Below are 132,969 nucleotides of genomic sequence, written 5' to 3'. Positions count from 1 at the left end.
AGGTTATTTTAACGAAAGATAATCTTGCGAAGAGAAATTGGGAAGAGAGTTTAAAATGTTGTTTCTGCAACTCTGACGAGAGTATTTAACATCTTTTTATTTCCTGTCCTTTTGCTCGTATTGTCTGGCGCATTATTTATATTACTTTTAATATTCCTCCACCGACATCGATTACTAATAATTTTGGGAATTGGCTTAACGGGGTTGAGAAAAAGATTAAAGCTCATATTCAGATGGGAGTTTCGGCTTTCTGTTGGGCTATTTGGAACTGCAGAAACGATGTAATTTTTAATCGATCTAGAGTTCCTTATTTTTTGCAGGTCATCTTCAAAGCCACTCATTGGATTCGACTCTGGTCCTTCCTACTTCCTGCACATCGGCGGAAACCTTTGGCTATTGGATGCAATCGTCTAGAGATGGTATCTCGGAATATCTTCAGCCGGGTTGGTTGGCGGTGTACTAGTCGTCTTTTAGATGCATAGACTCGCTATGTTGAACTTGTTCCGCTGGCTCATTTTTGTTTCCACGATATCTAATTAGTGATTTGTAAGACTCTTATAACTTCGTAATAAAATATGACTGTGTACATCGCCGGAGACTCTGCCCCTTTTCGAAAAAAAAAAACTAGAGCAGAGAACTAGATATGCTGCTTTTCACAATGTAAGGTGCAAACTGATGTTCTCCTTGCATTATAGTATTGGAATGCACGTGCACTTCAGACCACTTTAAAGTGTAATGATGTTTCTAGTGAATGCATGGATATGGTTGCTGCATCTGTTTAGCTCTAGCCAGGATAAACAGGTGACAAGTTGAGTTTGGTTTTGTCGCCAAAAAAGAAAACAAAATTTGGTTTCCAAACACTTGGTGGTTGATCAGATTATGTGCTGGTAGATAATTAGTCAGGTGAATATGTTCCGCACGACGGTAGTTTCATCTTCCACGCGAAACCTCTCGAGTTGTGTAATGATCAAAAACATGAGCCAGACCTGTTGATTCCATTTTGCAATCAACAGCCAGAGTTCTTCACGCTAGACTTTAAGGCCGACTCTCATTTTCTTTATGTTACTTGTTTTGATAGAAACAGATAACTGGTGCTCACTTGTCTGAGATATAATAATCTTTTTTCTGCTTTGCTTATTCTGATAATGTATACCTTGTTTTATTGAAGTCGGATCCTCTTTTAGCTTTACGTACCTAATCAATTATAAGTAGCTTTCTGCTATATGAACTCGAAACTAAGCTACAATGCAGCAAACCGATTGATATGGCAACCTCTAAGGATTAAAATAACTTCACACAAATCTTCCTATATATTTTGCTTTTTATGGGCATTATCATCAAACTAGCATATATCCTGTATCTTGACAGGTGGACATATCACACATACTCCTCCTTTTGGTTTCTAGACTAGATCTGTCTAATTCAAATCTTAATTATATGCTCCCCCCACTTACAGAAAAACTAGTTGTGCATACATGACCCGTATGTTTCATAGCATACAAATATCATACTCCTTCCGATCCAAAATAAATGTCTCAGACGTGGTATAATTTTGTGCTAACTTTGCATACTAAATTTGAGAGACTTATTATGAATTGGAGGGAGTACTAAACATTATACATCAAGATGCTATAAAAGAGCTGACACGTCAGGTTAATTAGGCAGTATATGTTCATGTTATTGGTCTCTTACTGGTCCTTTTTGTAATGAACTTACAACTATGAGGAGACTGAGGCATGGTTATGCTCACATGAGGCTGAAGTTTCTAGATCGTCATCTCCGTCTCTGTGAAAATGGTGGCCTGATATTGTAAACAGATTTATCTATGATGATCCATTCTCCAAACAAGCCTTACTCTCGGTCGTTGCATCGACTATAAGGTCATCCATGATGGTCTGAATTCCGCATTCACTTGGAGGTGTCGTTTAGGACTTTTATGGAGCTGGAAAAGAGAGAGAACATAAAAGGAAGGCGTGAAGGGGTGAAACCCTCGACTCTTGAGGCCTAATAAGAGCTGGCTATTTTCTCCGTTGTATTGTAAGAGAAGTGAAGCGTTTCATCAACGGAACCGTGGGGGTTGTAATTTATAAGGGCAACAGGTCTTTGCCCCATAGTTTTACAGCTCGGTTGTATCATAGTGAGTTTCTTGCTGGTGACCTGATCCGGTTTTACCATTCTCTTCTGATTTTTCTTGGTGTAAGAGACATTTGTTGTTTTCGTTTCTATGAAATGGAAAAGGGGTCGCCGTACTCTAATAAAAAAGTTAAAATTAAAAATTGGGGTCGCCTCATTCGAAAAAAATGTTAAGTGTTTCATGTTAATTCTATTCACTGTATTAACGATGAATTGTAATTGTTCAGACAAGAGATCAAAATATAATCTCTGGTGCAAGTAATTAAGGATTTTTTTTCGGTTGCCTCATGGGTTGGCGCCATTCAGTTTTTATTTTTTGGATCGTCAGCCTAATGGATCGATTTTTATCTTAAACATGTGAAGTCCCGCTCACCCAAATTACCACACGGCTTTCCGATCACCAACCAAACACATCCAAAGTATATATGAGAAAAAGGAGAAGATTTTCTACGTTCAAAATGCGTAGGAAATTCAAACACTAATGCACATCTGAAAATCCGCTCTGTTCTATACGCTGAATTTTTCCAATTGGCAACAGATTCAATTAACATGCGCAAGAGTTACAACATCTTCTTCTTCTTCTTGGGCAACGGAAATTAGGAGTTTTAATTACACGGAAAGCACCTACTTAGCACCTTATACAAGCAATCACGAGCCCTGGGCGCGCGAGACCATGCTGCCGGAGCCGGGCGCGACGGCGGCGGCGGCGGCGCGGTCGGCGGAGCGCGTGGTGACGCAGCGGTAGAGGCCCGTGGCGATCCAGAAGGCCCAGGGCAGCGCGACGAGCGCCAGCCCGGCCGCGGCGATCCAGCCGGGCGCCTCGCCGGGGGGCAGCACGACGTAGGCCACGAGGCACGCGCCGCCGCCCAGCACGGACGCCAGCAGCAGCGCCGTCACCAGCCACACGCAGAAGCTGCTCGCCGGCCGCCCGCGCTGCTCCTCCTGCTGCCCCTGCGGCGGCGCCATTAATTCGGTCGGTCGTCGCCGGTGGGGACCGGGCCGCCGGAGCTTGAGAAGAAAACGCGGAAACGCGGCGGAGGACGATCGGTTGATGATGGAGCGACGCGCGCGTGGGCGATCAATGGCGCCGGTCGATTGATGGGCAGCAATTTGGTTCCTCGGATAGCTTGCGTTGCATTTTCTTGCGGACGGATGGAGAGACGATTAACGAGAAAATGTGGCGAAAAAGCTCTGATCTTGGTCGAATGGGGGAATGCTCAAACTAGGGTGGACAAACGGAAGAAGGGGCCAGGAGAAAATTGTGGAGAGTTAACTGTGCACAATCTAAAATAAGCTCCCTTTTTTCTCATTAAAAAAAGCTATTTAAGTACCTTTTTTCTTCTCTGTTTTTTTATGCAGTAGTTTTGATTATTTCTCCTCGATAAATCAGACATAGCTAACACTAAAAACTGCTTCTTTCTATTCAGATGAAAAAGTTGATGATTGCAATATTTGGCTGGTCAAAAATTTGGCCAATGTTTTGGTTGCTTTTAGTTGGCTAAAATTGGGAAGAAAAATAAACTGAAAGTGGTGGTGTGAGTTATGACAGGGGCTTGCCAAAAGAATTTTGGTAGGACAGGCTTTGGTTACAATCCAAATATACCCTAAGACTAGAAAGTAACCGAGTCATAGTTGAATCTCCAACAAACTACCAAAAAAGAGAAGTAATACAAAGAATATTTGCTTTGCATGACTGAATCTCAACGGACAGGAACTTTTGCCGTTCTCAGGAGAAAAAATGATATGATGACAATTCTACTGTAATCACACATTTTGTCCATTCATGATCTGAAGATAGATGCAAGCACTCATCCGTATGTTACATTTACAGCTCACACAAACAAGAGCAGAAGCAAGAAAAAGAATCTACCCATGGAGAAAAGGAAGAACAGAGGAAAGCACAGGTGCTCCATCCAAATCACACACAAGCAGCCACAACCTGAGCACACAGCAGTCAATCACCACCCCTAACACACACTGTAAAGATCGCCACTGTCCTTGCTGCTCTTCCTCTTGGAGAAACTCTTGGAGAAGAGGATGTCGCCGATGAGGGGCACGATGGGCTTCACCTTCTGCGGCGCCTTCCTCCTCCTGCCGCCGCCGAGCAGATCGTCATCATCATCAATCTCGCCGAGGCTCAGCGCGTGGCTGAACGACGGCAGGTACTCGCTGCTGTATCCGCCAGACTTCTCGGCCCACCGCTCGATGGCTGCCCTCTTCATGTCGGTGTCACCGCCGATGCTGCTGCGCCGCGCTGCCGCCGCAGCCGCCTTGTCGGCCTCCATCTCGGCCAGCCTCGAGAGGCCCCGGTGGAGCTGCGCGTTGAGGCTGGCCACGGCCATCTCCATCTCCGTGCTCCTCTTCCTCAGCCGCACCACTTCCCTCCTCGTCTCTGCCACCTCTTCCTCAAGCTTCTTAACGGAGCTCATGACGATGAGCCCACCGGCATCCTCGTCTCGGTCATCATGCTCGTCGCCGCCGTCATCCCCGTTCGCCGATCGCGATGATGTGAAAGACGGTGGTGAGGACGGAGCAGAGTACATAGGCACGATGGCTGTAGTTGCCTCTGCCTCTGCATCAGCCATGGCATTTGGAGAAAGGGTGATGGTGCTGCTACTGCCGCTCTCCGCCAGCTTGGCATTAAGGGCAGCAGCGGCGACAGCATTGGCGTGGAGCCTGGAGCGGTTTCCGCCGACTAGGATGCGATCCCCGAACACGGCGACGGCCTCCTTCACGGACCGGAAAGGGCGGGCAGTGTCGACCTCGACACGGTCGGAGGCCATGGAAATGGTTCCTCAAGAATTTGGACCTGCAAGGACATCCACAAGATTGAGGAGGTTTTATATGAAGGTGATAGGCTGGTTTCTTTGCTTCCACTACAATAGCATGCTGGCCACCACCAGCAGCTAGTCCCAAGCAACCAGTTTCCCAGTAGCAACAAGCAAGAGCCATGACTTGCCACCTAAAAGAAGTTACAGAAAACTCCTAAGACAAGTGTAGATAAATCTGCAGGAGTGGAGCTGAAGCAGGGATGCTTTCTGGGCACTCTTGGCTGGCTGGCTGGCTACCTCCAAGGAGAAATATCATCATGGTAACAACTGTTGTTAGAGCAACGTGCAACAGAGTAAAACAGAACAGAACAGAAATTCTGGTGTCATGAGAGTAGTTGGGAGAAATCATGGTTTTTTCAGTTGGTGCATGCAGTTCTGAAAGTAGATAGGGGCCTTGTAACAAACTGACATGTTTTGGAAACCAGAAACATGATCCTGACTGAGATGGCAAATGTTACACGTCAGCAACAAAGGTACAGCAAAATATCAAATTAGATAAGGAAGCACCTATGACTTATACTGTCTTTGTCAATGTCATAACCAACAAGAGTAATACAGGAATGGATTATCCCCAATACATATGCAGTGCAAATAAGCTAAAAGGATTGCTTGTAGACTTAAGTAGCCTTTTCAAATAGATGTATGAAGGTTAAAATGCTAAGTGGTTATTTATTAAAAAATGCTAAGTGGATATAAAAATGATCAACTGGAGATGAGAATAACTTTTATTTTTATGAGTTCCTCTAGGAAAAATTAATGGCCAAACCAAGCTGTAACATTCAAAGACAGTTCAGAAATTAATATTCTTGAAATTAGTTGTTTATGTACACAATCGATATTGCAAAATTTTAGAAATTTGTCTATCTGATTAGTATAGCTAGCAAAACAATATGGGGAAGTTATAATGGTAACAAGACAACTGCTATTAGGGCAACATGCGACAGAGCAGAAACAGAACAGAAATTCAGGTGTCATGAGACTGGTTGGGAAAAAAACATACAGTATTTTTTTCAGTTGGGGCATGCAATTCCCAAAGTAGATAGCAGCCTTGTAACAAACTGACATGTTATGGAAACAAGAAACATGATACTGACTGAGACGGCAGAACAATAGCAGCAAAAATAAGGTGAGCTGCTGCCAAACATTTGAGAGAAAAAAATGGCACTTGATGTGCATATAATTTTTATATTAGCCATTTATCCTTTTCCTTTTACCATGGCCAGTTGGTCATTGACTTCTGGTCTGCTCAGAACTAGTCTACACTTTAACACTAAATGATAGTCATATTCCACAACCAACCACCTTTACATTGCAACGTCACAGGCCCACTAAGTGATACTAACACGAACATGGTTCCAGCTTGCAAACTTAGGAAAAAGAGCTAATTTTTTTTTAAATAATACGAATTTTTTAATCATTTTCGAAAATAATACGCGTTTTTCAAAATTTACAAAAATAATGCGGCCTCGGTCTGGGCAAGGTCGAATGGGCCCAAGCCGATTAGGCCCAGTCGGCCTGGTCCAGGCCGACTCCAGGCCGGCTTTCGACCGCGCGGGCCCTCACCAGCTAGCCAGCCTGGCCCAGGCCGACTGAAGCCCAGTCGGCTTCGCCCAGGCCGACTGGCCAGTCGGTTTCGCCGTGGCCGACAGCGGGCTGGTGGGCCGGGGAATTTTTTCCTTTTTCTTTTTCCCTTTCATTCCCATCTCCCCTGCGCTCGCGCGAGCCCAGCCACGCCCACTGCTTCTGCTTCTTCCTCCTCTGCTCGTTTCTTCTCTTCTTTTCTTGTTCTTCATTTCCTCCTCAAATGCCCCCATTTTCTAACCCAAATCAGTGCATTTTGATCCCATTTAATCCACAAAATCACATCCCCTATCTAGTTGGCACCCAAAGACACCTCGATCTACTGTTTTCATTGGCCATGTGGAGCTAATTTTGTGGTGCACAGTTGGAGCAATGTTGGTGGTTTGGAGGAGTTTGGAGGCGGTGGTGCTCATCCAGTGACCGTGAGGCTGCTCGAGGTTGGGTTCACACGCTTCAAGGGTAAATCCTAATCTCTGACGTATTTATCCTATAATGTATATGTTTATGAGGATACATGTGTACCGCTTCAATGTATATGTTTTGATTGGAGCAATGGTGGTGATGCCATAAGTATGTTTTAGCGTTTGATAGTGCTCATTATTTTGGTTAACGGTTAATGTCGTACTGTTTAGTATTTTACGCGTATTAATATTTTTAATAAGCCGTACTGGTTAGTATTTGACGCGTATTAATATTTTTAATACGCCGTACTGGTTAGTATTTGACGCGTCATAATATTTTTAATATGCCGTACTGGTTAGTATTTGACGCGTATTAATATTTTTAATATGCCGTACTGCTCAGTATTTGACGCGTATTAATATTTTTAATATGCCGTACTGCTTAGTATTTGATGTGTCATAATATTTTTAATATGCAGTACTGGTTAGTATTTGACGCGTATTAATATTTTTAATATGCCGTACTGCTCAGTATTTGACGCGTCATAATATTTTTAATATGCCGTACTGCTCAGTATTTGACGCGTATTAATATTTTTAATATGGCGTACTGCTCAGTATTTGATGCGTATTAATATTTTTAATATGCCGTACTGCTCAGTATTTGACGCGTCATAATATTTTTAATATGCCGTACTGCTTAGTATTTGACGCGTATTAATATTTTTAATATGCCGTACTGCTCAGTATTTGATGCGTCATATATTTTTAATATGCCGTACTGCTCAGTATTTGCCGCGTATTAATATTTTTAATATGCCGTACTGCTCATTATTTGACGCGTATTAATATTTTTTATATGCCGTACTGCTTAGTATTTGACGCGTCTAAACATTTTTTTTAGGCATCAGAGATGTCCGGTGTAGTGAAGTTTGTTTTTTAGTACGGTTTCGGTACTGTCTTAACAACCGAGCATGGAGCTGATCTGAGTCAGTTTAAGTATGTGGAGTTGGATCTAACGGCCCCTCAAACATGGACGTTTAGTCAGCCGTAGGAATGGTTGGTAGGATGTTTAGCGGTCAATCCTGAAACATACACCGTCCGTGTGCAAGCATTGTTGACCAAGTCAAGTTCAAATATTTTCTGGGTTTTGAGGCCGATAGACTGGACATCAAAGTGGGTGCGCTGGTTAGAAAGTTGTGAGAAAAGGGAAACTACACCTGTCGCCTTAATCCAGGTTGTCGCTCATGAGACCAATCTAGCTGAAGGCGAGGGTGAATCAAGTTATGACTTGTCCAATGCAAACTCTGTGTCGAATGCTGGAGGTGGTGGTTATGAATTAGGCCAGAGCTCCGGGGCAGTAGGAGAGGATGAGTACACTGGCGAGGCAGATGCGGACAAAGAAGATGGTCACTTGCAGAAAGAGATGGAGGATGAAGATACAGATGGTCGTAGTTCTTATGACGATGAGTCTCATGAGTCGGACGAAAAGGAGGTGCTGATTTCTGCATCATGGAATCAGCACTTCTCTTCAGCTATGACCGTGAACGATGGGCATGACTCTGCATGGCAATATCATCAGAACAACATTGCGAAGGGTGCCAGATTTCCTGACAAGAAACATCTGCAGGATGCCATAGTTGCTTGGGCAATGTCCACGCAAAGGGTTTTCAAAACAACAGTCTCTTCACAAAAATATCTGACAATGGAGTGCGAACAAATAGATTGTCCCGGGAGGGTGCATGGCTATGTTCCTAAGTATGACACAGATTGGGTTGTGAGTGACTTGGTGTTGCACACATGTGTCATTTCCAGTATCCCTCAAGACCATCGTAACCTCTCGTCGACGCTTCTTGCTCAGTTGCCTTACACGGAGATAGTGGAGAGCAAAGCAATGGAAGTGAAGGCCATCATGCATAAGTTCAGGGTAAGGTTTAAGTACAACATTTCGTATGGCAAGGCTTGGAGGGCTAAGCAGAGGGCTCTTGAGAAAAGATTTGGTTCGTTTTTCGACTCGTATGACTCTGTTGTCCGCCTCCACCATACACTGCAAGCCCGTAATCCAGGCACCTATGTCGACATCCAACACTTCGTGCACCTAGAGTATCCAACTGTGAGGGTGCTGCAACGACTGTTCTTCACTTTTGGTGTATGCGTCCAAGCTTTCCATCATTGTCGACCGGTGTTATGCGTAGATGCCACTTTTCTCACTGGCAAATACAGGGGGCAGATCTTGACCGCCATTGGTCAAGACGGCAACAATCAAATCGTTCCGCTCGCATTTGCTTTCGTGGAGAGTGAGAACACTGAAAGTTGGTTATGGTTTTTTAGGCAGCTCAAGAGAGCAATTGTGCATGATAAGCCAAATGTGTGCATCCTTCATGACAGACATGTAGGCATACTCAGTGTGATAAGGACACTGACAAACCCTGGGCCTGATGAACAGACTCCATGGCAGGACATGCAGAGTCGTTGGTGCATGCGGCATTTGGGGGCCAACTTCTTCTCGCAGTTTAGGAACAAGTCACTTATGAATCTATTCAAGAAACTCTGCAAACAGAACCAACAATGGAAGTACACTAGGATATGTGGTTATCTTGATGAGTTCACAAAGAAACATGTTAGGGAGAGGACAGCGGCACGAAACGCGACGGTAGCAGCACATGTAGTAGTAGTGGCTGCATAGACAGCAGTTGGAACAGGACCATCTGAGAAAGAACCTGCTGGGCTTTGTGACTTGCCAGGGTTTGACCCACCCGGCACTAGGAGAAGGGTTGGGAGGCAGATTAAAAACTTCCAGCAGTGGATAGAGCACGAGCCTCTGGAGCGGTGGTCTTTGCTGCACGACACACATGGCGCTAGGTACGGCGTCATGACTACTAACCTGGCAGAGACATACAACTTTGTCCTGAGGGGAAATAGGGCTTTACCACTTACAGCCATCATCGAGGGTATTTTCCATGGCACGGTGAAGTATTTCAGAGAAAGACACCAGAGAGCTGAAATGCATATCATGAACATCCCAAATACACTGTACTGTGAAAAGATTATGAAGTACATGGATGAGAAGATGGAAAAAGCTAGGTCGCATACTGTCGTCGCCATCGGTAATCAAGAACACAGGTTTGAGGTGTGATTGCCAACTGACAAGTTCGGCGTTGGAAATGAATTGAGGACACAGGAGGTGAAGATTGGAAATGAAGCGTGGCCAACGTGTGAGTGCACCTGCAACAAACCAAAGTTGCTTCACCTTCCTTGCTCACATGTACTTGCTGCTTGCGGGCAGCTAGGGATGGACGCAATCTCATTTGTGTCTCCCTATTACCTGAAAGAGTCCGTGCTTAGCACATGGACGGGTGAGATGCTAGGGTTTCATGCAATGGGCAATTTCAACAAGGTAACCCCTGGTGAAAGGCGGTACATCCCTGACCCCGGGCTACTGCGGATAGGCACAGGCAGACGCCCGTCTAGGCGCATCCGAAATGATATGGATGAATCTGAAGCCGGAGGACCGTCACGACAATGTTTTCTATGCAACCATTTTGGCCACAGGGACACTTATTGTCCAACTTTCGGTACTGGTGGAGCTACTGCTCGTGGAAGAGGCAGACGTGGACGACGAGGGAGAGGAAGAAACTAGGCTTATCATGCATATGTGAAACTATGTGTTAATTTGTACCCTATGTTTTAATTTGTACAATATGTGGAATTATGTGTTAATTTGTACTCCGTGAAACTATGTGTTAATTTGTACTCTATGTGGAACTAAGTTTTATTTTGTACTCTGTGAAACTAAGTGTTAATTTGTGCCCTATGTTTTAATTTGTACTCTTGTGGAACTGTGTGTTAACTTTTACGCTTTGTTCAACTATGTTTTAATATGTACTCTCGGTTTAACTATACTTAACTTTAATTTGTATGTCTAACTATGTTTATAAATGTTGCAGGCACAAAATGGAGAGAGTACCATTGCTATCTCCAGAGATTGAGAGTAAGCATCGGGCTGCTCGATTGGTGGCGCATCTTGAGAGTGTCGAGCCCCTTGTCACGCGCACTCCTAAGGAAAATTGGATGATACACCCTGGATTCAGCGGTATTTATTCAATCATCCCTTGCATGTCCATTTTATTTATTCACCCCTTGCATGTACATTTCATTCAATAATCCCTTGCATTTACATTTTATTTATTCATCCCTTGCATGTCCACTTTATTTATGCAGTTTGAAGTGGGCTGGCCTTTTACCTTTCGCACGACTTGTTGAGGCAACTCGTGCAGAAATGGTAGAGGGCGAGCGACGAGGCTTCAACTCTACACGGGTACAAATTGACCACTCGCTGCTGAGCTGCTTAGTGGACAGATGGAGGCCCGAGACACACACGTTTCACTTTCGCTGGGGAGAGATGGCTCCTACTTTCCAGGATGTGTCGATGCTGCTGGGACTACCATTGGTGGGTGATCCCATAGGACCGTTGCAGGCACCAGCTGATTGGCAGGAGGGTATGGCACTACGCTTTCAAGGTATGTGTTAATTCATGCCCTGTGTTTTAATTTGTTTGTACTCTATGTGGAACTATGTGTTAATTTGTGCCCTACGTTTTCAAGGTATTCTTGCCGGAGCTGTGCCACTCACCTCGGAGGCTCACGGACCTAAGCTAGATTGGTTGCTCAATTACCAGGTTAGATCGATGTGTTTTAAGTTAATATATCTAACTCATATACTTGCATGAGTTTACTAACACTTGGGTTTTGTTGCATGCAGATTCAGAAGTTTGGGTATCCAGAGACCCAAATGACGAGCCTCAGATCACTCGGAGCCTTGAGGCATATATAATGTGGCTTCTCGGGAAGGTGATGTTCACCGAGAACCACGTCACCACCATTAGCGCACGCTACATCCCTATTGCAGTGGAGATCGCGAATGCAACTTGTGGTGACGACATCACACAGAGGAGTTGGGGTTCGGCCGTCTTAGCGGCTATGTACCGAGGTATGTGCAACGCTTGCCAGCTTGCGTCGCCCAAGTCAGCCCTGCTTGGATGTCCTTTATTGTTGCAGCTCTGGTCGTGGGAGAGGTTTTCTATCGGCCGACCAGACGTTACGGGTGATCACCCTAACCCTGAGCCGGAGTTGTTTGACTTAGAACACATCGACCTGCCTACTTTCGCGGCCTGTCTACTTCAGGCTCTAGACAGCACGCGGTAAGTATCTTCTCTTAACATAATGCATGTGTTTGTTACATACTTTGCCGTATATATGTAATACTCTTTGTGCCAATTGCAGGCTCAGTTGACACAGGATTTACAGGCTGAGTTCGCTACGTATGGACGTTCGCTTTCGACCGGTCCACTTCTACTACCATGGGAGCCGCACCAGTCCTGGCTTAAACGAATGGAGGAGAAGCTACGCTCTGTTTACGCGGCTATCACGTGCACCCACACTTCCGACGTCGTTCACCACCAGGCGTCCGTATGGCCCCCTCGTCACTCCACGCACCAGCAGCGGCCACGTCAGCAGGAAGCACCGCACCCCCGACACCACCCGCGTCCACGTCTACCAGAGCAGTCGACGCCCAGGCGACCTCCTCCTGAGCAGGCCGGAGGTTCGTCGTGGCACCAGCCGCAGTCTTCTTTCGACTATTGGCACCAGCAGCAGCCCTCTTTTGAGGCTGGAGGTTCGGCGTGGCACCAGCAACAGCCCTCTTTTGAGGCTGGAGGTTCGTCGTGACAGCACCAGCAGAGTCCCAGGATGAACTTTGAGTTTCGTCCACAGACCCAGCCACAGGGTATGTATATTTCTATCTATTGTGTTCGTTACCATGACTGCTACGCAATTGTAATGCTAAGTACTTTCACACATGTAGGAGCCTACGGGCATCAATCATCGTTGTCCGAACCCTCGTGGGGTAGTGAGCAGGATCACGCTCAAGGAGAGGACTATTCTGTCCAACACAGCTGGATGTTCCGTACTCCGCCACCAGACCCCACACAAGAGGATACACAGTATCGTGAGGATGGGTCCGTGATTCCTCAGTGCAACGTAGTGCCACCTCATAGGTACGGCTGGACCACGCCACAGGCACCCCCGGAACGCCGTCACAAACGTCGTGCCTGATATTTGGATGTAGGTCCTATGTATGAGACATATTTCTACCTATGTATGAGAGAGACATGTTACTAATTTTCGCATTCTTATTCAAGTTACATTTGCATATAAATAACGGCAGGACTTAAATACATATGCAATAGAAAGACTGAAATTAAAACCGACAACTTAAAATAAACGAGAAACGGTGGCGGTAAAAGGAAGCGGGAAAAGGAGTCGGTAAACGGTGGCGCAAAAACGAGGCAGGAAACGATGGCGGGAAAAGGAGGCGGGAAACGGTGACGTGAAAAGGAGGCGGGAAAACCAGGCGGGAAAAAGAGGAGGGAAACGGTGGCGAGAGAATGAGTTTAAGAGCCTATAAATACCTCATCTTCGGTAGTCATCCAAACATCCTTCCCACTACTGTTTTCTAATATTTCAGTGTCCCCAAATGAGTTTGCCTTGCTCGGACCAGGGCGAGAGGCCGAGGAGGATGAAAGATGCGATGTTGCCTCGGGGTATGGAACATCTCAGGTGTTGGTGCGGCAATATATGCAAGATGAAGGAGGTGACAGATTTTTTAGATAAGCTGGGCATTAGGTTTTTCATGTGCACGAACTATGAGTATGAACTACCTGTCACAGTTTCGCCGTACGACAAGCCTCCGGTAAGCGCATTTAGGTGTTCTAAAACATGTTTTTTGTGTCATATCAGATTTGTAACAGTAGGCTTTTTTGTAGTCTCCTCCGCCCCTATGCATGTGGTATCGTTGGATTGACACAGAGATGTCGGATTGGGTGGTGGAAGAGATCAAAACAAGGTCTCAAAATGCATGGCAGCGTTTCCACGCGGAGGAGTGTTTGGAAAAAACTGCAGCCCAGGAGAAAGAGGAGCAAGAGAGAGAGATGAAAGAGCATCGGGAGGAACAACGTCGTTGGATTGACGAAGAACTAAGGAAAAACAGGGAGAAAGCGCTTGAGATGCAAGAGGAGTAACGAAGGCGCAAGGATGCTCGTGAGGCAGAAAGGGAGAGGCAAAGAGAAAGGGCCGCTGTGGCAAAGGCTGCAGAAGAACGTGGCGATACGAGCGAAAATGGCCTAAGTGGATTCAGTAGTGCTTGTGTTTTTATGTATTTGCTATCTTTAATTATGTCCAATTGCGGTATTACCAATGTATGTTAATTTACTCATGGCTTGGTTCCGTAACCAGCACATTATCGATGTATGTTAATTTATCCAAATATCAAGTCTTTCAGTTCAAACAAACCACAAAGAATTGACACAGAAATTGTCCAGCAATTTCTTGATATATGTTACTCTTTATCCAAGTTGTCAAGTCTTTAAGTTCAAAAAACCGCAAGAATTCGAGACAAAAATGGGCCTTGGCCGTATATGCGTTGATCATGCAACGAACTAGCGGCGAAGACTAATTACTTCCAATCGGATTCGGCATGTTACTTTTATCCACGTTGTCGTGTATTTTACTTCAAAAGACCGGAAGGATCCGAAGAAAAATATGGAATTACTTCGAATCGGGCCAGAAAAAAATGAATTGAATCCAGTCGGCCTGGCCCAAACCAATTGGGCCAGTCGGCCTGGGCGAAGCCAGCTGGGTTTCAGTCGGCCTGGGCCAGGCCGACTGGCGCGTGGGGGCCCCACGGGCTAGACAGGCGGCCTGCAGTCGGCCTTGCCAAGGCCGACTGGGTCTAATCGGCTTGGGCCAGGCCGACTGGGCCCAATCGGCCTCGCCCAGGCCGAGGCCGTATTATTTAAAAAAAAAATAAAAAACGCGTATTATTTTTGAAAATGATTAAAAAAATCGTATTATTTAAAAAAATTAGCTACATAACACATATATGTACAGATAGGACGGCATACGCGGTACGCCCTCGATCCCGATCCGAAATTCACCCGCTCCCTTGCCGCCGCCGTCACACGCCGCCGGGCAAAGCTTGTGCGGCGGCGGGGCCTTGTACCTTCGGGTTCACGCGGGCGGCTGCGGCGGAGCCTACAACGTGACGCGGGATCGTGGCAAAGGCTGTGGCGGCGCAGGCTGCATGCTCCTGCGGCAGCCATGCCCTGGTGGCTGGGGGCGACCTTAGCCCTGGTGGCAGCGCGGGCCAGGCCCTCCGGTGGCGGCAGGCCGCGGGTAGGGGTCGAGAGGAGCGACTTTGTTCGGCGCGGCGGCTTCCTTGGCAGGCTGCAGAGCTTTGAGACGTCTTGCACATCTTGGGCTCCGTGCTCCACGGGAGGCAACAGGTGGTCGGGGTGGCGGTCGTCTGGATCTAGGACCTCGTGCCCTAATCCAGCGGTCGGCGGCGGCGCAAATTTTTTGGCTGAAGGTGTCGTCGCTACGACTCTCCCTCCTTTTGCCCAGAGATTCCGAGGGAAACCCTAGATCTGGGTCTTCCGGGTCAGACGATGTGACATTTTGGTGTCGTTTTTCCTCTCGGGAGCATCGTTGTGGAACATGTGCTAGCTCATGAGGTGTGGTTCTGCTCGTCGTTGACGGTTCGACATCTTGAATTGCTTTCAGTTCCTTACCTGATGATGTGTTTGTGGAAAAGGGTGGCAGCTAATTCTGCAGCGTGAGCAGATGGCAAACGCTGAGGATTGTTTGACTGGTTGTGCTTCGTGCAGCATCCCGATTTCGATGTTGGCGGTGGTATACGGTCAGGGCATACGGCCTTGAGAATGGCCACGGCCTTCGTCAGGATTGTAGGCATAGATTGGTGTTTTGGGGTTTGGATCGATGTAATCACTTTGTCGGACTTGTCTTTTAATAAATTAATAAAATATCGTTGTGTGCATCATTTTGATGCAAAGGCCGGAGGTTTCACCTCCTTTTCGAAAAAAATATGCGTACAGATGAAGTTTGCCACTAGATGAAGCATTATGTCCATACTATTTGACAGCTAAAAACGTAAGGAATAGTTTCTCAAACCCGCCTCCTGTGCCGAACCCCGCCGCCAGCCGCCTTTTCCTATGACCCTGCCGTCACTCTCATCCTTCCATCATCGGGATGTATCACGAGTGGCCAGGTCGGACCCACCTGTCATATGTCACGTGGCCTACCTAATTCGTCGCCACGTCAGCTTCTGACGCAACCCGTTAAGGGTTAACTTAGCCCCCATACGCCCCTCCCCCAAAATCCTGACTGGACACAATCTACGTGGCATATAGCAGGTGGGTCTATACCTAGGCAAACCCCGGGCCGGGCCGGGTCCGGGGCAGGCTTTATAAAAGCCCAAGCCTGGCCTGGCCCGGCCCGGCCCGAAACCCCGAAAATAGGCCATTTAAGCATTAAAATAATTATTTTTGGAATAAATAAATGATTTTTTATACCTATTTTTCCTAAAAAAATGCTCGTTTTCAGTCATTTCATGCTTTTTTTTGGGCTTTTGGGCCGGGCTCGGGCCTCACTTTTCAGTTCCTAGCCCGTCCCGGGACGTCGGGCTTCGGGCCGGGCCCGGCCACCCATGCCCAGGTATAGGTGGGTCTAGCCCGTGAAAAATACCATCAAACGTTTTAATCCCCAATTCGGCTTTTATGACAAAACTGTCTGTATAGTGAAATCCTAGCCGAAAGAAGCGTGGTTTTCTGAAATTTACTCTTCGAATAATAAAGTGAATAAAACAGAACAGAAATAGAACACTAAAAATTCCAACCGATGATACTGCAGACTGGAGACATATGGGAGAGAGACATTATATACTGACCTAGATGCCTGTATCACGCTAATGGCTGTGAGGTACCAAAAATCCTTCTTCCCAGCGACGAGACGAAGCCACCCAGGAGGGCCACCGTCGACCATGTAAGCGCCAGGTAGCCTATGCCCGTTACGGCCATCAATAGGTACGCCTGCACGAGCACAAATCGATGGACCGACTCCTCTTCCGGCCGTAGCTCCTCCACCTGATTCCACGGGCTGTTTTACCGTCTCCGAGCATCTACGACGTGGCTGCCCATCCTCACACGACAGACAGCTTTGTAAGGGATTTAGCTACTTAACCTAGCTAGCTCGACCTCAAGGCGCAGTGCTGCTTAGAATGAAAGTAAAATGCTATGCTATGATAATATACGAGGGTGGTATTATTATAATGTGATATTATTAAATTACATTATGATTTTTCTTAGTGTATGACAAAACAAGTAATTCAATGAATCGTCCTGTGTGGGCGGCTTTGAGTTTTCGGATGTCATGCCGTTAGATCCATTTTTATGGGCCTGCTGAGTCGTCTCTCTGTGTGATTCGGAAGCGTCCATGGTCGTCTTCCCGTGCGATTCGGGGAGCGCCTGCGTCACAATGTGGAATGTCACCCGGGTTAATCAGAGACTGGACTAGTTTCCTGTTTAGTAGCTTCCAGTACAACCACATGGTATTATGGGCTCTGCCAGGATGGATGTAAGAAATATGAACCTGGATTCGAGGTGACATTGGTATGTAGCAGTGTAGATTGGACGCGTCCCTCGGGTGGTTTGGGGAAATATGTTCTGAAAATTCCTGTAATCGATGCCGTTGCTACTCCACCTGGAGGACAGTAAGGGATTAACACATCGATTTTTTGTGGGTAAAGTGTACCACCTCTCGAGAGTGTCAAACTAAGTAATTAGCCCTGTCCCCGGTTACGGACAATTATGAGCAACTGGATATTGGAGCTGTAAGGAAGGTCTCACTCATTCCAATTTCCTAATAAAATGAATGGTTTGAACAGGGTAGGAGCATTGATGTTTCTACTCAATGTGCCTAGGTTAATAGGAGCATGGGTGTTTCTACCCCGTGACCAATAGAATTCAAAACTATTTGTTTAAAAATGATAGGATTGAACAATGATGCTTCTATGCAAACAGCCAAACTCCACATAGCCAAATTATGCATATACTTGGTAAGTCCTTTATAACTCTGGTGAGCTTGCCAATACATTCAAATGTATTGACCGCGTAGTGGCTGCAATTAACAATCCAGGTGGATCCGATGATGAGTGAGGTTCGTCGTTTTGTCATGGGTCATGTGCTTACATTCCAACATGCTCTCACCGTGGAATAGTTGAGGCCCTTTTGTTATACCCTTTTCCGCTGCAGTTTTGAAACATTGTTTTATGATGAGGGAACAGGATTTGTTTTATGCTGGCCCAAGAGGTCATGCGAGGTTGCAAGTACTATTTAAATTCTGGATGATGCGATGTAATAAAGTACTTTTGACCTTTGTTTCTGTATACTTCATCATGAAACTGTGTGTGGTAGTGAGTCGATCCAGGGACTAGCACAGTAAGCACAGAGATCGAACCCTTTGTAAGGGGGAGGATCGCTTCAGATGGTATCAAAGTAATGTGTTGCCTGTAGGAATGTGACCCTAGTTTGGATTAGGATAAGTTAGACCAAAGACCAGACCTTAGGATTATTTCTTACCCATATCTGATCTATATATATATATATATACATTTTACTCCTTATCCCTATTCATCTGAATCTTTGCATTTATATCTTACATAAGCATGACATGTTTATTGTTTTATTCCACATATACACCGAATACTATGTTTATTACCATATATGCATGTTTATTATATTATACCACAGATGCATATTTGATTTTTTACACCATACACCACTATAATCATGTTGCCATGTTGTTCATATGTTAGTATGCATCCAATTTTCTATTTACATTTCCACCTTTGATATTAATGTTTATCACTTGATTCCCACTCTACCACTTTTATTTTATTTTTACTTACATTCGACCATTTGATCATGTCACTGATACTCCCTTATCTCCTTCGTTATTTTCCTATAGATGGGAAGCCCAACACCGTTCGGTAACGTACCGTCGTTCACCCGCATCTACTGCCCCTCCACGGACGACGACCAGTTGTTCAGTGCCCCTTTGGCGGCACTGTGTGCTTTCCTCGACCTGCCACCATCCAGGTTCAGAGGCCGAGTCGAGACCGCCGCACCCGAGGGATGGCAGCCACGACGGGAGATCGAGGCAAAGATCCGCGGGCGTGAGATTGCGCCAGCTACGCCGGATATCACCTTCATCAGCCGCTACCCTACTTTCGAGCAGGGCCTTCAGTTCGCCATGCAGTGCGCTTTCGCACAAGTGTGCCGGAACTATCGGCACGAGTTCCCCGAGGACTCCCCCTTCCTCCTCTTTGGAAGGCGGAACCATGCATGCTCGGCAGTGGTTACTACCAACGACGAGGATGCAACCCCAGTGACGACCCACTTCGAGAACATGGAGATAAACACCGTGGACTTCGAGTCTTACCTCAAGCACGAGATGACCAGGGCCGACCTAGCCGAGGAGCAGGTTGGTAATTTGATGCGAGAGAAGACCCAGTGGCTGGAGGACAAGGCCGTGTTGGAGAACACTGTCCTCAACATGGGAGACGCCATCGAGCAGCTGCAGTATGAGAGGGACCAGGCTCGCTACTACTGCGAGCAGTTCCAGGCGTTCATCGCAGCCGCACCAGCTGCAGCACCGGCGCCTGTCCAGTTCCCACCTCCACCACAGGATTAGGAGATGGAGCCTCAGGAGGAGGAGCCGACTGAGGAGGAGGAGCCCCAGGAGGTCCACGAGATGGACACCCCTGCCACCAACACCCGCTCCAAGAGGAAAGCGCACGGGACCGCACCGACAGCCACACTCCCCTATTTTTGTTGATGCCTGCCAGACTTTTTCTTTTCTTCTCGTTATCAGTATTGCGAGTTAGACTTTGACCATACAATCTATGTGTATGGCAATGTAGGTCGATTGTTTTTTTTCCTCGTACTTTTTTTCCTTATGGGTAATGTCCCATCATGAACAAGTGTGTTTTGCTATGATTTTCAAAACCCTTTATGGTTGATTGAGTGTATGATTGAGATATGCTTGAGTTATATCTTGTTTGGGGGTTTAGTTATCCTTAGCTCTATTCTATCTGTTTCCTCATCTATGCCACCCTAAACAGATGCCTCCGAGACGCCAGAACCCCGCCAACAACGCTGAGGCTAACAATGCCGAAGCTGACGGAAACGCTGCCACCATGCAGCAGTTATTGGCCGTCCAGACCCAATTCTTCCAGATGATCACCCAGCAGTTGGCCAACAACAACAACAACAACCAGTAGCACCACCCACCTCAAGTGGATATGCTGACCAGATTTCTGCGATTGCGCCCGCCTACCTTTTCTAGCTCCACCGAGCCCATTATGGCTGACGATTGGCTTCGTTCAGTCAACAAGAATTTGGTCACCATCAACTGCACTGAGGAAGAGAAAGTGCGGTTTGCAGCTCATTTGCTAGAAGGACCCGCAACATCTTGGTGGGAGAACTTTCAGATCACCACCCCCATCGAGGATGTCACCTGGGACATGTTCCAGGAAGCCTTCCGCACCGCCCACATCTCTGCGGGAGTGCTCAGCCTGAAGAAGAAAGAATTCCACAGACTGCGACAGGGAAGCCGCTCTGTATCGGAGTATATAGAAGTATTCAACCAGCTGTCCCGCTACGCGCCGGACGACGTGAACACCGATGCCAAGCGCAGAGAGAAGTTCTTGGATGGTTTGAACGACGAGCTGTCGGTTCAACTTGTTGTTGCTTACACCCCCACTTACCAGTCCTTGATTGACAAGGCCATCATTTTGGAAAGTAAGCTCACTCAGATGGAGAGCCGCAAGAAGAGACTTCACTAAGGTAGCTCTCACACTGGCCCGCACCAGAAGCAGCGCACCTCCTATGATGGAAGTGGCAGTTCCTCCTTGAGCAGGAACGGGAACCAGAACAGCCACCGCAGTGGAGGTAATGGTCACCACCACCGCCAAGGAAGCCAAGGACACCACCACCAGGGTGGCAATGTGAACCGGCACCATCAGCAGCACCAGCAGCAGCATCAGTTTGCTCGCCCAAGGCCCATCAATGGCAATGGAAATGGCAGGAATAACGGCAATGGTCAGAATCACAATGCCAACAAGGACATGAGCAAGGTAGAGTGCTACAAGTGTCACAAGATGGGACACTATGCCAACAACTGCCCGGAGAACCAGGATGGCACTGGGAACAAGCCCAACCCATTCCAGAAGGGCCACGTGAATCACGTGGACGTGGAAGAGATCACCGAGGAACCAAGTATCATACTCGGCACCTTCCACATTAATGCCTTTGAAGTACTAGTTCTATTCGACATTGGTGCATCACATTCATTCATTTCAAGAGTATTGGTAGAAAGAGGAAAATTAGGCTTTGAGACCATGGGTAGACCTATGAAAGTAAACTCACCGGGTGGAACAATACTAGCAACCCGACACTGCCACAAATTACCCCTAAGTATTAGGAGACACGATTTTCCCTCTGATCTCATAGTTATAGATTCCCGAGGACTGGACCTAATCCTGGGAATGGACTGGCTAACACGGTATGAAGGATTAGTAGACTGTGCCCAGAGGACTGTCACACTCACTACCCCAGACAAGAGACGCATCCGGTACAAGTCAACCCACGAGTTTAAGAAACCCAAGGTTAATGCTCTTAAGGGGGTTAGCATGGACGAAGTACCAATAGTGAAGAAATACCCAGACGTATTTCCAGAGGAATTATCAGGCATGCCACCGGACCGTGATGTGGAGTTTCTTATTGAGTTAATGCCAGGAAGTGGACCCATAGCCAAGAGACCATATAAGATGGCTGTGGACGAGTTGAAAGAATTAAAGAAGCAGCTAGCTGAATAGTTAGCGAAAGGGTTCATCCGCCCCAGTTCATCACCATGGGGAGCACCTGTCCTGTTTGTGGAAAAGAAGGACAAGAGCCAACGGATGTGCATTGACTATCGTTTACTAAATGAGGTGACGATAAAGAATAAGTACCCCTTGCCCATAATCAATGATCTATTCGATCAACTGAAGGGAGCCTGTGTGTTCTCAAAGATCGATCTGCGATCAGGATACTTTCAACTAAAAATCCGAGAGTTGGACATTCCCAAAACAGTTTTCACCACTAGGTATGAACTGTATGAGTACACCGTGATGCCTTTTGGTTTGACCAATGCACCTGCATACTTTATGAACATGATGAACAAGGTGTTCATGGAATTCTTGGACAAGTTTGTCGTAGTATTCATTGATGACATATTGATCTATTCCAAAAGCAAGGAAGAGCATGAGTAGCATCTGCGCATGATTTTGGAGAAGTTGAGAGCGCACCAGCCGTACGCCAAATTCAGCAAGTGTGAATTTTGGTTATCAGAAGTCAGCTTTCTTGGACACATAGTGTCAGGAGCCGGAGTAGCTGTTGACCCAGCTAAGGTTGCAGCAGTTACAAAATGGGAGGCACCGAAGAACGTCGGAGAAGTCCGCAGTTTCCTTGGACTTGCTGGTTACTACCGGAGGTTCATTGAGAATTTCTCTAAAATAGCGAAACCCATGACTGAGCTCTTGAAGAAGGAAAAGAAGTTTGCCTAGAACGAGTTATGTGAAGAGAGCTTCCAGGAATTGAAGAAAAGACTAGTGTCTGCACCCATCCTTGTTTTGCCTGACCTGTAAGAGGATTTTCAAGTATACTGTGACGCCTCATGTCAAAAATTGGGAGGAGTCTTAATGCAGAATGGAAGAGTTGTAGCGTACGCTTCGCGGCAGCTGAAGAGCCACGAAGGCAATTACCCCACTAATGATCTGGAATTAGCATCAGTAGTGCACGCCTTGAAGACTTGGAGACACTATCTGATGGGTAAACACTGTGAACTGTTTACGGATCACAAGAGTCTGAAGTACATTTTCACCCAAAAGGAGCTGAATTTGAGGCAGAGAAGATGGTTAGAGTTGATAAAAGATTATAACCTAAATTTACAATATCATCCAGGCAAGGCTAATGTAGTAGCCGATGCATTGAGCCGCAAGGGCTATATAAATGGACTAATAGCTGGAGAATTACCACCAGAGTTGTGCGAACAGTTCAAAGACCTCAGACTGGAAATAGTACCTGAAGGTTACTTAGCCGCTTTGGAAGTGCAACGCACACTGCTAGATAAGATTAGTGAAGCACAAAAGGATGATTCGGAAATTAAGAAAATAAAAGAAAATATGATTATTGGAAAGGCCAAAGATTTTCGAGAAGACGACCAGGGAACTAGATGGTTCGGAAAACGCATTTGCGTACCGCAGGATTCAGAATTCAGAAAGTTGATTCTGCAAGAAGCCCACGACTCTCCGTACTCAATCCACCCTGGAAACACAAAGATGTACATGGACCTCAAGGAAACATTTTGGTGGTCCGGATTGAAGCGTGACATCGCTGAGTTCATTGCCTTGTGCGATGTGTGCAGCAGGGTTAAGGCAGAACACCAGAAGCCAGCAGGATTGCTAAGACCGCTGCCTATACCGGATTGGAAATGGGATAAAGTTGGCATGGATTTTATCACCGGTTTACCAAGGACCAGATCAGGATATGATTCCATTTGGGTAGTGGTTGACCGTCTGACCAAGGTTGCCCACTTCATACCGGTAAAGACCACCTACACCAGCGCACAGTTAGCGAAACGCTACATTTCCAGAATAGTGTGTTTGCATGGAGTACCCAAGGAAATAGTTTCAGACAGAGGTACCCAATTTACCTCAAGATTTTGGGGACAACTACATGAATCTCTAGGAACGAGACTAGAGTTCAGCACAGCTTTTCATCCGCAGATGGATGGATACATTGAAAGAGTTAATCAGATCCTTGAAGATATGTTGAGAGCCTGCGCTCTAGATTATGGATCCAGTTGGGATGACAATCTGCCGTATGCAGAGTTTTCATACAACAACAACTTCCAAGCCAGCGTAGGAATGTCACCGTTTGAAGCTTTGTATGGAAGGAAGTGCAGAACACCATTGTTATGGGATGGTGTAGGAGACCGTAGCCTATTCGGCCCCGACTTGATAAAGGATGCCGAAGAAAAGGTTAGACTCATCTGAGACCGGCTGAAAGTAGCTCAGTCAAGGCAGAAGAGCTATGCAGACTCCAAACGTAGGGAGGTTACCTACGAGACTAAACATAGAGCATATCTCAAAGTTTCACCGATACGCGGGGTAAAGAGATTTGGGATAAAAGGAAAGTTAACACCCCGTTTCATTGGACCTTTCAAGATCTTGTCGCGACAAGGAGAGGTAGCCTACAAGTTGGATTTACTGGAAGCACTATCCAATGTCCACAATGTCTTCCATGTATCTAACCTGAAGAAGTGTCACCCCGAGATGGCTGACACACCACTAAGGGATACAATACCCCTTGAGGAAGTGCCATTGCAGAGTGACCTCACCTATGAGGAGAAACCGATCAGGATCTTGGATACAGCTGAGAGACAAACCCGATCCAAGACCATCAAGTTTTGCAAAGTTCAATGGGACCATGACACTGAAGAAGAAGCCACTTGGGAGCGCGAAGATGATCTTCGAGAAGACCACCCACACCTCTTTGCTAGCCACACGGAATCTCGAGGACGAGATTCATCTTAAGGGGGTTAGGTCTGTAACATCCCAAAATTACAAACTTTTACATATGCATTGCACCCATGAGCATCATGCCACAATTGCATATTTGAATTCAAATTTGAATCTCAAAAGGCTTTAAAAGACTTTGTTTCATTTTGAACCCTAGGGTTTACACCCATTTGAGCCTTGGATTTTCAAACCAATAGGTTTTATGTATAAAAGGGGTTTAATGCATATATAAGCTATCCCATAATGTTTGGATAATTATTTGGAGTTGAAAAAGTATTTTATTTAAATAACTATATAGCCCTAAAGGCATTTATAGGGCAAATGTATTTTTATATATTTTATTTTGAGGGGAAATCACTCCCAAAAGTTGTATCATGGTAGAATATGATTTTGCAAATTTTCTGGAATTTATTTGGACCAATTTGGAGTTCAAAATCAAAAGATATCAAGGAATTGAGAAAAACAGAAAAAGAAAGCTAAAAGAAAAAAAAGGGAGAAACGGACCGGCCCGGCCACTTTGGGCTGAACCGGCCCATTCCTCACGCACGCGCGCGCAGCCCAGCCCAGCAGCGGCCCACGCCGTGCCCGCACCCGCTGACAGGTGGGGCCCACCTGTCAGGGGCTTCTTCGTCGTTTGGAAGGCGCCCGCGACACGTGCCGCCTTCCTTCTTCGCCGCCGCACGCCGTCACCGCCGCAATCTCCTCGCCCGCCCTTCCTTTTGCAGCCCCGAGCGCGTCCTTTTAAACCCCGCGACCCCATCTCTTCTTCCCCCTTGCTTCCCCAGTCAATCGCGCGACCACGCCGCTGCCATTTTTCGTCGAAGCTTCGCCGGAGTCCGCCGCCGTCTCGAGCTCGTCACCTGCAACCTAAAGGTCGAGAGCCACCCCCGCCTACCATATCTCCTCCCTCTCGCTCTCGCACATCTCCTGACGCGCGCCGCCTTCTTTTTTGTGCCCTGCAGCGCCCCCCCCCGCCACCGCTCGAAGCCTCGCCCGAGCCCGTGCCGCGCCGCCGCGCTCGCCTTCGTCCTTGGCGCTGACCCCGACGCGCCCGAGCCCCCCCGCCGCCGCCGCCACCAGTGCCTCCACCCCGACGAGACGCGCACGCCCGTGACCTCCCCGTCACGCCAGCCTCGCCGGAACCGCCCGCCGCCGCGCCCCGCGTCGCCGGAATCCTTGCCGGAAACCAAACCCGCCGCCGGTAAGCCTCGAGCGCCCACGTCCGTCCGATCTAGATCGATGACTAGGATTAGATCACTTATAAAACGAACCGGTATGCACTATGGAGCGTCCGATCTTTATAAGTTAGATCTAACGGCTCGATTTTAATTATAAACCCGAACCGGTACCGTCCAATTAGAAAGCGCCACGTGTCCCCGATTAAATTGAAAAATTAATTCCCCGGTTTAATTAAATGGCACTTTTGCAGAAAAGCCCCTGTAACTTCAAATGATCATATCTTTTAATCTGTTTGGCCAAATTTAATGATCCACACCTTTTTGGAATCCTTAGAAAATGTAGAATCTTTTGGCACTGTCTATTTTCAAATTTGAATATTTGAATCACATTCAAATTACAGATTAGGGTTTTATACCATTTAAATCATAACTTTTTATTTAGGAGTCCTTTTTGAATGAAACCGGTGCCCAAAATTTTGTTTTAATGTGCTCTATCCAATGGGGCAGAGAAATAATTTTTTTGAATTAAATTGTTTTGCAGATGCAAATAAAATCTTATTTTAGGATTTAAACCCTAACTTCTGCTTTTGTTTAAAAACCCTATTACTTTTGTCTTAATTATCCTTGCTTTGGACCAGTAGATCACCCAAATAAAACAAACCCACTCATGTCACGTGTTTTGCATTGCATCATGGCATACATGTTCTTTTGTTTGTGTGGTGTGTTTATGTGTGTGCCTGTTTGCTTGATTTTATAGTTTTCTCAGAGAGCGAACTGTGTGATTGTGAAGAGTGCTTGAATACCAACTACTATCAAGGCAAGTTCACTTTGACCATCATCCCATTGTTAGGATTATTATTGTATCTATGCTAGCTATGATCTCTCCTAGTAGTATAAGATACCCCTGTCATCCCCTTACCACCAATTGCCATCGTACTAGTAAAATGCTATGCTATGATAATATACGAAGGTGGTATTATTACAATGTGATACTATTGAATTACATTATGATTTTTCCTAGTGTATGGAAAAACAAGTAATTCAATGAATCGTCCTGGGTGGGCGGCTTTGAGTTTTCGGATGTCGTGACGTTAGGTCCATTTCTATGGGGCCCACTAAGTCGTCTCTCCGTGTGATTCGGGAGCGTCCATGGTCGTCTCCCCGTGCGATTCGGGGAGCGCCTGCGTCACAATGTGGAATGCCACCCGGGTTAACCAGAGACTGGACTAGTTTCCTGTTTAGTAGCTTCCAGTACAACCACATGGTATTATGGGCTCTGCCAGGATGGATGTAAGAAATATGAACCTGGATTTGAGGTGACATCGGTATGTAGCAATGTAGGTTGGAACGCGTCCCTCAGGTGGTTTGGGGGAATATGTTCTGAAAATTCCGGTAATCGATTTCTTGTGGGTAAAGTGTACCACCTCTCGAGAGTGTCAAACTAAGTAATTAGCCGTGTCCCTGGTTACGGACAATTATGAGCAACTGGATATTGGAGCTGTAAGGAAGGTCTCACTCATTCCAATTTCCTAATAAAATGAATGGTTTGAACAGGGTAGGAGCATTGATGTTTCTACTCAATGTGCCTAGGTTAATAGGAGCATGGGTGTTTCTACCCCGTGACTAATAGAATTCAAAACTATTTGTTTAAAAATGATAGGATTGAACAATGATGCTTCTATGCAAACAGCCAAACTCCACATAGCCAAATTATGCATATACTTGGTAGGTCCTTTATAAGTCTAGCGAGCTTGCCAATACATTCAAATGTATTGACCGTGTAGTGGCTGCAATTAACAATCTAGGTGGATCCGATGATAAGTGAGGTTCGTCGTTTTGTCATGGGTCATGTGCTTACATTCCAACATGCTCTCACCGTGGAGTAGTTGAGGCTCTTTTGTTATACCCTTTTTCGCTGCAGTTTCGAAACATTGTTTTATGATGGGAAACAGTATTTGTTTTATGCTGGCCCAAGAGGTCATGCGAGGTTGTAAGTACTATTTAAATTCTGGATGATGCGATGTAATAAAGTACTTTTGACCTTTGTTTCTGTATACTTCATCATGAAACTGTGTGTGCACAATAAGCACAGAGATTGAACCCTTTGTAAGGGGGAGGATCGCTTCAGAAATTTCATTTTTGGATACATGATCTCTGAGGAAATGATGACGAATGTCAATATGTTTGGTACGGGAGTGTTGGACTGGATTATTGGCTATCTTTATGGCGCTCTCGTTATCACACAGAAGAGGAACGGCATCAACGGTGATAGCAAAATCCTTCAGGGTTTGCCTCATCCACAAAAGTTGGGCACAACAACTACCCGCTGAGATGTATTCAGCTTCAGCAGTGGAAAGAGCGACTGAATTTTGCTTCTTTGAAGACCAGCTCACTAAAGATCTTCCTAGGAATTGGCAAGTGCCGGAAGTGAATTTTCTATCAACCTTGCAGCCGGCATAGTCTAAGTCTGAGTAACCAACCAAATCAAAGGTGGCACCCTTGGGATACCAAAGCCCGAAGCATGGGGTATGAATCAAATATCTTAGGATTCGCTTCACTGCCACTAAGTGACATTCCATGGGAGCAGCCTGAAACCTTGCACACATGCACACACTCAACATGATGTCTTGCCTAGATGCACAAAGGTAAAGCAATGATCCTATCATGGAACAGTATACCTTTTGATCCACGGGTTTACCATTGATACTGAGGTCGAGGTGGCCGTTGGTGGGCATTGGAGTTGTAATATCTTCTGAATTTTCCATCCCAAATTTCTTCAACATGTTTCTTGTGTACTTCATCTGGGAGATGAAGATTCCATTCTTCAGTTGACGAATTTGAAGACCGAGGAAAAACTTCAGCTCTCCCATCATGGACATTTCGAACTTCTCAGTCATCATTTTGCCAAATTCTTCGCTGAAGCATGGTTAGTGAAACCAAACACAATATCGTCCACATATATTTGACATACAAACAAGTCATCACCCATTTTCTTTGTGAAAAGTGTTGGATCAATTTTACCAATTTTGAAACCCTTCTTGACTAGAAACTTTCTGAGGCAGTCATACCATGCTCTAGGCGCTTGCTTCAAGCCGTAGAGTGCCTTATCAAGTTTATAGACATGATTCGGATGACTGGGATCTTCAAAACCAGGTGGTTGTTCAACATAGACAACTTCTTCAATTTCACCATTTAAGAATGCACTTTTAACATCCATTTGAAATAAGGTGATATCATGATGATTAGCATATGCAAGAAGAATGCGAATAGCTTCAAGTCGTGCAATAGGAGCATAAGTTTCACCGAAATCCAAACCTTCGACTTGGGTGAAGCCTTGAGCAAGGAGACGAGCTTTCTTTCTCACAACAGTGCCGTCTTCATCTTGCTTGTTCCTGAAGACCCATTTTGTACCGATGACATTTTGCTTTGGCCTTTCAACAAGGGTCCAGACTTGATTTCGTTCGAAGTTGTTCAATTCTTCATGCATAGCCATGATCCAATCTGGATCCGCGAGAGCTTCGTCCACTGTCTTCGGCTCTACTGAAGACACAAAATAAAAGTGCTCACAGAAATTTGGCATACGTGAACGAGTTTGAGTACCTCTTCTTATGTCTCCAAGAATGAGATCGACAGGATGATCCTTTTGAATTCTCTTATTTATCTTCGGATGATGCATAGGTTGTGCTGCTGAAGTAGTAGGTTGAGCTTCATTTGAAGCTTGAGTTGTAGCTTCAGGTGCTTCAGCTTCAGGAGCAGAGCTTCCGGCATTGCCATTTTCTTCAGTTGGTGAAGCATTTTCTTCATTTGCAGATGTGCTTTGCTTCACCTCCATGGGACGAATGTCACCAATGGTCATCTTTTGAATATTTCCTGAAATTTCTTCAATATCTACAGAAATTGGCAATTGCTCTTCTTGGGAGCCGTTAGCTTCATCGAACTGCACATCCTTAGCAATCTTAACAACCTTTGTGGTGTTGTTGAAGACTCGATAAGCATGCGCATTCGAGGGATAACCCAAGAAGAAACCTTCATCACATTTAGGATTAAACTTAGCTCGTTTGTGCTTCTTGTTGAGGATGTAGCATTTGCTTTCGAAGACCCTGAAGTATGAAACATCAGATTTGCGATTGGAGATGAGCTCGTATGGAGTTTTCTTCAGGAGTCGATGAAGATAGAGACGGTTTGAAGCATGGCATGCGGTGTTGATAGCTTCAGCCTAGAAGCGGTCGGGAGTCTTGTACTCGTTGAGCATGGTCCGAGCCATCTCGATCAACGTTCGGTTCTTTCTTTCAACAACCCCATTTTGCTGAAAAGCATGGGGAGCTGAGAACTCATGCTTCACGCCGAACTCATCGAGGAATTCTTCCATGTTCAGATTCTTGAACTCTGTTCCGTTGTCACTCCTCACGCTCTTGATGGTTACTTCAAATTGATTCTGGGCTCTTCGTGCAAACTTCTTGAAGATCTCAACTACTGTGCTCTTATCATCCAAAAAGAACACCCAAGTGAAGCGTGAATAATCATCAACAATCACAAATCCATATGAATTACCTCCTATACTCATGTATGTGGTAGGACCAAAAAGATCCATGTGAAGCAGCTCGAGAGGCCTTGAAGTAGACATGATGTTCTTCGCAGGATGAGGCACTCCGATTTGCTTCCCAGCTAGACATGCACTGCATAGATGATTCTTCTCGAAAGAGACATTCTTCAGACCTCGGATGTGATCGCCTTTGACGAGTTTGTCAAGATTCTTCATGCCCACTTGACCGAGTCTTCTATGCCAGAGCCACCCTAGTGAAGATTTTGCAACTAGACACGTAAGGGGTGAGTATGAGGAGTCTTCAAAATTTACAAGATAGAGATTACCCTTTCTTCGTCCTCTGAAGACAAAGGAATTATCCTTTTCTGAAGTAACATACACATATGGTCTTGTGAAGCAAACGATTAGTCCATGATCACATAGTTGAGCGACAGATAGAAAATTATATACAAGTGATTCAACAAGAAGTACTTCATTGATAGACAAGTCATTTTCCTTAGAAATAGCAACTTTGCCGAGACCAATTACCTTTCCCTTACCATTGTCACCAAAAGTGATATTCTCATGATATTGAGGACCAAGTTCTAATGAGCTAAACATTTTCTTCTCACCGGTCATGTGATTCGTACATCCGGAGTCCATGACCCACTCTCTTCCTCCGGATGCATATGCCTACGAAGAAAGTTAGGCTCGTTTAGGCACCCATGTCTTCTTGGTTTCCTGCACGTTAGTAGAACTTGAAGAACACAAGACATCACGGAAAAATGCAATGACAGATTTTGGCACCCAAATTTGAGGTTTTGCATGTTTTCCACGCATTATGGTTCCAGTGAAATTAGCTCTCACTTTATTATCCTTACCCATCTTCAGAATGTAAGATTCATTAACATGGAATATCGGATAAGCACGCGAAGTATTGGGACGCTTTGAAGCATCCTTGCGGGGATTCAGATTTCCCACAAATGGAGGAACCTTAGTATACTTCCCTCTTCCCTGGGCAAATTTTGTAGGGGGATATTGCTCAGGGAGCCAAGCATCACCGTTGACATTGTACTTCCTCTCAAAACCAATACCATCCTTGCATCGGCGAGGAATTTGAAGACCAAGAATCTGGTTTAAGGTTTCAGTCCCTTGGTGACACTTGAGAATACCAGCCTCAATTTGCTTCTTCAACTTAACATTTTCTTCAGCCAGTGAGAGATCACTAGGTGAAGGGTTAGTGACAGCAGTGCAAGATTCACCAATAGTAGTAAAGCTAGAAGTAATATCAGGTGAATCAATTGAAGCAGGGAAATCAGTTTGAGTCACAACATGTGAAGTAGTGATTTGAGGAATGATGTTCAATGAAGAATTGCATTTAGAACATACTTCAGAGGAATCACCGTGTTGAGGTAAGTTGACTAGCTTAGCATTGAGATCAAGATTCTCATATTTGAGGTCCTCATGAGAATTCTTCAGATTATGATGCTCGAGTTTGATCGAAACATAGTTAAGACTAATCTCATCATGAGTTTTCTTCAGATCCTTATGAGCCTCTTTCATGGCCCAAAACTTAGACTTGAGTCTTTTGAGTTCATTAGCTATGTTAGTGTTCTTCTTGGTCTCAGTGATAAGCAGGTCTTCTTGCTTCTCAACGATGAACTGAAGTCTTTCATATGTCATGGGTTCAGATTCTTCATTATCAGTGTCATCATTATCACTAGAATTTACTTCTTCACTTGGAGATGATACCTTAGAGGATTTTTCCATGAAGCATGATGGTGTGTCGCGGTCGTCTCCGGAGGCATCTTCAGATGATGAATCTACAGGGTCAAAGATTGAGGTCTTCTCCTTGGCAGATGCAATAGTATGGCCAATCCGGCGACACCGTCTTCAGACTCGGAATCAGAAGATTCTTCAGATGATTCAGAATCGGAATTCCATTCACCAACATGTGCTCTAGAGTAGTACTTGCCCTTCTTCTTCTTAGATGAATCCTTATGCCATTCCTTCTTCTTGTGACGATCATTGCTCTTCTTGTGGAAATTCTTCTTGAATCCCTTCTTCTCCTTTTCTTCATCAGCCTTCTCAGGACATTCAGCAATGAAGTGCCCTTTCTTGCCACAGTTGAAGCAAGCTCTCTTGGACATTTCAAACTTCTTCCAATGTGAAGATTTTCTGAACTTGGAGGAGCTGGATTCGTCTTCATACTTCAGTTTGTTCCCAACATTTTATTATTGAATCTCTTCACAAATAGAGCAAGTTCATCACTGGAGTTGGATTCTTCATCAGACGAAGATGAGTTCTTCAGATTCTTCACTTGAGCTGGCAATCTTCTTAGATGATTTCTTGGCCTTGAGTGCAATGTTCTTCTTTGAACTGGATCCAGCACCATGGATCATCCTCTTTTCTTCCTGATCAAGCTCATAGGACACAATTCTTCCAAGCACCCAGGTAGGAGTCAACTCTTTGAAGTCTGGCCGATGCTTGACCAATTCACAGATAGTGGTGTATTCCATGGGAAGTGCTCGAAGAAACCTTCTTTTTTTGCATCAAGTTGGTGATATTGTGTTCATCAAGAGTATTCAGCTCGTTCACAATGGTGCTCATGCGATCATACAGTGAAGAAACAGTCTCATTTGGCTCAAGCATAAGTCTGTCAAACTGACTTATGAGGCGAGTAACTCTAGAATCTTTGACAGTGGTTGTCCCTTCATGGACTTCAGCGAGAAGATCCCAAATCTTTTTTGCATCGGTAAGATTGCTAATCTTGTTGAACTCAGCATCACTGACCGTGGAGAAGATGATATCACAGGCTTTGGCGTTCGCTTGATACTTCTTCAGAGAGAGAGTATCATATCCAGAGATAGGACCCTGAGGAATAACAAAACCGTTTGTGACTGCTTCCCATGCACAAGGGTCAGTAGATATGATGTGAGTCTTAATTCTATTCTTCCAAAAAGCATAATTGGTACTGCTAAGAACAGGTAGCTTCCCTTCCTTAGACATACTTCTTCCTCAGGTGGTTAAACCAAAACAAGGAAGCCTTGCTCTGATACCAAGTGAAAGATCGAGTATGTCTTCAAGAGGGGGGGTGAATTGAAGATAATCAAATTTTACTTCAAATTAAAATAGATTCTTCAAACATGATGAAACAAGTGAAGACATAAAGCAATTCTGAGTCTTAGTAGAGTTACAGTAGCAGAATAAAGGGAAGAAAAATAGTAACTGAAGACAGTTCAGAACAGTTCAAACTGAAGCAAACAGTTAATGAAGACTGAAGATAAATAGGTGAGGAAAGGTATCACCCGGACATAGAGACACGATGATTTGTTTCCCGAAGTTCAGATTGTTGGCACAATCCTACGTCTCTGTTGAGGGGGTTGAATCACACAAGATTCGCGGACACACAAGTCCACCCAATTCTCCTGAGTTAAGACCAAAGTCTCGCCCAGTTACTCGTGATAGAACTTTCTTCGCAGAGGCGATCTTCAGGCCTTCACAGACCGTTTGAGGCAAATCACACTTTGATTGCTCTTCAACGACGCCTAGACATCTAGGTGCTGCCAAACACCAAGAGTAACAAGTTCTTCAACGTTTGGCTAGAAGGGAGAAATCATTTTCTCCAGCTCAGCTTAGCTCTAAGATTTTTCTTCACAAAATCGTTATCGATATCTCCACCGAATGGTAGAGGGGGTCGGCCGCTTATATAGCCGGGCCAGAAAAACTAGCCGTTATCGACAGTTGGACCCCACTAAAGAATTGAGACACCACCGGTCTCGAGACACCTACGGTCTTTGTCTTCCACCGAAGACATTTTTCTTCAAGTGCCAACGGTCATCATAACAAATAGTTTGACTGGTCAGACCAAAAAGCAAACACCACATTTTTCAAACATTTTTGAATTCAAACTCCTTTTGAAAACAAAGCAAGTCTTCAGTCTGAAGAAGCTGATCCAAGAACATTCGAGCTTGTCTTCACACATGAAGACAGCGAATCTCGAAGCATCGTAGACTCAACTTTCTTCAGAACGAAGACACACCATTTTTATCCTAAGTTGAGCATGAGGAAAATGAATTCTTCACAACCAGCTTACCGCTTGGAACCCCTTTTAATAGTACGGCTTGTCCTATACTCAAAGTGAAGACAATTTTTCACAGAAATTCTAGGAAACATCCTTAGCCTACCCATAAGCCTTGATGCTTCAAACCTTCTTTCTATCTTCAATTTTGAGGGATTACCAACGCCAGTTGGAACTCTTCATCCATGGGACTAAGCATCTGAAACACTTAATTTGCACATTAGTCGCTTAACCAATTTGTCATGAATCATCAAAACCCATACGGGGGCACATGATTCGCTTTCATAAACTCTCTCAAAATTGTTCATTAAGCTAAGTAAAACTACAACGGATCATTAAATTCTCTATCATATTCCAAAATAAAAGATAGTAAGCACTGAAGGACCAATGATTGATATCAAACAATTACAATACGAAGTAGTTCTCTCTAGGGATGATGTCTCTAGTTATACAAGTTTGAAATTAGCACATTAAGTCACAGAGTGTGTAGTCTTCATGTGAAGGGGTACTACTCCCACCCATGCATGTCGTTACGCTGATGACCTGAAATCCAAATAAAACCAACAAGGGAAAAGAAAGAGCAAGGGTGAGTAAAATACTCAGCAAAGTACAATATAGAGCCGAAAATGAGAACATACGCATTCTAAAAGCGCAATGCAAATAAGGCCATCAAATCTTTTTAAAAACTTTGTACTTTTGAAGCATTCCGGAATATAAACCGTTAACTTTCTCACCGTCCGCACCGGAATAGTTAAACACGTGAATTACTCACCAACCTAGCAAAAGCTCACCTGAATAGTTACACGGTAACTTACCTCACCGACCGCACCGAAATAGTTACCTGTAACTTACTCACCGCCCTGGCTTAAAACAAAACTTTCCCATAGCACAACACCAAAGGAATCAAATAGAAACTCGAATAACCAAACAACGATGGCAAACAATATCACAAGGGTTTGTCATGCACTTGCCTCAATTCCTGTTAACGATCCACCAAATAGCCTTCGTCCTAGAACATGAAAAACCTGTATGAAGGCCTCTTTAGAACTAGCCCTTTGATAACCAAGAGGTAAATATAACTGACATGGCACTCGAACAAAACCAGACTAGTAACTTTCTCTTAAATTTAGCCTCTGAAACCTTTTCTGTACAGTTTTGGTTCTTGACTAAGTAATGCTAGAGTCCACCAAACCAAAAGAACAAGCACACTATGATGACCGGCAGGAACGTAACTACAACTTTCAGGTTATGACATTAGTTCAGGTATGACACTATTTTGTCTAAAAGGAACGTTGACAATAACCTGTGTGGACAAGAAAAACTATCAAGCAATACCACTGTTTTGCCAATAACTTCAACATAGATTATCGGAATTGAGAAAGCAATATATCGATGGAAAGCTACCGAAGACATCTACGACTTTTCTTTAAGTAGCATCTCCAAATTCTCAGCTGTTTAAAGCCAGTTTAGAATCTAAGTGGTTGCTGCCTCTGAGTTCTACCGATTGAAGCAACCAAACATGACACAGTAGCCCACACACATACAAAATTTATTCGATGGTTTCATTTGTACAGAGAGCTAACTAGTAGCTTAGATTAAATAGCCACACACAAAAATAGCCACTGAATTGATAAGTGGGGACAAAACTAGAAGATCAAAACCTCTAATTACAACAGTAGTAGGCTCCAGTTCTAAACATGTTTCTCTTCTTCGATTGCAAGTAATACTAAATTGTTGATTGCAAGTAGTACTAAATTACTAGTCACACCAGCAAGGACAGCGTTGAGCACAAACAATAGAACTAAAAGCCGGCAGAAAAACAACTTAATCCATCTCCAATCAAATCCCTAGAACAAAAGGCTTCGGTCCAGATCAATCTCATACCCGAACTCATACCTGACAACAAGGATTGCAAGGGGATGGATCAGGATGGCGAGCGGATGTTCAGGGTGGCCTTCGGCAGCCATCGGGTTGACCAGATCATGGCCGAGAAGCAGAACAGCGGTGCAGGCAGCAGGCAGTTGACGGCAGCAGGCAGTTAACGGCAGCAGCTAGAGGAACCTTAGGCGGCGGTGGCTGGCAGTTGGGGAATAAACATGGGATTTACGTGTGGGCTTCCGGTTGCAAGGCAAGGCCCAAGGGGATTTATCAGCTGCCCTTATCCAAATCAGAAACAGAAAACAAACAACGATGCATTTTATTTTATTTATTTTTTTAATCCGAAATTATTTAAAGGCTGCGAATAAAAAGCTGCTCCAAATTATGGGTTGGGACTCCAAATTTAACAAACCTATACTCGTTTTCGATCGACTCGATGAGACGAAACGAATCCAACCATGGTCTCCGATCTTCGATACGACTTATGGTCCAAAACGTCGAATTTTAGTTTATTCCTCTGGTTCATCCAGTAATTAACTTTTAGAAAATTTCGGTGTGTTACACCAGACTTCTCCTTCGGCGCTGTCCCGTGCTCCGTCTTCCCATTAAACATTTTCTTATCATCCCTCCAAGGTTCTTTAGCATCCAATCATTTTCGGTAGCCCATGTAAACAATTTTGGATGAAGCAGGCAACTTCTTTGATGTCGTATTTTCCCCGCACTTTGTACAGACCTTGTAGCCATGTGTCACCTGGCATGAAGTATTTCTATTCGCGGGGTAGTCATGCACGCAGGTCAGAAGCGCTGCTCTCATCGTGAAGTACTCCCTCCTGTTTGCGTCCCAAACCACTCTGCCAGGGCTCCAAAGCTGCTTCAGCTCATCCTTCACTAGCTACAGATACACATTTAGGTCAATTTCCGGCTGCTTTGGACCCTGTATGAGCATGCACAGGTGGATGTACGTTCTCTGCATGATTAACCATGGAGGAAGGTTGTAGACAAACAAGATCACTAGCCATGTGCTGTGCTTGTTGTTCATGTTTTCGAAAGGATTTATCCCCTCAGTGCTGAGACCGAGCCTCAGGTTTCTGGGCTCCTCGCCGAAATCTGGAAATGCCGTGTCGAAGTTCCTCCATTGAGTCCCATCGGCAGGGTGTCTTAAGACATCAAATTCCTCCACACGATAGTGCCCGTCAGGATGGACGACATACCTCGCGTCCTTAATGTTCTGCATCCAACACTCAAATCGGTCACCTGCCGAAAGATACCAGACAGTCTTTGCCGGCCTACCCTCCATCACTTTTTCCCGATCGTCTTCGCCAGCTCTGGCGTTCTTCTTCTTATATCTCGATGCACCGCATATGTGGCAACTCTCATGGTTCTCGTAATCTCCAATGTATACCATGCAGTCGTTTGGACATGAATGATGTTTCACGCAATCTAATCCAAACGGGCATGTAATCTTATTCGCCTCGTATGTGCTCTTGGGCAACTTGTTTGGCTGTGGAAAAACCGAAGCAAGGTAACTCAACAAGTCCGTGAAGCCCTTGTCTGACCAGCATGATGCTGCCTTCAGCCTCAGAAGTTCGAGCGTTACTTCGAGCACGTTGTTTTCTTCGCCAGCTCCATCATACAAGGGTGTGTTTGCGTCCTCCAACAATTTTTTGAACTTCGCACACTCCGCCTCATCGTCAGGGTCCTCCAGCTGGTCCCGTAGGTACTGGTCATCTAGCATTTCGGCAATCCTGCCACGTGGATCTCCTTCACCTTCCACGTTAGCCTCCTCATCGACCATTATTTCTTCCTCGGAATCATTCGCCAGATCATACTACAGGCCATGATCATCTTCGCTGTCGCTACCGACATCAACCGCATCCTCCCCGTGACAAGTCCAACGTGCATAACCTTCCACAAAACCCGATGCCAGCACGTGCATCTGAACATCTTCAGGCCTCATCATGGATGTGTTTCCACATTTGCGACATGGACAACACATCATCACAAGACCTTTTCTTTTCATATCACATTTGGCGACTTCAAAAAAGACCATCCATTCGGTTATCCAATGAGCATTGATTCTTTCCGTGACGTACATCCAAGACAGTCCTTCGATCTACAACACAATACACAAGAAAAACACAAAGCAAAATAGTTAGCCTAATAATTAACAAGGGGATTAAGGGGTTAATTAACTAAAAATTTGAAATTTGAATCTAGCTAGGGATTTTGAAATTGGGGACATTCGTAGAGCAATTGGAGGCCGAAGAGAAAGATCAGGAGGGAAAGAGAGCTCGCAAGGGAGAGGGAAGCTCGGAGCGACGAGAGGAGGGCGCAATTTGGCCAGCGGCCGGAGCTCAAAAAATGGAGCTTCATCGGCATTGGCGGACGGATTTAGCTAGCTAGAGGCCGGAGAGAGAGATCAGGGTGGGGAAACAGAAGAGAGGGAGGAGAGAGCTCACGAGCCAGGAATTGATGGAGGGCGGCGGCCGGCGGCCGAGCTAGCCAAAAAATGGCCACCGTCGGCCTGGGGGAGCTCGAGATGCTAGATTGAAGAGAAGAGAAGAGATGGGGCCGGGGGAGAGACGAAGTAGAGGAGAGGACCTGCTGCAGGGCGCCGCCGCCATGGATTTTGGCCAGGGCTTCACCGCCACTGGAGGAGAAAGTGGCCGCAGCTGGTCAGCGAAGACGCACAGCGTGACCAGCTGCGGCTCTGTTCGATCTATTTAAGTCGCGACAACATGAGTGTTGATCAGCCGGATATCTCTAACGGTCGCTCGCGGGTGACCGAGAGTGATGCGCGAAACATCAGTGGCAGGCGCGTCCGGGCAACCGTTAGAGATCTGTGCACGCATATCAGTGGCGGGCGCGTCCGGGCGACCGTTAGTGATGTACAACTAATCACTAACGGTCGACCAGAGAGCGACCGTCACTGATGACTCTCGTGGGGAATGATGGTACATCAGTGGCGGTCGGCGAGCGCGACCGTCACTAATGTTTGGCTGGCCGGGGATGGGCAGACCCCCATCTGTTCTTCAGTGATGGTCGGGACGGTGACCGACAGTGATGATGTTCATCACTAACGGTCGCGCCGGACCCGTTACTGATAGGCCGTGAGATATAACCGTATTGTAGTAGTGTATTTGGTTTAAAACCTAAAGTTCAGCTATGGGAAATAACAAGATCGTAATAAACATGTCATTTTTCAAATGTTATCATATGATATTATTATTCCACTTTGTTAAGCAAGAAAAAATAAGACTTCAGCAAAAAGAATCACATTTTTCTAATTTTTTATGAATTAGTTATGATTTTTTCAATCTTCATATGTCTCGAGGGATCATCAGTGGCGGGCCTAGATTTAAAGCCCACCACTGATGTGTGTTTTGTGAATTTTGTTATTTTTCACATCGAACCATGAGTGACGGGCCCCTCGTGCCCGTGACTGATGAGTGGTCATCAGTGACGGGCCCCGCGTGCCCGTTAGCGATGAGGCGTCATCAGTGACAGGCGTACTACACCCGTCACTGATAAGGGGTCATCAATGACGGGCGAACAGGCGACTGACGGCCGTGGTATGCCCGTTACTGATGAGGGTCATCAGTGACGGGCGTGGTATGCCCGTGACTGATTATGGTCATCAATGACAGGCGTGAAAGGAGATGATGACTCGTCACATATGCACTGTTTTGTAGTAGTGTCGGTGGCGATGGAGACGGAGTTAAGAGTCGGTGGCGATGGAGACGGAGTATAAGAATCGTGGTGAAGGAGAGGCAGTGATGGAGGAGTCGGAGGCGATGGGCACGAGCTCGGTGGTGGATAAAAGTTAAGTGCATGTGGTGCGTCAAGGACGTTGACGGTCCCTCTCGAACATGTCGCTGCGTCATTGCCGCATCCTTCCATGCACATGGCGTTGTCGCGGGTTCGGATCGGTAGCATTGACGGACGTAGCCTGCTCTTCATCATTTCGTCTGGATACCCAGCGCAGATGATGGTACCAACCTCAGAGAAGCAGAGAATTATGTAGAAGTGACTCTTCCTTTTTCAATTTAAGAAGCCCTAACTTTGTTCGAAGTCAAACTCTTTTAAAGTTTTACCAAGCATATGGAAAAATTAACAACTTTTAGAATATGAAATAATTATATTATGAAAATATATCACGATGGATTTAATAAATGTAATTTAGAGTCGTAATAAGTGCTCGTAGATTTTTCTATAAATCTGATCAAATTTTAAGAAGTCGGACTTGTGAGTTACGAGAAAGTTAAGATTTCTTGCATCCCCGGAAGTAGGAAAAATATTACTACGCAGTCCCTTTTAAAATTCCAAGTTTAAATTCGAACTTCACTAGAGTTGAGTCTTGGGGGCCACGTGTTCTGCTGACCCAGTCCAGGTCTTCTTCTGTTCTTGATGCGTACTCGGTAGATGCGGACGCCGGGGACCCTAGGTGGCCGTAGGAGCCGGCAGCGGCGGAACTCCCCTTTACCGATCTGGGGGCACGTGTACACCAAATCCATCCGCCTCGCGCCCTCCTCCTCCTCCTCCTCCTGACTCAAGCCCCCAACTCGGCATGATCTCCGCCGGTACCCGTATTGCCGCCGCCGCCGCCGGCCGCCGGAGATGCCGCGCCGTCGCTGCACTCTCTGAGAAGAGATCAGTGAGTCCCCTTCTCCAATATCGTTATTTCTCTTGTGGTAATGCCTTGTTATCAGTCTTTTCGGTTAATTTGGGTGCATTTCCTTGAGAAATAAATCAGTCGTTACTATCATTGACGGTGTTACAGACCGACCCAAGCCAGTGAAACCATTATTGAGCATACGGAGTTCTTATCTCTATCCATCATTGTTGCAGCCACACACGGTACTCCCTCTGTCCAACAATAAGGGACATATTAGGGTTCGGTTGACCAAACCTTTGATCACGAATTACTTCATGAATACGTGACTAATGTGATCAAAATCATAACCATAAGCAAAGATCCTTGAGTAGGAATATAATGGATATGAAACTATGTCATATAACTAAATATTAATAGAGTAATTTGTGGTCAAAGCGTTGGTTAAAGAAAAGCTAATACGCCCCTTATTGTTGGACGGAGGTAGTACAATGTAGTACTGTACTTGTTACTAAAGTGGGTACAACATTTTAGACACAAGGCTTGACAGCCCTAATTTATCGAAAGCAAACACCAATGGGTACAGTTTGAACAACATTAATGAACAACACACAGTTCATAATAAAATCTTGAAATATAAGACGCCAAGGGGCATGCCTCCAAGAACTGGAAGCACACTTATTTTCTCTCGAGAAAAAGGACATCATATCTTAGGAACCATGGCTGTGTTCAAATGATTTGATGGCTTTCTTGAGGTCGTTCTCAAGATCGAAGAGGAGAGGCCTGACTGAATTTTTCATTCCGTAATCAGTCCCAGCGAAGAGCATGCCGCTCTCAAGGTTAGACATGAGCTCTGAAGCCGTAGACAGTGACTTCACTAATTCCGTATACTGGGTCAGCATAGTGTACTGGCTGCCTGGTATCATTAATAACGCAATCTGACCACAAAGCTTGACGATTCTCAATCTCAGACAGCTAGTAGTGATCCGAAGGTTGTCTTGTACTATAGTGTTGAGCGCTGCCACAAGTTCTCCATCTCCTAGGGAAATTTCTGGAGCCACTTCTGGAGTGATCAGTTTGTTACGTATCACCAAAGTAAGGGATAACAATGCCTCTTGCCATTCCACCAAAACCATTTGCTCCTCATTTGCTTGGTCGGATGACTTGATTTGGTCTTTTTGTTTTGGAAGTTGCTTTTCTTCATCGTCTCCTGCTGCAGATTCTCTCTGGGACACTTCCGTTCGCTTTTCTCTCTTACAGAACAGTACTTTGTGGATCAGGACACGTAATAAACTCAGTGCATCTTCCTTTTGTTGAGATGTTTCTGTTGGGGCCTCTCTTTTATAGGTCAGTACTTCTGCGTGGACCTGCAACAATAATTTCACTTAGTAAAGTTCAAATAACTGACACATGGATATGGATGTTTGTGTACACTCACCGTTGGAAGCAACGAGTCCTTCACAAGTTTCTTGTCCAATGTAGTACACAAATTCTCCAATATCTCCGCTGCTATTGTCTTGTATTTGATATTGTTGTTGGTCTTCAATATTCCACTGAGATGAGCAACAATATTTTGTTCTTTCCCCATTATAAACACACAGGTAGTTTGTGTCTTGGATAGTAAGGCCAGTGTTTTCCCTGCTGTAACTTTAAGCTTGACATATTTGGTGTCGGCTTTTTCTTTCTCTTCATCAACAGCAAGGAAGATCTCCATCTGCGTGTGAATGAGGCTGTCTTTTGTTTCCCTGCTGAGCTTGGTTGGTGAATCTGAAGCCAGTTCTGTCAGGATCTCTATGGCATGCATCAGCAGTTCTTTGTTAATTTTCCCACGCTGATCAAGAATTCCCTTCAAGTTGACCTCTGCTTGGTTGCTAGAACATATTTCATGACGCAACCTTGTGCCGGTCCTCCCAGGAGCATGAATGAGCCTGTGCACAACTTTGAATGATCCATTTACTACATCAGCCCACGCACGTATGTTGATATCTTGGATTAGTGTACGGGAGTACAGAGGCGCCATTATCTTGGGGAGGAGACCGTTGGTGCTGCTGCATATGTCCCTGCAGTTGTATTGGTCGGATGCGAGCCTCTCAAGAATCGTCAAGCCTTCCAGAATCAGCCTATTCAAGTCATCACCTTTTGTCAGTTCCCTGTCCACTTCCTTGTGCTGCACATCTTCTTGTTTTTTGGCCCTTTCTTCATTGCGTTGCTCCTCCTCCTCATCTTCTTGTTTTTTGGCCCTTTCTTTATTGCGTTGCCTTTTCTCATCTTGTTTTTTGGCCCTTTCTTTATTGCGTTGCTTCTTCTCATCTTGTTTTTTGGCCCTTTCTTCATTGCGTTGCTCCTCCTCCTTAGCAAGGTAAACTAACTCTTCTGTTTTGTTGTTAAAAACAGGCGGTTTCTCTCCTTTAAGAAGCATATGCCGGAGGGCCTCCTCCAAGTCAATGCCAACAGACAGAGACCTGAGGCAGCACTCCAACTTAGGCTGCTTGGAGCCCTTCTCTGACTTACTTTGAGGGGAGTGATCATGTGGGACTTGTTGCATCTTACTTTGATGCTGCCTTTGTTTGTTGCTCCAATATGGCAGTGCGGTGGTATCAAGCAGAGAGGATATGCACCGTACTGACCCAGGAAACTGGGTTAGATGGATGTCACTGGCAAGATACGCGATGATCCTGGCAGCCAGCTCCCTGATCTCCGTGTCGCTGCTTCTCCACCCCAAGGTATCGATCAGCTTCTGAATCTTTGGTCTAGAGGGCAGGAGCAGTGACTTTACATCAGCCTCCAGCTTAATGAAGGTGTCAATCAGCCTTGCACCTGAGAGATAGTCTTTCTGCAACCCAGAGTCCAGCAAATCAACAGCATAGTTGATTAAATTGACACCATCTATGGATGCAGGGTCACGCCAGCATTTCAATCGGGTGTCGAAGAGGTACTCTACGAGCGATGTGATTCCCCACTCTTTCGGCAAGTTCCATTCTTTACGGAGCGAAACCACAATCCATACCGCTGCGTGATCAATCAACCACCACGAGAAGAAGAGCACGCCTTGGCAAATAACCAAAGTGTAAAATATGTCCAGTGCTGGCACCAGGTTCCTTTTGCTATCATCTATCAGGGTGTCTCCATAGTCGCGTTGCCCTATGCGCCATGCTGAGAGCATGATGCAGGCAACAGGCCCAAAAATGTAAATGGCAGTTGCAATTAGGACCATGAGCAGTGCTGGCAAGGATAGTGCTTGGAGAATGAGATGGGCAACTTGTATGGGCCCCATCAGGATACGATTGAATATGGAATCGCCATTTAAATTTTGCATCAGTCTTTTAGGATTTGCAAATATTTTGTCCATAAGCTTGTTTGTTAGGTCCAACACAACTGGGAACAGGTTGTCCCCTGAGTCGTTGAAGATCCTGGTGTGCAATAGGAAAGGCATAGTCAGTGTCCTATTCACTCATGCCTAATTAATGAGAGTACAAACTGAGTAAATTTCACGAGGAATACATATGTAGACACACTTTCACATCTAGCAGCTATTTATCAGTTTAGTTGATCCAAACTATGTCCACTGTTTTATGTGATGTTGCCGTCAGCACGATTTGTCAGAGTTCATTGCTTGCACAAGAGCATCTCTAACCGATCCCGTAAAAGGGAGATCCGCAAAATGGTTATGCGGATTACCAAAATACGAAAGTTCTGTACTGTAAATTTGAAAATAATAACATACTCACTCTGTCCACAAATAAGTGTACATGTGGGTTTAAAATTTGTCCACAAAAGAGTGTACGTCTCTCTTTTCAAAGCACTTTACACTAAGAAAAATAGCTTCTTATTACACGGAAATTAAATCAATAACATTTTTCATGCACTTAGCTCATTGGAGGTGAGATAATTAAACAGGAGAGAGATGGTGGTTGATACATTCCCAATGCATTTTCTAAGTCATTTGCTAATTTTTTTGAAATTCCTGCACGTACACTTATTTGCGGACGGAGTGAGTACATCATTTCACGTGTTGAATCGCATATACCAAAACAACACATCAACACATGAATTTTTGATAACAAGAGTAGCTTAAACTTGCGATTATTAATTAAAAGAGTTCATACATTCTAAACCGAAATTTAGTTAAAAGCTACTCCTTCCGTTCCTAAATTCTTGTTGAATGTATTTATTTTAAAAAAACATCTAAATACATGTAATATTTCGACAAAAATTTAAGATCGGAGGTAGTAACATAAGTCCGCGGCCATGCCGGCGTCGCGGCCTCGCCGTCGGAGTCAGAAAGGACGACCAGCTCCTGCCTCCTGCTGGTCCCTCTCCATTGCCCACTCGGCGTCGTGCTTGCACCGCTCTAGCGCGACATTGAATCCAGAACGTAGGGCCGTAGGGGTAGTTCGAAGGCCAGAGGCGATGAAACAAGAAGTAACCAGCCACCGATGGACAGTGCCGGCCAATGACACCGGACATCACGAAAGCTGCCACCGTCGAAACCACAAGACTCCAAGAGAGTGCCGCCTCATCATATCGGATTTCCTGGGAGTGAGGGACGCTGCACTAACGGGCGTGAGGCCAGGACACCGGCGCCCCACAAAAGCAAGCGGGCAGGGCTGACACCAGGGAGGGCGGAGGCAGAGACAGACATTCTCCAGGAGAGTCGGATATAGTGGGGAGGCCGGAAAAGAAGCGTCCGAAGAACGTACGAGAGGGATTCTGGGTTGCCCGCAGTATCGCGCAAGATAGTCGAAGCCAAATAACACTAGCGGCGACATTCATTGGGACAGAGAGCCGCTACGTGGTCCATGACAAAGCAGTTGAATCCCTTGCCCACCAGACTTTTTTTAGATCATCCCTTTAGGCTAGAACTGTTAGAATTAATCTTGAGTTTGGGTTCTACTAGGATTAGGTGAGTTTGAGAGTGCTAGTCCAAGTAGGATTAAGAGTCATGGCCGTGTGTGAGTTAGGAGTAAAGTTAGTTTCAAGTACGAGTTGGAGCTGGAGTCCGAATAGTACTAGGTGTGTCCTGGCCGTGCGTGTATAAATACACGCGTAGTCAGCGTAGCTTGTAATCAGGTCGTGGATTTGTGAGAAAAAAATAAAGAGAAAAATAGAGGGCACGATACGCGCCCTTGGCCAAATAATTGTGTGATCGTTTCTGCGTGTGCGTCTTCATGTCTTGATCTTTAGGAAAACCCAACATTCGGTATCAGAGCGAGGTCAAAGATTTGAAGACGCGCTTGCCCCGGGGAGGCGATGTGCTAGCGCCTCGGGGCGGGCAACGTCCGCGGATAAGAACGGGCAATCAGTGGCGGAACGGTGGCTGTGCGTCGAGGAGCGTTCAACGGATTGGATCGAGTCGTCGTCACGGTGGGCCAATCTTCTAGTAACGGGAGATCATAATACTGATCGCCGGAAAGTACTCGGCATCAGGGCAAACTGTCGTCGACAAGGTCGTTGACTATCCTTGATGAGGGTTGTGGTGCTGAGGTGCGGTACCGGGGGATCTTGTCAAGATCATCTTCGAGGAGTTATGTGTGTCCAAGTGCTCGTCTGTGTGGGGCTCTGTTGCAGTGGAGGTGCGTCACAGTCGAAGGGCTGTCCGGTGAGGTGCATCACTGAGGGCGAAGACGTGCGTGCAGACAAGGTGACGGGTTGTCATTTGTGTGTCTCGGCAAGAAGACGAAAGCTCAAGAGTATTGTGAGGCGGTAACCAGTGATGAGTCTCTTCAATGAGGCCATGTTTCCTGCATGAGACTATGTGATTAGTAGCATGTGGATGTTTTGCGCTAGGAGTGGACGGTGTAGTACACAAGGTTAGCGTGGCTGAGAGTCAAGATCATATGTTGAGCTGAGTCGGCAAGTCGTGAAGCTGAAGAAAAAGCCAAGATCGGGGGAGTGCTGAAGACAACAACTTCAAGATTTGGGGAAGATTGTTAGAATTAATCTTGAGTTTGGGTTCTACCAGGATTAGGTGAGTTTGAGAGTGCTAGTCAAGTAGGATTAAGAGTCATGCCCGTGTGTGAGTTAGGAGTAAAGCTAGGTTCAAGTACGAGTTGGAGTTGGAGTCCGAATAGTATTAGGTGTGTCCTGGCCGTGCGTGTATAAACACACGCGTAGTCAGCATAGCTTGTAATCAGGTCGTGAATTTGTGAGAAAAAAATAAAAGAAAAATAAAAGACACGATACGCGTCCTTAGCCAAATAATTGTGTAATCGTTTCTGCGTGTGCGTCTTCATGTCTTGATCTTTGGGTAAACCCAACGAGAACAACTTTAGGGGAGAAACACATCTCAACAACCCACCTATGCACTCACGGATCTGAGAAACCTCGAACTAACCGATCCTCGAGTTGCTAGTGTTAAACTAACAGGTAGATTACGTTTTGATCTAGTTAGAATTGTATATTGATTTTACCACGTGTTGTATTGAGACTCCATCTGTAACCTATGCATATGCAATATCAAAGGAACAAGGGGCTGGCCGTTTGTGCTTGCGTTCCACCCTAATCAATCTCTCTCGATAGCTTGGTTTTTATGGTATCAGAGCTACCGATCTACCACAACGTACGATGACTTCCGCTTCCATCACGAGTTCCCAGCATCTTCTCAGCCGTCGGCGCCTTACCATCTACAGCGCCGATCAACTTCGACAACTTGATTACGATCAAGCTCACGCCGGACAATTACCTTCTCTGGCGTGCTCAAGTGCTCCCTATCCTTCGGAGCAATCTTCTTATGGGATATATCGAGGGAACCCTACCGTGCCCTGCTGAAACTATCCTTAATCCGCAAGCTGCTACCGCCGGTGCTCCGGCGACTCTACCCAATCCTGCCTACCAGGCTTGGCATCAGCAAGATCAGGCGATTCTGTCCGACAACCGACATACTCTCCTCTCTTACAGAGAGCGTGGTTGGATTGATTCTTCTCGCCAGTACATCTCGGGAGGCATGGTCCTCTCTGGCCGATAGCTTCGCGTCCCAATCTACAGCGCGATCAATGCATATTCGTCAACAGCTATCGACACTCAAGAAGCAGAACTTATCTGCTACTCCGTACTGTTTTCTTCGGCAAGATCAAGGCTCTATCTGACACGTTGACGACCGTCGGACAGCCTCTTCGCCCTGAGGAGTTCAACTCCTATCTTCTCGCTGGACTAGACAGCGACTACGATGCCCTAGTGGAGGTGGTTTCATCCAAGACCACTCCCATGTCGTCTCGCGATCTCCACGCCCAACTTCTGAATACAGAACAGCTTATTGAGACTCGCAAAGCTGAAGTTGCCGCTGATTTTCACTCCGCCAATGCTGCTTCACGTGGTGGGAACTTTTCCGGTGGGAAATCCTACCAACACCAAGGTCAGGGGAAACCGAACTACTCCAAGCAATCGGGTTCCTCTGCTCCTTTATTCCCTCAACAAGGAAACGGCAATCGCAACAACACCAATCGCTCCTCTGGTGGTGATCGTCCTCGACTGCATTGCCAACTCTGCGACCGTGATGGCCACACATCGCCTCCCGCTGCTTCAAGCGCTTCCAGCGGGATTTCCTTGGTGTTGGCAACGACGGCCGATACATGGAACGGCAGATTGCAGCAGCAACTCAAGGTGGGCAGACCTCCTCGTACGCAGTAGATACGAGTTGGTATGCCGACGTACAGGAGCTACAGATCACCTCACCAATGAGCTCGACAAGCTTACCACAAGGGAAAGCTACCATGGCAAGGATCAAGTTCATACTGCCAATGGATCAGGTATGCGCATCATTCATATTGGTCAATCTGTTATTCCTACTTCTTCTCATCCACTTCATCTCAAAAACGTGTTGCATGTCCCTTCCGTAACACGTAATTATCTTTATGTTCATAAACTTCCTCTAGATAACAATGTCTTTTGTGAATTTCACCCTTATGATTTTCTTGTTAAGGATCGAGACACGAGGGAAATTCTTCTTAGAGCTCAATGTCGTGGCGGTCTCTACCCTGTTCGGCCACCACTAGTCAAGCAAGTTTTCCATGGCGTTGTTTTCAGCGGTGTTCGAGTGTCAAGTCGTCAATGGCACTCGCGTCTAGGCCACCCAGCTACACAGATAGTTCGACATGTTTTACATAGACATTCACTTCCTTTAGAGTCAGTCAAAAGTAATGAGTCAGTTTGTGATGCCTGTCAACAAGGCAAAAGTCATCAGCTACCTTTCTCTCCTTCTAGTCATGTGACTTCGTCACCTCTTGAGCTTGTGTTTTCGGATGTATGGGGCCCTGGCCAAACTTCTGTTAGTGGACATCAGTATTATGTGAGTTTTATAGATTCATATAGTCGCTTCACATGGCTTTATCTTCTTAAACATAAATCTGATGTGTTTCAAGTTTTCCTCCAGTTTCAAAAACATGTTGAACGACTTCTAGATAGAAAGATCATCTCGGTTCAGTCCGACTGGGGGGAGAGTACCATCATCTTAATCAGTTTTTTCAGAATATTGGTATTATACATCGTGTCTCCTGTCCTCACATCTGAGTTTACTTGCTCATGCCTCCGTTCCTTTTCGTTTTTGGAGTGATGCATTTTCAACTGCTTGTTTTCTCATCAATCAAACTGCTAGTCGTGTTATTTCCATGCAAACACCTCTTGAACGCCTATTTGGTGATAGTTCGGATTACACATTCCTTAGAGTTTTTGGTTGTGCTTGTTGGCCACATCTTAGACCTTATAATAATCGCAAGCTTGAGTTTCTTCCAAGAAGTGTGTCTTCCTAGGTTATAGCTCTCTTCATAAAGGATAAAAGTGTTTGCATGTTCCTTCTAATCGAGTCTATATTTCTGTTCGGTTCCGATTAGTCTCAGTTTGAGCCCTAGTTAGAGCCATCGCCAAGTAGCTCCTCGGGAACCCCCAGGACACCTTGTAAGCAACACATACAATCTTGAATACAACAAAAAGCAGGACGTAGGGTGTTACACCTCCGGGTGGCCCGAACCTGGGTAAATTCACGTGTCCACACTTCGTGTCTATCGTCACGTCGGCGATCGCGATCGCCTCGCCCTCCACCGAACCAAAAAGGGGGTGCTCGGCATCCCCGGTGCCGGAGACCCATGCTCCGACCAAAACACCGATAGTTGGAGTGATACGCAGGGTGTGAGCGCAAATCCCAAGATCAGAACCTGTCGATGGCCCTAGCTAGCAATGATCAGATCCGCCTCCGGTGTGGCCGTCTGCTTCAGCATCAGAGGCCTGGCTCCAGCCCAAGTTAGCTTCTCCAACTCTTCGATGGGTTTAACAAAGGGCTACGAACCGCCCTGTGTCAGGACATGGCACATAATCAGCGAGACCATGAGTGAAGGCATGACCCGCTACGTGGCAACTCTCCTAGCTCCGAGTAGCAAAACCCCTTTGATCGATGACTGGATCTCATCAAAAGATGATGGCGAGTAAGGAGTCGGCGCTACCTGCTATGGCGACCACGACAATAGTGCATCCTTCCCTTTATGCCAGGTCGTCACGGTGCGAACAGTCACTCCAGGACTAGCCTCCGGAGTCACCGCCGCGGTGAAATCTCGCTAAACAAAGCGCGAAGGAATCAAAGAGACCCGGATCAACATGGAGGAGGGAGCAAAGAAGGACTGGATGCCCAACAAGGTGATCCTACCCGACACATCAAGTGGAGGACTTCCAAAGGCCCGGGCATGGCATCAACAACCTCTTCACCGAGAAGATCGACAGCTTTGACGTATTCGAAGATCGAAGCGTGAACCTCGTTGCTGCAATGGCCAGGATGGACAGTCTCCTCATGGAGGACTCCTCGGCGTACGATAAAGTCATGAAAGTGAGGGCTTATGTCAAACAGGCCGTGGTGCAGACCGCATGGGCTCATGAGAAAACTCCCTTCCTAGCAAGATTTGCGAGATCATCGGGATGAAGAGGAAGGCTGGCAGCATCTAGAGGGTATGAGAACCAACCTGCGCAAGACCATCAAGGTGGGTTGTTGACACGGAGTCATAGGCTTGAAAGCCACTCAGGATTATTATTTTTTTAAACAATGGGCCCTCCCATCGATTTCCATTAAAGAAACCGCCCCCAGTTTACAAAGTCTTACATCTCAGCGAAGTTAATACGGAATAAAAAGAAACAAGACGAAAGGAACATGGCGGCGGCCTAACATGGTCCAGCAACAGAGCCAAAACGAAGTTTCAGCGACAGGTAGACAGTACAGACAGCAATCGCAAGGCACAAAATAGCAGCGAAGTCGTTTTCCTCCTTCATTCGGTGATCAAGCGTACCCGCGCCCATCCGTGGCTTCGCGCATAGGCCTCCAGCACCACCTCCTTGATCTTGACAATGCCAGTCTTCTTAGGTTTCGATCTTTCTGCAGCATAGACCAGGATTCCAGATTACCACAAAGAGCAAAAATGAGCGCTGCAGGGTCGTTAGGGAATTGTTGTCTGAAGCATGCATTGTTCCACGCCTTCCACACAGTCCAGGCGATTGCAGCTGCCCCACACAACATCAGTATTCGGCATCGCTGCCTAGCTGGAAAAGAACTATACCAGGCCCCAAACATGTCTTCAGGATTATTAGGAGCTCTGAGAAAGCCCAGAGCACATATAGTCACCTGCCAGACCAGCTTAGCGATGGAGCACTGGAACAGTAAGTGTTCAACAGTTTCCTTGGCCGAACAGAAGTGACACTGGTCACACCCTGTCCATCCCCTATGAATTAGGTTGTCCTTGGTTAATATGCTGTTTCTTAACATCAACCACAGGAAAATCTTAATCCTCAAAGGGATCTTCATCTTCCAAAGGAATCTGTATCCCACCACAGCTCTAGATCTAAGCTGCAAGTAAAGAGATTTAACATCAAATTGTCCTTTCTGACCAATCATCCATGACACAGTATCAGGATTGTCAGAAAGAGTCATACTGTCAACTGTAGCACACAACTGTCGCCATTGATCTTCAGTTTCCCCATACAGTGTCCTTCTTGACGTAACGCTTTATTCCAAGCCCCTGTGCAGCTCCTCCTACAATGTAACATGTTTGGTGAAAGTGATCCCTAAAGCCTAGGGAACTGAGCAGTTAGGGGAGAGTTATCAATCCCGGAATCTTCCCGGAATTGGGTTTTAGGCCCATTCCCCAATTTTCTGACAGAGAATTGCTGGAAAATATGATTAACACTAATTAGGTTCTGCCAGAAATGAGATCCACCAGCTCACTTCTTCCATTGAGATGGCACCTTATTCTGTAAGTACTTCTTATTCAGCATTTCCTGCCAAATGCCATGAGATGTTTCAAGCTTCCATGGCCATTTACACAACAGACTTTGGTTCATAGTAGCCAGGTCTAGCACTCCCAATCCTCCACAATCCTTTGGCATACAGACATTTGCCCAGTTAACTAAGTGACATCTCCTCTTGTCATGATGTTCCTGCCATAGTAATCTAGCTTTGAAGTAGTTCATTCTCTTGATCACCCCTTTTGGAGCCTCCAGAAATGAAAGCATATAAAGGGGCACACTACTCAGGCAGCTATTCACTAAAACAGCCCTGCCACCAATACACAGAGTATTCCTTTCCATCCAGCCAGTTTTCTCTCCATTTTTTCTTGAGTGGACTTTCATTTAGCATTACTCGCCTTTTGACATCTACAGGAATGTCAAGATAGTTAATGGGAAAACTCCCCACTCCACAAGTAAAAATCTCAATGTATTGCTCCTTTCTTGATGCAGCCTCTCTCCCAAGCAAAAAATCTCACTCTTGTGAAAATTAATTTTCAGCCCTGAGATTTGTTCAAACACACATAGGATGAACTTCATGTTCCTGACATTAAACAGATCATCTTCCAACAATAATATGGTGTCGCCAGCATATTGTAGAATGGATAGACCCCCCATCCACTAGATGAGGCACCAAACCAGTAATAATCCCCTCTCTCTGTGCTTTCTTAATCAGCATACATAATCCATCTGCAATTAGGTCAAACAACAATGGAGACAATGGATCCCCTTGCCTAACCCCTTTGAAGGTGGGGAAATATGGTCCAATGGTATCGTTTACTTTGACCCAATATCACAATACATCACCAAAACCCTTTGCTTCCATCATTTGATATAAGAAGGGCCATTTAACTTTGTCATAGGCCTTCTCAAAATCTATTTTGAGAAGTAGACCAGATTTCTTGGTTGTGTGTATTTCATGCACAGTTCATGCAACAACACAAACCCTTCCATAATATACCTATTCTTGATAAAAGTTGTCTGAGTGTCAGCCACAACTTCGTCCACTCTGAATATATAGGAACGACAGTCCTGAAATAGCTAACTTCGTCCACTCTGGACCTGCATAGCACTTAGCTGGAATTCGCTATGGCTTCTCTTTCATGGGCTGAACTTCCTAGTCCTTCGGCCCATCATCCAGAGCTGGCCCAGTTCTGGGCAGAGTGGCATCAGCTGGACCAGTCTTCTGAATAGGGATCGTAACAGATCAGCAGCCAAACAATGTGACCTTCTTGAGCAGTGAGGCCACTTTAGCAACCGGCAGAGAAACCGCAACGACAAGAGCAGGATTTTCCACTTTGTGGAGCAACGAGTCCACCCCACCAACCCTGACGGGGAAGCACAACTACTAGCACGGCAGGATCGCAACAGGGCTCGATCACCCGTGGCGGCGCTGAGGAAGGAGATGCAGCGCGAGAAGGCTTCACAACTTCCAGACTCATAGGACCGAACACTTGTGGTGGCGCGATGAGAAGAGCTGATAGCAAATCAAGAAGTTCAGCTTGGAAGAGATGCACGCGACAGATAGGCGAGCAGGAGCGCAGGCAAACTCCGAAGGTGACAGGGAGGCCAACCACAAAGTGGCCGGAGGTCAGTGGTCCAGAAGAAGTTCGGGATGGTGCTCCTCGCGTCCGGGATGTCAATGGTCCAGAAGTTCTCCCAATCTCCCTTCTCCTCCGTCTCCGACCGCATCCCACTCTACTCACTAGCTAGCCGGCCAGTGAAAGGAGGTCAATCGTAGCGAAATATTCGAGCACGCTCCGGCAGCCTGTGGGATTGGTCATCACACGAGCTGCACATCACCGGAGACTCAGGCAGGAACCTAGGATCCATGCCGGAAAATTATATTTACGTCATTACAATGTTCAGAATGGCACTTTATTATTGGTGTTGATTTGTGGCCTAAAATTTCATGCTATTTTATATGTTGTTTATCTAAACCCAATTTTGATTGTCAATTTAGGATGTGTTTGGTTTGAGCCTAAGATTGTCCTACCAAAATAGGCTAGCCAAATATTTTTCCACTGTATTGCTTGCACACGAATCGGCTAATTTTGAATAAAAAACTAGATCTTCCGGATAAAATAAAGTAGAGTTGGATAAGAACATTTGGCAACCAACAAAGACCAAGTTTTTAATCATAACCAAAAATTGGCATCCACCGAAGAGAAGTTTCTAGGGGATCAAACGGAAAGATCACAAAACTTGCTGTAAAAAAAAATTCACAAAACTTATAAATTAGCTCTACCAAGGATTGCCATATGCATTAGGCACTGACTTTCTACCTCAACAACTAGCAGGTTGGTGGGCATCAGTATAGCTTTTCCTAAGATTAACCTAAGCCACTGCACAGAAGATACTTTAATTTAGCCGGGTAGATCATCGATTTTAAAGTACTCGATCTACGCACCCGGAAAGTTTTCCATTCGACGGCTCATAAACTCTAAATAGTGATATGCTTCCGGTTGACATAGTTAAACAAATTCAAGAGTTGCAACTAAAAGTCCTTACCTGCACGCTTGTACCATGCTAATGCCCGTAAGGCACCAAAAATCTTTCCTCCCCAGCGAGGTGACGAAGCCACCCAGGAGGACGACCGTGGACCATGTGAGCGCCAGGTAGCCTAACCCGGTCACGGCCATTAAAACGTACGCCCGCAGGAGCGCGTAGCTGTTGATCGACGCCTTCTCCGGCCACCGCGGCACTTGGTTGGGTTTCTGCCCGGTTCCGTCGAATTTCTTCATGTTAGCAATGATGCTGCTAACTGCTTCCTTCCACACCTCGATTAATTTTTCCACGAGCACCTTCTGCACCGGCATCACCAGATCGAGTATCTTGGCCTCCATTTTTGGTCCTAGCTAGTCTATAGCTCCCTCTGGAATGTGGAACCAGAGAGCGGTGAGTGATCTTGCAGCCTGGGCTGCCTAGCTAACGATCGAATGGGATCAATCGTGGTCTAGGAGATGTATTGATATAGCCCAAGTCAGCTAGATCCCCTGCTCCGGGTTCTTTTCTTTATACTCCTATGCTTAGCGTCGACGACCCAGAAGGCCAGAAAGTTTGCTAGTCGTCATAGTTTATGCTACCCGACTCCATTGCCATTTTTTTTGGGTAACGGATCTTATGTTAATATCAAGTTGATACCAAGTACTCATACCTCGATCTGCAGCAACAAAACAATAAATGCCAATCAGGACATCGAGGATCCATGCATAGAACCAAGAACAAAAAAAAAGGCAGGAATAGACTAAGATGTCATGCTGAACTAAAGCCCCGCCACTAGATCAACATCAACAACCATCCTTTGGCACCGCCAACGAAACCAACGGAGGGAGTACAAACCAATAAATGTCAGACGTAGAGCGTTCAACCCGGAGCTCGAAATCCAATACTCGAGCGCCGCCAAAACTGTTGGGTTTGCCCAAAGATCAAGACACGAAGATGCATACACAGAAACGATCACACAATTATTTGGCCAAGAGCGCGTATCCTCTATTTTCTCTTTATTTCTTTCTCAAATCCCACGACCTTGTTAATTACAAGCTAGAGGGTTGCATGCGTATATATAGACGCACAAGCCCAACACCATACGGACTACTAGTCCTACTCGAACACAACTCATGCTGAATCACACATGCACATGAACACTACTAACTCACGCATAGACACACTCCTAATTTGATTAGGACACAAACACATGCACCTAGCTAGACTCAAACTCAAGATTATCCTAACAATCTCCCCCTAATCTTGAAGTTGACGTCTTCCATGCTCCCCTTGCTTTTGACTCTCTCTTCAGCTTCACGACTCGTTGACTCAACTCTACGCATGATCCGGACTACCAGCCCACACGAACACATCTCGCGTGCTACGTGCAGATTAGACACACCATTAATCTCACACAGGAACTCAACTAAACTGGTCATGGTCCCACTACACGCCAAGCTCGATCTTCTCGTCGAGACACGTAGATGACCATATGCCACCTCGTCTGCACGCACGTCGATCTCTTGGTTCGATGACACACCATACCGGACAACCTTTGACCGTGACATGTTTCCACTGCAATAGAGCCTCACACCGACAAGCACTTGGACACAATCATGACTCACAGACTCCGATATGGACACACATAACTCCTCAACGTGCTTGCCGATGACAGTTTGCCCCGACGCCGATTACTTTTCGGCGATTGGTATTATGATCTCCCGTTACTAAGAAATCGGCCCACCGCGATGACAACTCGATCCAATCCGCTGAACGCTACTCTGCAACTTTGCCCGATCCGATCCGCTGGACGCTACTCCTTGTACAACCGCCATCGTCGGATCTGATCCGCTGCCGCTGTTGCCCGCTCTTATCCACGGACGCCGCTCCGCCACCGATGCCCGCCCCAAGGCGCTAGCACATCGCCTCCCCGGGGCAAGTGCGTCTTCAAATCTTGAACCTCGCTCTAATACCAAATGTTGGGTTTTCCCAAAGATCAAGACATGAAGACGCACACGCAGAAACGATCACACAATTATTTGGCCAAGGGCGCGTATCGTGCCCTCTATTTTCTCTTTATTTCTTTCTCAAATCCCACGACCTTGATTACAAGCTAGAGGGTTGCATGCATATATATACACGCACAAGTCCAACACCATACGGACTACTAGTCCTACTCAAACACAGCTCGCGCTGAATCACACATGCACATGAACACTACTAACTCACGCATAGACACACTCCTAATCTGATTACAACACAAACACATGCACCTAGCTAGACTCAAACTCAAGATTATCCTAACAAAAACGAAGATCATCATGCATGTGCTGTTGTCCGCACTTGCTGAGATGAGAGCATCTCCAATATCTTGTACTCCCTCTGTCCCATATTAAGTGACTTTCTATTACATGTATCTAGACGTTTTTTAGGTATAAATACAATCATATATATTTGGACAAATTTGAGTCACTTAATATGGGACGGATGGAGTATGTAAATTGGTCACTCATCAACAGACAATATATCATACACCTATCCCAATAGTGTATCTAACTTGTCCAATAGGAGATAGGAGAAAACAAGCTTTGCATCTTGGAGCTTGTGCAAAAGTTGTATCTATGTTAATCTACATACAACTTCGATCACTCTCTCACCTTATTTATATTTATTATATGACACATCATCGGAATATTCTATATGCTAAATTTATCAACAATCATCTTACAGCAATTGGAGATGTCCTCACACAGCCACCTCCCCGCCTTGACAACCAGGAGCCAAAGGGCCCAAAGAAGAACAATATGCCCTATGCTCCTATATGCTTGAGTAGATGTGTCTTGGCGACCCCTCAAAAAAAAAGATGTGTCTTGGCCAGTGACTAGTCGGCCATGATAAAATTGTATGCCTCATGCACGACACATTCGGGGAGCGCCTCCAAGGGTCGCCGAAGTTCCGATGTTCCTCTTGTTGGTTGATCTTGGCTTAGACCGAGTCAGAAGGGATTAGGATAAGGGTGGGGCCCACGAACCAACGTTCGTGGCCTTATCCCAACGAACGATACGCACCCTGATTGGGGGTGCCAAAACCAATCGATGGTTCTGGTCCCCTGTCGTGCAGTGCTATATAAGAAAGGGAATCGGCAGCAGACGTCGACGTGACTCTCGTTCTCGTTTTGCCCACGAAATCCTGAAACCCTAAACCCAAAACCGATCTGGGAAAGCACTGTCTACGACGGGAAGGCCCGAGCTTTCTGCTCCCGTTTCGGGGCAGTGCAGGTGGCGACCGGAAGGAAGGAGAAGCTTCACTAGAACCCCTCCGTCGACTACTTCCCCTACTTCCTCTACGGCATCGCCACTGCTTCATCTCTCCACCGACTCCACGACAATGGCATCGTCCTCCATCGCACGTATGAACTTCTCTATTTTATCTACTGTTAGTGCTCTAAATAATTACCAATGCATGTTTAGGCCCAGCCTAATGAATCTTAAGTTCTAACAATGGTATCAGACGCCTAATCTGGTAATATTAGAGCCTATTTTTGTTCACTGGTTAATCCTCCGATTAGGGTTAAGATTAATACTGCTTAATTACTTTCTGTCACTGCTAATCGCATATGATTAAAACACTAATTAAGGTTAGATTAGCACTGTAAAATTCCTAATCGGATTTTTGGCTGTGGGTTTTCATGGGCTTACTCACGCATGTCAGTTAGCAAGAGATTAAAAGGAGGGGAGTTAAAGTAATTTTTTTCATGAACCCTAGAAATCAAATCCCCAAAATGTCAAAACCCTAGTTCCCGAAACCATGAAAAAGATGAATCAAAAAGAGGATTTCGGGATAAGATGACGAACTTACCTAATGTCTCGCCGCCGGCCGCGGCAGCCTATTCTCCCCTCGGGGAGGAGCCACATGGCATCACAGCCATGCGAGGGCGCCGCCGCCGCCACCACGCCGCTTCGGCGCGTGGGAAGGACGCCGTTCGCACCGGCGGGTGGTCGACCGGCTGCCGCGCCCCTAATGCTTCTCGCTGCCCGAAGGAAAAGACGGCGCTGGTGGCGACGCTCTTCGGAGGAGCCCGCGGGGCTTGGCCCGACGCGTGCTGCTTCGGCGAGCGCAGCCGCCGTGCCGCCCAAAGCCGGCCGCATGGTCGGTCACCATGGAGCCGCTGCCTCTGTGGGATCTGAAAATTTCAGTGGGAGATGACAAAATGAGACGACGGCTAGGGTTTCGACCCGATTTTGTTCCACCGCGAGACGTTTTTGGACCGTTGAATTCGATCTGACGGCTAGAATGAAAGGGCGGCTAGGGTTTTTGGTAATGGGCCTGCGGAACATTGTTGGGCCGTATTGATGAATGGGCTGTGGCCCAGGTTAAAAAAGCCCGCGCGGTTTTCTTCCTTTTCCGCTACGCCCGCGTGGGAAATCAAGTGGGCCGGCCCAGTTTTCGGCCAAAAACGAGATTTCACTTTTTTTTTCTTTAATTCCAGTACATTTACCCTATAAGATGTTCAATTAAATATGTTTTGCACTGTTAATTAATGTAAAATGGCCGAAAATTATTCTTGCTGACTGTAATTGGACACTTAATTATTCTGAATGAGGTTGATCCAACGAGATACCTTATTTAGAATACCTTATTTGTTCTATGATATTTACCTTTTTTAGGCATCAATTGATGATTAAAATTCTAATGTTTATTCTTGATGTCTAATTTGGTAAACTATTATGGCTCTAAAAATTAATTCTGACCAACGTTGTTTTAATTTATGAGCTACCCCATTATGTTTGCTACAATTCTTTGTCTTTTCTGCCCAACGGTGATATGACTTAGAATTGTATACTCTTGCATGTTTATTAATCTACCAACGTAAAAAAATTAATCATGCAATTTAACTTATGATTTTTCTTATGTTATAATTGACAGCCGCTACACTGATGCGTTATGACAACATTGAGGTGCTAACGGGGAGCAACTTCCAGAATTGGAAGTCCCATATTGAAATGAGTTTGGGGGTCAATGGACTCGATTATGCTCTCAGGGAAGAGAAACCTAAGCCTCCAAGTACTAGAGTTTCTGGGTTTGATGAACTTATGAAAGCTTATGAAATAAAGCTGGAGAAGTGGGACAATTCAAACCATGTCGCATTTCTTGTTATGAAAACTTCAATCTCCCCTGATATCATCGGGGCTCTCCCCGACAAGGGCACTGCTAAAGAATTTCTAAAAGCAGTTGAAGAACAATTCAAAAGTTCGGAAAAAGTATATTCTCGAGAGCTTCTTGGCAAGCTTCTTGAGAAGTATGTAATTGAAGGAAATGTAAAAGGCCATATCTTGAGGATGGTGAATGCAACTTCGAAGCTTAAGGCTTTGGAGTTTGTCCTTAATGAAAACATCCTAATCCTCCTGATATTCGAGTCTCTCCCTTCAGAATTTGATCAGTTCAAGATCAATTACAATTCCCTGAAAGAAAAATGGTCGCTCGCGGAGATGACTCCTCGAGTTGTTGAGGAAGAACAGAGGATCATGAAACAAGCAAAGGGCCAGGCTTTTCATGTTGGCTCTTCCAAGAGAAAGCATAACGGCCAGGCATCTTCCTCAAAGGCCCCAAAGAAGCAATTCATCCAAAATGATACTCAGGCTGCTCCAAAGGGCAAGGGCCAAGCTGCCAGCACCTCTGCTGGAGATGTGAAGAATACTTGCCATTTCTGCAAGGAGGTAGGCCATTTCCGGAAGAATTGCCCTGGATTCCTCAACTGGATGATGAAGAGAGGTAATGATGAAGTTACTTTCGTTGATGAATCATTGTATGTTGATTTTTCTCGAAATACATGGTGGATTGACTCAGGTGCAACCGTTCATGTTGCAAACTCTTTGCAGGGATTAAGTTTGATTCGCACCATAAAGGCAAGAACAAGAAGCATTAAAGTCGCCAATGGGAAGGAAGCCGATGTTGAAGCCGTGGGGACTCTCACATTGGAGCTGCACACCGGCTTTAATCTACGTTTGAATAATGTCCTTTACATACCTACATTTAGTAGGAATTTAATTTCAGTTTCTTGCTTAGACGATATTTCTATTGCATGTTTGTTTGGAAGTCAACGATGCGTTATCAAACATTGTAATAATGACGTTGGCCTCGGTGTCAGACGAGGCAAATTATATATGTTAATACTTAATTCTTTGGTTGATGTTTTAAATGTGAGTGATGTTAATGTTTTGAATGATAAATGTAATGCTGAGAAGAAATGGAAAAACACAAGTACTTCTTCGAAATTGTGGTATCGTCGCTTAGGCCACATTTCGAGGGGGAGAATGGAACGTCTTATTAAAAATGAAATACTTCTCCCATTAAACTTCTGAGATGCAGACAAGTGTATTGATTGCATTAAAAGGAAAATATGCAAAAATGATTAAGAAGGGAGCTACAAGAGCCTCACGGGTCCTCGAATTAATTCATACTGACATATCCGGACCCTTGAATATTAAGTCTGTAGACGGGTTCGATTCATTCATCACATTCACGGACGACTTTTCCCGTTACGGATATATTTACCCCATACGTGAACGATCTGAAGCTTTGGATAAATTTAAGATATTTAAAGCCGAAGTTGAAAATCAATTAAATGAAAAGATCAAAGTTGTACGTTCTGATCGTGGGGGAGAATATTATGGAAGGCACGCTCCTTATGGGCAAATTCCAGGACCTTTTGCAAAATTTCTAACTGAAAATGGGATTGTTGCCCAATATTCAATGCCCGGTGAACCTCAGCAAAATGGTGTGGCTGAGCATCGCAATCGCACGCTCATGGATATGGTGCGAAGTATGCTCGGTCATGCAAGTTTGCCAGTTTGCCTATGGATGGAGGCCCTAAAGACAGCTGCGCACATATTAAATCTCGCTCCAATAAAGTCAGCACCGAACACACCTTATGAGATGTGGACGGGAAAGAAGCCAAGTTTAAACTATTTGCGGTGTGGGGCTGCCCTGCAGAAGCAAGAATTTTCAATCCACAACTTAAGAAATTAGATCCAAAAACGATAAGTTGCCATTTTGTTGGATACCCTCATAGGGGAAAGGGATACCGTTTCTATTGTCCGGGTCACACCACTAAATCTATGGAGACCCGACAAGCGGTATTTTTTGAGGATAATGAAGTCACGGAAATAAGGGAAATTAATCTTGAGGAGAAACGGGTATGTGTCCCGTCCCCGGCCATCCAAGAGATTTATCTCCCAATACGAAATATTAACGTGATACGCAATGTTGAACCTGAGGTTCATCGCTCAGGCACTCAACCAAATGGAGATCCTGAAACAGAAGAAGATCCCCAGCCAACTGGAGACCAAGAAAATGAGGATCCTCCACCAGAAAATGATCCTCCACCATCACCTCCTGTTAGGAGATCACAGCGTGAAAGAAAGAAGGCCATCCCAGATGATTATGTCACTTTTATGAGTGAGGATATAAATGACGTTGGAAAGGTGGAGGACCCATCCTCATATAAGGAAGCGATCAAAAGCGAAAACTCGTCTAAGTGGGTAACTGCCATGGAGGACGAGTTGAAATCTATGGACACAAATAATATTTGGGACTTAGTAGAAATTCCCAATGGAGCTAAAAGGGTAGGCTGCAAGTGGGTCTACAAAACTAAATATGACTCCAAAGGGAATGTCGAAAGACATAAAGCAAGGGTTGTCGCAAAAGGGTTTACACCGCGAGAGGGAATCGATTACAACAAGACTTTTTCTCCTGTGTCATCCAAGGATTCTTTTAGAATCGTTATGGCATTAGTGGCTCATTATGATCTAGAGCTACATCAAATGGACGTTAAAACGGCATTCCTAAATGGCGATTTAAATGAAGATGTATACATGACTCAACCGGAAGGTTTTGTGGTGGAAGGGAAAGAACATTTAGCATGTCGTCTAAAGAAGTCGATTTATGGCTTGAAGCAAGCTTCAAGACAATGGTACCTCAAGTTCGATGAAGTGATCCAAACTTTTGGCTTTACGGAAAATGTTGTGGACAACTGCATATACGTCAAATTTAAAGGCAGTCGCTTCACAATTTTAGTCCTATATGTGGATGACATATTGTTGGCATGTAGCGATAAGGATATGCTATATGAAACCAAGAATTTCCTGTCATCTAATTTCGATATGAAAGATCTCGGTGAAGCCTCGTATGTCCTTGGCATTGAGATTCATCGAGATAGGTCTAAATGCACATTGGGACTATCACAGAAAGCATACTTTGAGAGGGTACTGAAGAAATACAATATGCACAAGTGCTCATCCTCACCTGCTCCTGTAGTCAAGGGCGATAAGTTTGGGACATTCCAATGCCTCAGAAACCAAATTGAAACTGATCAAATGAAGCATGTTCCTTACGCTTCAGCTGTCGGAAGCATTATGTATGCACAAGTATGTACACGCCCTGACTTATCTTATGTTACCGGGATGCTTGGCAGATACCAATCGAATCCAGGACCAGACCACTGGAAGGCCGCAAAGAAAGTCTTGCGTTATATGCAAGGTACTAAAAATTACATGCTAGCGTATAGAAAATCTGATAACCTGGAAGTAGTTGGTTATTCAGATGCTGATTTTGACGGGTGTGTGGATAGTAAGAAATCCACGTCAGGTTATATATTCACACTCGTTGGGGGAGCCATATCGTGGAAAAGCTCCAAGCAAACTTTGACTGCTTCATCTACAATGCAAGCAGAATTTGTAGCATGTTATGAGGCCACTGGGCAGGCTGTATGGCTAAAGAATTTTATTCTCGGACTTAAAGTGGTAGACAGCATTTCTAAACCACTGGTGTTGTACTGCGATAATGAACCCGCAGTTTTCTATACGAGTACCAACAAGTCAAGTGCTGCTGCCAAGCACATTGACATAAAGTATCATGTTGTGAAAGATAGAATCCAGGATCAAACCATTGATGTCAGGCATATCAGCACTACTCATATGCTTGCGGATCCGCTAACCAAGGGCTTACCACCCAGTATTTTTCATGATCATGTTGCCGGCATGGGACTACTGGAAGCCGAATGATCCTGGAAATTTAAGGGACCAAAAAAAGGAACCACTCCCAATAAGAAAAATGTTATCTTTTGAAATAGGCTGCTATACTATAAGTATTGAGTTTCGAAGACATTTTATCAGTCATTGTAACACCTTACTTTGGTATGATATTCCTGTGGAAAGGGACGAATGTAAATAAGACTAACGATCAAGGGAGAGAATGTTGGTTGATCTTGGCTTAGACCGAGTCAGAAGGGATTAGGATAAGGGTGGGACCCACGAACCAACGTTCGTGGCCTTATCCCAACGAACGATACGCACCCTGATCGGGGGTGCCAAAACCAATTAATGGTTCTGGTCCCCTGTCATGCAGTGCTATATAAGAAAGGGAATCGGCAGTAGACGTCGACGTGACTCTCGTTCTCGTTTTGCCCACGAAATCCCGAAACCCTAAACCCAAAACCGATCTGGGAAAGCACTGTCTACGACGGGAAGGCCCGAGCTTTCTGCTCCTGTTCCGGGGCAGTGCAGGTGGCGACCGGAAGGAAGGAGAAGCTTCACTAGAACCCCTCCGTCGACTACTTCCCCTACTTCCTCTACGGCGTCGCCACTGCTTCATCTGTCCACCGACTCCACGACAATGGCATCTTCCTCCATCGCAAGTATGAACTTCTCTATTTTATCTACTGTTAGTGCTCTAAATAATTACCAGTGCATGTTTAGGCCTAGCCTAATGAATCTTAAGTTCTAACACCTCTGTCAAGCCAAGGCATGCCAAGGACTGCATGGTCAGACAACCACCGGCAACCTCATCGGTCAAGCTGATTAGGCAAAAAGACACCGCTACAAAAGCTATAGATCACTAGGCAAGTACGTTCCTAAATACTTGTCGCTGTTTTAGTGCAAACAGCGACAAGAATTTAGGAACGGAGGGAGTACAAATTAAACCATGCATGGATCGACCTTGGAAATTCTGAACCCGTCCATGGCAAATGCAACATGGTGAACCTCGAACACAAGTCCCACGCCTAACTACATAGTACGGACTGACGCAGAGATCAAGGACATCGTGGAGGAGCCACGTGTCACCAGCCCGCATGCCGCATCCCGCCATTGCAGTCATAGTTCCCCTCGGTCCGATGCAAGAGGATGACCCCTCCTCCTCCTCACATCGTTCGTCATGTGGGCTTTGCGGTCCTCTGACGGCAATGAGGGGGAAGGATACCCATTAGGGATGCAAGCGAGATTCCGCTTATATATTTTTTCTAGATCGTTTTCAAAATCTATAAAAGAAAAGTACTAACATTTACTTATGGATTTGGAGATTGACTTAGGAACAGAAGATAATATAATTGCGGTTTTGCTATTTCTTAGACGACTGAGAAATAACAATTTAATAGTCAATGATAACAACCTTTTGATTCAATCGTTGAGATTCGTGTAAGATTAATGTATGACTGATGGATAAGAAAATCTTAATTGGATGGTTACGATTGTTGATTGAGAAATAACTATTTCTTAAACGACTTACAAATAGACACTCCCATGTAATTAAATGAAATCCCATGTGCATCCCTAATACCAAGTGACAACATGGAGTGATGCGGACATCAAAGTCCCTCCTATATATATTTAGTGTACGTTTCTCACTCCAGTGTGATGATGTTGGCGTTTGTTTTATGCTTCCTGGCATGTGCTCTGCCGTTAGGATCGTCTCCGTTTTTCTTTCACTCCATAGTGTATCTCGGCTTACCTCCCAGCAGATCAGCTGTATATAACATGAATGGCATCTCTGAGGAGAAACACTCCGACGGGCGTTTGTTGAAGCTTAACTTTCGGGGCTTTTCACGGTACAACTTACTAGTATTGGACTAAATCAACGGCTTAGAGAGTGGGTACTCCAGTAATTTCACGTTTGGCTTCATAGAAGTAAATATTTTTGACCGGATTTGTAGGAGTAACTTTCTCCTGATGGCAATGAACATCCTGAGTGCCTCTCACGTAAAACTTTTGCCCTGATGGAAACGAAAAATTCTTGAACGCCTCCTCACGTAAAAAAACAGCAATTGCTCATATCTCCATTATTAGTTTAGTGGTTATGGAAATTTATTTCCTGTCCAACGCCAAATTAATCTCTCAAAAAAACAATACACTCGTATGAAGAGTCAAAACAAGCAGAACAGCGCCAGATCGATCTGTACGTCCTTGCTGGCCACCCGCCGCGGCATCGTTGCCAGCCAACCCCGATTGATTTTTCTAGGAGGCGGTGAATGCTCTCTTGATTGATTCTCTGTCCAGCCCCAACTCGAATGCATGCACCAGCATACACGGAAGACATTCTTCAGCACCATTTTCTCTTTTCCGTCACTTTTGTCAGATCAAAGTTCGCCGCCTCTGCTAAATCATGTTTATGTGATGCTAAGAACTGTAATACTCGTTAATCGTTTCATTCGTGGGCAACGAAGCCACTAACTAGCGACGTAGCATGAACTCAACAATGAATCGGTAACAGAATATCTGGGTATTATTTGTTTTTTTATTTCTTTCCTATTTTGCACGACCTGATATGGCCGGTGATTTGTTTGCTTTTTTTTCCCTTCCTATTTTGCCCTTCTAACGGAAAATACTACTCACTCTATTTCAAAATACACCTCATATAGATTTGTGCACTCAGACCAAGACAACTCTCGTTTCTAGTGCCCGACTACTCATATTGGGTTAATAATAAATGAATGTGAGTAGTTATTGACCGGATGCGGGTAACAAGAGAGAAATGAGGTGTATTGTGAAACAAATGAGAAAAATCTATACACATTGCATTGTTGAACGGAGGAAGTACTCCTTTTGCCTCCTAGTATTGATGAATCAAGACCTTCAGCTCAATTGTATGAACGGACCATATTTGTTTGTCCTACTGTAAAAAAGACCTAATTTTCACGTGGCACACTGGTAGTTCTTGGCAACAAGTGGCCAAGTTGTCCTAATTTATGCGGCGGCGTCGAGATGCCATCGTCAAGATTTTATTTATGTTGCAGCTGTATTATGCTTTGTGAGTGGTCTTCGCCCTGTTTGGATGGATCTGCGTTTTTTGTTCACTCCGTAGTGATCAACTTGCCATGAGACCGTATCGAAATACAAAAGGAATCTATAAAAAAGTATCATTTCCGTTTTAACTAAAGTACACGATATTTTTAGATGTGCTTGGCCACGCCGTCCGATAGACAAAGAGGATGCACAGTATGTAAAAATAATAATAATAATCTCTGTTTACATGTATCACCTCACTGGCTCTCCGCACAACGGCTCTTGCACCTTAGCACATGTTCTGCATCGATTGAATTCGTGACCTCGATCCTTTCTAGTCCTTCAAAGAAAGGACTAGAAAATGTGATATATATATATAGTTGACCACAGCTTCCGTGAAGACTTGACCACCAATTGGCTTGCATTTTGCCTTGGGGGCCAATGCCGCACTCGCCGTGGGATCCTACTCCTACACGACGATGTACAGAAAATGTGATAGATAAAACCTGTCCACAACAATTTTATTACAGTGGATTCAAAATAAAATAAAATTGATTAGAATGTCATTTATACCCTATCAAATCAAGCCATCTACATATGCCGGTTGGAAGAGAGACGTACTGATTGGAAGGTCACACACCGTCGCCATCAATTTTATTTTTAGATGTAGCCCTAGGAGGCAGGCGTGATGACAGTGCAGCTGAAGCTGCTGGGCAAAAATGCATTTAGAGATCTGGATGTGGGGATTTGATGATTTGCTCCATTTTACTTCGCACTTTGATGATTTGCCCGCCCTGTGTCTGCCCCACTTTACTTCGCACTTTGATGATTTGCCCCGCCCTGTGTCACTTACATGAGTGACACAGGGCGGGGCAAATCATCAAAGTGCGAAGTAAAGTGGGGCAAATGATCAAATCTGCTTAATTAGTGCACTTTTCTTTTGTTGAAACTGTAATTGGCTATTTCCTTCTTACTTTTGTTCAGACTTGGACTTGTAGATGCTGGTTTCTCATAATGGAAATCGGAGAGGAAACCTCTTTTTTTTTAAAAAAAAATCAAGTTTTTTTTAATATACTATTTCCGTTCTCGATATAAGATGTTCTAATTTCGTGCTAAGTCAAACTTCTAGCAAATGTACCTCCCGGAAGCTTTTTCGCTCTTTTCCAAATCCGTTGCCCCAGCGGGATGAGCAGTCCAAGAGTATCATGGATGATTTTGCTCCAAAGAAAAAAAACTTCCGAAGTTTTTTTTTCTTGGGAAGTGTCACATGAAGAGCTTGGATTTCTTGTTGTGGGGGAATTCACGGTTTGTTGGCATATGCGTCGAGCGATGTAAACAGATCATAGTTAGATCCTTGGTTGAAAAGTTATAAATTTTTCGAATCGGAATCAAGTCTAGGGTGATGCCCATCCAGGGAAAGGCAATTGAGACCATCATCGTGCGACAGGGGATCGGGATATCTATTTCTAGAAAGGATGGACGAGGGAGTTTCTAATTAGGCGGACGTTCACTCTAAGGCCAAGTATGAGCCAACAGCCACTAATTAGTCTCGTCCAAGCAAAAAAAATTAGACGAGTGGCACTCAGTAGTCACGTGGATGCAGACCTAGACCTACTTGTCCGCCTGTATCAGACACCATCGCTCGAGTCGCTCCCAACTCCCAAGGATGCTTTTGGGAACACCGTCATGGAATCATTGCAAATCTAGATTTTGTTTTTTTTTGTCAGTGGAGAACTGCATATTTACGAAAAAGAAAAGCACGATATGTAACAATCCTTAATATGATAATAGCTCTGCCAAAAGTATATCGATAATAACTTAATGAAGTCTTGGAACATCATAAATTTGATTTTTTTTTTCTTTCAAAAATTAAAGTATAACTAAGGTTGTCGGGCTGGATTGTTGAACTTTTTTTATTACTCACTGCGTCTGAAAATAAGCGGCCTGAATTTGTATGGTTGTTTCGAGAGGAAATTGCATCGGGGATCCATAAACTTGACAACTATGTTCACTTTCATCCATAAGTTACTTGTGGATTTAAAAAACGGCACCTTAAACTTGGCACGTGGGGTCAGTTTAGTCCAAAAGGACGATTTCAGGCCTAACTATGTCATGCTGGTGGCTGACATGGCTTCGGAGGGTCCTTTTCGCAAATTTGCGGATGCTGTTATCTTCCTTGAACCCCCTGTCACTTTTTGGCCTCTAACCCGCGGTCCAAGATTAAATCCCTTACCGTAGCTAAAAAATCCCCAAAATTTTACAGCTGGTTGCGTCTGTGAAGGCACCGCCGCCGTCCCAGTGCTCACCGCCGAAGTCGTCGACGCCCATCGTTCTCGTCTACGCGGTTCCATCTCCGACGTGCGGGTGTCGCCGGCTTTGCCGTCGGAGGTCGTCGAGGATGATCGCCTTCTATGTCGTCGATCTGTCGCCTTCAGGCGAGGCGGTGTAACAGAGGAGGGGCCCGATGGTCTAACACACGACGAGGGAGAGGGGTTTCTGAATATATCCAACCTGTCGCCTCTTCGTATCTCTGACTGGACCACGGGGTATATACCATAAAATGACAGGGGACTCAACGTAAGAAACACCAGCGACAAATTTGCAAAGACCCCCCCCCCTCCCGAGCCACGTCAGATGCCAGCGTGACCTAATTTAGTCCGAAATTGTTATTTGGGACTAAGTTGATCCAACTTGGCAAAGATTAAGGGGCCGTTTTTTAAATCCACGAGTTTATGAATGAAAGTGAATATTGCTGCCAAGTTAAATGGATCCTCCCAGCAATTTCCTCTTGTTTTGAGCTTTCCTCGAATTTTTTCGAATTGTAGGTTTAGGATTTGGGATGATATCTGCCTTCGCATCTTGCATGGGAAGATAGTTGTTCTGAAAGTTTGCATCTCATACAAGCGATTTCTTTCAAAATCTGGAAAAACAAATCCACAGAGATACATTAGGCCACGGACCTCACCTAGGCAGTCTCGCCTCTATTTTTGTTGTTTTTCTGACGCCATCTTCAGGTAACGCCTCTCATCTTCCCGGAGTTGGGGACGAAGGAAACCCTAGCCGGCGAAACGCCGGAGGAGCCGCGGACCTCACCTAGGCAGCGCGCTTCCTCCCAATCCACCCCCCTCCACACTCCTCTCCCCCCAGACGCTAACTCGGCGAGCAGTTGGATAGTACCCGTCTCGTCGGAGGGGATGCCCGCCGGGGTTGCCCCATCGTCTCTGCATTCTCCCTGGAGAGAAATCAGTGAGTTCCCTTTTCCAGTATCCTTGATATTGCGGTACCCTGTATTTAGACGGCGTTTCAGTTGATTTGGGTGAATTTCGTCGTCCAAAAATTATTCCCTCCGATCCACGAGAAGTGTGTCGTCCATTTTGTACCAAGTGGGAGACACTTTTCATGGATCAGAGGGAGTAGTTCTTAACATAGATGGTATCCCAGGCTGACGGCAAAGCCAGAACTGCGAAAACATCCTTCAGTTTATCCAGGTTTCGGTGTTATCATTGATCATCATTCTGAGCACATAGCACAAGGGTAGCATTACAAGTTCCATAAAATCGATTCAAATCCATTAATACACTATAGTGTTTTGTAATGAAAGCGAGAAATAGTGCCACATAGCACAAGGGTAGAAATCACGGTTACACGTTCTGACCAACCAACTCGAGTGCTTCTTTCGCGATGTCCCAAAGAAGAGGCCTGGCCTTATTTTTTACGCCGCAATCAGTCCCTGCAAAGAGCATACAGCTTTCAAGGTTAGACATAATCTCTGAAGCCTTGGAGAGTGACTCTGTAAATTTCTGATCCTTGAAGTGTGTGGTGTACTGGCCACGCCGCATCATTCATACAGCAATCTGGCCACAAAGCTTGACAATTCTTAAACAGTCTGGTGTGGCCGGCAATTTGTATCTACTATATCCTTGAGTTTTCTCACAAATTCACCCTCCCCTGGGGCAATCTTTCGAGCTGCATCATCAAAGTCATCTGCACTGATTATCAGTTTGTCACATATCACCGAAGTAAGGGATAGGAGTGCCTCCTGCAACCCTGACCTAGCAGTTTGCTCCTCATTGGCTCGACCAGGTGACTTGATCTGGCTGCTATCTATTGAGAGTTGGTTCTCTTCATCACCTGTTGCAGGATTTTCCTGGCTTTTTGTGTTGTCTCCTGGTGCAGACATATTGCTTTGAGATGCTTTATTTGGGGGTTCTCTTTTGCTGGTCATTATTTCTGCAAGGATCTGTAACAATAATGTAAAATTTATATAGCTGCACAAATGATACTGATAAGGGGGGGTTTCTGTAAAACTATGAAGTCAATATGTTTCTGTGTATGGTCTTTATTTGCCAATGACTGTTGTTTGTTTTAGATGTTTAAATGACATAAATGGTTATGTAAGTTTACCTTTCGCAATAAGGTGTTCTTCACATTTTCCTTGTCCATTGTATGGTGAGTAACTGAGTACACAAATTCTCCAACATGCTTGCTGCTATTGTTCTGTATATGATCTTATTCTTAGAATCAAGCAATTCGGTGATGTGATCAATGATGTTACTCTATTTGCTCATTATAAACATGGACATAGTTCCTGTTGTGGATAGTAGTTCTGTCTTGGATAGAAATGCCAGTGCTTTCCCAGCCGTAACTCTTAAGCTTTTCTTCTGCCCCTTCATCATCAGTAAGTAATAAATGCAACTGCTTCTTGATTATATTTTCTTTTGTTCCTGTGCTGAGGTTGGTAGACGAATCAAAAGCTAATTCCGTCATGATCTCTATGGCTCGCATCTGCAGTTCTTGATTAGCTTTGTTGCCATGATCAAGAATCCTCTCCAGGTTGCTCACTGCCTGCTTGTTAGCAGAGATCTCAAGGCCCAGCGTTTTGCCAATCCACTCCGGAGCACGGATGAGCCTGTGCACGACCTTGAGCGATCCATTTGTTACATCGGCCCATGCACTTACACTGATATCTTGGATTAGTGTGCTGGAGTACAGAGGTGCTGTGATCTTAGAGAGGATATCAGGGGCGCGGAGTATGTCCCTGCAGTTATTTTGGTCGAATCCCCAGCTACAAAATGTAGTATGTTCAAATTTACTCTATCTTTTTTTTTAAGGAAACACCACAGGCGTCTCGTAGTTGACGGGTACACCACAGGCGTCTCGTAGTTGACGGGTACGTCACTCGCACTGAAAGCACAAAATGCCGGTTATGTCCTAGAATAAATCCAGGGAAATGCGAGCACCCGTGTCAAGTCGGAGAATTGAACCTGAGTGGGCTGGTTCTACCACATGGAACCAACCACCTTAGCTACGCTCAGTTCGCAAATATAAAACGAGTAAACTTCATGGCAAATAAATAAGTGTCAGATTTGCTGCTCACCCCACTAAATCAATAGATTTGGGTTTTCTGAAAAAAGATTGCCCAAACAGATGTGATTCTGTGAAAAAATTAGTGTCAACTGTGGTTGTTGGAATCCCCAACTACAAAATGTACGGTCTGTTCAAATTTACTCTATCTTTTTGAGACTATCAAATTCCTAAGTTCTTTAGAATCGTTAAGATATTCAGATTTTATGGATTTTCTCGACCACTCGAATTTGGCAAGAAAAGATGGCAAAACTTGGACACAAACAAATTAAAGGTTGCAATTAAAGTCCTTACCTAGCTGCTTGTATCATGCTAATGCTCGTAAGGCACCAAAAATCTTTCTTCCCCAGCGAGGTGACGAAGCCACCCAGGAGCACTACCGTGGACCATGTGAGCGCCAGGTACCCTAACCCGGTCACGGCCATCAAAACGTACGCCTCCTCCGGCCGCCGCCGGCCCCCGGCTTGTTTCTTGGATTGCTGCCCGGATACGGCGAAGCTCTTCACGGCGGCAATGATGCTGCTGACTTTCTCGCTCGATAACTCGATTAATTTTCTCACGACCGCCGTCACCAGTGCTTCTGCCATTTTGGGGGCTAGTCTATAGCTCCCTCTGGATTCAGAGAGCGGTGAGTGATCTTGCTGCCTGGCTGCCTAGGCAGCTCTAAGCTCTTGATGGTGCAGCACGAATTGGGTCAATGCATCTCCCTCAAGTCAGCTCTCCTGGTCGCTTTTAGGGGTAGTAACGGGTTAGGGTATTCTAGGAATTTCACACTGCTACTTATTTTAATTTTATTAATTTCTGTAAAAGTAATTTCGAAAGGCAGTCCATGTCCACCAGCCCTGAGCGGAGCCACACGTAGAGTGGAGATTGAGATTGTCCATCCGGACTTAAGTCTGGAGACAATACAATACAGAGAGCTTCTAAAACCCAGTCTGGAGACGGTATAGAGGGCTTCTGAACCCCTCCCGGAGCCTATACGGAAGGATTCGGAGCAATCCGGAGAGACCCGAAAGAAGAGGAACAAAGAGTGTTGCTTCTGATGAGGATGAAACGATACGACATCTATTTATCTCTTGTCCTATGGCAGGTTTAGTGTGGCATGTTATTTACAGAGCATTCAATATTTCACCCGCTCGTAGCATTTCTTTTATATTCGGAAAATGGTTTACGGATTAAGCAGGCCCATCAAATCACTTATTCTAGGGGAGACATGTTCTATTTGTTGGTCTCTATGAAATTGGAAGAACGATTTACTTTTGAGTTTGAATTTCTTATATGTCATCCGTACAACATCTCACTAGATTCGTACTTGGTCTGAATTATAACTTGTGAAAATACATGATTCTACGAACTTTTTGGGTGCAACCGTCTAAAAATGGTTGCACGAGACTTGCCTAACCATCTTGGATGGAGTGCTAGCAACCGTTTCATAATTCTTATCTCAAATTTGTTAAAAAATAGATGTATCTATTTTAAAAAACATCTAGATACATGTAATATTCCGATAAGAATTATGAAACGGAGGCAGTAGTATATAATAAAGTCAGCTGTGCGATGCAGAGACCAAGATTTTACTTGTAAAAAGATACGGTTGTTCTAGAAATAAGCACGAAAAAGAAAGTCGCCAATTCTTCCGTTTTTTGTCGTGGACTCGTGGGAACCAAGGAAGAGTATACATAGGTGACGAGGTCAGGACCATCTCTGTTCTGCAGTCACAAATCAGTATGCCAGCAAGCTGGATTGCAAGGACAGGATAAATTAACTGTTCGGAGACTCTGCGTCAGCGTTACTCGAGTAGCAGACTTGTGTGGGCCGCTGTCATGGCTACGTGAATGATACTACTCCCATCTCAGTTAATGTTCTGTTTTAGTCACAGCGTTAGTCGAGTATCTGTGTCTGTCTGTCCCCGTATCGATATGTTCTTGTCACGACGTTACTGGAAGGAGAAGAACTGAAGCAAAGTGTCCGACTGAAAAAACTGATGAACAAGAAACACAGGCGTTTGGCGCGAGCTCACTGGGCCGTCAAAGAGAAGACCAAGCCCATGATGGACCGGCCCACCTTGCTGGCACAGGACCAGGCGACTACTTAAAGAATACTGTTGATCTCAAAAAAAAAAACTTAAAGAATACTTTTGTTTCTAAAAAAAAACTTAAAGAATACTGTTTCCCCTAAAAAAAACTTAAAGAATACTGTTTGTCTTAAAAAAAAACTTAAAGAATACTGTTGAGGCTATTCCGTGAGACAATTGGTAATCTCTCTTAGCTGAGCTACTTTCCCCTTCCTTCCATTCTCTCCAAGAACTCGTGAGATTGAGAAACTTGCATGACGCTGGGAACCTGTATCTCGTATTTTGGAGTGATAATAGTTCGGGCGTCACAGTTCTGTTCTACTCCCTCCCAATATGAGACATGCATGTATTTCTAGATCATCAATTTGGGTAGTTAAATATTTTTTAAACAAAATGTACATCATTAAATTTGTTATCAAAAGAACTTTCTATTGATATAATTTTTTTAATTTACATTTAGTTAGCTAAATTGATGGTGTAGGAATGTCGTGTCGACCTCTGAGAGTACGGTAGTACAAGATATCTAACTTTGTCATAAATTCAAGTTTTTAAAAGTTTGAAAAAGTTCATAGAAAAATAGTAAACCTATGATATCAAATAATTGTATAAAAAATACCGTGTCATCACACATATAATAAACCTAATTTATTATCTGATTCATAATAAATATCTGATATTAAAATGTTTACTGCAAAATCGTACTAAGTCTGTATGTATCGATGGAAGTGGACTTTTAAAAATTAAACTTAAAAATTTGATTCAATTCCGTTTCCCGAGAGAGAAAAACAGAGCAACATCTTTCGTCTTACCCGGAGTTGGGAACGACGGAAGCCCTATCCGGCGACGGGCCAGAGGAGCAGCCGAACTCACCAAGGCTGTGCTCTTGCCGCAGAATCCATCCGTCTCGCGCACTCCTCCCTCTCCATCTGCTCGCTGGAGGGGGTGACCGTCGGGCTTGCCGCCTCGTCGCTAGCTGCATTCTCCGGGGAGAAATCGGTGAGTCCCTTTCTCCAATATCCGCCGGAGGAGCAGCGGGACTCACCTAGGCGGCGCGCTTCCGCCCAATCTATCCGCCCCACGCACTCCTCTCCCAGACGCCAGCCAACTCGGCGAGCTCTCGGCCAGTGCCCCGTGCCCGTCTCGCCGGAGGGGATGGCCGTCTGGGTTGACGCGTCGTCGCTAGCCGCATTCTTCGGAGAGAAATCGGTGAGTCCCCTTCTCAAATATCCTTGCCCAGTTCAGTCAGTTGCTCCTTTGGTGATGCCTTGCTTGAATGCAAAAAAATAAAATAAAAAATAAATAAATGAAAAGGGTAGAAATTTGGGTAAATTTCGTCATCCGAAAATCAGTTCGTAGCATTGATGGAATTCCAGACAGGCCGCAAGCCGGGCGCAGGACATTATTCCGGCGAAAATCCCAGGGAAACAGAGCAAAAATGGTACTGGCGCGTAACAGGGCTTGTTTCATAAAATGGCTACACTTCCTTTTGGAGAAAAGGCTTGAGTCCCTGCTTTATAGCATTCGTAGTAACAAGCAAAGAGGGATGTGGACAATTTGAGCAATGCAAATATTGTTTTGTACTGAAAGGAAGAAATATAGCATGTTTCCTGGGACTGGACACATGCCTATTTGCTCTTGAGGAATAGAACAGCAAAAGGTTAGGGTAGAAAAATCTCAATTACTTTCTAATTAACCAACCAACTTGACTGCTTCCTCGAGTTCCTTCTCAAGATCAGAGAGGAAAGGCCTGGCAGTCTTCTTCAATCCACAGTCGGTCCCAGCAAAAAACATGCAGCTTTCAAGGTTAGACATGATCTCAGAAGCCTTAGACAGTGACTCCACGAAATTGTGATCCTTGAATTGGGTGATGTACAGGCTGCAGCGCATCATTGACACAGCAATCTGACCACAAAGCTTCACCATCCGTAGACAGCCGGCCGTGGCCTGAGAGTTCTAGCCTTGAGCATCACCAAAATTTCACCATTTTCATTTGGAATCTTCGGACCCAAATTGTCAGAGTCATTTCCACCGACCATCAGCTTGTTACATATCACCAAAGTAAGGGATAACAACGCTTCTTGCAATTCCATCTCATCAATTTGCTCCTTGCTTGCTTGATAAGATGATTTGCTTCGGCTGCTGTGTCTGGAAAGTCGATTTTCTTCATCGTCGTCCTCTGAGGAAAATCCGCCGATTTCTTCATCATCTGCCCATGCTTTGCATTGCCTTCTCCTCATCTGTTCGGTTCTCGATGCTGATAAGATAGTCGCCCAATATTGCTTCCTTTGAGATGCTTCTGTTGGGCGCTTCCTTTTACTCATTAGTACAGGCAGTACTTTCATGAGGACCTGCAACAATAGTGTAACTTTCTGAACTTCAAATATTTGATCTCATGGTACTGTTAGAGGGAGGAAATCTAGAACTCATGTCATGCTGCTTTAGATGTTTGTAGATTTTGTAAGCTAACCTTTGACAGCAAGGATTCCTTTACATATTCCCCATCCAGTGTACAGTTAGTACACAAATTCTCCAAGATGGCCAATGCTGCTATCATGTATATGGTGTTGCTTTTAGCATCGAGTACTTCACTGAGATGATAAAAAATACTATTATATTCTCTGATGATAAACGCAGAGGTAGTTTCTGTCTTGGATAGTAATGCTAATGTTTCCCCAGATGTGACTTTAAGCTTATTCTTTCTGATGAACATGGTGGCAGGGTCTTCCTCTCCGTAACCAGTAAGGAAGATCTGCAACTGATTCTTAATGAGATATTCTTTTGTATCCACGGTGAGGTTTGTTGACAAATCCAAAGTCAGTTCTGTCAGTATCTGTATGGCTCTCGTCTGCAGTTTTTTGTTAGCTTTATTGCTGTAATCAAGAATCATCTCCAGATTGCTGATCACCTGCTTGCTAGCAGACATCTCGCGGCAAAGCCTTCTGCCAGTCCATCCCTGAGCACGGATAAGCTGGTACACCAGTCTGAATGATCCGTTCACTATATTCTCCCGTGCACTTACACTGATATCTTGGATTAATGTGTCGGAATAGATAGGTGCCATGATCTTGGGGAGTAGATCGGGGGTGGCACATATGTCCCTGCAGTTGTGTTCGTCAGACGCCAGCCTCTCAAGAATTGTCAGGCTTTGCAGAATCAACACATTCCAGCCATTTCCTCTTTCATCAGTGCAGCTGTCCCCTGCGCCTTGTTGGTCATCGCCCTCTTGACCTTTTCTCTTTTTTGCTCCTCGCTGATCTAGCTTTTTTCCACGAGAAACCAACCCTTGTTCTACAGCTGTAGACTGTTCCAACTTACTTTTAGGTAACTGATGATTTTCTCCCTGTCGGTTATTCCAATATGGCAGGGTGGTATCGAGCAGGGAGGATACACACCGTATTGCCCCAGGGTACTGTGTTAGATCGATATCCCAGGCAAGATGCGCCACAATCCTGGCGGCGCATTCAGTGATCTCTCTTTTGCTGCTTCTCCACCTCAGTGTATCGATGAGCTTCTGAATCTTTGGCCTTGATGGCAGGAGCAGTGACCTTAAATCCACCCCTTGCTTGATGAACATGTCCAGCATCCTTGCTCCTGAGAGGTAGTCTTGGACCGATTTGGAGTCCAGCAAGTCGACAGCATAGTTGACTACATTCCTACCTTTGATAGATGCAGGGTCCTGCCTGCATTTTGCTCGGGTATCAAGCAAGTAATCTTGAATTGTTATTCTGCCCCACTTCTTTGGAAAATTGCATGCTCGGCTGAGTGAAGCAACAAGGGGTGTGCCCGAAAGTTATTTGCGTACCACAAAAAAAAGAGTGCCCCTTGGCAGAGAACCAGAGAATAGAATATTTCCAGTGCCGGCATCAGGTTTGCTTGGGTACTGTCACTGTCAGTCAGTGGCGGACGCAGCGGTACGGCATGGTCCGGCGGCCGCCACACCTAAAATTTGTCCACAAACCTAATACCCAGTGGAGCTTGGTCGCCGAGGTCATGCCGAGTTCGCCGCCATCTGCGACCACATGCTCGTCCTGCGCCCTTCCTCCTCGAATGCTCGTGCTCGCCCCTAGTGGAGGCGAGGGGATAAGGCTTGTGGCCCGGCGGTGGAGAAGAGGGTTTGGCTTTGGACGCCGGCGGTGGAGGCTACTGGGTAGGCTTGGTCGTCATGGGGGGAGATGAGGGAGAAGTTTAGGCGGTGGCCAGGGGCAGCAGTTCGTTGGAGAAGAAGGTGGAGATTTTTTTGGTGGGCAATTTCGGTATGTCACAGACAAACAGGCCAGTGCGCCCTATATTTCGGGATCTCACGAGGCCTTAACAGAATGTCACAGACAAATGGTCCATAAATTATGTCAATATTTAATTTTTTGATATTGTTGAGTACAAAAGCATATACTTTGGGACGGATGGAGTATAATGTTCTACTGAGTTTGCATTGTACATGTTTTTCTCTTTGTTTAAATTCCGCCACACCTACATTTTTTTCCTGGGTCCGCTACTGCTGTCAGTGTTGCCATAATGGCGTTGCACCAGGCGCCACAGCGAGAGCCCGACACAGATGGTAGACCCAGACACGCAGAGAATCTCTAAAACTAAAACCATAGGTATGAGCCGTAGGCATAGAAGTCCAACAAACCCAAAAAAGCATGCATTAGGAATATCACGAGATCTTCTAAACAAAATGTGATGAGATTTATCGATCATCTCGTCCACTAGGATCCAAAAAATCGAGCATAATCATCTTCTCCGTGTCGCTCAAGATCCTGTGCATATGCCGTTGCAAATGAAATAGTCAGGGTTCTTGTCGCCCCACCCGTCAATGAGAATTAAGTAACATGTTCTTACATTGTACGACAAAATATACTGTGGGAATATATTGCAAATCAAATAACCAGGATCCTGCACATGCCATTGCAAAAACATGTATGCCCTCACGGAAATGCCAATCAGGCAATAAGTGCCCCTCCATCACTGCAATATACTGTGAAAATTCAAATCTGCCCAAGACCACAGCAGCAATGGTTTGACACATTGAGGCAATGTGATTTCTTGATCCGTAGCTGCACAGGGTATTTATCTAGGTGAGTTTAATGGTTCTTTTTTTAGTTATAACTTATCAGATCTTATTTGGTTATTTGCAGTTGACTTCTTTGTTCAGTGTTAGCAGGGGTTGCAACCGCATCGTGTATGTACATGTCAACAATCTTGTAGCTGCATGTACAGTGCATTTACTTGGTTGTTGTTTGACCTTCAGGTTTTAGACATATTGAATTGCAGCCATGGACTCTTCGTCGATTAAATGTGACAAGCTTTGATCACCACATACCATTATGACACCACATGAGGCCAGAGCGGTTATTTTCAAGGACATGAAAGCAAGGTATGGGACAGGCACCAAACTTGTTAATTCCTGCCCTTCCCACTATCACATTGCATTGATATGGGATGATGACGATGTTGAACAGCATGTGTTTGGTTATGGCTTGTGTTCCTGGCCAGAGTGTGACTCGATCCTTCACAATGAGATTGCAAGACTTCGCAACATGCTCCATCCTTGTTTTCTGGTGCATCTGGAGGCATAGAAACAGAGTGGTCTTTGATGGAATCCCTCCAAGCTCGTTGGCAATTCTGGACACAGTTCAAAACGAAGGAAATTGCTGGATGCAAGCAACGTTGCCGGGTCCCGATTGACAGGGTTGCGTGCTTAGACACTGCGTAATATGTTGCAAAAACTCTGGGCCGGCAAGGGCTTGTAGCTGCTATTCATCATCTCGTCTTTGATAGATGATACACCAGATTCGATTGAGAGAAATAAGTTGATGTTTGAAGTGGAAGATAAGTTGAGGCTCCTATATAGGTTGCAGCTTACATTTGCTTGATGATATTGGCATATGGAAAAAAAAAGGGGAAAGGAGCATGGAAGTTTGCAGAGATCAAGCATAGACGGTTCCAGTTAATTATCTGATAGAGAACAGAGGTAATAGCTAAGAGACACTAATCACTGACCTGGCTTCGTGTATCATGCTAATGGCAGTGAGGCACCAGAAGTCCTTCCTCCCCAGCGTGGTGACGAAGCCACCCAGCAGCACCACCGTGGACCATGTCAGCGCCAGATAGCCCAACCCCGTCACGGCCATCAGGACATATGCCTGCCAGAGCACATAGATATTCAGCGACTTCTCTTCCGGCCGCAGCCAATTCGGGCCGCCGCCGCCATTGCCATTGTTCCTCCGAGCTCGAGCTCGGACCTGACCAGCGCCCATCCTCAACAACAACAGGCAGGTCTTGCTACTGGTCTTTCAGGCTTTCAACCTATCTATCTTCTCAGGGCATCTCAGGGATGATTTTGCAATGGAATTAAGCCGGAAGGAATGGGGGCGACCAACCAGCATGGTTTTCTTTGGTCAAAGCCGGAAGGAATTAATGGGGGCGACCAATCAGCATGGTCTTTTGGGTCCCTGGAAGTCTGGGAGAAGTTTGCAATGTAGCTAGATAGCTCCTTGGCTGCTTTTATAATAAGCGGCGTGTGATACACATGGGATACGGCCTACCTTCGTCTCATCAGCCTCAGCTGCTGCATGCAAAGAAATTAAGCAGGATGCAGCTAGGATGGGACCAATCATGGTGGTCTCTTGTTGGTCACTTGCTTTACGGAGTGTTCGCTGTAAATTTTCGATAAAGAGAGCTTTATTAAAGTCACATCAAGAAGGTACATCCAAACAAAATCTGCACATGTCGACGCCGAGTATTATTATAATTAGCAAAAATTTATGCGGAGTCGGGCGGCGTGATTTGTGGTTAGCGTATGCTTTCTTTGTTAATATTCTATGCTTTCTGTCAAGTGCCTGTTCGTTTTCTATTAACTCGGTAAATTGAACATGCATACCTACGCCAACCATGTCTGGCCTCAGATCAAAAGACCATGTCTGGCCAGATCAAAAGACATGTGGACAAGGAATACTCCAAAGTGTTAGTTGGATCTTCAACCCACCTAAAAAGAAGGCTTATTGCCAGGCAAGATAATGGCGAGCTCCTGAATGAAGACCGGAGTAAGTGTATATGTGTGGCCACGTAGGCTTCTAGTCCTTTAAAAAGCCTCTTTTGGAGGAGATGATGGCGCAGCGTGCAATGTCTAGTTCGATCATGCTCCCATTTTTCACTGAAATGTCCCAATCACTATCATCTGCGGGAATTTTAGAGTCAATGTGCTCTCTCCATCCATACTTAACCCATGAGCTTTTGATGCATCTCCAAGGGAATTCTGCAGCTCTGAGCATACTGAGGCAAGTAGGAGTAGGATTAGCCTTGAGCTGTTTTAGATTGTGTGCCACAGGTTTGCAGCTTTACTAAATTAAGAATGAACACAGTTAAATTTCGCAGGAGTTGTACACCAATTTCTACATTCAACATCTGGATGGTCCAGACTGTTCCTTATCCTCTGTATGGCAGTCCATGTATGTTCAGAACAACTCCCAAGATTTTGCTAAATGATGTTGGAAGTGTTTCTGCAGACTGTATATGAGTTCTTGCCGCACATCTATTCACTACAGATGAAGTTAAAAGTATGCGTGCATCAATGCAACACAGCAAAGTGGCTAATCAATCAACAACATAAAACCCAAAAGGTGATGCTGAGATAGAGAAGCTAACCTGCAAACCGAGCTCGTGGCAAGCTTCTTGTTTTTTTTTTTTTTTTGAGAGCATCGTGGCAAGCTTCTATTCATTCCTGCGCATGTGCTCAAATTGGTAGTAGCCTTGAGCTCAGCCAGCCCAAATCCATTCCTGCGCATGCGCCGACGTTAAGCCACAATGGGGCCTGTTGCTAGGCCCAGCGGATCGAGGCCCAAAATCCACATGAGAAAAGAACCGGAGTCCGGCCTTCTGGGTCGCGTAAACGGCACGCACGCCTGTGTTGAAGTCCTTCGAGGAGAATTCGGAGAAATCATCGCGGCACGCCGCCCCATAAAGCCGGCCAGCCAGCCGCCTTCTTCCTTCCGCTCGACTTCTTCCCCTTCGTCTCCAAGCTCCAATCTGCCGCTAAGAGCCCTCCGTCGGAAAGAGAGAGATGACGGTGGAGAAGGTGGACGCGACCGTCGCCGACTTGGAGAGCCACCTGGAGAAGCTCTCCGCCGCCGCCGCCGACGGCAAGCTGAAGCTGCTGCTCTTCCTCGCCGACCGCGAGTCCCCCTCCTCCTCCCTCACCTGGTGCCCCGGTAGATAACAGCAACCCACCATCTTCTTCTGCATCCCAATATCAAATCAAAACCGCCCGCTCTCCTTGATTTTGCATCTGACGCCGGCGGATTTCTATGTGAGGTGCAGACTGCAACGTGGCGGAGCCGCTGATCTACTCCAAGCTGGAGGCGCTGGGCAAGGACGTGCTGCTGCTGCGGGCCTTCGTCGGCGACAAGCCCACCTGGAGGGACCCGGCGCACCCGTGGCGGGCGGACCCGCGGTTCGCGCTCAGCGGCGTGCCGACGCTCCTGCGCTGGGAGAAGGGCGCCGCCTCCGCGGGGCGGCTCGGCGACGAGGAGGCCCAGGTCGCGGACAAGGTCGACGCCTTCCTCTCTGCCGCCGCCGGCAATTGACTTGACGGCTGCTTCTTCAGGGAAATGCTTGATTTGGGTGGCGTTAATTCGCTGGTTATGACTTGGGTTATGTGTTAAATCTTGCTTTTTCTCGTACTATGCATGCTGGACAAATAAAACAACATGGCCCCTTTGTAAACCTAATGCAATACCATAGTAACTGTTTTCATACATTGGTAATATCAGCAGTTACATGGTTCAGCAGCTCCTGCAATTCTATGATTCTATCTTCATTCTTCTCAGGGCAGTGCAGTGCCTGCCTGGGAGATGCATATATATTGACTCGCTGCTTTGTAACAAGCGGCGAGTGATCCGGCCTGCGCCTCACCCACCTCGTCTCCTGCTTGCACAGAAATTACATAAGCAGGATGCAGCTTTTTTAAGGATGGGATCAATCATGGTCTTGGACTCTTTGGTCACTGCAAGATTACTTAGCACCATATATGGTTCTTTCCTTTATGGGGCAATATTCCTATAATTAGCAAAACTTTATGGCCGGCGTGATTTCTAGTGAATATTGTATGCTTTCTTGCTAGTATTTCCGTTGGAAATGCTCTGTTGTACCGACCTCGGCAAGACAATACAACCTGACGTGAGCTTCCCAGGACATTGCTCATTTCAGACAGTGACTTGAGGGGGTGCAATTATACCAGGGAGAGCTTGCCAAATATCCCAGTTACTGAGTTACGCCTAGTTTTTGTGAAAAAAAATTAAACTTCAAAAATACATTCTACCAGTTATACTACCTAGTTTCTATACCTTGTGTAACTGGTAGGTAGTCACTCATCCACACATGACTGGCACAATCTATCGTTAGCATATTTACATGGAACTTTTCTTAACACAGCTTTCCCCTTAGATCCATTAATCCATCACAGGAGTCATCGAGCTAAATTTTGCAGAAAGCATTGTTGGTGCTTAAGCTTGCCAAAGCAGAGTCTGCAAAGGTACAGTAGTGAGAACCTGGTAGGGAGTAACAATCATGGAAAGGTAAAGAATGTGCAATTGCAAAGAGAAGGGACAACACCAGGTAAAAAGTCCAAAGCGGAATGCGTTTATTAACCTTTTGCCTTTTCTAGATGACAATAGTACCGGAATATTTGAGACGACTCTACGTGACTATGTACTACTTGCACAACCATTTCTATTTCTTTCTGCAATTGAATCATCATGCGCAATGTCCTGCAAACATACAAAGTATGGCAAACGCATGCACTGAAAAAAAAACTTGTAAATCATCATGCACGGTTGTTGGTTGATTTAGTCAAATTCAATTTCCCAGCGAATTGCAATTTTTAAATCAAGGATAACAAAAATTAGCATATTGAGACAGCAACAATCATCAACAAATATTTACAATGACATGAGAATTCAGTTCATCAACTGTTTACAAAACAGTATGAATTGATACTTACACAGACAACAGTTACCGGCCACCTAATTGGGCAGCAATTTATGAGGTAGGTACATGTAAAAAAAATGAAGCTTTTCATGTTTCTATAAAACACCGGCCTTCCTAGAAAATCAGATGAGCTCAAATATTGCAGCGTAACTGCATGACTGACTAAAACTTCAAAAAAAAAAGTGTAGCAATGATGCCATTGTGTGTCCACTTCATCCAGTTTTCCAGAACTGCTATTCCTGAATACCAGTCACTTAAGTGGCCTGATGGTTCAGATCATAGATGGGTTAAAGCCTTGAACTCCTTAAGTGACTTGAATATGGCTCTTTGTAAGCGATGTAACCATCATCCAGAAAGGGGCAAGAATAATATGAACTTATAATTCCCATAACCACATTCTATCCAACAGCATAGATGGGTTAAAGCCTTGAACTCCTTTAGTTCCTCATCAACCAATCCCCTGTCTGATACTGTGTGCGGCAACATTGCAAGAAGGACTATTTATCAGGCCATATTCAAGTCTTTGTATCTAGGAGGAAACTCTTCCATCAGGTAGTGATTTTCAGCCTTGGGAAGTGACAATGGCAAGGTCTCATCATCCACAGAATCTTGATATTTTAATGGAAGAACCTCGATAGCGAACCCACCCTGACTAGCACGCTTTGCGCGTCTTGTGGACAAAGTTGGCCCGGTACCTATTTAGGACAAAATCCCATTAGACATAATGAGATTGTGTTTCTAATGAAGATGCAGAAAATGGCTAAACTCATGACATACTATCATTCATGTCCTTTGTCTTGTGAAGGAGAAATGTTCCAGACAGGATGGTCACAAAACCACACATCTCAGTGGCAATTTGTGTTGGATTTTGCCGATCCCAATCCTGCATGTCAAAAAGGTTTACCTTGCATGTTTTAGGCATTTTTCTTCTCGAAAGTAACAGCACAAAGAACAAATAAGGTACATTGACAAAGATAGGCACAGACTGTGATGCATCTATAATAATTACAGCAGCATTGCTCAGTAAATGAGTAAGCAAATAGAACTTGCAGGATTCAACTTTCATATAGTATGCACAGTTAAATGTCATAACGGTCCAGATTACGAAGGGTCATGTGCCTTGCAATCAGGAAGGCCATTATCCTAAACTGCAGTTATATCGTCAGAGCTATTTTCTTGTAAACCTCCAGATAGACAGTGAACACAAATTAATAGCAGAACAAGACATAAAGATAGAATCACAGCAAGCCAGTAGCAATGTTGATAACATTGTTGCACTAAGGAAGTTCAGTTGACAATGGGTGTACATTATTCATCATGAAAACAATGCAAAATGTTACCTTGAACATTATCACACTGGCTATTATTGTTAGTGAAGTAAACATCACGTAATATATTGGTGACACAACTGCTGTATTAAACGTGTCCAGTGCCTGCAATTTACAGATGAAAAATATATGTTGTTGTTAACAAAAACACACAATTGGCTTTATGGAAGGCCTAGCTTAATAGAAAGAACCACAAATGGCACTTGAGAAACATATAATGCTGAAAAGCTGTGTATGCTCCCTTCACCTCGTAAACACTAACGAAGATTGCAAGGACCCATAATATTATATGCATTACACAAGTTGTCTCTTGTGCTAACAACTTCAGTACATATTTAGGGAAATCACATCCGAAAGGTAATATGTCAATTTCTTTATGAGGATCAAATGATACATCTAGTTTCGATTATTCTACTTTATGAGCCAATGAGACTTCCATATGACAGGAAAATGTGAGGTGATGAAGTGCTGATATTACTGTGGCACCCTTTGGCACAAAAGTTGCATGCGAAATCGTTATTGAGAAAGACTGGAAACAGTAATCCATAGTCTCTTGGGTGATGTGGTGACCGACATGCTTATCATGGACTGTTCAGTCTGCATGTAACAGAAAACAGGAAACACTTTTGTTCCCTCCATGTTTCCTATCCAGATTGATTTACCAATGCACAACTCTAAGGCACCAAAAGTAATAACACAAAAATCAAAACATTTACCTTGTTTAGATAGTTAAGCTGTGTGCTTACACAAGTGGCTACAATTAGAGCAAAAGCCCAGGTCTGAGGATAGAATAATTGGTTCACTCCTGAGAATGTTAACTTCAGTGCGATTCCAAGAGCTTTTACGCTCATAACCTGTTAGATTCTCACTATCAGATGGAAGATGGGACTTGCTTAAAATAGTAGTAGAGAAATGTCAAAATGAATTGCTAGAGCCGAAAGTTATCTCTTTGGAGAGGCATACAGTGAGAGATCCTAGAAGAGAACAGACTCCAATGTACACCATGATGTTTGTTTGTCCATGTTGAGGTACAACGAAATATATAAGCACCAAAGCTGCTACAACTACTATAGCAGCATATGTAAGAAATGCTGAGAGAACAAGGAAAACAACAATGAATCAATCTGGCAGATGAAAAAGAAATAAAGCTAATGATGATCACTAAGTTTCAGTAGTAATTACCTGGTTCAGTTGCAAGATCCCAAACTTCCCTTACGGAATCTATATCACGCTCCTGTGGAGCATGGAGTGCAATTGTGATTGATCCAACTACACACAGAATACAACCAAGTATACCAAAGGTGTGCAGTTTCTCCTGTAGAATGGAATGAGCAAGTGCAGCACTGCAGACATTTAGAATGGACTGTGATTTTAGTTTAATAAATATCAAGATAAAGAAAACTGCTTAAGAGTTTATGTGATTTTAGTTTACTAAATATCAAGATAAAGAAAACTGCTTAAGAGTTTACCATGGAATTATTATGACTGTACCTGATGATTATACTGAGGGCGCCAAGAGGAGTGACAAGAATAGCAGGAGCAAATGCATAAGCAGCAAAATTAGCAATTTCCCCCACGATCACTGTTCATAGGAGACAATGTGAGTGAACACAAGTCAAGTTTTTATCCTTTGAAAAGCATTACTAACATATTTTCCTAGAAATAACGAGGGAGAAACTTTGCTAGCATCAAAGACGAACTTAGAAAACTTGTAAAATTCAGGAGTCAAACTTTGTCCACTTCCAATCAATAAATTTTGACACGGCATTTTGGAGACAAAATAGATTCAAGAAATAATTGGAAATAATTGGACCTATATTTCCTAATGACAAACAGAAGTAAGGGATGCTCATATTGAAGTATCACATTCAGATGAAAGAAATTCATTTGCTCTCTCCTGCTATTTTTCATGGCCCAAATTGATCTAAATATCCTTCTATAACATCTGGTCAACCCTATAAAAAAATGTTTTTTCGCTAACCTCACTTCTTTAGCAATTACAGTTTGTTAGTTTGTCCTAACATACACTACCAACATAAATCTCAACTCTTGACATGTAATCATCTTCTTCATGTACAAGCTTCCTTTGGTAAATGTGTATCAAGCCTAACGTGAGGTGACAGGGTGACAGCCGTGAAAAATCTCATCATGGTCACTTGATCAGAAGGACATTTAACAATATAAGAAATAGAAGTGAGAAAATGATCAAACATAACATGCTATATCTAAGAAGGGACATCACCAGCAATATCCATTTGTAGAAATACTGCGCATATGTGTGGATAAAGCAAAGAAAGGATCAAGAGATTATAAAAAGTAAACAGCGGTACTGTTAAATTGAATGAAAGTCTTACTTGAAATCATGCCTATCCACCAAAGTGGCTCCATCAAGTAAGAAAATCCTCCATATCCTGTTTAATGTAAATAAAAAATCTTATTATATTGTGCACTAAGAATTGTAGAAAGTGCAAGCACAGAATTTATGAAGGGTATAGGTGCATTGGTCGGACTTCAAGGTAACTAAAATGAAATCACCAGAAGACTTTGTCGTAGGGAACAACAAAACTCTTCATGTTTAATAGCTGATGCCTAATGGTAAGCTGGTGAATTGGTCATTATCCATTGCTACTTTCAGGGTGTAAGAAAAGCAGCTAATTAGATTAGTATTTCAGTAGACAAGAAAGTTGTGGTAAAAATCAGGATACATACATATAACTCTTACTCATAACCATACCAACGGTCTTAAATATGGTTACTGTATATTTCTGTATAACCTGTGTTACAGAAAGAAACATTTTTCATGTAAGTTTATTTCAAATAATGTTTACAAAAGTCCCAAATGATTTATTTAAGATGTCCAACCTCCCAACTATAGGTATAGCAACAAAAAATAAGCACAATCGGAATTGAAATTTATATTTTGTATCCACTTATAAATAACATATGAACATACAAGTAAAATAAAAACTAAGCACAATGACCTTAGAAATATGCGATGATAACAAGATTTTTCATTTTTTGTTTTGACTCCAAAGTTAAGAAAATATATACAGCTGAAGCCTTTTGACTCTCCTGAAATATATTGACTAAACTAAACCAGTTTAATTAAAAAATGAATAATAAAACTAAATAGCATATTCCATCGTGCAGATAAAGCTCAGTTAGCATATTCCCAGAAAAACACGACCGATCCAAAACAAAAGTGCCCCCACCATCTGCCTCAAATTGTGGTTCCCACTAAAGAAACCTGGAATCACCATCTGAAGCTTATGTAATATTGCTACCATTGGAACAAACATCAAGATTGCGAGAACGATTTAACTTCATCCTTGAAAAGGGCGTGTTTCAGTCATGATCAGATAGTTCTGATTGCGAAGAGACATCAGAAGGATGGACGTTAGAATTGGAGCCAAACTTTTCTATCCAAATAGTGATCCTGCCACCGGACCACCCAGACTGATCCATAAGAATCGCAATGGAAGACAATTGCAAAAGGCCAAACATCTAAGCCCAAAATACCACTTTCCCAGGCTCACTAAGCTCAATTCCAATGAGAACTCACGACAAGAAACAAATAGCCATTGCAGACGTAATATTGTAAAACAAAGTAAAGCGCTTTCGAGTCAACTAAAAGTACTAATGGAACATCATTGACTCGATCTTGACTACTTTCGCGTTAAAACGGCCCAGCGGACGGAGCTTAAAACTTTCGACCACGGCACCAAGTCATTGCAATCATTTTTTACAAGGCAGAAAGAGAAGCGAATCAGGCCATCCAACTGCAACGGAAACAGGAGCCTCCGCGCTGGCCTAAGCTGGACTTCACACGCGGCCAAATCCAAATCAACAGCGGAAAACGCGTCTCCGTGGCCGAAATTTTAATCCTTTCTCCACCGTCAGCTCGACGACTACTCAGGCTCTGACCAACCAGATCAAGAAAAAGCTTCCGAGAAGTTGCAAAATATAATACTCCAGTAAGCAACAACCACAGCTCCAGTAATTTATTTGACTTCATTAGACCGCCAGCCAATCTACCGGGCACGAGCTACTTTTTTACCACGAACAAGCAGCAGATCCCAGCCACCAACCAAAACCAGGAACAGCCACGAAAAAGGCAAACCCCGCCTCGATTCCGCTACCCACTGCTCCTCCAAATCAGCGTAACCGACGGAACCATACTCGAGCCCTTCGCCGACCAACCAGCCCACCAACCCAGGGGGGAGATCCAAAGATTCCAAACGCCAGAAGACGCAGATTAAGCAAGGCAGCCGCCGGAGAACGGGAGGAGCACAGAACTCACCCGCGCGGACGCCGGAGTCGGCGGCCCTCCTGAGCCCCATCTTCTTGACGATGAAGCTGGCGCCGATGAAGGCGCTGGACGACACCGCGAGGACCAGGCCCTTGGCGTTGTCCATCGACATGCCCCCGAGCCCCGCCGCAGACGCCGGCGCCGCCATCGCCCGCCAACCCCTTCGCTCGCGTGTCTCCGCGCCCGCCGACAACGGCTCCGCCTAGGCGCCTACGCCGCCGCCGCCGACACCGACATGGGGGGAGCGGAGGAGGAGAAGGAGGAGGAGAAGAGGGGGAGAAATTGGAAGCGGGAGGGAAAAGGCCAAGGCGGAGGAACAAGTGGGAATTTTAACGGGAGGGGGAGAGATCTTTTGCGCCGGGGCCCTCAAGGAATCCTTTATTTGCGTGTTATCCTTCGGTTTGGAGTGCTGTCAATTAATTTGATTTAGGGAGAGCTTTAGCCTCCTTTGGTTGGTCTAGCTGGAACCTGAGCTAAGACTGGTTTAGTGGTTATTATCCAATCAGATCCTCAATTTTGCTCATTCCACTATGTTATGAGCAAGGTTTTTTTTGCATTTTTTTACTCCGTGAAAGCTGACAAAGAAACAGCTATGCTTGAGGGGCTACCAAAGGACCCTTGAATTCTGACGTTTCTATGTTGTTTGGAAGGTCCCGAGTTTTTTTGTTCTTTTTGTTGGAGTGGAACTAGCTCAACTCCGTTGTTTGGGCTTTACTTATTTTAGTTGGATAGCAATGTCTTTCGGCGAAAAAATAACTCAATCCAAACTAATAGAAATAGCACGACTATATTATTTTTCATCGACACAGATTGCGTCTAAAGAGAGAATGCTAATAATTGAATAAGAACGTGTTTCTAATTTGATGCAAAGACTCGCCATAAATTTTCCAAATCTGTTCTTGGTACCTTTATTTTTGGTTGTTTATATGGGTGCTTTACTTTTTTTTATGCAATTGGTAGGCTAGTGTATTCATTTCCATAATATATCAAGGTTAGTACGTTCTATGTCAATGTGTGATTTTGTGAAGTCCTTTCATAACATTTTTACTTACCATAAAAGGTAACACAACACAAACATACGAGGGCTTTCAAGATTGATTGGAAAGTTCGACAACCTCTTTTTTTAGTGCGTAAAGCGTATCTCCTAGTTCAATTAACCATGGAAAAACAACCTTATGATCTAGAGAAATTGGCGATTAATACTAGCCAACGGGAGCAGTGCACATGCATGGCAAATTGAGTACATGTCTCCTCCTACAAATCACTGTCCGCACACATCAACCGAAACTCGTGGCCAATGGGTTACATGCAGGAGTAATCGCCAGCAACAGGTTGGACGCAGAGACTTTCGAGTGAGGTTTACCAATGCTCTTATCCCAATGTAGCCACAGACAACAATGAGAACACGTTTTTTTACACACGGGCAATCGAAAGGAAGCAAGCATCATTTCCCAATTACGGCACACGAAAAGGAATCACGAGCAACGAATATTTTTTTTTTAAGAAACAAAACTTCAAATAATTACAAACCCTGAGGTCCGACGCGCAAAACTCCCCCCGGAGACGCCAGTCGACTTGGGGAAAAAACCCGGTCTCTTCGGCCACGCCGCACAGCTTTCATACGCGCGGACCATAGGATCGGCCGTCCACTTCTAAAATCCGACGGCTGATGGTCCTTCCGGTGCATGGACCGGGCCTACGCAGCTTTTGCGGCCTCCCTCGCCGTGTGGGGACGGCTTTGGCTGGGGGCGGGGAGCACGTGGACTGGAAGTCTGGAAGGGAAGAGAGAGAGAGAGAGAGAAAAAGTACCGTTCGCCACGCTGGCTTCTGCTTCCACTCCTTGACTTCTCTTTCTCTCCCCCGTGCTGCTGCTGCCTGTAGCCTGTAGCTGGGCTGGACGGACTCTTCGACCAGCCTCTTCGCTCATTTTCCTTCTTTCTTTTTCCGGGACAGCTATTTGCTTGCCAGGTAAAGTATTTTTGGAGTTCCAGCGCGGGGGAGAAGGGCTCTGGTTTTGGAACTGGGTCTGTTCCTGCTACAAATTCCAGGTTTCGAAATTTAGTTCTCAAGATTTCAGAAAAGGGAGGAAGAGAAATATGTCACCTCCCTTCTTTTCTTTTCTTTTTTTCCGTTAGCAGGTTTGGATAACGTTTAGTTCTATCTGGCCAAAACTGTTGCTGTTAAAGACTATGTTTTTTGTGTGTGTGATGATGGGGACATGCGTAGTGGATTTTCTTTTTGTTTGAAGAAATGTCATCACGTCGTGGTTAACAGTCATCAGGTCGACATGCTTGGTGTAGCCGATGGATAATTAAACAGTATTGCTACCGGATCAAAACCTAAGAGAAAAAAGTGTACGGTGGGAATCAGAGCTTGGTCAAAAATCTATCAGCCTAGTTTATAGGTGACAGCTGAATGCTTTAATTTTCTGAATGGGCTAAATGCTTTTCAAAGCATATCCTAAAGGAACTTGTGTTTATTTCAATCTTTTTTTTATTTTAATCTTAATTAGAGAAGGGGCAACGACCATTACTTTTTCCAATCGACAATTGAAAAAAAATATATACTACTCCTATAATGATACCATTGACTGCCATCTCCGTATACGCTGACAACACCATGTCTTAAAGGATACTAATATATGGTTTTTTTAGTCCCCAAAGGACTAAAGAAATCTAGTGGCATTTGTGCCTCTAAATATCTAAGGGAGGATGCACATATAGTGGAGTGCGGACCTTCAAATTGCAAGAAGAATTGCTTGTTTTCTCTAGGAAATTTCTCTAATTCTTCGAATTTATACTTTTCTTATAGTGCCTCCACAAATGAAAAAAAAAGCAGGACCCGTCCCTGTAATTTCATATGACACCTCTATTACTTTCCAGGCATGTAGCACAGTGCTCTTGCTCAGCTGATGATTTTATCCGCATAGTTTTTTCCCTTCTTTTTCGGATGCATGATATTATATATACTTGGCCTCTTATAACCAATCATTATTCGATGATGGTAGGGGACGAGTCACCTTAATTAATTAGTAGAACTAGTATCTGGTTACAGAGAAGTTTTTCTACTTTAGTTAATTTGGGGACCAGCACGTTATTTTGTACTAGCACTAGAATTTTGGCTTTGGGGACTTGTTGCTAGAAGTTCCAAAAGAACTTGGCATTGCTGGAACTCAAAAGGTGCGCTCTAAATTTTTAAAAAACACTACATTTTGAATATTCGAAGTCTTAGTGCTTTCCATGTCTGAAATTAAGAATCACACCATGCAGTAAACTCCAAGGGATTGGAAGAGCAGCTACCTTTACAATCATTTGCCTTGCTAGGCTACCTGGATCAATGTTAATTAAATTACCAAAAACACTGGGTAGCTAGCACCATCCATGGTATGCAACAGCTAGCATTATTTTGCTGCCATTGACCTGGATCCCTGGCCAACCGTTCCTTTTTGGAGGAGTGAACATGCCATGGGACCCAAATGAGCCCTCATTCAACAATTAATTAGTGCATAGCCACCTAATGCGTTTTACTAACTAGATATAGACCACTAGCCCATGTGGTCAATTTGGGACAAATCATTTGTGCGAGGCAAGAGGTGTCTATATTTATCTTCGTTGCCTTTCACCTTTTCCAGCAAACCTTCTCCATCTTCGTTTTTCTTTTCCAGAATTTTCCAGAATTTAGCAGCAGCAGCAAATCCAGTTGCCAGGATTCTTTCTGGGGATGAAGATGTCACGGGAGAGAAAGATGGTGTAGCTTTTTCCTGTGGAGCCAAAAGATGGATGGGAACTGTGCATCCATCCATGCATGGGTCACCTCAAAAATATCCAAACCTGGAAATGACTCCCAGAAAGAGAAAGTAAGAATAAAATAAAGAGTAGAAATGTAAGCACGAGCTTTTTAAGACTACATTTTTCAAAGGGTGTTAAGATAAATTCTGAAGGTAAGCTAAGATTGTTGGCGACGCGTAATCCGTCCATGACAGTGGCGAATTTTTTTACATGCTATGAAAGTTCAACTTGAGTACATTTAACAGGGGAAGACATGAGTTGCTGGGCTGCTAATTGGTGACCCCTTTCTTCTTGGCCCGGACTACACACCGCGACTTTTTTTTTACATACTTCGGGATTTTTCTCCTTGGCCCAGACTACACACCGTGACTTTTTGTTTACATCCATCGGGATTTTTTGTTGACATGGGACATATTTATTTTGGGACGGAGTGAGCATTATATTTTCAAATGTAGTGTATGATCAAATTTGTCCAAAAACCCTGTAAAAAGACTTCCTTTGTAAGCTAATCTAATTTCAATTTCCTGTGGCAAATTAGTTATTCGTGCTGTCAGAAGCAAAGCAATCCCTACGGACACGGACACGTACATTGTCCTGTACTACCGTAGTGTACTGTACTGCGCCCTGTTCGTGTCCGTCGCTGTCCACGGGACCAGCCGTGCTGTGGGCCTGCATCTGCTGGGCCTGCCATGCCACACACTTGGACAAAGGCCTCATGCAGCATTACAGTTGTCCGTTTCCTCTTTTTTGTTTCTTTGTTTTTCTTTCTCATTGAGCAGACCCCTGCCACTCTTTGCCCTGTGGCCTAGTCATACTGTGACCAAAAGGATGATAGTAACAAGAGAGAAGATTCCCCACCGGAAATACACAAATATCATCTCCCTCGTCTACATATGATATTTTTTTGAGTAAAAAGCTGGTGGCATAAAAGTAGCGATAAGACAAAACTTAGAGATATCTGTCGGTCCCCATTAACTTGGTGATGAGTGCATTCTTCTATTTGCATTCTTGTCGAAATATTACATGTATTCAGACTTTTTTAGAAATAAGTACATTCATTTTTGGGCAATTTAATTTTAAGATAAGAATTAAAAGAGAAGGAGTATAGATTAATCTAGGCATCGCCAGTCGGGCCCGATTCAACAACCTAGAGCCAGGCTTGGTTCCAGCTTTCTTCACAACCATAAACCAAGCTGGGGCTCTAGTTTTCTACCCCAAACCCAGCCTCATAGCTTGAAATGGAAAAATATTAATTTTAGAAAATATAGGCATAGCCCCGAAAGAAATCAATTTGATATTTTTACTGCATTTTCATTATTTTTTTACGGATGCTTGGCATTTTGTTGTCGGACTTCATGGAGACCAGCCCAAAACCCGGTCCAGGGTATGGACATGTCTAACATTAACATAGATGACATCTCACATGGTATTCTGGAAAAAGGAAAACAAAGGAAAATATGTCTCATATGGTGCAGCGGAGATCATAAAAACATGGTTATCCATTGCATGCATGGGCCAACCCTAATAAAGCAACAGCATCAATTAAAGCCTTGCATATTTTGCACATATATCTAGCCAGCCACACTGGTCCATGTTTAGGGCTTGCTTTCTTGCTTGAAAGTGAAGCCTTGTTTCTTCTTTCAAAAGAAACTCGGCAATTTGAAGTGCTCATCGAGGAATCTCCTATCATTGGATCCAGTGTGGTCTCCATAAAGTTGAGCCAATCCATAATCAGATTAGGTAGCTCCCACTAAGTTGCCAGGGCTATTCTTGTTTGGAAAGAAAATGCTAATTTGCAAGAAAGGGGATTAATTAAGCTCATGATTCACATGAGGTGTTCACACGAGAAAATATCCTTTCCTCGTGGTATTAGCTTCGGTGCTCCCACTCTTTAGAACATGACGTAGACAGCCGAATGGAAAGAAGACAACTCCTCTACAGCCCACTGCACCCATAGAATTGCGCGGGAGCCAAATCCTATTGAAAACACAGAATAGTGTGCCATCTTTTCCCCCCTTGTCTAGTTTTTTACATCCTTGTTTCTCTGGTTGAAGTCAAGATTTTTTTATATGTTTTAGTTTCCCACTTACTATTTCATTTTCTACAAAATTGGGTATGATTTAAATTGAGTACATATTTTGTTTAGATACCCTGCAATGCATGCATATCCCTACATACCAGAATCCACATGACACAGACTAGCATGATATGTAGCATGTCATGCCACCATGTCCTAACAAACTAGAATCTTAAGAAAGACAATTCAGATCCAGCCAAACTGAAATTTGTTGCATGCATCACAAGACATTTCCTTTCGTCCATTCATTCAGCCACCCTTTTTCTCCTCTTATTGTGACTATCAACACAGGACACTTCATTCAGTCTCCTTTACTCTTTTACCAGAAAAGACTCCCATCTTTCCAAGCAACATCACATCTTTAACGGAAAGCCATCACATGAGAGGCAGCTCTGCCTGCCTGCCTGCATCATCTGCTTTCTCTCCATTCATCCAAAACCAAATATTCAGATACTATTCCTGTGTATGCTTCCCTTGCCTTTGCTTTTCAGTCACCCTAGCCATAGAACACCAGTATAACCGGCTTTTTTTCCTTGTTCACCTCTGCATGCATGTGAAATTGGTTGGTTCAGGATCTTGCTGCAGTTTCTGTTAGCTAGGACGGTCAGATCCATGGACATTCTTTCTTTTGGTTTCGGGTGCATTTCTACCTACAACCTACACAGCCTTGCCTATGAACTTTGCCTTTCTGATAAATGCTTTGGTACTTGCTTAATTCCTTTTTAGGGGCTTCTTGGAAACATGATATTTGTTGGAAAAGTTTTGATATTCTAAGTCAATTTTTTGAAGTCAAAATTGACTAATTAAATACTGAAACTTCACTATGAAATACATGCACCTCTTTCGGATAAGCAAACAACACATTTGGCCTCTACTCGGCATTTCACTTACAAATGGGCCATGGGGCGGAAGCAGGCACCCCCTTCAGCCCGGGCAACAACATGGGGCGTGAAGATATTTCTTTGCTAAATGGCATTGCCAACGGTCAACATTTTTTCGGTCTAAAACATCTAAATTGGACGATTCGAAGAAAATTATCTGTTATTGACAGATGAGAGACGAAGTTTTCATGGTTTTAGGGTGAGTTTGGCATTGAAGTGAATTATGATAATCCAGTTTTTCCAACCAGCTTTTTGCTATTTTTATGTTTGTTTAACCAACTTTTTTCTGGTTTTGTGTGTATTTTTTCAAAGCATATTATAAAATAAGTTCAGACCAGCATAGTTCAACAATGACAAACTAAATCTTAGAGTAAAGGGATCAAAATTAGACTTCCGTTACAGTCGAAGGACTGAAAATGTACCTTTATTTCTCATTTTTATATAAAGTATAACAAAAATGAACATGTACTTAGCAACAAAATGAAATGGAGATCCACGCTAATTGCGCACGAGCTCGTTAATTAAGACCCACCCAAGGTCCTGACAAGAAACAATTGCCCAACAGACACCATATCATCACTGCATCATTATTTCCCATCCATCCATGCACTGATGTACATGTGATCCAGCTTCCAGCATCCATCCATCCTCTGGAAGATTTATTAGGGAAACTATACAAACCTATTCCAAGGCAGGCCAGCAAGCACAGTTCATCAATGCAGAGTTGGAGGTAGACGAGGATGTTGTACCCTCCACGAAAGTGAAAACTACACACAGTACACTGTATTCCATACGAATGGCAGCCGTTCTTGCACGCCATTCGTGTATGTGTATATATATATAAGAACAGAGTACTGCTAGTAGTATAGACACATAGATGCCCCTGCAGCTTCAAAACTGCAGTCTTGCAAGGCATAGCTTAAGAGCAATCTTAATCAGCTAGTGCCAGTAACCATGGAGGGCTTCTCTTTCCCTTCCCCCACCGCCGCCGTCCAAGGTTCAGCTGCGCCGCCGTTCCCGCCGCCATGGTTCCTCGCCGCCGTCGCCGAAGTAGAAGCCGAACACGGCGGCGGCGGCGGGGGAGAGGAGAAGATGGACATGCTGTGGGAGGACTTCAACGAGGAGCTGGCTTGCGCGGCGCCGGTGTGCCCCCTGAGCCCGCTGCACGGCGATGGCGGCGGCGGCGGGCTGATGACCATGGCGATGATGAAGGACGCCGCGTGGCTCGACAGCGACAGCGACGGTGATGTCGGCGGTGGTCCGGCGGGGAAGCTCCGGCGGCGGCGGCACTACATGGTGGTCAGGCGCCGGAGGTGGAGCCTGGTTCTGATGCTCAGGCTGCTCAAGAAGCTCTTCCTGGCCAAGAAATCCAGGACTAGCCACAGCCAGAGGACTGCGCCTCTCTGATTTCAGCATTCAGACGTACAGAAGATCAGTTGAAGCTCCAGCAATTCGCAGGCGTGTTGTTAATAAGTATACTTAACTAGTATGTGTGTATTAGTGTATATCTGATATACTCCATATATTATCTTTGTTTGTTGCTTCTCTCACAAAGAGAGATAGATAACCCAGGGGGTTCTTTTTTGCTGAAGAGTGTGTTCTTCTCTTTATCTTGGAATCAGTATATTCTCAATTACAAATAAGTTCCATTTTCCTTCCAATAGTTCAGTTTCTCTCTGAATCATCTAAATTTTGGTTTTGGGTCTACTGAATTACATATTCATCGGCAACAATATGCTGACAGAGTTACTAGATCATAATTCCATATGAAAATTGCTTCGATGTCACCTCTTCCAGTCGAAAACCAATTGTCATTTTAGAAAGCGTTCAATCAAGCTCAGCATTTGTGTTGTTAATATTAGGAGTTTGGGACTACCAAAGAATTACCACATGCTCCCCTCTTGGCAGTTGTGTTGTCAGTATTGGGACTAGCTACCAAAATCAAAGAGAAAAAAACATGCTTTGCAATTGTGTTGTTTAGCATTAATTGGGATCACACTGGCGACAAGGTTGTCACCTCAGCTGTGACCAACCTCGTAGATGCACATGCTTCCCCAATCACCATCACAAACCTACCGAAATGAAGCAGCCATTCAATGCCAAAGGTGCCAAAGAAATTTCATTTCTGCTGGTGACCTCCTTAACCAACATCTCCAGGTCTCCAGCTTCATAAATGGTGAACACTACACTCACATCATTCAGGCCAGTTAAATTTATTACTGAAGCTTAATTCATTCATTAGCTGATGCATCAGTTTATAACTTTATTAATCTTGCTTTACGTGCTAATCAAATCATCATATTGTCCTGGCTCACTGAAATGTTGCTATTACTTTCCTAACACTATTACTAATCATTAGTACAGACGACCCTAGAAAAGTCTTCTGACTAGGACCTTGTGGGGTGAGATTTCTCCACTGCTGAATGGACCATCAGGAAAAACCGAGGCCTGAGACCGTGCGAGGCGGTGACACGTGGTGCGTCACCATCGGTTGTCGCAGATTGGTACATCCATGTTTATTTAACTGACAAAGTGAAGCAACCTGCAGCCCGGTTGGTTTCCAGCAGAGTGAGCAGCAGGAATTGGTTGTATATGTGCTCTTGTATACACTGTCAGGTTTGGTCTCCACCAATCTGCACTTGTTTGTTTGTTGGTGTATCCTTCCTACATTATCAGATCATAAGCTTTTCTTCTTCCTCCTTTTTTTTGCGACAGTTCGCCGCAAACACACGCGTGGCGCGCTCTGAAGCGTACAGATGCTAGGATTAGATTATGATCACAAGCAACAACAGGAGCTGGGCAAATGCAGGCACTGAAACTGATTGACTTTGTGTTCTGGATTCTAGAATGCCAGCCGCACACCCAAAAAGTAGCAGCTGTTAGTTCAGCAAGCATGATCACAATAAAGTCAATCAAGTAACAGTTTCCCCAGAGAAGCTGAAGTAATAACCACCACAACTAACAACCATTTGTTTCATGAATCAACCACCAGGCATGGCAAAGGTGGCCAGAGATGCACAAGCATAAATCATCAGGTTTTCTTTCTCCAGATTATTTGTCAGCCCATGTGGATTTTCTTTCTCCAGGAGATATATTATTTGAAGAGTAGTCTTATTTGAATATAATCAGCATATTACCGCAAAAAAAGAATATAATCCGCACAAAAATCATATCACCAGGAACTTATGGCTACAATCGTATCACTGGAAACTAAGGGATGTCAACAAATAACTAGAATACATTGTTCAAAGAGTGCAGCATAACAATGGCAGCAACCCTGGAAGATTATTCTCGAACCCATACAACAGGGTCTAACCAATCATTCAACAATTCAAACAGAGCATATCTATGCTTATTAGCCAGTTGCTTATTCTCTTTTAAATATCACCAATTTCTGAATATTGTTTTCTTATTGAGTATTAGAGCTCCAGATCAATCGAATTGCAGACCCCTGACCCTTTTTTAGATAATGGAAGAGAACACTCTGCCCAATGTGCACAGGACTGTTATTTCCTGTTAGTACCAGGAAGAAATGGAGTTATTTCAGGGACGACTCTGTAGATGTGCACTTTTATGTCGTCCTTGGAGATGAGCTCGAAGACACAGATATCGAACTTCTCCAGATTATTGCCTAGTGAAAACTTGCTCCAGCCACCACTGAAAGCGCCAACAGCACGGGCGCTGTAGTAGACGTAGTTAACATCCCAAGACTTTCCTTGTGGATCCCAGAGTTTTAACTTCTTGTTGGCTCGGGGAAGACAATCCCTGACAAATCCACATGGTAGATTCTGCAATACAAGAAAGTAATTCAGGAAAGTGATAACAGCACAAATAAAGCAACCAGTGCCACTACATACACATGTATATGACACAACTATTAATCAAACGAGTGGGAGAAACATGACAACCACATAACCACTTGAGTTTTTGTGTTATTCACACCACTTGATAATTTAGTTGACAAAGATCAGTAGAAATTTATGTCGTATTTTTTTTGTCGAAAAGTAGAAATTTATGTCATAAAGTAATGATGCAAATGGATGTTGAAATTGAACTGGCTTAGAACCTTTTTAAGCAGCCACCAAGAAAATTCTCTAAAAACAGAGAAAACATTTATAACAAAAAGATTTAACATTACCAGTGCCAGTATCATTTTGGCAATTCAAAATGCACCCAAGAATAGTGTTCATGCACACAAGGAATGTGGAGAGTATCATTACCATGAAAAATCCCACATATACATAAGACTCCTTCATGATCTGGAGAGCGAAAGGGTTCTTGGATTTAAATTTCTTTGCCCTTTGAAGAGCATGGTTCTTCTGTTCTTCAGTTACTGGTGGCCTTTGCGATATTACTAGTAGTTGTCTTTGACCTGTTGCAATGTCTGACAAGCGCAACATCATCAAATTATTCAGAATCATGCAATTCAAAAGAATTGCATCCCAGAAGGGTTCTGGGGATGGATAACTTACATTTACCACATTTAGGCACATCCTTATTCTTTCTGAGTCGCATGGGTGAGGATATTTCAGCCTTGATGGAAGAGATACTTTGTTCCAACATGCTGCTTTCGGAATCAGATTCTGTGATGCAAAGATTATGTTTGAAGGAACATAATATGAATCTATAGCATTTCAAAATACCAGCTAGCCTCCGACAATGGCTTTCACAATCAGTGTTAAGGAAAATGGAATTGGTCGCCTCTAACCTAGAGCTTAGAGATGGGTCTGTCCTAGCGATTACTTTTGCCTATATTTACACAACAGATGGCTTCCTAAATTATGACCATGCATGGCAACCAATAAAGAAAATAAGTAATGTACTGCACTGTACAATTAATGGGGCAAGTGACCGATGCAATTATTATGCAGATCTGAACTCGACTCCACATTATCTGTTTGGCACTACAGCAGTTTAAAATAGCTGCACTTCAATTGTCACTCAGACTATGTCAAACTGAATCCTATACCATTTTAAAATTTGAATGAGGTTTTACCTTCAGTACTGTTACGGCTTGTTGTCGTGGACTTGTAAGTACCAACTGAAGCCACAGGACACTTTTCCTTACCCTTTACTGAGGCACTAGAGCACTTCTTAAATGTAGAGTCATTTACATTGATTTCTTTAACCCTCTTCCTTGTGGTTCCATTACTGTCCTCTGGGGTGGCAAGCAATGATTCTGCTGGGCCAGCTGCATTCATGTCCATGTTAAGGCTAGTTGAGGCCTCATTATTAACAACCGAAGCTTCAGGCCCTTTTTTCATAACCATTTCGGAGACTTTAGAGCACTTCTCCGATGTAGAGCCATTTGCATCCATTTCTCTAATCCTCTTCCTTGTAGTTCCAATACTCTCCTCATTGGGAACACTCTCTGATTGGTCAGATACACTCATGTCCTTGTTAAGGCTTGTCGATGCTGTCTTATTAGTACCAACTAAAACTCCAGGACTTATTTTCTTACCCTTTTCCAAGACACTAGAGCACCTTTGCAATATAGTGCCATTTGCATCCATTTCACTAACCCTCTCCCTTGTGTTTTCATTGCTCCCCCCTAGGGGGGAAACCAATATTTGTGAAGGATCAGTTGCATTCATGCCCATGTCTCCTTCACCATTTTCCAGTTTAACAATCAGGTCCTTGCAAGGCCTAGCATGGAAAGCTGATGGCTTCTCAATGCACTTTCCATCAAACACTACCACTGAGAATTTTGAGCGCCCATCATAACGGAAGGTTAAAAAGTGACCTGTCTCAATGGAATGATCTCTGACAAATTCCTTCCATCCATTCGCAAAGAACAATCCTTCGGTGTCTACAGCCAGCTCTGCAAGCCATATGTTTCCACTCTGACCTTTTAGGGAAACCATTCCAGCAGGCTGATTGCGAAGGTATTGGTTGAATGATAGTGGAATTCTCTACACAGTATCAATATATAAAGACTTGTTATTATTTTTCTAGATAAGACATCAGTCTTGTTAACAATGTGAAATATGATTACAATTCGAAGAAAAACTACAATTTGCGATATCATGTGACAGATAAACAAACCTGAAATTACAGAATGAAAGACAGAAAAAGTGCCTTAACAAAATATTGCAACAGCATCTAAATAGCACTTGTTCCCTGCACAGATGACGCCATAATGCATTTCAAACATTGCATATTTAAAAGATGCACCAAATATGAAACCATGCATAATTTACACAAATGATATCCACATACGCAACTTCTATTTTAAGTATCACATTCATCATCCTGGGGAAATTATTTAGCAGACCATTATTACAATTTACTTGACGTTAATGTTCAAGTGAGTTCAGAAAAGGGTAACATACGCATTTGATTCTGACCTTTAATAAACTTGGTCCCTCTACTTTGGAATTTACCGATATTCTATAGGGCGATGTGATGAGGACATCACCATCACACAAGGTGTGCACAAAGATGCAGCTACATCTCTATACATAAGTACTACCTCTGTTCCAAAATAGTACTCCCTCCGATCCATAATAAGTGTCGCAGACGGAGGAAGTATAAAAAGTCCTAGCTTCGCCTAAGTAAAACTTCTTAAAGTTTGACCAAGTTTATAGAAAAACGTATGAACGTTTAGAATATCAAATAAGTATATTATGATATACATATCATGATGGATTTAATAAAACATCCACAAAGTACATTCTTCTGTCAACAGACAGTGAATCAAAAGGATAGCTTTATTCCCAAATTCAAAAGCAGAATCAGCACAGAATCTTAAAAAAAAACTTTGGCTAGATAAGAAAGGGAAATAAACATCGATCAACATCATACAGGACTCACATATCCTAAACATCCAGTCCACCTCTGGCATCAGATACACAATAAAAAGCAAATTCTCCTAGAGCAGAGAGAAGTTCTCTCAGAGAACTCTCCCAGCCCTTTTCCCCCGAATGAGCACACAATTAACATCCGATCGAGAGAAACAACTACACAGAGACTTCAATCGATCAAGGAATCAGGCAACAACGCATGGGGTTTAATCAAAGATTCAGTCAGAGAACCTCACCAATCTCTCCCCGTATTGCTGGGGCAGGAACACCCTGAAGAATTGCTGCCCAAACTTCTCCTCTTCCCCCTCCTTCTCCTTCTCTTTATCCTCCCCATTTTCCTTCTCCGTCGCCACCATGGCCGCCGCCACCGTGCTCTCCTCCTTTTCCTTCTCCTTCTCCTTCTCTTTCTCCCCCGCCGCCGTGCTCTCCTCCCTCTCCAGCTCCTCCCGCCGCCGCCTCTCCCTCTCCTGCTGCTCCCGCCGCCGGCTCCCCTGCTCCTGGCGCCGCGCCATGCCTATAAAAGCCGCCACTTTCCTCACCTACCCTAGCCCCTACACACTATCTCCCTCTCTACGAGGACATGGCCGAGGTATAAAGCTTCAGTTACTGGAGGGAGGAGAAGCCGGCTCCCTCCCCCCGCTGGGACGCAGCTCTGCCTCCTCTCTTGGCACTCGGTGCTGTATTTGTCCTTGGACTCACAGGAGTAACACTCACTGACTGTGGGTCCTACCAAATATAGCCTCGCTCTGGGTTTTAGGACAGAATGGTCAATTCTCTCGCTGAAAAAGAAAACACCCTCGAATGGGGACGAAAGGGTCATGACAGAATGGTCCGTCTTTGGGAAGTGTGCAAGCCAGATGATGCATGCATGTGCGCAAATAAATGAAAGTCCGTGACTGGCCAGTGATCGTTAGGTGGCACAGACTTTGAGAACGTTTTTTTTGTGTGTGACATGAGCATAAATAAATGAAAGAGCGTGACTAGCCAGTGGTTCTGAACTTGTGGCAGTGGCATGGATAAAATTTTGAAAAACACAAATTAGTTCCATGTTAATTTGATTTTTTTAGAAATTTCATTGGATTTTTCTTTTAATATTTTTGTTTCCTTCTCCCGACATGGCGACAATTTGGTAAAAATATGGTGGTACACGCTGGATGAAAAAGAAAGTTGAGTTGAGCCTTAGATTCGATGTCGACGTTGAATAGGATATCAGAGAATTTAAAATCATATTTATAAAATTCAATACGTTCTAAAAGAATATCCTTTGTGCATATGAATGTACATTACTCACCCAAAAAACTTTGTTGAGATTTTTTTATCCTTAGGTTATACAAAAAAAGTGCAATATGTATTTGGCATAAAGAGTAGTATTTGCTATTGTAAATTCACAAATTTATCTTTTTATTTAGATCATATGTTGTATAAATTTCTTCAGAATTTGTGAAAGCTTCTAACTATTGTTTTTAAAAATTTAAATTTTGGGCTGCAAGGAGCCTGAGATTCAAAACACCGCACTCAGGAGAGGAGGAAGTGGGGTATCACCGACGCACAAGTCTCTCGAGATAAGCCTTGTCAAATCTACTAATATCATTAAAACAATATGTTAATTCAATGCAAAACAATGTTTTTGTTGAAATAATTCAATTCAAAAAATATTGAAACACAGTGAGGTTATTCGAATAAAACAATATAACAATACAATAATCAATTTCTGGCACAATATTGCTTTTGCTGGAATAAAACTTAATTGAAAAAAAACGGAAACCAATGAAGTTAGTCCAACAAAAACACAGAAAAGCAATGAAAAACATTGAAGCATTTGCCTTCTAGTCAGTGTCCTGTCTTTTGTTACTATCTAATCAAATGAGAGAGAAGAGCGGCTGATATATGAGGTGATATGGACATGCTAACCATGGATACGACCTTTGATACTCTCAATTCTATAATATTTGACAAGATTTATAATCAGGTGAATTCAAGTAGTAATTGTTTTCATTGTCATATTTATGAAGAGGCGGAGCTACTACTATCTTGTCTCGTTTTATTACTTAGGCATCTTGTCGAGCTTTTCAAGTCCAAGGTCAAGATGAGATATGATGGAGACAAACGGGAGGGCCAACAAGAATCAAGCATTCATACAGCTGAGAGGGAAGGATTTCAAGTGTACTTTCCAACAAATCAAACGGCACATGATTCGGAGCTTGCTAGAGAAAAATATCACGAATTAAAGTTGAATCCGATTCGGGTCCGAACTGTCAGGAGACCCGAATTTGTTTTAATCACCCAGGCCGCATCCGGAGTCCAAATCAAGCAAACAAGTGCTTGTTGGAAAGGTAATTACAAGACCTTTCCGACGGATCTGTCCCCATCAAGAGATTCGACTCGTGCTGACCGTGGCGGACAAAACAAGCTGACGGATCTGTTTTTCCTTTTCCTAAAGAGTTGTAATTTGTTAGGAAAGTTAGAGATAGAGTTGGATTTTGGCCTCCTTACTCAAGGTGGACGAAAATATCTCTCCCTCCTTCTTTATATACCCCATGAGCCCCCTAAGGAGTCTTGGGTTTTGTTTAGTTAAAAGTTAGCCATCGCTACTACTTCGTGTATTAGACCACCTGTTTTACCGCTTTCGGAGCCCCAACTTATCGTCTCGTTGAGACATTGGTTTGATATAGTATATTCGCAATTTCAGATTGCATCCGCTATTTATCTTGTTCTTACTTGTTCTTCGATGGCTTGCAGGAACAAAGACCTTCGTGGTCAGGTTGATCGTGCCCCCGCGTGATCAATAACTCTATGGAGTTGGTGTATCGATTGCTAATACGCTGCCTCCTAGGACGTAGTCGGATCGTCAACGTCACCTCCTATCCAAATTGAGAGTTACCAATCTCATCGAAAGATCGGGCCACCGCATCCACGTCATGAGGACATGACGACATGTACATAGGAGACGGCCATCCTGGAGACATTGAGAAAAGCCATCCTGCAGGGCCAGGGACGCTACCTTCAGTGTGCTGCCTAAGCCAATTTTTTTTTTTGAAAGAAGCCGCCTAAGCAATTGGTGGGCACCGTCCGCACCGGCAGCCCAACAAGACAGCTGCTCCCGGATTTATCTAGTTGGTTGGGCTGACTGGGCCGTATGGAAAGAGCCGGGCTATTGTAGGAAGAAGTGTTGCAGCCCAGGTTTTATCCACTTATCCAGAGCCGTGTTGAAACTCCAAATCACCAGACTAAAGGGACAGCAGGTAGTGTTGCGCACGTCGTCGGATTCAGAACAAGGGCCTGATCTGGCCAACCGAAGAGCACATCCTAAACGCGAATTGAGTTAGTTGTTTGGTTACTTGTGGTGGAATCAACCCATCCAGATTCAAGTCTCACATTTGATGTGGGTGTTCGTATTGCACTAGATGACCTAACCGGCGTTGTGTTTTTAGTGAGAGTGACGCATGGTGACTTCGTCAATCTCAAGATGATATGTCGGACGAGTCTCTCGGAGATGCTCCTAGGTGTAGGGTGTGCGTGTGTGAGCGTCTGCTTCTGTACTGTGTTTCCTAAAAAAAAAAAGAACGCATCCTAAACAGTCACTATATATCTTCGGACTGGGATCCGGTGCCCTGCCAGAGGCAGGGCACGCATTGCCCTGCTCATCCTCATCCACCGTCCATTCCAATCTGACGACCAGCAAATATTAACAGCCCTTGGTACTGTAAAAAAAAAATGCTCACAAAGTCATTTCTTCGATTAGACGAGGAAAACGGCGCAGGACTTCTGCTTCGCCGGCCGCCGCCGCCGCGTGAAATGGCACGCCCACCAACTGGGATGCCGGCTCCCTCCGCTCCCCCTGCTCCGACGCCCCGCGCGGCCTGCTCCTCCCGCTCCCCATGCGACCATCTCGCGCCGCCGCTTCGACGCCCCGTGCCGTCGGCTTCCTTCTCTCCCCCTGTGACCACCCCAGGCTGCTCCTCCAAGGGCAGGTCGCTGCGGACACCGGGTGTTCCAGTGCTGGGCGGTGACGCCTGCCCTCGTGCTCGTCTACCTCTTAAACTCTCTCGTTGATGCATGCCCGCCTGCTGCTGAAAGGACCACCCCCAAATCCGGAGACCCCTTGCGGCCTTGCATCGTGGCGGATTCCTGACTCACAACCATCCATGGCGACGGTTTCTATGGAGGCATTAGGAAGCCCTCGTCCGCGCGCCGCCGGAGTTCCATCCCATCCCTTTCCCTCGACAATGGCGGAAGGAGAGCCGAACCTTGCGAAGTGTTTCCTGTGCTCGTTTTTTGACAGCACAAGTGCCTCCCATGGGGAGTGAATCCCTGCTGACCGTCAGATTTGAATGAGCGGTGGATGTATGGGAGAAGGGCACGCCGTGCCCTGCCTCTGGCAGGGCACTGGATCTCGGTCCTATATCTTCCTTCTTCCGCCAGGCTTCGAATCGATGTGCAGGCTCAGTGTCTGCTTGATCCACAAAACCAATAATAGTAACACGTCGAGTCATCTTTATCCCATCCACGGTCGCATGGGATGCTCGTTTCCTTGTATTCTTTGGCTATTCACAACAAAAGTTTTTACTTGGATCCTCCTCGTATAGGCATATGGCTCCCTAGTGATAAACATTTTTTTATTACAAATGGTTTACTCCATTTTGAAACTAATTTTCCAGCAGAAGACTTGAAGCGACAGTTTGAACAATAGTACTTGATCACCAACTTTAAATTCTCCTTTTCTAAATTTTCTTATCATGCCAATTTTTTTACTTTCTCTTTGAATAAATTAGCACTTTCTCCATAAGCCTTATATGGATCAATTTGAGCTCTAGCAGACCCAAATCTCAGCACAAGCAGCGTATAAAAACAAGCCTTCACTGGCTATTACTCCCTCCATCCCAGTTTGTAGGTCGTTATATATTTTAGTTATTTTCCCATCAGAAAGGTCGTGTTAGCGCTAATTAAGTTAGATTCGTCTGGTCGCTTCAATTCAGGTCACCTGCAGGAGTATTATATCCTTCAATTCATTGGCTATTTAATGCCCACGCATGCTCCGGCTCAGGCAAGGCCCAGGGAGAAAAGGTGCTCATGTGCGAGATAGGCCTCGTGGAGACGTGGACGTGAAAGAGTCTCGCTCACGCTAGCACTCGCTGAAGCAGTGGCGAATCTATGATTTTTGAGACAGGGTGGTTCGATGGACAGCTTTTTATCCCATATATGAATTGTAACCAACGATTTTTTTTAATCCCAAATATGAAGGGAATATGTCCTAGAAGCAATAATATTGTATTATTATATTTCCAAGTTTGTAATTGATGTTTATATTTCTATGCTATAATTGCAATGATTTTTGAATGTGAGATTCAGAGGAAAACTCATTTGCATGTGTAGAAATATAAACCCTAATTTAAAAGTCCCTAGTCACGCCTTTTTGACTAGTTTATATATAATTGATGATTTTGTTTTCCTGATCATGAGCATATGATGCTGGTTATATATGAGAGCACATTGTTGGTTGAACAATGGTGTTGGATTGACCCAACTAATAATATACCGAGAGATCACATCGATTACTTGTTATCGATATTATTGTTATTGTTTTAATTATCATTATCCTTGGACCATGAGAATATCGTATGATATTTATATCGGAAGGATACTTTGGTGTTACCTATTGTTTCTCGTAATAAGATTATCATGACGGTGATTTCTGGGTACTCCGGAAAGTATGAATTGACTCGATAGTTCAAGATTGGGATTTGCTCCTCTATCGGTGGAGAGATACACTTAGGGTCCACTCGGTACGACGATATCTATCACCGTCTGGCCAGACACAAGAATGATATGATTATTGAGATATCGGAGTACGGAACGAGTTAAAAGTACAAAACCGGTAACGGGGATAACTAGGTACAAGTGGAACAAGGGTTGGTTCACGGGCGTACCGGAAGTCTCACCCCGGGTTTTGTAAACGTATCGCGAAGCAAAGGGAAATGGTTTTTAGTAACAAATTGTTCGCTCGAAAGTCTTCGTGGATGTGTAGTAATTATTGAGAGTGTCCAGGCTCTTTAAATAATTATTGACTGTGTCGTAGCTACACATTTCCGAACCTACGCGGTCACACGCTTAACGACGAATGGTTATCTGAAGGTCACTTTTTGCCATTTGACCTTCCGGAAGGTTTTAGAAGCCTCTGGAAGAATCGGATGGAAATTCCGAAAGGTCAAATGGCAAAAAGTCAAAAGTCAAATGTGGGTCAAACCCTGGTCAAAGGTTGACCACGTGGTCAAAGGTTGGCCATGGGGGCCGGCCATCTTGGTTAGGAGAAGGGGATATAAAACTCCTATTAGGAGTCCATATCTATTCCTATTAGAGCCAGGTAGGACTCCTACTCCTTTTGGAGGAGGACTCCTTTTCTCCTTTGGTCGGCCACCCTCCTATATAAGGAGGGGAGGGGTGGCCGACTATAGGAGCACTCTCGCTAGTTGTCTTTTGCCCGTCAAGTCCGAGCTCTCTACTCTAAAGTTTAGACGTCTAATTAGTAGATCGTCTACTTTCCGATCTAGTTTTTTCCGGCGGTTCTTCGTACTGGACGTCGAAGTGCTGCTGAACTATTCCTTCGGGACGTGTGGAGAGATCGCCCACTTCGATCTTGCGGGCGGATCGCTGTTCTTCTACTTCAAGCTTTCAGACGCAGCAGATCGTGCGAGGAATATTCTCGCGGCTGGGAGGTATAACCTAGCTGCGGGAATCTGCTACAGGCTTCAACGACAATCTACTTCCGCTACGGTTGTTGGTACGTGATCAATCTATCGCATCCGCATAGTGATCTTGGTTGGTTCATTTGTAGGAAAATTTTAAATTTCTGCCTACGTTCCCCTTCAGTGGTATCAGAGCGATCTATGCGTAGATGTGATTTGATCTAGAGCATATATGATATGTGGGAGTTGCACACAGTACGCCAGAATGGGTTACTGGCGCACGAGCTCCAGTGGCGGTACAACTGGTCCAAAAAACAAACCGTCATTGGTAAGTCGTTGGAAGAATCTGAAACGAGTACCAGTGGCGGTTAGCTTCCACCGTCGCTGATACTAGAGCACTAGTGGCGGTGCGAGCACTCATGCGACTTTCACCGCCACTAGTGCTCCTAGTACCAGTGGCCGCATCAGTTAACCGCCACTAGTCCTCCTCAGAGTTTTCCATCCCGGTTACCAGTGGCGGGTAGATTACCTCTGCATCCATGCAAGATCAATTCCAATGATTATGATGACATGAATGATGAGGTATGCAAAAATAATGAATATTGGCCCCAGTATGTTCTCTTGTGTCAAGTTCAGGTGATTGGAGTTTATGTCCATGATGGGAGACTTCACTTGCCTCTATCCAATGTGCCTTCCAATATCGAGCACTTGACAAGATTGGAGCTCATCAAGTCCATAGAGTTCAGGGTGTGCTCTATTGCACAATCTATCTTCTTTAACACCTTCGGTGCAAGACAAGTAGAAATATCTAGAGAGCACCCGCTGAAATCTGCGGACTTTAACTCCAATCTTGCAAATGGTCGGTAATGAGAGGCACATTGGATAGAGACAAGTGAAGTGTTTCATCATGGACATAAACTCCAAGCACCTAAACTTGACACGACACAACATACCTAAGCCAATATTCAATATTTTTAGTGCCTCGTTTGTGTCATCACCGTCATAGGATTTGATCTTGCATGCATCAAGTATTTATTCACGAGACAGAAGTAGATTACGAAGAAACTTTTAAAAGTCTATGCATTCTCGTAGGTCTCTTCTCTCTCATCATCAGTATTGATGAGTAGGGACGGGAAAACCTTCCATAGGGTGCGCAATCGGCGAGCAACAGATCGACATTAGCTTCATTGCAAAGGTAATAAATCAGAAAACAAAGACCCAAGAACAACCCTTGATCCAAAGTCCTTCCTCGAATAGCAAATTACAACTAAAGGACAATGCATAACCTGGAGCTCCGAAAAGGCACACAACACAACAAACCTCAACCTAACCACCTTCCCAATCGTCGCAACCAAACTTTGGACAAGTCGAGAACCGGAGTCCACATCTCTTTCCTTCTTGACAAGGGCCGCTGGCTTCAATGGACACTGGGAGGGAGGAAGGCAGGGGGACACCAAAACGAAAGAGGCGTCGACCTTGATCCGGCCTCTCAAAGTGCCACCCGCCTCCAATTGTTCATCTTGACTGGGATCTGCGTACGGCGACAAACCAAGATCTAGGTAGCAATCAGACAACAGCCGCTCTGTTAAAGTATTCATATGATTTTTCTTCAAGTTTACTCTCCATTGCACAGACTCTGATTCCTCATGCACCATGCTAGAAGTATCCCTTGCAAAATGTCCTCGGAGTGATGAAGTATCAAGGAGTACCTGGTAGAAATAAGTTATACATCCCCTAAACTCATATGTTTTTGGCAAACTTGCTGCAATGTGGTTAGTATGTGATTATGTTGGAGTGCATGAATTCTACAAGTATTCTCATAATGTCCAAATTTATAGGCAGTATGACGAGTCAAAAGCAATCGGCAATAAGATCCAAAGGCCACCTGTAAGTGAAGGAAGGAAGAACTATGGCCGTCAAAAGGCAGATCAGTTTAAGTCAAAGAGGCCTTTCACTTTGGAAATAATGAAGCCGACTAATGTCTATTTTGGATTTTTCATGGTAATGTTTTCTTTTCCCTCAATTATGCTGCTTATGACATGTTCAAAGTCATTCTTTCTTCGGTGAGTTAATATTTTACTTCAAAATAGTCACACTACAATTTAAGTAAAAAATTAGGTGGCTGTTGTTGTGCGAGAGTTTAATGATCCAAGTTATAAGCATCAAGGGACAAGAGTACCCAATTGTTATGCGAACTTCTGGACTCCATTTCAATTCCCAGCTCAAAATTAGAAATCGGAAATCCTGCCAAACGCAAAGGGGGTAGATAGACAGTACCTCGATTGCTTTAATTTACCTCACAGCAGGAAAGAAAATCATGTTTCTAATTCTTTCATCTATATAATAATTAGTGGTGCTATTTACATGTTAATTTACTTGTCTCCTTCTCTGCACTTTTTATCACACCTGACTTTTATGGAAGGCTGTGCAGACCCGCGTGCTTGCTCGCCGCTGGCGCACCCTATGGAAGGCTGTCCTATATATCCCTATTCATTAATACTGATGATGAGAGAACAGACCTACGAGAATGCCCAGGCCTTGACAAGTTTCTTCATAATCTACTTCTATCACGTGAATGAATACCTTTGCATCCATGCAAGATCAATTTCAATGATCGTGATGACACGAATATTGTGTTTTCTCTTTGTTGTCTTCTCTTTCCTCTTATACATTTGGACCTCACTGTGGCTGCTTCTAGCATAGGCCCCGTCTTGTGCGGGTAATTTTGTATTCGTCCTTGTCTGGATCGTCCGTCTTGCCACCTCTTCTTCTTGCCTGGTCGTGGAATCAGGGAAACCTTCATAGTCTTGTTGTGAAGTTACTCCGTCGACCCCAACGATGCTCCTTTTTGCCTCTCCTCATGACTACATGGTTTTTCGCTATCGAATCGTCTATGAAGAAAACTTATTTGCATTTGGAAGCAAACTACCATGGTTCAAGCAGTGCCGAGATTCTTTTCCCCAATTATGCTGCTTGTGACCTGTTCAAAATTGTTTTTTTGATGTAGTTAATATTTTACTTCAAAATAGTCACACTACAATTTAATTAAGTAACAAATTATGTGGCCGTTGTTGTGCGAGAGTTTAATGATCCAAGTTATAAGCATCGAGGGACTAGAGTACCCAATTGTTATGCGAACTTCTGGACTCCATTTCAATTCTCCTCTCAAAATCAGAAATTGGAAATCCCACCAAACACAATTGGGGTAGATAGACATTACCTCGATTGCTTTAGTTTACCTCACTGCAGGAAAGAAAATCATGTTTCAAATTATTTCATCTATATAATAATTAGTGGTGCTATGTACGTGTTAATTTACTTGTCTTGTTATCTGCACTTTTTATCACTTCAACACTTTTTATCTTCTGACTGCTTATGGATGGTTGTGAGGACCTGCGTTCTTGATCACTGCTGGCGCACCTTATGGAAGGCTGTCCCATCCCTACTCATCAATACTGATGATGAGAGAGAAGAGACCTACGAGAATGCCTAGGCCTTGAACAAGTTTGTTCTATCTACTTCTCTCCTGTGAACGAATACTTCTACATGCATGCAAGATCAGTCTCTACGATGGTGATGACACGAATGAGCTACTAAAAAATATTGAATATTGACTCCGGTATGCTGTCTCGTGTCAAGTTCAGGTGCTTGGAGTTTATGTCGATGATGGGAGACTTTCATGTGCCTATATCCAATGTGCCTCCCATTAATTTCCAAGCACTTGACAAGAATTTAGCTCAAGTCTGTAGAGTTCAGGGGGTGCTCTATTGCGCAACCTATCATCTTTAACACCTTCAGAGCAAGACAGAATAAAATCTAGAGAGGACGGTCAGATCCTCTGCAGCGGCTCCTTGCTGGACGGAAAAGAGAACCGGGAGGGGACGCATGGGCACTCCACTATGTTGAACATATGTAGTCTCATAATTCTTGTCTCAAATTTGCCCAAATATGGATGTATATATTCCTAAAAAGCATCTAGATACATGTAGTATTTCGACAAAAATTATTCACAATAGTTATGACATGATTATCAATTGTATTTTCGTTACAGATAATATATGTTCAGAAATGATATATCATTTTATTTGATGTCTTTATATGTCTTTTTTTGTCCGTAGCAACGCACGGGAACCTTACTACGGAGTATAAATCTATATCCATAACCTACACATGAAAAACGGGACGACCCATCGAGTATATCCATTTTCATAAACGTCGACACATAACCTATAACCATCCGGGTCGGATATCCATGAGCAGGCTTACTACACAGAAAAATAAAATTGCTTGTGGTTTTGTTGACCAGTATCAACGCACGGGCACACCTTCTAGTATGAATTGTAACCGGGCAACGATTTTTTATCCCAAATATAACTTGCAAACAACAAACTCCAAACCATGATTTGATTCAGTTGAAGTCTAAAAGAGAACTCGCCGGCTAGCCGTTTCGCGCAGCGACCGGCTCACGGCCTATGTTTGCCTTGTGCCCGCGTGTGACGCATCTTCTCGACTGGCCGGCTACGATGTGCTCCACACTTTCCTAAATTTCTGTGCTCGGAATTGTTAAGTTCTGTGTGTTCCAAATAGCTAGGCGAGAGCAACCATGCCTCGCTCACATACCCAAAAGAGGTCCATGAAGAGACATGACATGAAGCTGGTATGGGTGAAACCGGATCGAATTTTATCCGGCTAAATCCGGTTCCGGATCCGACGGTATCAGATATGGGAAGAAAAATGACTATCCGGTCGGATACGGTTTCGGATATCGGATATGTTATTGGACACGGTACCAGAAACGGTATAAGCATTATCCGACGGATATCAGATTATCCGGATTTTAAGTCGGATTATCCGACGGTAAAAATTGGGATATTATCCCTTTTGTGCTGCTAATTAACGGGCTAAGGCCTAAGGCCCATTTAATAGCCCGTATACTGAACCGTTAGCTCAGACATAGCCAGAACCCACGAACACTATCGTTTCTCTCGGTCTCTCGTTCAGTCTTCTCTCCCCGGTAGCTTATGGCTAGTCTTCTGCCCTTCTCTTTCCTACTAGGCTAATTGGGTAATATTTTGTGGTAAGCGTTTCTGAGAGCATGTGTCCAGTGTGTGTGAGACTACTAGTTACAAAGTGGACTGGTTGTTGCTGGACGTGGATTAATTGGGTGTTCACTTCTGGCTAATGTTGTATTATATGTAGTGATTAAGTGACTGTAAATTTGCTATTATGTGACATTATTCGTCCATTATTGTCCGTTTCCGGTCCGGTACCGCTCCGCTACCGTACCGTCCCTGTTTCCGGCATAATCCATTATATTCCGTATCCATTTCCGTGTCCGAACCCATATCTGCCCAATGGAAGAACGGCTTCGACTTGATCTCCTCTCCCGTTTGAGAAAATTACATAGAACCACCACATTCGAGATGACCTTCTAGAAAAACCACATTTTTTTAATTTTTTTTACAAATTGCCACCGCTTTCGGGTATATTGGTCACCTCACGCACTGATTGTTCGGCTAAGTGTGTTTTGACGGAGAAACTGACAATGGACCCCACTTGTCAGTGCTCCTGCTCCAAACCCGACCGCATGAACCTGGTTCGACCGGTGCATCTCACACGGCCGCACCTCTCTCTCTCCTCTTCCCTCGACCGAAAATGAAGCCGCCACGGCGAGAGTGATTTTTCTACCCACCTAGGTGGGTACCTCGTCTATCTGGCCGTTCGTTTGCAATCGGATTCGTGCAAAACTGTGCTAGTGCACAGTGTGGGAAACAGTATCCAGGACAGTGTGTTCATGAACAGTATGGGGAACAGTGCACAGCCGCATCTACAGTGTGCGGGGCCCACCCAAAACAGTGCGCCAACAGTGCTCATGTAAATCTAAGCCTCTATTTGCACGTATCCACACAAAAATTGAACAGCCGTGATCACAGTGGGTAGGTACCTACCGCAGTAGCCCAGCATTTCCCCCGCCACCGCAGTACTCTCCCGACCAGCCTCATACCTCACCGCCTCCCAGCCGGGATTGAAGCCTGTGAGGGCGCGCGCCCTGCTGCCGGCAGCCCCATGGGGGACCACGCCATCACCAGTCGCCGAGTTCGCCCCCCGTCACCTACGTCCTCAAGATTGAACACGCTTACACGCGGCGCCGCAGCGGCACCATTCGGCATCTGCAAGGTCATGCAACCCTGCCTGCTGCGCCCAACTCCAAGAGGACTACCCCCTCCGCTCCTTCGCCGTGCTACGCCTGGAAGACCCGGCCTCGGCCTTCCCCGAGCAACTCGGCCTCTGCCCGCGCCGCCCACGGCCCGTGCTCACGCTGGCGCTGGCAGACTTGAGCTGCTCCGCGATGAGTCAAGCGGCCAGGCGAGGGGGCGCACGGTGTAGAGGCAGCCAGCTTCACGGCGACCTTCAGGGTGAGTATCACCTCGCTGCCCGGCAGGAGCAGCAGCGCCTTTGGGCCGGCGTGCTGGTGCTCCTGCTCGGCTTTACAATCGGCCTGCTTTTCCAGAGATTAAACTGCTGCGGGGATGGACCGGTTCAGACCCAGGTCAAACCAAGTCAAGGCGGTGGGGTTTGGAGCAGGAGCCTGACAAGTGGGGTCTATTATCAGTTTCTCCATCAAAACGCGCTTAACCGAACAATTAGTGCATGAGGTGACCAATATACCGAAAGCAGTGGCAATTTGTAATTTTTTTTAAAATTTGTGGTTTTCCTAGAAGATCGTCTCAAATGTGATTGTTCTATGTAATTTTCTCCTCCCGTTCCCCTCTTAGCTCTAAATAAATCAGCCCCTTCCTCAGATCTGAGTATCTTGCTGCTGTCCTTAGTTGATTCGTGTGGATCTTCTCAGGTTAGCTCCAGTTCTGAGGGTCCCCTCTCTTGCTTTTCCTTTGTGCTTGTACCTGGTTTCCCCTATTCGTCGGTGATTTTCTTGAATCATCTTGTACTCCAACGATCCCTTGTTGATGCTTCTTATCGGTCTTTCTTCTGGTTTGGGCAAATCTGATCTTTCTCCGGTGATGCTTTTAGTGTGATTCATATGCGCCGGCGACGATCTGATTTCGGCTTCAGTGGTTAACTTGAAGCACTTGAATCCTCCTTCAACCTCCATTCCAGAGGTCCGCTATGCGGTTTCGGGGAACAATGGCTGAAAGTTGACTGCCAAAGCTTGGCCCGGATCTCGTACTGGGAGCATCTGCCCAATTTAGGGGCTTTTGGTATGATTCGGCGTCGTGAAGATTCCCTCCATCACAGGCGGCGTCGACCACATCTTCCTCCAAGCAACTTGCACTGGAGGCAGGAAGCTAGTCAGTTGGATTCCTTGCATCGACGGAGTTGGGCAGTGCTGATGCTCGCCGGAGTCATTCCCTGCTGCGTTCGGTGGCGAGGTTTCTCCAAGGACGCGTGTAAGTTTACTCAAGTTGAGGTGGCAGCTGGAGGGAAAGCACAAGACACGTGGTGGTTAGTCATGTTGGCCAAGCGCCACGTACTCTACAAGGATCTTGTTGTAATTTAGTTAGCTTTTAAGATCCTACATGTAAATCGAGCTGTACTGTTCTGTGGGGCTTGTTCCCCACCTTAATAATATGAACCAGGTTCTCTTAAAAAAAAAGAAGAAGAAGAAGAACGCATCCTAAGCAGGCACTGTTGTGCACGTATCTTCTTAATTCCGGCAGGCTTCGAATTGATGTGCAGGCTCAGTGTGTGCTTGATCCACAACACCAACCAGGCCCTGGCACCAAGTAGGTCAAGTTATCTTTGCTGATCCCATCCACGGTCGAATGGGCTGCTCGTTTCCTGCTATTCTTTGGCCATTCACAACAAAAGTTTTACTTGGATACTCGTAGAGGCATATGGCTCCCGAGTGATAATTTTTTTTATTACAAATGGTCCACTCCATTTTGAAACAAATTTTCCAGCAGAAAACTTGAAGCGAGAGTTTGAACAATAATACCTGATCACCAACTTTAAATTCACTTTTCTAAATTTTCTTATCATGCCAAACTTTTTACTTTCTATTTGAATAAATTAGCACTTTCTTCATAAGCCTTATATGGATCAATTTGTCCTCTAGCAGACCCGCACGTACACGAAGTCATCGAACAGGCTTACAGATGCCCTCACGCTAGTAATTAACCACGACCAAGTAATTTTGCATGTGCATAACATATACAGTATAACTGAAAGATTAAGAAGAACCAATTCCAATTGCACTTATAAGTATATTCTTGTACATGGGGACTCATAGGAACGTGACCCATCCTTTGTTTATTTGCTGAGAATTTTACCTGAAGCGCAATGGTAGGATTTGATTGCCGCGATTTAGTAATGTAGATTGCCAACAACATCGGAGAAATGGCAAAGGAGGGCCTTTGCAGCTGGGGCGGACAAGCTAGCTAGATATGGGATTACTAGAAGCGTCCAGATTATGTGTGCTTGTACATATATCTAACTTGTCATTTCAAAAAGATAAACATTTTGCACTAATTAGGATATTCATATCTGGGTCCAACAAATGGCCCAAGAAACAGATCTCAAAAGATAAACATTTGGCACTGACTAGGAACACCGTCGGTTCCTGGCCACATTTTTTTCCGCTCTAACGCAAACTTATCAATGTTATGACCAGGATTCCTTGGTCACAAGTTCAAAACGATAAACAGTTCAATTAACCAGGGACAGTCTTGCTGGCTTCTACCAGACGATCAGTAAAGAATAATTCCAGTATATATAGACCAAAAGATAGAAAAGGATAAACTAAGGATGTGCTTGGTTCACCGTCAAACAAAAATGGATATCCATGGATGATATGGATCGATAGGGATATGCATTTTTCTGTGTTTGGTTGCGCGAACCAGTTTTTGTTTGGTCGAAGGAATACGATGGGCATGGTGTTCTGGTGATCTTCTTGTACTCAAGAGGAATTTGGCACATCTGGGTGTCGGAGGAATGACTCCGGGTAGGGTCATGACGACACAAATTATCCAAGATAACGAACACAAAGTCGGCACGGACATGTATGCTGGCATCCTTAAGCCAAACTAATAATAAGCCGACATATCAAGTGTATACCAGCATGCCTATCTTGTCTTATGTGATTGCAGGATAAGGACGAGTACTCTGATTTCGGCCACCGCCGGGATGTCTCAACGGTCTTGTCCTCAATTGCATGGCGTAAAGTAAAGTAGTGTTATCATTACCACGGGAAAGCAGTCGTTGCCTACATTGCGGTGTCAGGCGACTGCGCAAAGAAGCACCGAAAGAGAATCAGTGACGGAAGCCGGCAGGTGGCAGCGGTACTTATTGCAGGATGCCAGGAAAAGTAAAATTGTCTTGTCCCCTGCGGTGCCACCCGGAGGGAACCAAGGCACGTGCCCGGCGGGGTCCTTAGAAGATAACGTTAGTCCCTGACCTACATGTCAGTGTGACATGGGCGGCCCATAAATAGAGCACTACCCCTCCCAGGAGAGGGATCGGATCACTTAGTCTTCTAGGGTTTTCCCCTTCTTCTTCTTCTTCTTCCTCAAGAGTAATGCTCAAGGAGCGCCATTGTAGATCTCGGTATCTCGGCTTATACAACAAAGCAAGAGTATGAGTGTTACCTCGACAAGAGGGCTCCGAACCTGGGTAAATCTGTGTGTGCTTGTGTGTTTGTGCGTGTTTCTCTGCACGTCCTCCCTCTTCCGGTTCCTCCTTCGTCCATTGGCCCCAAGTTAAGCCATCCTATGTCATCTTCCGTGACACCACCAGACAGTTGGCGCCCACCGTGGGGCCAGCAGCGGCGCTGGCTAGAGTTTTCATCCGGACGAGAAGCTTCCTCGTCACCGGAGAGCGCGTGGTCTCCGGTTTGGTCTAGAGATTCGTCTCTCTGGGCTTCATCGACAACAACGCCGGCTGCTTCAACAACGCGCCACTTCCCTGCGCAGGCAGCTTCATCAACTTCGGCATGCATGAGGTTTATGTCGCTACTAACAGTCCTTGCAGGTACCCAGAGCGGGTGGTGGTGGCTGAAGATCCCCCCACCGTATGTACGGTTCGCGGCCGGCATGTCGACTGCCCCGCTGACCATGTGGAGGTCATGGTGACGGCTCACAGCGTCGATGCTGGCAAGTGCACCGCAGAGAGCGGCGCGGTCCTGAGCAAGTCTGGCAGAACGACGAAGTTCCCTTTGGAGAAGCCGGACAACGTCGCTGCTCAAGCCGGCACGCCGGCTCTGCCGCCAAAGCCGACTCAGCTCCAGGCCTCCATCGAACGGTTGACCGTGCCGGTGGCGTCAAATGCTAACCCGGCCCAGCTGCAGGCGGAGTTGGAGTTGGAGCGCCAGAAACTGCTGGAGGAAGCTGTCGACGTGGCTCGCGCTCGGCAAGAACTTGATATTTTGCTCCGTGAGTATAACAAAGCCCATGGTCTTAATTCTACCGCATTGACTAACCCTAGCCGAGTTGGGGAAGTGCGTAACGCCGAGATAGCTAGAGATGGCAGAAGGGTGCCCGCAGTGTCAGCAAGTTTTGCTTCGGCACTGAAACCGAAATATAACACCCCTGTCAAGAATCTCAGGGCCGCCGAGGCTGCGGCCGAAGAGTTGCCGAATCTCACGGGAGAGGCACTCTGGCTGCAGTAGTTGCGCATGAAGGAGTTGCTCCGCACAGCCAACGAGCAGAATGAGGCATACATGAGATTGCACGGCAAGCCCGGTGCATCTCAAGTCATTCACTCGGCAGCTGGCGCTGATGGCCGGGCTGACAAGCAAGCGTCCTCGGCTGGTGGCAAACAGGACAAGAGTGTCAACTCAGACCGAGATAAACGCCTAGAGCATTATGACCCGGTTCTGGCCGAGAAGCAAATGGTCAGGAGAGTCGAAGATAGCCAGAGCGGTCTGCGTCTCGGCAACAATCGCCGAGATCAGCAAGAGCGTAACTCGGCTGGCCATGGACACCAACCTCGGGGTCCGACACCCAATACTGCTGCAGGTCAGCACGATGTCGGGCGCAACCCCCTGTATCGAGGTGAGGATCGCCGGCAAGACCGTTACGACGACGGGTACTCGGCCATGGGTGATGAAGGTTATCTCAGGCGAGAGCGTGATAATCTCGGCCCGCTCGGAGCCCGAGTTGGGAACAGACAAGTGTCGCCGCTGGACGCCCGGCATCGGCTCGACATAATCTATCTGTCGGAGCTTCTGGAAGAACACGGCCCACCGAGACCGCGTTGTTTCGCGCACCGGATCATGAGGGAGACACCAGCCCAGGGTTTCCAGCTGCCTAGGGGTACGAGAACATATGACGGCAGTACAAAGTCGGAAGATTAGCTGGAAGACTATATCACTGCGGTGCATGTGGCAGGCGGCAATCGCAGATGGGCAGTACGTTATGTACCACAGATGTTGGTAGGGCCGGCAAGAATATGGCTGAACAATTTGCCAGAAGGCAGCATAAATTGCTGGATAGACTTTGAGAAAGCTTTTATCAGCAATTTCACAAGTACTTACAAGAGGCCAAATCACCCTCAGCAGTTGTCCATGTGCAAGCAAAGAGACAACGAGACTGACCGGGATTACCTGACAAAATGGAACAACCTCCACAATTCCTGTGAAGGGATAGTGGAGTTGCAGGCCATAGCGTGGTTTGCCCATGGATGCCGGCATGTCAGCATGTTGTGGCAAAAGCTGCAAAGAGAGATGCCAGCAACTCTGTCTGAAATGATCAAGATCGCCGACATGTATGTGCTCGGTGATCCGACTCAGCCATCGCTGATGCCGGCAGAACCGCAAAGGGAGTAGCCGACATACAACCCTGCCGGAGCATTCTGGAGGAAGGATCATCAAGACCACCGCAACAAGAGAAAAGACGACAGGCCGGATTACCAGTACGGGCTAGCCCATGTTGCCGCTATTCAGGATCAACCTGATGCCGGCTGTAGCCAGCGTCAAAAGACTGGAAATCAGCAGTGGGTCAAGAAGGGAGAGCAAAAGAAGCACTGGCAAGACAAGCGGAAGTATACGTTCGAGCTGATGCTGGATCAGCCTTGTCATTTTCACACGACTAATCCCAGCAAACCGGCAAATCACACAACTCGGCAATGCAGCTGGATGCAGTGGGCCGAGAAGGGTGAGGCAAGTCGACTGCCCCCTCCTCCACCGCTCACAGGCGCTAACTCCCAGATCCAGGGACCCCCTCCGGTAAACAATGTTGTCAATCAGGTGAAAGACCAAGGTATCCTGCAATATGCCGGAAGAAATGAGTACAAGGAGCATCACCAGAGCTACATGATTTTCATCACGGAGCCGACTGACAAGCAGAGTTAGCATAGGCGAGAGATGGAAGTCAATGCTGTGATGCCGACGGTTCCGAAGTTTATGTACTGGTCAGAACAGGAGCTCAACTGGAGCAGGGCAGATCATCCCAAAGTTATGCCAAATCCTGTTGGATATGCTCTGGTGGTTGACCCGACACTCATCGGGCCCGACATTAATGTCAAGTTCAGTCGGGTTCTCATTGATAATGGGAGCAGGATAAACATCATGTACCGGGACATGATGCTCAAGCTCGGCATCACTGATAACATGCTTGAGCCTAGCCGGACTACCTTTCATGGTATCGTGCCGGGAGTGTCTTGTGCCCCAGTAGGCAAGATCCGAGTTGACGTCTTATTCGGCACCCGGGAGAACTGTCGGACCGAGAACCTGGTGTTCGAGGTGGTGGACCTTAGCAGCCCGTACCATGCGCTACTTGGCAAACCAGCACTGGCCAAATTCATGGCGGCTACCCACATTGGCTATCTGAAGATGAAGATGCCGGGGCCAAATGGTACCATAACCATTACTGGCAACTACAACCGTTCAATGGAGTGCGCGGCAGCAGTGTCTTCTTTGGCCGAGTCACTGGTTATCGCGGGCGAGAAGAGAAGGTACAAGAAGCTGTTGTGATGGCCCAAGCGGCCTATATTGGCCTGCCAGCTGTGACGAATCCCCATGGAAGTGTAGCTTTTCAAGCAGCCAAGGAGACGAAGAAGATACAAGTCGACAGTGAGTTCCTGGACCGCACTGTCATCATTGGTGACGGAATGGGTGAAAAATAGGAAGGCGAGCTCACCAGCTTCCTCCGTGAGCATCGGGACATCTTCGCATGGTCAAATCAGGACCTGCCTGGTGTGCTGAGGGAGCTGGCTGAGCATTCATTACATGTCAGACCAGACGCAAGACCAGTGAAGCAGCCCCTTCGACGCTTCGCCGACGATGGAAGGAAAATCATATCGGAAGAGATATCCTGGCTTCTAGCTGCCGGCTTTATCATGCAAGTATTGCATTCCGACTGGCTGGCAAACCCGGTCATAGTCGAGAAAAAGAAAGACGACCCAACTGCTGCCAAGGTGTGGCGCATGTGTATCGACTACACCAGCCTGAACAAGGCATGTCCCAAAGATCTTTTTCCGTTACCTTGGATCGATCAAGTGATCGACTCTACTGCTGGGTGTGAGTTGCTGTCTTTTGTAGACGCATACTCTGGTTTTCACCAGATACCGTTGAACCCTAATAATCAAATAAAGACATCATTTATCACCCCGTTCGGGGCTTGAGGCAGCCGACACGCTGTAGAAGCTCGGCTCGACGCGACAAGCTATCCCGGCTAGTGTGGCATTGGAGCATTTACGTAAACTATCCATCAAGCCATCACCAGAATTGGAGTCAATCTTTATCCCGGCAAGCTCAGAAGCTGACGCCACCCCAATGGACATTGACAGTGGCAGCGGTCCCGGTAACCTGGGGACTGAGCGCCCTAACTCGGCGGAAGCAATGGCGGTTGAGCCAATGGAGATAGACGAACCAGACGAGCCGGTTTTTGCTACTCATCCCATGCCGGTTTGGGCACGACCGATAATGTCTTATCTCAAAGATGGGAATCTCCCAGAAGAGGAAGTGTTGGCAAGGCAAATTCAGAGAAGGGCGAAGGCGTACACTATTATCAATGGCGAGCTGTACAAGAGAATTGTTACTAACGTCTTGCAGTGATGCGTTGAGCCGGCAGAAGGGCAAGAGATACTCCGGGATATTCATCAGGGAGAGTGTGGTCACCATGGGTCTTCAATAACATTGGTGGGCAAGGCATTCCGGCACGGTTTCTACTGGCCGAGTGCGTTACAGGAAGAAGAAGACATGGTCCGGAAATGCAACGGTTGCCAGAGATATGCCAGCAAGATTCACATGCCGGCATCCGAGCTCAAGACTATTCCAAGCACTTGGCCATTTGTTATTTGGTGTTTCGATATGGTGGGACCTTTCAAGAGGGCGCGAGGAGGCATGACGCATATCTTGGTCATGGTTGACAAGTTCACCAAATGGATCGAAGTGAAGCCGATACGAAAGTGTGACGGCAAGACTGCGGTATCATTGTTGGAAGACATCATCTTGAGGTATGGTTACCTACACGGTGTCATCACGGATAACGGAACGAACTTCGCGGAAGGACCTTTTGCGCGATTTTGCGCGGAAAAGAAAATCCGGCTAGACATTGCCTCCATGGCACATCCTCAGTCCAAGGGACAAGTTGAGAGAGCAAACAACATGGTTTTGGCCGGCATAAAATTAACCTCGGTTGATTGAACCATTGGAACGCACTCTAGGATGCTGGTTAGATGAACTCCCAGCTGTGCTATGGAGTCTCACGACAACTCCAAATCACTCTACAGGCTACACGCCATTTTTCCTCGTATACGGGGCGGAAGATGTCTTACCAGTCGACATTGAACATGACTCCCCGCGAGTGACCATATATACGGAGGCCGAGGTAAAAGAGGCCCGAGAAAATGATGTCGACCTGCTCGAAGAAGCAGCCGGAGGGTAAACATCTATCAACAACACCTAAGGCGTTATCACAGCCGGAGGGTAAACCCGCGAGTATTCCACGAAGGAGACCTAGTGCTCCGACTTGTGCAGCGCACAGCCGGCATGCATAAACGGTCACCCCCATGTGAAGGACCCTTCACTATGAGCAAAGCGCTACACAACGATTCCTACTATCTTATAGATACGCAGGATCCGAAAGCAAACAGGATGGATAGGTCAGGCGAGGAGACCAAGAGGCCATGGAATGTAGCTTTGCTTCGTCCGTTCTATACTTGAAAGATGAGTATTTGTATCGTTTTTTCCTTATATTGAATGTTTCGAGACAATGAAATTATCCGCCGGGTTCTCAAAAAGAACTCGGGGACTTTCATGCTATTTAAGTGTTGTTTTGCATTTATCTATTTGTATGTCGGCATGGGTTAGTTGTGTAATCTTATGTCGGTTTAGTAGTGTGTCGGTATTGAAAATCCCCTCTATGACTTTGCTATTGTCCGCAACCCGGCTTCATGGCAAGCTAGAGATTGGGTACGAGATAACTGGACACATGAAAAACGATTGCGGAAACAAGCAAAGAAGCGAGCCGAGATGCGCGTTGTTTTACTTAACCCGGCATTCCATTCTTGTCTCGAGTATTGCCAAGAGAATTTGTCGATTTTAATTTTTTGAAAAGGTTGTTCTATGACTTTGCGATTCATACATCGAACGTCGGCAAGGCAGACAAAAGAACAGAAGTCATAAAATTTCACCAACAGAAAAAATAGACTCGGGGACTCGGTTGGGAACTCGGTAATTAAAAGACTTAAATAAATTAAAAAGTATGGTGCTTCACAAACGAAAGTGTTTTAACTCGGTTACATCTGTACCCGGCATCCCGGGGATCTGACAATATTAAAGTATTTTGTCCGACATGCCTAAGAAGAAACAGAAGGATTGGCGGCGCCGGAACTCAGAGCATCCGTTGCAGTGGAAGCCGACTCAATGACAATCTCTTCGTCGACTGCCTCCTCGTCTTCTTCCTCGGCCATCTCTGCATCTGCCTCTGAAACTGGCCCCTCCACAAACTTATGCACGTCGGCATATTGGATGAAGGAATAAGCCCACTCCTGACGCTTTGCGATCAGCTCCGGGTCTGAGAGGAACGGGGAGCCGACACGCATCGACTGCAGTACGTCGAGGTTGATGCCGTCGTACCAAGACAACACAAACGACAAGGCTTCGTCAGCGCCGACACGAGCAGCGGATTCGCGCCATTCGTTCAGCCGGTCCTCTACTCCCAGCAGACGCTTCGCAAGTTCCGGGATGCCGGTCGGAGCCTCTTCTCCCGGCCATAAAGCTCGGAAGGCGCGAATGCCGGCGTTAAGCATGTTGACCCCGAAGGACTTCAGGGGCTTAACGCGGCTCGCGATGCTGACGAGGTAGTCCTCCATGTCATACTCTGAAGGCACTGCCCTGGCTGGATCCCTTCTTCCGCGTGCTTTGATCACGGAATCCTGGGCCGTCTCGGTCGAATGCAGGAAAAATTCTGATAAAGACAAAAAGGAGGCCATGAGTCTTGGCACCTTACTGATGTTCTCGTCCAAATGATCAAAGAGAAAAGATTTGGACAAGGGCGACTTACTGGTAAGAATCTATCCGGAAGAGGTCACGCCGGCACACGTTGAGCAGGCGGGCTCTCTCGGCCTTCCCCTCCTCGGCGGAAGTGGCACGGGTCTTGGCCTGAACGACAAGATCCTTGCATTTCTGCACTTCGCCTTCTAGGCGGATCTTCTCGTCGGCTTGGGCAGACAGAGCCGAGGTAAGTTGAACTACCTCGGCCTTGTGTGCCTCCACCTGAGCCTCGAGCTGCGCCCTCAGCCGGGACACCTCATCCTGGTGCCGCTCTTCCAGCCGGGTCTTTTCATCTGTTTGGAAGACAAGAATTACGAAAGCCCAAGTTTAAAACAGAAGAAACCCGAGATACAAATAAGATTATACCTTGAACTTCCATGACGCGCTTCAAGAGTTCTGCCACTTGAGCACTGTCCCCGGCTGTGAACAAGAGCTCATATCAGTTTTCGCAATACAGTAATACTCATACATGTTTTCTATGTCGGTGGAAATGTACTCACCCTGGCTCTGGCGTTCGGCTAACAAGGCCTTGTGCTCGGCTGCCAGCTTCTTGTGCTTCGCCAGCAGGACCTTGAAGGTGGCAATGCGCTTGTTTATGCATGTCTGCAAGACAGTAATCGACAGTTAATTCTATTGCAATGGGAGGTCAACAGTTATTAGCTTCAGGCTGACTATTCTAAACCTGGCCTGAATCTCGGGGAATAAGTGTTTGAAGTTTTTAAACTTCAGGCCGACTATTCTAAACCTGACCTGAATCTCGAGGAATAAGTGTTTGAAGTTTTTAAGCTTCAGACCGACTATTCTAAACCTGGCCTGAATCTCGGAGAATAAGTGTTTGAAGTTTTTAAGCTTCAGGCCGACTATTCTAAACCGGGCCTGAATCTCGGGGAATAAGTGTTTGAAGTTTTTAAAGCTTCAGGCCGACTATTGTAAACCCGACCTGAATCTCGGGGAATAAGTGTTTGAAGTTTTTAAAGCTTCAGGCCGACTATTGTAAACCCGACCTGAATCTCGGGGAATAAGTGTTTGAAGTTTTTAAGCTTCAGCCGACTATTCTAAACCCCGCCTGAATCTCGGAGAATAAGTGTTTGAAGTCTTTAAGCTTCAGACCGACTATTCTAAACCCAGCCTGAATCTCGGGGAATGGTGTTTGAAGTTATTGAATGTTGCAAAGTGTTTGAAGTTTTCTAAGGTAAGCTTCGGGTCGACTAATTCTGACTCACCCTAAACCTTGGGGACTAGGAGTATGGATACTAGAAATAAAGTAAAAGCTTCAAGGAATTTTTCGTACCTCGGCAGCTCGGCTGGATTCAAACAAGGCGACCCTCGCCTGAAACATCCAGGCTGATACAGACTCCGGAGTCGCCACAGGTGCGGGCCCCACCAGAGGGCTCTGCCGAGCTGTCTGGAGGGTGCCGGAGGTCACCTCATAGCTGTCGGAGCTGTTCCAGTCCATTACGAACCGGTCCATCGACCCCCAGTTGTGCCTGCTGGTCGTCCTGAGGGGAACTCCTTGGTTACCCTGAGCACCCTGCAACCTAGAGGAACTCGGAGGCGCTTGTCCCGCCAGGATAGCGGAGCTCCTAGTTTTCCTAGCTTGTGCAGCCGCCAGTTGAGTAGCTTGCAGCTGCGGTGGCGGTGATGGCGGTGTTGTTGTAGTCTATGGTCCTTGGGTTTCTTGCAGTTCTGTGGCCGGCTGCTGAAGATTCTCCGCGACCAGCGGCTCTGTCTGCGTCTCGGCTACCGCCGATGAAGGAGCAGCCCCGGCTGCCGAAGTCCTAGCTGCGGACATCCCGGCTTGTGCGATGCTCGAAGCGTCGATGCTCGGGCCGACATCCCGGACGGGGGATGTCGGATCCGCAGCAGTCTCGGTATCTCCCCTGGCCTGAGTTGTATGCTCGGCACGAGGAGATGTAGCTGCCAGGATCTCAGACGCAATGCACGTCTGAGATTGAGTGGCCATCAGAGCCTCCCTGCAGGAACGAGAGCTGGTTATTTTCATGATAGTTAAGAAGCGAACCGACATTAAAGATTGGGATGCTGTAAGCCTTACCCAATGGTCATGGGCTTCGGCTTTGGCCCACGAGAGACGACTTTCTTCTGCTTCACAGTTCGCGGAAGGTCCTTCTCGGCTCCTGGTTTTTCATGGGCCGGCGCCGCAGCAGCAGCTGGATCCGACGGCTCAGCAGCGGAGGGATCGGCCGAGTCGGCTGTCCTCGAATTAAGGCAGGTGTGAGCAGTTTAATGATAAGTGTTTTAACAACTATGAGAGGGTGTCGGGAATTATTACCTTCGGTGCGGCGAGGGCCGGCATGAGCGATCGGCATGTGATCCTCCGAATCAGGATCTTCATGATCGATCGTCCTGCGTTGGCTCCCAAAGCCCTTGTCCGGGGAATTACCGTCTTCGTTGCCCTGAAGGGTGAACCTCTGCACAAAAGAATCAAGTTGCGCTGAGATAAGTCTTTCTCAAATGAAAGCCGGCATAACCATATGTCGGATGACAACAGAAGACACGAATAAACAAAAACTCACCGGAGGCGGACGGTGCTTCCGGCGGTACGCCGGCATACCCCATTCCCAGCGCTCCGGCATACTCGTCTTCGCGATCGCCTTGACTCGGCGCCGGACTTCAGCCTGGTCAAGCCGGACGGTGGACACCCGGTTCGGGTCGAACTGACCGCCATAGAAGCACATCTTGTGCGTCCGGCGTTGGAGCGGGCACAACCGCTGGTACACAAGGGTGCCCAGCAAGTCATCAGCCGTCATCCCTCCTGCCTTGAGCTTGAGGATGCCGGCATGGATCTCGTTGATCTTGGGAAGGGTGTCCTTCGGATCATACTTCCAGTTCTTCTTCTCCTCCGGAGGGCCGACTATGAATCCCGGCAAGTTGATCTTGTCGGTGTCGGAGGAGTTCTTGACATAGAAGAAGGTCTTGAGCCATTTTTTTGCAGGACTCAAGACCCTGGATCTAGGGAAAGCCGAACCTCGGCGGGGTATAACGGTGGCGGCGCCGCACTGGGTCATGGGCTTGGCGGTGCCGGGATTCTCTTTGTCGGGAAGAACTTGGGGCCGGAACATAAAGTATTTGGCCCACAAGTCAATGGAAGGCCAGAAGCCGAGATAGGCCTCACAACAAGTGACAAACGCCGAGAGAGTGAGGATGGCGTTTGCCGGAAGGTGGTGCGGCTGAAGGCCAAACAAGTCTAAGAACTTTCTCGTAAAATCATTGGTCGAGAGAACAAAGCCGCGTTCAAAGTGAGCAAGGAAAACAACATGCTCACCAGATTCGGGTGCCGACACGATCTCGTCGCCGGGAATCTGACACTCCACATCTTTTGGAATCCGCCGGGAACAGCGGAGCCCTCCCAGCCAGCTTGCTCCGAGCCCGTCTCCTCCTCCGGGTGCTGGGTAGCGGGGTCGATGGCCGCGGCGTCGCGGGACAAAGAGGCCATTGTTGGAAACTAGATCTAGGATTAAACCTTACGGCGAGAAGGTGGTGGTGCAAGGCTCGAGCGAGCAAGGAAACGACGGCAGAGAGCTAAGCGAGTGCGCGCAAGTATGCGGTGGCGAGCTCGGTTGCTGGGAGTTAAGAAGTGCGGGGGCGGAAGAGCTTGGAGCTAGCAGCAATGGCGGAGTGTGCAAGGAGCAGAGGAGAGCGAGAAGGATGGGGGAGTGCGAAGGGTTTTCACCCTTGCCCGCTCCCTCTATTTATACCCGCAGTGCAACTAATGGGGCGCAGATCTTCCGCGCCCACGATCCCTGTGGCCAACGGAAGAGTCGTGCACGATCATGGGGGCAATCAACCCCATTAACGTGCACGCGCTCGGTTACTGCGCGGCGTGGCGGAGTAAATCCCGTCGGATCCAGGAGGATAAGGATTCACGTGGGAATCGATACTCCTCTCTTAATGGCTTGTTAGTTTTACAGTCCGATGGGACGACGCGCCGCGTTAAAAGACGCGTCGGCAGCACTTCGGGCCTTATCTTCTTGTTATTTAAGCAGAGCGTGGAGTATAAGCGACAGGTGGCACTAATGCCGGCAGAAACGAGTTTTCTACTGTCGGCCATGAAGGAGAAAAGAATCTCGGCTCAAGGCTGAATAAGCGCGCCGACTCGGTATGTCGGAATGACTTGATCTCGGCAAAGAAGAACGCGGGGTTGTCTCGGCATCCTTTTCGGCTAAGCCCTGATGAGCTTCGATGGTTTGTGTGTGGGAAACTGTCGTGGCCCGACATTCTTCCCTGCCGGACCGCAACAGCTTTGGGGACTAGTGTCGGGGGAATGACCCCGGCTAGGGTCATGACGACACACATTAGCCGAGATAACGAAGGCAAAGCCGGCTAGGAGCATGTATGCCGGCATCCTTAAGCCAAACTAATACTAAGCCGGCATACCAAGTGTATGCCGGCATGTCTATCTTGTCTTATGTGATTGCAGGATAAGGACGAGTACTCTGATCTCGGCCACCGCCGGGATGTCTCAACGGTGTTATCCTCAATTGCGTGGCGCAAAGTAAAGCAGCATTGTCTTTACCACGGGAAAGCAGTCATTGCCTACGTTGCGGTGTCAGGCGACTGCGCAAAGAAGCACCGAAAGAGAATCAGTGACGGAAGCCGACAGGTTGCAGTGGTACTTGTTGCAGGACGCCAGGAAAAGAAAATTTTCTTGTCCCCTGCGGTGCCACCTGGAGGGAACCAAGGCGCGTGCCCGGCGGGGCCCTTAAAAGATAACGTTAGCCCCTGACCCACATGTCAGTGGACATGGGCGGTTCATAAATAGAGCACTACCCCTCCTAGGAGAGGGATCGGATCACTTAGGCTTCTAGGGTTTCCCCTGCTTCTTCTTCTTCCTCGTCAAGAATAATGCTCAAGGAGCGCCATTGTAGATCTCGGTATCTCGGCTTATACAACAAAGCAGGACTAGGAGTGTTACCTCAACAAGAGGGCTCCGAACCTGGGTAAATCTGTGTGTGCTTGTGTGTTTGTGCGTGTTTCTCTTCACGTTCTCCCTCCTCCGGTTCCTGCTTCGTCCATCGGCCCCAACATAAGCCATACTATGGCATCGTGACACCACCACGACACTGGGGTCGGTCCGAGAGGTTGCCGGCGAGCCACCTGGGGCTAGCTGGCTCGATCCCTGACCGGTCCGGTTCGCAAGCTAGTCCAGGGGAGAAATCAGCGCGCGGCGGAAGGAGATGCCGGTGAGGGTCGGCGGCGGCCGCAGAGGTGGGAGGCCACAAGCGACGTGGGTCGGTGGGCACGGCGACATCGGGCGTGATCCAGGCCTGGGGCGGTGGTGGTGGCGGAGACCGTGAGCGCGAGATGCTGCAGCCCCATGATCTAGGCAGAACGGAGGAAGAGATGCGACAGTAGCGGAAGGGATGCGAGGAAGACTGGAACTTCGAGGAAGGGATGGTGATGTTGGGCTATTGGGCTTCGAGCCAATTAAGATAGCCGAGCTGACCTGGTCCGAGCCCGAAGCACTAACGAGGTGAAAACGCTGGCTCAAGCCTAAGCGAGCACGAGCTACAGCCAGCCTAGGCGAGCTTGAGCCGAGCCCGGCTATCCACCCTCACCCAAGACGCATGATGTTGGGCTGCGGCCTGCACAAAATTGCATAATGGGCTATTGGGCTTCCAGCCAATTCAGCTCGCCGGCACAAAATTGCACGATGGGCATGTAGTTTTGCAGATGGAATTGACACGAGAGTAAATTGCAGTCACGGTTGCTGAATTTCGTTTTGATTCTCAAATTAGTCTATTTTGGAAATCGAAAGCTACGGTCCGTGAACTCGATGAAATATGTCACATACGGTCACCGGTATCGTATTTTGTACGTACGGGTCAGTCGGTAGGCTATCCTAGCTCAGCTCGGATTTTTGCATTTTGCCCCTTGAAAAATAATCCCGACAATCGAAACGCCTTTTTTGCATTTGTTTCAAGGGCCAAAATGCAAAAATCCGAGCTGAGCTGGCACGAGCTATGGACCCATACGTACAAAATACGGTACCGATGAATGTATGTGCCATATTTTGTTAAGTTCACGGACCGTAACTTTCATTTTTTCAAAATACATTGACTAAATTGAGAATCGAAACCATGTTCAGTGGACCCAAGTGAATTTTACTCTTGACACAATTGTCGTGGTGGTGTCACGGCAGATGCCATAGGATGGCTTAAGTTGGGGCCGATGGACGAAGGAGATCCGGATGAGGGAGGATATTAAGAAGAACACGCACGATTCACACAAGAACACACAGATTTACCCAGGTTCGGAGCCCTCTTGCCGAGGTAAGACTCCTACTCCTGCTTTGCTGTATTAGCCGAGATAAGCTCTACAACGTTGCTCCTTGAGTTGTATTCTTGAGGAAGAAGAAGAAGAAGGGGAAACCCTAGAATGTCCCAGTCTCCTCCTCCTTTACCGAGGGGTAGTGCTCTATTTATAGGCCAGACATGTCACACTAACATGCGGGCTGAGTCTAACGTCACCTTCATTGGGCCCCGCCGGGCACGCGGCTCAGTTCCCTCCAGGTAGTACCGCAGTGGACAAGACAACTTTACTTTTCCCTGCCAGCCTGCAACGGGTATAGCTATCCTCTGCCGGCTTCCGTCATAGATTCCCTTTAGGTGCTTCTCTACCGTGGTCACCTGACACCGGTACACAGGCGCTGACTGCTT

At 45.4% G+C, this 132,969-nt stretch overlaps 9 protein-coding genes and 4 long non-coding RNA genes across 15 annotated transcripts; 6 read left to right on the top strand and 7 right to left on the bottom strand.

Moving 5' to 3' along the window:
* Window positions 1-2,781: 2,781 nt before the first annotated feature.
* Window positions 2,782-3,401, bottom strand: LOC100823922. The gene has a single exon (XM_003577698.2). The coding sequence runs from the start codon at window positions 3,097-3,099 to the stop codon at window positions 2,782-2,784; it is 318 nt and encodes a 105-aa protein (XP_003577746.1). The 5' UTR covers window positions 3,100-3,401.
* Window positions 3,402-3,877: 476 nt separating this feature from the next.
* LOC100823618 lies at window positions 3,878-5,002 on the bottom strand. Its single transcript, XM_003577697.4, has one exon. It carries the CDS (start codon window positions 4,914-4,916, stop codon window positions 4,101-4,103), a length of 816 nt encoding a protein of 271 aa, XP_003577745.1. The 5' UTR covers window positions 4,917-5,002; the 3' UTR covers window positions 3,878-4,100.
* Window positions 5,003-40,509: 35,507 nt separating this feature from the next.
* On the top strand, window positions 40,510-44,274 carry LOC106866752. The gene is made up of 3 exons (XR_001407632.2): window positions 40,510-40,794; window positions 43,147-43,475; window positions 43,651-44,274. It is a non-coding gene; the product is annotated as an uncharacterized LOC106866752 (long non-coding RNA).
* Window positions 44,275-50,749: 6,475 nt separating this feature from the next.
* On the bottom strand, window positions 50,750-54,990 carry LOC112268781. The gene is made up of 2 exons (XM_024454890.1): window positions 54,517-54,990; window positions 50,750-51,100 (listed from the first exon to the last, which is right to left on the bottom strand). The coding sequence occupies exons 1-2, from the start codon at window positions 54,849-54,851 to the stop codon at window positions 51,085-51,087; spliced, it is 351 nt and encodes a 116-aa protein (XP_024310658.1). The 5' UTR covers window positions 54,852-54,990; the 3' UTR covers window positions 50,750-51,084.
* Window positions 54,991-69,416: 14,426 nt separating this feature from the next.
* Window positions 69,417-71,692, top strand: LOC112272331. Of its 2 annotated transcripts, none has more exons than XR_002965987.1 (2): window positions 69,417-69,794; window positions 71,283-71,692. It is a non-coding gene; the product is annotated as an uncharacterized LOC112272331 (long non-coding RNA). The 2 variants fall into 2 exon arrangements; XR_002965986.1 differs by lacking the exon at window positions 71,283-71,692 and adding an exon at window positions 70,689-70,977 and having other exon boundaries at window positions 69,418-69,794.
* LOC106866896 lies at window positions 70,080-71,286 on the bottom strand. The gene is made up of 2 exons (XM_014903328.2): window positions 70,953-71,286; window positions 70,080-70,788 (listed from the first exon to the last, which is right to left on the bottom strand). The coding sequence occupies exons 1-2, from the start codon at window positions 70,989-70,991 to the stop codon at window positions 70,426-70,428; spliced, it is 402 nt and encodes a 133-aa protein (XP_014758814.1). The 5' UTR covers window positions 70,992-71,286; the 3' UTR covers window positions 70,080-70,425.
* Window positions 71,693-75,447: 3,755 nt separating the features above from the next.
* Window positions 75,448-80,589, bottom strand: LOC104584616. The gene is made up of 3 exons (XM_024462827.1): window positions 79,987-80,589; window positions 76,454-76,574; window positions 75,448-76,334 (listed from the first exon to the last, which is right to left on the bottom strand). Exons 1-3 carry the CDS (start codon window positions 80,241-80,243, stop codon window positions 75,903-75,905), a joined length of 810 nt encoding a protein of 269 aa, XP_024318595.1. The 5' UTR covers window positions 80,244-80,589; the 3' UTR covers window positions 75,448-75,902.
* On the top strand, window positions 76,571-81,359 carry LOC106866897. Its single transcript, XR_002965985.1, has 2 exons — window positions 76,571-79,360; window positions 79,446-81,359. It is a non-coding gene; the product is annotated as an uncharacterized LOC106866897 (long non-coding RNA).
* A 518-nt stretch (window positions 81,360-81,877) lies between these two features.
* Window positions 81,878-82,782, top strand: LOC100822680 (thioredoxin-like protein Clot). The gene is made up of 2 exons (XM_014903026.2): window positions 81,878-82,193; window positions 82,303-82,782. The coding sequence occupies exons 1-2, from the start codon at window positions 82,046-82,048 to the stop codon at window positions 82,566-82,568; spliced, it is 414 nt and encodes a 137-aa protein (XP_014758512.1). The 5' UTR covers window positions 81,878-82,045; the 3' UTR covers window positions 82,569-82,782.
* Window positions 82,783-83,884: 1,102 nt separating this feature from the next.
* Window positions 83,885-89,900, bottom strand: LOC100822374 (probable magnesium transporter NIPA4). The gene is made up of 9 exons (XM_003577693.4): window positions 89,599-89,900; window positions 87,653-87,709; window positions 86,790-86,880; window positions 86,481-86,641; window positions 86,262-86,389; window positions 86,015-86,152; window positions 85,311-85,403; window positions 84,748-84,853; window positions 83,885-84,665 (listed from the first exon to the last, which is right to left on the bottom strand). Exons 1-9 carry the CDS (start codon window positions 89,753-89,755, stop codon window positions 84,475-84,477), a joined length of 1,122 nt encoding a protein of 373 aa, XP_003577741.1. The 5' UTR covers window positions 89,756-89,900; the 3' UTR covers window positions 83,885-84,474.
* Window positions 89,901-97,003: 7,103 nt separating this feature from the next.
* LOC100822468 lies at window positions 97,004-98,016 on the top strand. The gene has a single exon (XM_003576159.4). The coding sequence runs from the start codon at window positions 97,308-97,310 to the stop codon at window positions 97,758-97,760; it is 453 nt and encodes a 150-aa protein (XP_003576207.1). The 5' UTR covers window positions 97,004-97,307; the 3' UTR covers window positions 97,761-98,016.
* Window positions 98,017-99,500: 1,484 nt separating this feature from the next.
* LOC100822154 (B3 domain-containing protein Os11g0197600) lies at window positions 99,501-104,148 on the bottom strand. 2 transcript variants are annotated; one of them, XM_003576158.4, is made up of 5 exons: window positions 103,393-104,148; window positions 101,350-102,265; window positions 100,826-100,936; window positions 100,574-100,737; window positions 99,501-100,141 (listed from the first exon to the last, which is right to left on the bottom strand). In XM_003576158.4, the coding sequence occupies exons 1-5, from the start codon at window positions 103,666-103,668 to the stop codon at window positions 99,860-99,862; spliced, it is 1,749 nt and encodes a 582-aa protein (XP_003576206.1). In that variant the 5' UTR covers window positions 103,669-104,148; the 3' UTR covers window positions 99,501-99,859. The 2 variants fall into 2 exon arrangements, with proteins under 2 accessions (XP_003576206.1, XP_010237857.1); XM_010239555.3 differs by having other exon boundaries at window positions 100,574-100,725.
* Window positions 104,149-115,778: 11,630 nt separating this feature from the next.
* On the top strand, window positions 115,779-117,429 carry LOC112268758. The gene is made up of 2 exons (XR_002960192.1): window positions 115,779-116,692; window positions 116,872-117,429. It is a non-coding gene; the product is annotated as an uncharacterized LOC112268758 (long non-coding RNA).
* Window positions 117,430-132,969: the final 15,540 nt, after the last annotated feature.

Source organism: Brachypodium distachyon, chromosome 4, assembly GCF_000005505.3.
Source record: "Brachypodium distachyon strain Bd21 chromosome 4, Brachypodium_distachyon_v3.0, whole genome shotgun sequence".
NCBI classification, from domain to species: domain Eukaryota; kingdom Viridiplantae; phylum Streptophyta; class Magnoliopsida; order Poales; family Poaceae; genus Brachypodium; species Brachypodium distachyon.
This window is presented reverse-complemented; position numbering and strand designations above follow the sequence as displayed.

Coding starts and splice junctions, on each gene's coding strand:
- LOC100823922 (XM_003577698.2), bottom strand. CDS start 3,099: ATGGCGCCGCCGCAGGGGCAGCAGGAGGAGCAGCGCGGGCGGCCGGCG.
- LOC100822680 (XM_014903026.2), top strand. CDS start 82,046: ATGACGGTGGAGAAGGTGGACGCGACCGTCGCCGACTTGGAGAGCCAC. Junction 82,194..82,302: donor CTCCCTCACCTGGTGCCCCG/GTAGATAACAGC, acceptor TGTGAGGTGCAG/ACTGCAACGTGGCGGAGCCG.
- LOC100822154 (XM_003576158.4), bottom strand. CDS start 103,668: ATGGCGCGGCGCCAGGAGCAGGGGAGCCGGCGGCGGGAGCAGCAGGAG. Junction 100,937..101,349: donor AAGCCGTAACAGTACTGAAG/GTAAAACCTCAT, acceptor TTTGCATCACAG/AATCTGATTCCGAAAGCAGC. Junction 100,738..100,825: donor TGTGCCTAAATGTGGTAAAT/GTAAGTTATCCA, acceptor TGCGCTTGTCAG/ACATTGCAACAGGTCAAAGA.
- LOC100823618 (XM_003577697.4), bottom strand. CDS start 4,916: ATGGCCTCCGACCGTGTCGAGGTCGACACTGCCCGCCCTTTCCGGTCC.
- LOC106866896 (XM_014903328.2), bottom strand. CDS start 70,991: ATGGACAAGGAAAATGTGAAGAACACCTTATTGCGAAAG. Junction 70,789..70,952: donor AGAACACCTTATTGCGAAAG/GTAAACTTACAT, acceptor TTATTGTTACAG/ATCCTTGCAGAAATAATGAC.
- LOC112268781 (XM_024454890.1), bottom strand. CDS start 54,851: ATGGAGGCCAAGATACTCGATCTGGTGATGCCGGTGCAGAAGGTGCTC.
- LOC100822374 (XM_003577693.4), bottom strand. CDS start 89,755: ATGGCGGCGCCGGCGTCTGCGGCGGGGCTCGGGGGCATGTCGATGGAC. Junction 86,390..86,480: donor GGATCTTGCAACTGAACCAG/GTAATTACTACT, acceptor TTGTTCTCTCAG/CATTTCTTACATATGCTGCT. Junction 85,404..86,014: donor AGCTTAACTATCTAAACAAG/GTAAATGTTTTG, acceptor TGTAAATTGCAG/GCACTGGACACGTTTAATAC.
- LOC100822468 (XM_003576159.4), top strand. CDS start 97,308: ATGGAGGGCTTCTCTTTCCCTTCCCCCACCGCCGCCGTCCAAGGTTCA.
- LOC104584616 (XM_024462827.1), bottom strand. CDS start 80,243: ATGGGCGCTGGTCAGGTCCGAGCTCGAGCTCGGAGGAACAATGGCAAT. Junction 76,575..79,986: donor AGCATGATACACGAAGCCAG/GTCAGTGATTAG, acceptor TTATCATCTCAG/TGAAGTACTCGATGCTAAAA. Junction 76,335..76,453: donor AGGAATCCTTGCTGTCAAAG/GTTAGCTTACAA, acceptor CTATTGTTGCAG/GTCCTCATGAAAGTACTGCC.